At 41.6% G+C, this 144,179-nt stretch overlaps 5 protein-coding genes and 1 long non-coding RNA gene across 7 annotated transcripts in view; all 6 read right to left on the reverse strand.

Moving 5' to 3' along the window:
* Positions 1–1,910, reverse strand: part of LOC308080728 — a 2,175-nt gene extending 265 nt beyond the window's left edge. Inside the window, exons 1-2 of the long non-coding RNA XR_013932729.1 lie at positions 1,811–1,910; positions 1,158–1,217 (exon numbers count right to left, since the gene is read on the reverse strand). This is a non-coding gene — a long non-coding RNA (uncharacterized lncRNA). The remainder of the gene's footprint in view (positions 1–1,157; positions 1,218–1,810) is intronic.
* A 3,435-nt stretch (positions 1,911–5,345) lies between these two features.
* Positions 5,346–22,107, reverse strand: LOC308080683 (uncharacterized protein). 2 transcript variants are annotated; one of them, XM_080422611.1, is made up of 15 exons: positions 21,998–22,107; positions 19,341–19,390; positions 17,682–17,849; positions 16,771–17,064; positions 15,611–15,913; positions 12,936–14,661; positions 12,341–12,380; positions 12,202–12,251; positions 11,382–11,602; positions 10,598–10,851; positions 9,832–9,948; positions 8,723–8,870; positions 7,643–7,687; positions 6,702–6,746; positions 5,346–6,524 (listed from the first exon to the last, which is right to left on the reverse strand). In XM_080422611.1, exons 2-15 carry the CDS (start codon positions 19,381–19,383, stop codon positions 6,268–6,270), a joined length of 3,711 nt encoding a protein of 1,236 aa, XP_080278737.1. In that variant the 5' UTR covers positions 19,384–19,390; positions 21,998–22,107; the 3' UTR covers positions 5,346–6,267. The 2 variants fall into 2 exon arrangements, with proteins under 2 accessions (XP_080278737.1, XP_080278738.1); XM_080422612.1 differs by lacking the exon at positions 15,611–15,913 and having other exon boundaries at positions 5,347–6,524.
* A 4,395-nt stretch (positions 22,108–26,502) lies between these two features.
* LOC308080720 (phospholipase A and acyltransferase 2-like) lies at positions 26,503–31,634 on the reverse strand. Its single transcript, XM_080422673.1, has 5 exons — positions 31,604–31,634; positions 30,836–30,965; positions 29,603–29,691; positions 27,322–27,486; positions 26,503–26,973 (listed from the first exon to the last, which is right to left on the reverse strand). Exons 1-5 carry the CDS (start codon positions 31,610–31,612, stop codon positions 26,908–26,910), a joined length of 459 nt encoding a protein of 152 aa, XP_080278799.1. The 5' UTR covers positions 31,613–31,634; the 3' UTR covers positions 26,503–26,907.
* Positions 31,635–36,897: 5,263 nt separating this feature from the next.
* LOC308080719 (phospholipase A and acyltransferase 2-like) lies at positions 36,898–41,371 on the reverse strand. Its single transcript, XM_080422672.1, has 5 exons — positions 41,341–41,371; positions 40,583–40,712; positions 39,296–39,384; positions 37,644–37,808; positions 36,898–37,102 (listed from the first exon to the last, which is right to left on the reverse strand). The coding sequence occupies exons 1-5, from the start codon at positions 41,347–41,349 to the stop codon at positions 37,037–37,039; spliced, it is 459 nt and encodes a 152-aa protein (XP_080278798.1). The 5' UTR covers positions 41,350–41,371; the 3' UTR covers positions 36,898–37,036.
* A 21-nt stretch (positions 41,372–41,392) lies between these two features.
* On the reverse strand, positions 41,393–72,778 carry LOC308080473 (zinc finger protein 513-like; the record flags this gene model as incomplete). Its single annotated transcript, XM_080422370.1, has 8 exons — positions 72,568–72,778; positions 66,149–66,271; positions 64,119–64,253; positions 62,326–62,946; positions 59,001–59,245; positions 55,891–56,631; positions 43,013–43,117; positions 41,393–41,398 (listed from the first exon to the last, which is right to left on the reverse strand). The coding sequence occupies exons 1-8, from the start codon at positions 72,605–72,607 to the stop codon at positions 41,393–41,395; spliced, it is 2,016 nt and encodes a 671-aa protein (XP_080278496.1). The 5' UTR covers positions 72,608–72,778.
* A 25,927-nt stretch (positions 72,779–98,705) lies between these two features.
* Positions 98,706–112,768, reverse strand: LOC308080721 (uncharacterized protein). The gene is made up of 5 exons (XM_080422674.1): positions 112,665–112,768; positions 110,960–111,236; positions 101,246–101,368; positions 98,959–99,092; positions 98,706–98,774 (listed from the first exon to the last, which is right to left on the reverse strand). Exons 2-5 carry the CDS (start codon positions 110,997–110,999, stop codon positions 98,721–98,723), a joined length of 351 nt encoding a protein of 116 aa, XP_080278800.1. The 5' UTR covers positions 111,000–111,236; positions 112,665–112,768; the 3' UTR covers positions 98,706–98,720.
* Between the last annotated feature and the right edge of the window lie 31,411 nt (positions 112,769–144,179).

The raw sequence follows: 144,179 nt of genomic DNA on the forward strand, positions 1-144,179 counted from the left end.
CAGCAACTAATCGGTCAATTTGGATGATTTTGCTATCAAAGTATATATGTATAGTATATGTTTTCTGGGTTGCTGAGTTGATGTATGAGCCTGAGGTGACTGAAGCAATCCAAGTTCAGTGTTATATGTTCAAAACATGTTCAGAATAGTTTGGTGACCACTGGAGAGACGGTTGACAGACGGAATTTAGACTGCATCCGGGAGCAGTATGGGTTAGCGCCCCAGCCCGTGCCTTCCGTGAGGAAGAAGCCCAACGAATCCACGGTGAGGCCTTTAGGGAGGGGGCCATTCAAGCAAGCCTAGTCCCTCCACGTGCCAGAGCCTCCCCAGCCCCGGCAGAGTAGTTCCGGAGAAGCGAATTGAGTGGCCCTGTCTTGCCCCTAAGAGGACTGACTGTGGGTAGCTACTGGGACGTAAGTCGGGGGCTTGATCAACCCCGGCTGGGTCACCTGTGCTAGGGTGTATGTAAATATTTTTTTTAAATCTGAAAACTTAAGTCAGGATTTAGAAGGCGTTTTTAGAATCGGCCTCAGGTCTAAATGGGTTCAAAGGTCAATATCAAGGTAATTTTGGATCCAAAATGATAACAAAAATTGACATATCTTGGCCTTGACTTTTATGTTGACCTAGCCCTCAATATGTTTTGTAGCAAATAAACAATAGATAAGCTCAATTTTTATTTTTGTTATTATCAAAATAGTCACTTATTATATCAGTCTTAATATTCCAAGAATATGACATTTAAGATGGTATGAACTACTCAATCTCTTCCTCATCAGAACTGTCCTGTTCAACTGTAGGCAGTGAACTCAGGCACTTGGTTTGTACAGTTTTGGGAGTTTGCAGAGGTCTGTACATCTCAACCCATTACTCAGACTATTGCGGTCAGGAAGCTTGCTTAATAGACGTGCACATTTACAAGCCAACAACTCAAGGGCTACATCTGGTGCAGGGGCTGTTGCGCGTCCAGTGAATTGCTGACTGTCCACCATCAACAGCTGTCCATCCACTCTGTATGGGCATCTCCATATTCTAGTCTGGTAATTGGCACAGAGGGCATGGAGAAATAGACATTCTCTACATTAAATAGACATTATCTACATTCAAATGGGCTTAAGATCATAAGTCAATCAAGTAAAGCCCTTCTTTAAGTATACCTGGTGTTGAGGTGTGGAGAGGGGCCGTCAACAGCATATTCGGCTTGGCCAGCATGTCTCCTACAAATGTACAGTGGAATAGACAGTCTTCATAATTAGCTACAAAGAGGACATTTTTAATTCCAGACTTTTAATGGTAACAGAGTATTTCTAGTAAAAAACATACGAGTACTTTTTCCACCACTGCTCACTGTATCCCGTCATAAGACAAATAAAGCGTCCATTACATTGATTACAAATCAGTGGCTCATAAGTGTCTCACCGTGTCCCGTCAGCTGGACGTGTCAGACACAAAGCGGGGTGGGGGTGGGGGGGGGGGTTTGATTTTCACTGACCACGCAAGAGGGTCACAATTCAAACGAAGTGCGGTGAGGTGCTTATTTGTGCAGCCTGGTGAAACAGGGTACCATTACGTGTAGGCCTGTCAGAATATTACATAATCATCTAATCTGCAATTCTTTGAAATAATCACAATTCTTTTCCATAATCGTCATAATCGATTACCGTGTTGAAAAATGTCCGTACATTTTCAAATCTACAAGCTCACAACGCGTCGCGATGCGAGCTTGTACATCTGCTATTTTCAGATAGCTGAAGTGTGTGTAGGGCTGAATGTTTTACAGTACAGCACTTGAGTACATGTACTTAGTTACTTTTACATCACGGCCCGCGTGGTCCCTCTCCTTGAGTTCCGTCTCTTTCTCCTTCACGAACGACTGCCTCATCTCCTCCTCTCGGTGCTGCAGCCAGTGTTTCCAGATTCTGTGAGAGAAACAAGCAACCAGGTCTAGGAAAACCAGCCCAAAAGCGAGAATGGGCCACATGAGCACTTTAACATATACATCAGCTAACTGAAAATAGCAGATCTACAAGCTCACAACTCGTCGCGATGCGACGCATTGTGAGCTTGTAGATCGTCTATTTTCAAATAAAATCTTGCGGGGAAATTATAATAAGCAATAATCTGGCGACCCTGGCTGCAGCTCGCCCTGGAACTCCAGGCGCTTGGACTCGTAGGTCTCCTGCAGGCTGGTGGACGGATGGATGATCATGGGTTAAAGCAAAAAAATATAAAATCTCACGACTGCAACGTTGTGTTAGGCCAAGTCCTATATCTGCCATTTGTGAAACAGCGTGAAAGGATCCCATCGGTCAGTTGAAGAAATTGCACATTTAGGGCCATATTTTCGCCGGTGCCTTACCCATTATCCCTAAACTTCTTTGCCACGTCGACACGTTGTGAGCTTGTAGATTGGCCATTTGAACCGTTTGAAAATGTTTTTAAAAATAGTAAAAAATTGCAAAGAAGTTTAAGGATAATGGGTAAGGCACCGGCAAAAAAATATGGCTTTTAACCTTTGCTTTTATGAAATATCAGAGATCATTAGGGTTTGGAAGGGGAAAAAAAAATTCAGGTGCTGAACCACAATACATACATTAGAGAAAAGGAAGAGGAAGTCCGCACACTGGTGGCTCCCAGTAGACGTTTCGACCGCAAAGGGTCTTCATCAGGCCTGATACATTACGAAATCATTAGGGTTTGTGTTAGAATGATATGCCTGGTATAGAGTTCAACCAGACGGTGTGTTTATTCACCAAACCACAACACAGATAACTTTCAATCGTTGTTACAGCACTGGCATAGTTTTGTCCAGCTTTCCACCCCTCTCCTCTGTCTGATACTGGCAGCCTTTTATACCAGCTGCATCTAATGAGCCTGGACTGCTCCATTCCAAGGGGTGTAGTACCTCCAACCTCACTGTGAGCTTGTGAACAAAACCTCCTCCCCCCCCCGCCCCCCATTTCCCGAAAAATGTACATTTTGGAGTTAGCTGGTTCCTGCCGGACAGCAGAGACACCGACATAATATATTACAACTCTCTATGAACTACAAACATAAATGATTCTTTATCCACACTATACTACAACATAAATATTAGCAATTGCAAACACACATCTTAACCCCTCTGCTATCCTGATATGGTCCAGCCCAATCATGCTGAAGACACACAACAGGTACTGTTGAGCATTCAAGCAACCTCAACAATAAACCCTCACTACACACATATTGCACTCTCTCCATATTGCACTAAGGCAGGGGTCTTCAACGTTCAGACCAAGGACCCCCTAGCTGAGAGAGAGATGAAGCAGTGACCCACTCTGTATTGTATAAAATTGTGTTTCAGATACACTTTTGCTGCTCTTTTTTCCCTCTACACCTATAACTCTTTGCCAAAAATAGCCGATCTACAAGCTCACAACGCCTCGCGCTGCGAGGCGTTGTGAGCTTGTAGATCGGCTATTTTTGGCTAAAGTTCTCCTCAGAAAAGGGATGCTAGGGTTGAAGTGGTTAATATAAAAGGAAAAAATCCTATCACACAAAGATTTGGCGGATCCCCTGTAGTAACTCTGAGGACCCCCTAGGGGTCCCGGACCCCCTGTTGAAGACCCCTGCATCATTCAATAAATAAGGGTTATTCTAATACTCTTTTCATCTTAAAATAACTAATAACCGAAAATAATAGGCAATCTACAAGCTTACTGTACAACGTGTCACAGACGCGTTGTAGATCGCCTATTTCCATTCAGTGACACACTTCCATATAGGTTATGCTGACTATATCGAATCGAATCCAAAAGACTGAAATCTTTAAATCTTTAATCCATGTGGACGGATGGATGGATCATCAATCAAAAAAATATAGGCTGTGCCATCGATAACGCAGCTGCCCTGAACGTTCCAAACTTTGTGAACATCCCTATAGCGCTAAGAAACAACATATGAACGCGTGTCCTTCTCTATGAAGGGCAGAACAGACCAGTTCCATCTCTTCACTATGTTAATGGCTTGTAATGAGAGACTACTGGCTGGCCCCCCCATACTGTATGTATAGCAGTTATAGGTATACTGTGTATGTCCTTGCTTGTTCACAGGTGGTTCTATTTTTTTCAGGAAATGGAGAGAGAGAGAGCGATGAGGAGTGACACGCAGCAAAGGGAGGCCGTCGGAGCCGGGACTGGAACCTGCGACCGCTACGCCAGCAGTCCAGGCCTGGTGGTTCTATTTTTATGGATAGCATAGCCTCCCTGCTAAATGTGTGCGTTTGTTTGTTCTTTAAGTAACTGAATTACTCTGTTACCTGGAACTTGAGAAGTTGGGTTAAGCACAGCGCGTTGCATCGCCAAACAGAGAACCAAGGGGCTATGCCAGCAACATCATCACTAACTGGTAACGTAATTGGTAAAGTTATATCTTTGTTGACAATTGACAGTCCTTGAGCCTGTGTGCAAGCGGGTGATATGAGAGGTCTTAACATAAACCAGGTCGCATCGGCAATTCATAATCAAGAAGGCCCATAGCCATAACGAGAGCCCATGTAGTAAATCGTGGGATTACACCTGGTAGATTCAAATGGCCGCAGCTGTGCAATGGATCGCCGCGAGTGGATTTTTCCCTCTACTTCCCTCCATGTTCCCTCTACTACGACAACCCTGTGAGTGTAATGAGGCGAAGGTACAGTAAATTTGCCGTTTTTGCTGGCAGCATGGTGCTACTATTACACTATTACTCTGGCAGTTAAAGAGATAAAGCCGATCTACATGTGTGTACACACACACACACACACACACACACACACACACGACGGTATATGCAGGGCCGGTTACCTGACTGGTTTGCTCTCGGGGTCCGTGTCTCTGAAGCCCATCTCCTCCAGCTTACAGCGTTGGTACAGCTCGTAGTGCTGTGTGTGCGCGCGTCCGCTCACGCAGGTCCTCTATGTTCACGCAGATCAAGCACCTCTCTCAGCGGAACTCTATGCCCACGGATCTAAAACTAATGTGTTTAACAGAGTACTCAAAATCATGGTTAAAATCAAATCAACAGTGTTCACATGAATAGATTCTGACTGGTTATATTGGAATGATTATGTTGCTTTAGTTTCACAGTTAATGTATTGGGTCTGATCAGAGTTTTTCATTACAATGTTTAATTCCTTGTATTGGATTGGTTTTCAGATTAATGTTCCATTTAGAAAGGCCTCCTGTGGACAGGTGTTGAAATGTCATTTGTGATGTCCATGTCAAATAAAATAAACACAACAATGCTTGTGTCATTGCCAAAAGAGCGCAGCCAGATCCCAATACTTAATTTCTGCCTTCGTTCTCCGTCTTCCAACGTGGCTGTGCAGTGTCACAGTAAAATTGGTGACCTGACGAAATATGTGACAATTTTGTGGACTTCACATAATGCACACAGCAGTGATCTATGCGCAGACACTGACGTTATGTTAACCCATTCAATACGGGAACGCATCTGTCATTTTGCCAAGTTGAAAAACTACAACATTGAGGAGGAGTAAAACTTGAACATGGAATCTCTGTGCTGAGAGTCTAATCACCATCACTCAGTCACTCTCAGCAAATGCAAATGGCACTCTCTTTACCTGTACCTAATCTTTCACAAGAGAACAGATAAGCATGAACATAAGCATATTGGTCAGTATGGGTACAAATAACATTTTGGTATTTACCTGTACACTCTTTACTATTTAATTCTTAAACAAACTACATTTAAAACTGTAAAGTCAAAATACTGTAGTCAAAGGAAGGAAGTTTGTTTTGTGTCTTTGAATTTATTTTGAGCATAGTGTTCCTTTTTGCAATCTAAATAATCCTGCCAGTGTGGATTGGTTAAAAGTTACATTTATTGGACCATATGATTCATTACAAAATCTAAATGTCACAACTTCTCTTTATTTCTTTACATGAATGTCCCATATAAAACCACAGCCTGGATAGTGAAACGCACCACAAACAATGCAATCAGTAAAAATGAAACTTTTTTTGTACACGAAAAAGATATAAACTAGACAGTAGCAAACCTTTCATACATATGTACTGTAGGTCTTAGATAAACAAAATCATTGAGGAACGTTCCACTTCACATCGGGCCTGTATGAACCCTATTGGGGTTTATGTTCCAATAATGTCCAGCTCATTGAACATTATCCCAATTATTCTAACTACTTACGATCATTTTCTTACACTAAATCTTGATTTTAAAATGATCTGCATTACAGTGGCCTGTTGAGAATACTGTGGTCAGTTATCAGGACCAACCCAGTAACTCCATCATGAGTGGTTCCTCGTGCTCAAGAAGTGCCAGGAACAGGGCCTCTGCTAACACGTCGGTGGTCACACTGTCAAGAATCCTCCTCACGCGTGCTTCACAATGTGTCGCAGCATCGACTTTGGCGGCCATTTCTTTATGGAACCCCATACTTCGCAGGTCATCAACGACGGACTCCACATTCTTGACTCTTCCGACTAAAGCCCCCCGATTCTTCACAAAGAAATGCTGTTTGTCTGTATGCAAATGAAACGACAACACACTGTAATAAATACCTTAACATGAAAAGGAAGGTTGAAAGCAACACACACACACACACACACACACACACACACACACACACACACACACACTCTTGTAAAGGTGATATCTAAAGGGATTGTGAAGTAACTGTGTCAAGAATGGGTCTGTACCTTTAACAGTCGTTGTACTGTTCGTTCTATTTGGTTCAGATGGTCCTGTGGACGACAGAAGTGAAAGACTTTATTGCAGTGTGTACACAAATACTATTACATATAATAGTTGTTGTTTTTTGGGGGGTTTTATGCCTTTATTTTACAGAGGGATAGGGAAAGTAGGCTGAGAGGAAATGGGGAGAGAGATGGGGGGGTGACACGCAACACAGGTCGTCGGGAACGGGAGTACTGTATGCGTACCCGTTGGGGTACATAAAGGTATGCGAGATTAAGTGTAAAATGGAAAGAATTGTTTTACTGTTTGTTGTGAATGTGCTGATCTGTAAATTGTTAAACCAAATTGAATTGACTAGCACAACTGTTATTGAACAGAAAGCAAGCAATGCGTATTTGCTGTTATTCTGTTATATTATTGACATCTGAAATGTTATGTTTAAAATACATTTGATCAGGAAGCACTAATCAATTGCATCTCTTTCCATCACATGTTTTTGTTATGGGTTTCTCTTTCCTAAATGTTAATGTTGTAAGCAGGTACTAGGATTCAGACATTAGGGTGTGTGTATGAGAGTATGTATGTATGTATATATATATATATATATATATATATATATATATATATATATATATATATATATATATATATATATATATATATATATATATATATATATATATATATATATATATATATATATATATATATATATGTGTGTGTGTGTGTGTGTGTGTGTGCAATTACAATACAGAAAATAAAAAACTAAAATAAAAAAAGTTGCAACACTCTGTCACCTATGAAACATAATAATGCATTATTTACATACTCTCCATGTTAAAGAACTGTTGGTTCTATACAAAGGTGCAGATCAACGATCACATGAGTCTAAATGGATATCTAAACAGATTGTGAAGGAACTGTAAGGAGAATGAGACTGTACCTGGATCAGAAAGGCTGTTGTTCGTTCTCTTTGGTTCAGATGGTGCTGTGTGTGGATGAGAGAAGTGAAAGCCTTTATTGCAGTGTTGACACGTGATTAATACATCGTTAAATATTAAAATAAATTATATGAAACAATTTCAGTCATCAAAGTAGAAGCTCGCTGCACGATCATGGATACAATTTGATTTGTGTATTTGTGTATAAAAGAGAAAATTAGGTGTGAAATCAAACATGTATTCTCCGCCTCAGCATTTTCTATCCTTTGTACCTCAGGGTATTTTCCTTGTATGAACCAGTGCAGTGTCATGATTACGGGTGATTCATTTCCCCACCCAACCAAAGTGGGGACCCCCAGGGGTCCTTGATGAGGTTCCAAGGGGTCCCCAGATAAATGATTGATAGTTGGGAACCAAATGGTCCCTTATACTGTAGGTCTGTAACTCTGAGAGTGTACAAATGGAAGCATTTGTACAGTTTTACTAGTTTATCCAATGTATTAGGTCCAGAGCTGCAGGTGCGACATTAATGTTAACTCTATCCACTTTGACATGACTGGAACTATGAAATTAGTGCAATAAAAATAGACAGATTACGGACCAATGCTCGGGTGATATTATTATTATTGTTTTTTTGGTTATACAAATCTCTGAATTTTGTAGGTAGAAAGTTACAAAGTTATATACTCTTAGTTGCTTGTTTTAGAAGAGAATATACTTAAGACTTCTGGTGATTAGTAGTTTCGTTCCCTACCTATGTTGAATGCACTTATTGTAAGTCGCTCGGATAAAAGAGTCTGCTAAATGACTGTAATGTAATGTAATGTAATGTAAAGTTAAATGGTCCAGTCACAATCTCTTCCTCCCTTTTACAACCAGCCTCACTCCTGCACACAAAAGGGGAACTCCAGGTATTCTCTAATAACAAATTCTTGAATAGGACTCTGGTCACGGCATCGGGAGGAGACACTGAGCACGATACTGAGTATAAGTACTGTTCAATAGCTTCCCACTGCTCCTAATACTTAAATGCACTGGACAAACCTGTACAAATTCCATGTATGCAAATGTGCACACTGTACCTTTAACTAACAGCTTGTCTCGTCGCCACACAACCATGTTCTCAGGTCCCTGTAGCTCCAATGAGACCACTTTTGTACTGAGATCCATGAACACATCAAAAGAGGGATGGAAATTTGGTCCAAAATCCAGATGATAAGGCTGTGCAAACTGAAGAAACATAACTGTTTTATTTTGCGTAGTAGTAGTAGTAGTAGTAGTAGTAGTAGAAGTAGTAGTAGTAGTAGTAGTAGCAGTAGCCTAGTTGTTGTACAGTAGTAGTAGGCCTAGCAGTGGTGGTGGTAGTAGACTAGTAGGACTTGCAGTTCCAGTGGAAATTATGGAACACCATAAAGTCTTGTAATTTTACCATAACATAAAGTCAGGTTATAATTTTACCATAATTATGATAAACTCAGGTTGAAGTGGGATACTTTTGGGCAGAGGTTGGTAGAGTAGCCACAAACTGTACACAGTCATTCAACTAATAATTAGTTAAGTAATTAAGTATTACTTAAGAGTAAGAAAGTATTAACTATAATGAGAGTGTTCTGTCATTATGAACGTCAGATCTCGACCCAAAAAGAAAAAACTATTAAAATACGCAATCTAGAGCAGGGGTCTTCAACGTTTTCAGCCCAAGGACCCCCTAGCTGAGAGAAAGATGAAGCAGGGACCCCCTCTTTGTTTACAATTGTGTTTCAGATTCAACTTTTTTTGTTTACATGGTCTTTTTTCCCTCTACACCTCTTTGCCAAAAATAGCCGATCTACAAGCTCACAACGCCTCGCAGCGCGAGGCGTTGTGAGCTTGTAGATCTGCTATTTTTGGCTAAAGTTCTCGTCAGAAAAGGGATGCTAGGGTTTAAGTGGTTAAGGTAAAACAAATAATCATATCAGAAAAAGATTTGGAGGACCCCCTGTAGTAACTCTAAGGACCCCTTGTTGAAGACCCCTGATCTAGAGCATGGACCGTCCACTCGGGTTTTTAGCTGCGGTGGACTCGGTATGAAGTTATGAAAATGTTCTACTGTACCCTAGGATATAATAATATCATATAAAAGGTAAGAAAAAGGCTAGTCCGAAAAGCCCCCTTTAATGGGTTAAGTAAATGTAAGACGTTTCCAACCCACCTCGGCCTTGGGGTCTACTTCATGTTGAGGACAGTGCAGACTGTAGACCTGATCTGGGGTCAGTTTGCAGTGTGAGGTAGTGGCGATGTATGTATCCGTTTCATGTTGTACTTCCACCTACAAGGACATGATGGACCTTTAAACGTTATGTAATGTACAGGTCTTAACATTTGACTGTACTACATTAAATGTACTGTTAACGATTGTGTTAACCCATTAAGACCTGAGGCGATTCTTAAACATTTTCTAAATCCTAAATCCTAACAGTTTTTTGAAGAAAATTATAAAAATAAAATGTTTCAAGATTTAAAAAAAATAGCAGATCTACAAGCTCATAGCGCGCCACTCGGTGCCGTGCTATGAGCTTGTATATCTGCTATTTTTGAATAGCCAAAGAAATCTAAAGTGACACAGATGCGTTCCAGGTCTTTTAATAAAGTATTCAATCCATCATCCAGCACAATTTAACCAGATTGCTGAATCATAATGCCTGGCACGAGGGCACATCTTTATGTCTATGTACATACAGGCAGTTTCCCCCGTCTTTGTTACCATCAATACCAGGATATTTTGACATTGCTCTTTTGTCTTCATACTGTAGCTTACAATACATTTTGGTCTTAAATTGGTTGTCAATTTTGACCACACCTACACACTAGCCTCTGGTTGTTTCTTCAAAATCAAAATCCATTTCATATCAAGTCTAAAGAGATTCAAACTCTCTGCGACGCTAGCTAGTAGCTACTTAATAGACGACATACTTTACCTCTTTAATAGGCACATTCTTTGGCAGAAGGAATACTGTCATCACAACTTCTTCTTCTCTTGGTGGTTGACGGAAGAGTAGAACTTGACCATCGGTCGGTTTAGGGGTAGGGTTAAACAACCAGTTCACAAGCCACGTCAGCCCAAAGTTGGACAGGTGAGTCACATTTACAACCACGTGAGTCTTGGTCACTTTCACCGTTTCTAAGAAGTTCATCCCCTCATCTGTGATGTGGGCCACAGAAAGGGCATCACCTGTGAAAAGATGTTTAACATTTTGCAGATATTTAACATGCTCATACTGTTGAGGAGGAAGTGAAAATCAGACAAACACTTCCCAATGCACTCTGTGAACTGAACGCTTGCCTATCGAGTTTTATGTTTTACATCACTAACTTACTTAAGTACAAGCAACAAAATGTTGTTGGGACTTGTTCCGCTAAATGTTTGTATTATTCTAATGTAATATGTATTAAGGCAAGAAATACATAATATAATGAAAATATACAATGAAAAATATACAATTATGATAAAGGCAATGGAAAGTGTTGTGTCTGATTTGTCCCCCTCAATATAGGATAATAGGGCAATATACCCCTTTAAACAGCATGGATTCCATTTTACAATAAACAAAACGTCAAAAGAAACTTTTGTTTAACAACACGCCTAAACCATCAAACACAGCATCCCATATATTGGATGTCAACATAGTTTGTCTGTTATACTGTGTCACTGTGAACAAGAACATTTAAAAGGATTGGATAATGACAAGAACAGTGTCTTACCGGGTGTGATGTCACAGTGTGGCAGGTGTAGTTGGCAGATCACACTTGGCTCCTGAGCACACTCAATGCTGAACAGGGGCCCTGCAGGAGTCCTCCCTGCCGACTGGAGACATCTTTCACCCCACTGAACAGTCCTGTAGACGACTTCTCCTTCCTCCGTCGTTCCAAACTTCAACCCAGTCTGACTGCACTGGAACAGCCCCGCCCCGGGGAACTGGAAGCTGTTACACACCACAACCATTTTTTTCTGTTTATTTTAATCTATTGACTTCTCCTCTTGCCACATGTTGCATCAAGTTAATTTACCAATACAGTGGTTGGTTCAATAATAACCCATTAAGACCTGAGGCCGATTCTACAAATGTCTTCTAAAAAAACAGTTTTCTGAAAATCTTAATGTTGCTTTATCAGTGGTGCTTGACATTGTCCTTGACATTGTCATGTCAAGGACCCCCAAAATGATATATATTTGGCCGCGGACCACCATCTCAAAATATTTAGTTCCAGGAACCCCCAGAAGTAAAGATTTGAGTTAAAACTGTCCACTTTAAAATAATATATATTCAAAGATTTGCACACATTAAAAAAAATTCTACAACCTCGTAGCGCAGCACCCACTCGGTGCCGCACTATGAGCTTGTATATCTGCTATTTTTGAATAGCTAAAGTGTAAAATAATGTTTTTTTTAGCTCAAATCAAAAAGTGACACGCGTTCCAGGTCTTAATGGGTTAACAGTGGAAGACACAGCTGCTGGCCTCAAATATACAGGTTCTACATCTATAGGAAGGTACCAATAAAGCTGGTTAGGATTGAGTTACCTGTATTGGTTGGATCTGTGCTCCGTGTACACTCTCGGTGAAAAAGGTGTCTGAAAGACAGAAGGCAGTCAGGAAACAATCAGTAACTTTCCTGATGTTCAGTTTGTGATTATTCTGCAGAGAAGCTACTTTTACTCACACTGTCACGGCTTGAAAGATCAACTTCATCAGAAGAGAGTCTAGAAAGACACACACACACACACACACACACACACACACACACACACACACACACACACACACACACACACACACACACACACACACACACACACACACACACACACACACACACACACACACACACACACACACACACACACACACACACACACACACACAGAATGAGAAGATGTTTAAGAGATCAATTATAGACAGACAAGACAAGATAAGATAGAGGGAGAGAGAGAGAGGGTGTGCACATACTGTAGAAATATTCAATTGTTAAAACTGGTTACAGATATTTTTCATCCAAGCATGGAAGATTCACACAATTACTATTTTAAATAGACATGAAAATATGTCTAAACATGTATTATATCCACAATAATACTACTGTTATTAATAACTTATTACATTACTTTTCTTGTATGGGTACATAAGAGCAGAATTATTTTGTACACAGGCAATCAAAAGAGTAATCGTATATTACTGTCCGGCAGATGGCTACGGTCTGATATACACAGTAATGTTATGTTTAATGTTAATGTTAAGTGCAGTTTATAGATTCTTACCGTAGATACGCTATACTGGGGTCTTCCTCTTCTGAAGCAGAGTACTTCTTCGGGTCAAAGCGGTCTAGCTCCCTTCCTGATGACTGCAAAAGGAAGATGAAAGCTGACCACTGCGCAGGAGAGAGTAGTGTAGTGTGTATTTGTGAGCTCAGGTATTGTTGGATCTCCTCCATTAGAGAATATTCATTTAGCTCGATCAGACAGTAGAACAGATTGATGGTTCTCTCTGGAGAGGGATTCTTCCTGATCTTCTTCTTGATGTACTTGACCGTTTCCTGATTGGTCTGTGACCTATTTTCTATCTTCACATGAAGCCGTCTTAAGAGAGCCTGATTGGATTCCAATGAGAGGCCCAGCAGGAAGCGGAGGAACATGTCCTGGTGTTCCTTTGGACACTGTAATGCCTTGTCTACAGCACTCTGGTAGAGGTGTTTTAACTCTATGTTAGGTTTACCTCTAAATAGCGTGGACCACTTGGAGGGTTGTGATTGTGACAGTAGGTTGGCACCAGTGTTGATGAATGAAATAAAAACATAAAGAGCTGCCAGAAACGCCTGAACGCTCAGATGCACAAAGAGGAACACCCTGTGCCGATACTCCTGCATATAGAGCTCTGTTAACACTCCTGAGTACACTGCTGTATCAATGCCACACTTTGTCAGATCTTCTTCATAGAAGATCAGGTTGCCTTTCTTCAGCTGTTCAAACGCCAGTTTCCCCAGAGACATAATGACCTGAAAACTCTCTGGATCCCTGTCAGGATGAGCTATTTCATGATATTTCACTCTATCGTGCATCAACTGAACTTCAAAGTAGTGGAGGTAAAACTCAGTCAGGGCCAATGGCAGCAATCCTTCCCCCCCTCTCCTCAACATGTTCTCCTGAACTGCAGCAGTGGTCCAACAGAAAACTGGGATTTGACACATGGTGTGTAGGCTTGGTGATGTCTTGATGTTTGAGTAGATTTGTCTGGCCTTGTCCTTATCACTGAAACTCTTCATGAAGTACTCCTCCTTCTGGGTGTCAGTGAACCCTTTCAACTCTGTCTCCCTGTCAACATACCAAGAAGGGATGTGTACGGCTGCTCCAGGTCGTGTGGTTATCCAGATGTGAGCAGAGGGAAGCAGATATCCTCTGATAAGGTTTGTAAGCAGCACATCCACTGTGGTTGGCTTTGTGACATCAGTCAAAATCTCACTTTTCCGGAAGTCTAGGTAAAGCAAAAATTCATCCAGGCCATCAAAGATGAACACAACTTTGGACCCTTTGAAGCTGCAGATTTCTTCTTCTTTGATTTCACCAAAATAATAGTGAAGAAGCCCCATCAAGCTGACATTTTCCCCCTTCAATTTATTGAATTCATTAAAAGTGAATGGAAACACGAAGCAGATATCCTGGTTTGCTTTTTCTTCTGCCCAGTCTAGAGCGTACCTCTGAGTATTGACTGTTTTACCAATGCCAGGCACTCCTACCGTCATCACTGTTCTGATTAGATCTTCTCCAGGTAGAGGTTTAAATATGTCTTCTATTTTGATTGGTGTTTCTGGGCCCATTTCCCCCTGGTATCCAATGATCAACTCGACACTACGCTTTCTATCTGTGATGTAGACCTCTGTGAAGATCTCGTCCAGATATATTCCTTTCCCTTTTTTGGGGATCATGACATGCTTTAACTTCACCCTCAGATTAGACTTGAGTGTTTGTTGACCCACAGCAGCAAGAGTTTCTAAATGACAAAAGAACAGAGGACATTAGTAAGTGTTATGGTAAATGTGGTCCTCAAATGAGAGGTTTGGTGGTCATTCTAAAGTAAAAGTGGGATCATGCTGCTGTAGCCACTGAACTATGGAACTTTGATGTCAAATTAATTAATGACCATGTTTACACAACAGTTTAAGTCTATGTTTTTTTTTTTTTTTTTAACCTCTACCAGCACCATCGAGAGCATCCTGACGAGTGGCACCAACGGCCAGTTTGGAAACTGTACCACCGTGTAACACAACGCACTACAGAGAGGGGTGGGAACAGCACAGTGCATCGTGGGAGGTGAGCTTCCCCCTCTCCAGGATATACACAAGAGACGATGTGTGGCGACTACACGCTCACACCGCGTGAGCTTGTAGATCGGAAAGCTAGTACTTCTCCATACATGTATAAAATAAACAAAGTGCTGACCCTGTAGCCTGAGGGACATTTTCTCCTAGTTTTCCATAGAGAGATGTGTTCATTTGTCTCTGAAGATGCTTTACTTCAAGAGTTATTGTATTTTCTGTTATCTCCATTTTATGGTTTGTGTTAAGGATAGGTGGGACATTAGGGCAACAAGAACAAATCTTAACTTAAGACTGTTTATCAGCCTTTTTCTCATCAGTATACTGTATATTTCTTAACCATTTAAACCCAAACTTCTTTGCCTGGAGTCCTCCCGAGGTCTATACTACGTCCCCTTCCCTTTTCTCTCTTCGCCGGAGATAGCCTATCTATTCTACAAGCTCAGCTTAGTGATCTTGTAGATCTGCTAATTTCACTGAATGTTTTCTCCCAGAATAGGGACGCAAGGGTTCATGTGGTTAAACAGTTTGCATTATTTGACTGAAATAGAGGTAAAAGATCTCAACCATAATGAAACCCAATTCAACCAATAAAAGCCAGCCAACATCCCACACATCTCTCACCCTCTGTGCAGTCTTCAACCACCACCGCATTATCGCCCTCCGTAAGAGCTTGTGTCTCATCGTGCTGGCTCTCGGCTCTGGCGACCTCGGCCTCGCCCTCCACCTCAGCATCCACAGCGGTGGCGACGGCAGCCTCGGTTATCATCACGGCAGGCTCCGTGGCCACTGGCTCAATCTCGAGCTTGGCCTTGGGCGTGACAACAGCTTCATCAACTTTCATGGCATCAGCGACTCCAGGGGCCACCTCAACCTCAGTGGCATCTGTAGCCAGCCCTGCAAGCTCCTCAGGGAGCTCTGTGGCACCTGTGGAGGAGGCAAGGAGTACAGTGGATACTGGAGGTCATTTGACAGGTAGAGGATTGTGGGTGGGTGGATGGATGGATGATAAACCACCATGGGTGAATTAGGGGAGGGAGAGAGAGAGAGAGAGAGTCCATAAATTGAAGGTTTCAAGGTTTTCCCCAAAAAAAGTGAAAATAGCCTATCTACAAAACCAAAAATCAGCTGAGCCACGTTATGAAGGATTAATCTGAAGTGCCCATTTTTGTGCAGTACCCTTTGATTGTTTGTTATTCTGAAGAAAATATGTTCAAACGCAACATATTATTGAGAATTGCGCAAATGGTAATGTATGTAATTAATGTATTTGTGCAAAATGAACCTGCTATATAAAATGTGTATATTACTTTTATGTTCAAATTTATAAATCCAAAATATAATGATGTAAGTTTGCGTGTGGGGAACCCCCCAAAACCCCCCCTAAACTACGTTTATGAAAATACGCGGGTAGGTGTGGAAGAGGCCTAAGTAGCTCTGGGATGTGCGTGTCTTTTAGCTGTTTATCAGCCCTTTTCTCATCAGTATATATTTCTTAACCACTTAAACCCAGACTTCTTTGCCTGCCCTGGAGTCTACCCGAAGTCTATACTACGTCCCCTTTCCTTTTCTCTCCGGACATAGATGATCTATTCTTCAAGCTCAGCTTTGTGATCTTGTAGATCTGCTAATTTCACTGAATGTTTTCCCCCAGAATAGGGACGCAAGGGTTTATGTGGTTAAACAGTTTGCATTATTTGACTGAAATAGAAGTAAAATATCTCAACCATAATGAAACCCAATTCAACCAATAAAAGCCAGCCAACATCCCACACATCTCTCACCCTCTGTGCCGTCTTCAACCACCACCGCATTATCGCCCTCCGTCATAAGAGCTTGTGTCTCATCATGCCGGCTCTCGGCTCTGGCGATGACCTCGGCCTCGCCCTCCACCTCAGCATCCACAGCCTCGGTTATCATCACGGCAGGCTCCGTGGCCAATGGCTCAATCTCGAGCTTGGCCTTGGGCGTGACAACAGCTTCCTCTGCTTTCATGGCATCAGCGGCTCCAGGGGCCACCTCAACCTCAGTGGCATCTGTAGCCAGCCCTGCAAGCTCCTCAGGGAGCTCTGTGGCGCCTGTAGAGGAGGCAAGGAGTACAGTGGATACTGGAGGTCATTTGACAGGTAGAGGATTGTGGGTGGGTGGATGGATGGATGATAAAGCACCATGGGTGAATTAGGGGGGAGAGAGAGACAGAGAGATAGAGAGAGAGAGAGAGAGAGATAACTTGAAGGTTTGAAAGTTTTCAAAATGTTAAAAAAAATAGTGAAAATAGCCAATCTACAAAACCAAAGATCAGCTGAGCCACTTTATGAAGGATTGATCTGAAGTGCCCATTTTTGTGCAATACCCTTTGATTGTTTGTTATTATGAACGCAACAGATTATTAGGAAACCATTATGCACTTCACTGCGCAAATGGTAATGTATGTAATTAATGTATTTGTGCAAAATGAACCTGCTATATAAAATGTGTATTACTTTTAATGTGTATATTACGTTTATGTTCAAATTGATAAATCCAGAATATAATGATGTAAGTGTTAGGCTGCATTTACGCACCTGCTTGTCATTAATGCATACAAAATATCTATTACCGTTATTTTTATCAGAAATTTTAACCATTCTGGACATTTGGACAGGCAGTTACACATCGTAGCGCAACCTCTGCCTTAGGGGTGTAAGCGTCTTACCAATACTCTTCAACAGTTGTTTGATGAAATTGTAAACTGTTGATCTGATGTGTGTTCCCTTTGGATCCAACATCATTATGTTCAGGTTCTTCATTTGGGCATTGCTTTTCTTCTTGGCATGAATCTCGGCCTCATGGACCATACTATGGACCGTAGTTTGTAGTCTTTCTGTTGGCATACATGTGGAAATGTTCTGAATCAACAGTGCCCTTTGCAGAAAAATGCATCACTGAAAATTGTCATTATATTTATTTAAAAAGATATCTCTCTGCTTTATAACCCCTCATGAATAGTAGTGTAACTGGTACATTTATAATTTTGGAAAGTACTGTATGTACAACATGGCAATTGACAATAGGCATCACCAGATAACAACCTATTCAATAGTAACCTTCAAGCAATGAACTGCACCAATTTACAATCTAGGCATTTAGCAGATGCTCTTATGCTCAGTTCACATTACAGCACCGACGCTAGTTCACAACGCTAAAAGCAATAATAGGGTGTATCCGAGGTTAAGAGTTGAGACAGCCGTCACTTTGTGTCAACAGAATTTGTCAGCTGTCAAGGTGAACAAACGCAAAAGTATGAAATCAACTTTTGAAATCAAAGATTTCATAATGCGCAGCTATAGATAGGAAAGGAATCATTATTTTATTTAACCCTTTCAGACCGAGAACGCATCTGTGTCATTTTAATATTTCTTTGGCTATTAAAAAATAGCATATATACAAGCTCATAGCGCAGCACCGAGTGCCGTGCTACGAGCTTGTAGATCTGCTATTGTTTTTTAAATCGTGAAACTGTGTGCAAATCTTTGAATATATATTTTTCCATAGCGAACATTTTTAACTCTGTTACAACTTCTGAGGGGGGGGGGGGTCCCTGGAACAAAATATTTTGAGATGGGGTTCCTTGACATGAAAAAGTTTGAAAACGACTGATTATAGCAACAAGGTTTTTTTTTTCAAAAAACTCTTAGGATTTAGAAGACATTTGTAGAATCTCCCAGAAGCAAAGATTTGAGTTACAAATGTTTGCTTTGAAAAAATATATATATTCAAAGATTTGCTCAAATGTGCTCGAAAATAGCAGATCTACAAGCTCATGCCGCGCTATGAGCTTGTAGATCTGCTATTTTTGAATAGCCCAAAGAAACTTAAAAAATGACACAGATTCTTTCCCGGTCTGAAAGGGTTAAACATTTTTATTTAAATTCATAACATTTTCTCCAAAACACTTCTCCATTCATGTAAAAAAAATAATAGGCTATTGAACACAAGTCACACTCAGAACATGCAAGCAACATCATGATGCTGCCGGCAAGGTGTTCTTTAATCTACCAGTAGAGAATTATTTTAAGAGGAGGTGCATGTGAATGGATGGAGGCTAATAATCACTTTCATGACTCATCTCTGCCCTTCAGGTGGTATAGAATTATGCATTATTTTATAATCTAATCCTATAATAAAGCCAGCAGAGAAGCAGTTTATTAACCTATACAACTAGTGTATTTTAACAGCAACAGTTGACAAACGGGTGCGAAAGATGACCATGTCAGCCAGCCCAGAATGTATATCTGGAATGTTGGATTCCAGTGGCTCTCTGGGGGGCGGGGTTTGCAAGTCAAATCACGCATCCAGGACAGAAAAAGCTTACTTTTTTTCTGCAGTCGTTCCTGAAGCCAATGCCAATCCATCATCAGCAACCTGTTAACACAGTCATGACTCATGTTATTTCAATCATATCTTGCCTCAGTACTATTGCAATCATATCTTGTACAGTATAGACCAAGTATTTGTTTACTAACATTGGGACTGGACACGCTGGTTTCAGCACACCCCCCCAACCCCCTCTTGTGTGTTGGCTAGTGAGGCGTGCCCTAGCGAGACCTGACAGAATGGGTTTCATTTGGAGCCAGTGTGACGTTTGGAGCCAGTGTCGTCTGTTAAGGGGTCTATTGGCTACAATAGTGGTGTTCTGACCATTGTAATTGTGTTTGATTAGTTATTAAGTCCACGCATGAAATTCATTGAGAATGTAAGGTCTCCTTATGCAGAACAAAATCAGTCTACAGAACCAGGGATGTGTGTTTTCAATTAGTTTGAAGTTGAACAATGAATCCACTAGATGGTGCGCACATTCATTTTTATTTATTTATTTATTCAATTTTCACCATTAAAACATTTAATTGCCCCATACCATACACCAGTAAAGCCCGTACTTCTCTGTACATGTACCAAAAAAAGGTGCTTGCCCCAAATGTTAACTAGCGCAGCGCAGTCTTTGTGCAATGTATTAGTCCATATTTTTAAATAAAGAAGCGTTTTAACCCCGTCTGTGGCCGATTCTGTCAGAAGTTCCCAATGGGCGGTAGTGACGGGACGCATCCGGTGAAAGCCGGAATTACACTCAATGTAAAAAGGAAGTAAACGAGTCGGGAAAATGGCAATCGGCCACAGACGGGGTTACAACACTTATTTTTTAAAACATATTGACTAATACATTGTACAAATACTGCGCTGGGCTAGTTAACATTTGGGGTAACCAGGTTAGCACCTTATATACTTTATTTGTACGTGTATGGAGAATTACGGGTTTTACTGGTGGATGGTGAAAGGGGGGGGGGGGGGGGGGTCGCGAAGACTCGTAGACAAATAAATGTCAAAATCGATACAAATACATCTACGATAGTCTTGATCTAAGGCTACATAGCATCTGGACCTGGTGTGAGCCAAGTATAAAAGTGTAGCCTATATGTTTACTTGTTTGTCTTTTCATAAATAGTTCTTCTGTCAATACATTCCGTGCAGGGGATTATTTTGTAAGTGTTGGAGAAAGATAATCACCTGCACGGAATTTATTGACAGAAAGTAGCTCATAACATGTCTATGGTGGACTTTTATGGAACAAAACCTTTATAGATACATAGAGGATAATCCAAGCTTTCCGTACAGCTGCAATGTTGGTGAGTTTAACGTCATTTTAATACAATCAGATGAGACTGACTGTCTTTCTGTTTGGATGTAGGGGCTGTCAATTAGCTGTAGAATACAACTCTGTAGACGTATTTATGATTCTGACGTTTTCAATCTACGAGAGTTGTAGGGTTCACGCCCCATGGAGACAGGGACTTTCTGCACTATGCCCCGTAGACACTCCAAACATGTACAAATTGAAAATAAAGGTGCTTACCCCCACGCCCCAAATGTTAACTGTCTCTACGCGGTAGTAGTTTAATGTAATAATCCATATCTTTCAATAAAGACGTGTTTTAATGCCGTCTGTGGCCGAACGCCATTTTTTCACCCTCGTTTACTTCCTGTTTACATTTAGTGTAATTCCGGGATTCACCGGATGCGCCCCGTCACTACCCGTCACTACCACCCATTGGGAACTTCCAACAGAATCGGCCACAGACGGCATTAAAACACTTCTTTATTGAAAGATATGGATTATTACATTAAACTACTACCCCGTAGAAACAGTTAACATTTGGGGCGTGGGGGTAAGCACCTTTATTTTCAATTTGTACATGTTACGTAAATTTGTACATGTTACGGGGCATAGTGCAGAAAGTCCATGTCTCCATGGGACGTGAACCCTACAACGCTCGTAGATTGAAAACGTCAGAATCATAAATACGTCTACGAGAGTTGTATTCTACCGCTAGGCTGTCAATGGTTGTTATTGCAACTGCTAGATAGCATTATAGCATCTATGCTATTTAGTACCTAGAAGTTATGCGGTCATTTGAAGTAGTTTTATAGATGGGTTTCCGCGCGACGTCATCACAGAGCAGAGTGCGTCATCTGCGCATGCGGGAGGTAGAACGAACCGGAAGCGCCATTGACTCTGTTGTTATTTTCGGGATTTAGATAGGCATAATGCTGCTATTTTAGGCATAATAGGCATAATGCTGCTATTATATACAAACAGATCCAACTTCCAACAAATCATTTTTATTGAGTAAAGAAGATATTACAAACTGCATCATTTAATCTACTTTCATTAAACCCAGTGAAGACTATTACTTTTATGAATGTACAATGGGCAGAGCTGCTGCGGGTAATAGCGCCCTCTACAGGCTCTTCCCTCCACTGCGCGCGCATCATCCTCTCATGTTTACTAACAGGAAACCCATCTATAGAGCTTCACGGCAAACAATAACCTATACTACCTACAGATGTTTCAATTAAACGTCATGCAAGACTGTAACTAAAGTAAGGAGTAGATTTGACCAACTTTCATAGAATTGTGTTCATCGATCAAGTATGAAATGTGGATAAGAATATAACAGTTATGAGACATTTTACCTTCATACGCAGAGCAAAGAAAGAAATGCTGGTTCCGAAGGTTCTTTCTTGATTCTTTTGCAGGCGTTGGCTTCAGAGTTAATATAATGGTTGACTTCCTCAAACCAAACTCGGGGAGAGAGAGAGAGAGAGAGAGAGAGAGAGAGAGAGAGAGAGAGATAGGGGCAGGTAGAGAGAGAGCGAGATAGAAAGAGAGAGCGAGATAGAAAGAGAGAGAGAGAGAGAGGGGCAGAAAGAGTGAGAGAGAGGGGCAGAGAGAGAGAGAGAGAGAGGCAGAGAGAGAGAGGTAGAGAGAGAGCGAGCGAGAGAGAGCGAGAGAGAGGGGCAGAGAGAGAGGTAGAGAGAGCGAGAGAGCGAGAGAGAGAGAGCGAGAGAGAGGGGCAGAGAGAGAGGTAGAGAGAGAGAGAGAGATTGTATAGACCAATTATTTGTTTACTAACATTGAGACTGGATGCACAGGTGATTGTTTCACGCAATCAATTCCCAACCTGTTGTTTCAGCACACCCCAACCCCCCTCTTGTGTGTTGGCTAGTGAGGCGCGTCCTAGCGAGACCATGGGTGTCACTGCGCGCATACTGGTTGCGCGCATACTGGTTCTTATCAGTGTGACGTGTCTGTTAAGGGGTCTATAGATCCTGAAATTGAATACTTGATTGTTCATACTTTATTAGCAGTTTGGAAAAAAAAGGGGGGGGAAAGCACAGGAAAGTACAGTTCAATAGAAAGTCGACTTACAACTAAGACGATTTTAAACCCAAGAAAGCCGGCTTGATGTTGAATTAAGATGCCCGCCCCTTATACATAAGTAAGCTTATAAAATAAATACTGCTGCTGTAATAAAGCAGGGATAATACTTTGGGGGTTAATAGATAGACTGATGAATGTGTAGCCTACAGAGAGAGAGAGAGAGCGCACACACACACACACACACACACACACACACACACACACACACACACACACACACACACACACACACACACACAACAGCAGTAGCCTATGAAGAACGCCTTGAACAAAGGCCATAAACACTGCCAGTGCAGTCAGAATAAAACAGCCAGTTACAAAGTGCCTAGACAGCAGAACATTTAATTGTTACATACATGTATCAATAACGTGAAACTGTGACACTGTGAAACTGACCACACCCCCAAGTTAAATGTTTTAACTGATAGGCCTGATGTAATTTGGTGACTTGCATATCAATAAGCCAAGGAACTACGCAAATGAACATTTATGGTCGTGGCTGCATTACATACGAGTGCTTCCAAACACGTTGGAGTTTGGAAGCACTCGTTTTCAATAACAGCAACGTCCTGCCTCCTGCAGTCATTATGTGCAATTTAGAAAATTGGTGCGAGTTAAAATAACAGAAACTTCTATATTAACTAATTTAGCTGGGGACCCCCTGGAACCCCCTCAAGGACCCCCACTTTGTTGAACCACTGTCATACTTGACATGGTTAGGCTTAGCTATAGGCCTATAGTCATTCCCCGGCCTTTGATGACCCCGGAGCAGCCGGGTGACCGTGCCGAGCAACGCGCTCTGCAGAAGAAGAGGAGCAAGCGCGGCGGGCGTTGGAAGGGAAGTCGACCTCCTGCTGCTGACACCATCTCTGCTCCCTGACTCCCTGGCCACCACAACTTCCTCTTACGCAATGACTTGCTAAGCAAACTCTACTTTTTGCTCACATGACCAAATTGCCATGGCAACAGCTGAAATGTTTTAACTCAGGGGTCTGCAACGTTTTCAGGCCAAGGACCCCCTAGCTGAGAGAGAGATGAAGCAGGGACCCCCTACTATACATTGTTTCAGATTAAACTTTTTTTGTTTACTTTGTCTGCTCTTTTTCTCCCCTCTACACCTATACCTCTTTGCCAAAAATAGCCGATCTACAAGCTCTCTCGCGAGGCGTTGAGAGCTTGTAGATCTGCTATTTTCGGCTAATGTTCCCCTCAGAAAAGGAATTCTAGGGTTCAAGTGGTTAATGTAAAAAAAAAACTAAATCCTATCACACAAAGATTTGGCAGACCCCCTGTAGTAGCTCTAAGGACCCCCTAGGGGTCCCGGACCCCCTGTTGAAGACCCCTGTTTTAACTGTTAGGAAGAAAACCCCATAATAGGTTTGTCTACTGAAAGGTTTTAACCATTAGGGAAGCAATCCCATATTAGGTGTGTCTGTTGTAACCAACATTGTATAAAATATAACAGAAATGTATTTGATGACTGATATAATGTAAGACCCATCTTTAAAATAACCATTCATTACTTAAAAGTGAATATCTCTGTATGATTCCATGCACTGACCACAACCCCCAAAGCAGGGGGGTCTGGGTGGGTCGTCCCCCCAGAAACGTTTTAACATGTAATTTACTGTGTTCTGGTGAATTTTGGGAGTTTGATACCAAATCAAGGAGAAATGACAATCAAGGAGTCCTCAAGGAGATGTGGTTGAAATCAAGGAGACTCGTGCAGAATCCAGGAGGGTTGGCGGCCCTGACTTCTGTAGAGGCTCCAATGTCAATCATCAATTAAGACTTGGGACATACATGGTTTCAGCTATAGAGTACAGAAGTCCTGACGTCACTCGTTCATCCCCTGGTTCGTAAAGTAATTTCTCTATGGAGAATAACATTGGGTCATCTTAGAATCGTCTCATATAAGAATTGTGGTCCAAAAATAAACAAACTGTCTCGGCGATATTGTCAGGGAGGTGGCTCTGTATCGTTTATGATAGTCAGGCGAAAGGGCCTCTCTGTGTGGAGTTTGCATGTTCTCCCCGTGTTCCCTAGGGTAAAACATGCAGTAATCCTGGTCACTATACTGCCTCCCCCTGGCCAGCCGGGGCGCCTGATGGAGGGGAAAGGAACTGGTTGGAATAATATTAACGTGTTCCTTCCACGCGCTACGTCCAACCAGGGAAATTCTCCCCTGTCAGGTGACAAGAAGGTCAGTTGGCTCTCATGCATTGAAGGAGGCATGAGCTCGGCCCTGGCCTCCCTAGGTTGGCAGAGGGAAGGTAGTGCCCAGGATTACATAGACAATTGGCACTGGGTGTAAAAAATCTGGTTACAAAATCGTGGGATAAACATTTAGTTAAAAAAAAATGATAGTCAGTCACTTATATTTGATACAGTCTGTTTCTGTCGAAAATGTAACTAATTCGGCGGAAGTAACATTATCGTTTTCTCACCGTCAGTTGATGCTTCATATCCATAAGAGTCGAACCGCCGGGGTCATTTGTTTATTTTTGGAACACAGTTCTTATTTGACGCGATATTAAAGACGTCTATGGGGATTAAATTACAGACTTCGGTGCTCCATTGTTTTTGACCATGATGTATTGTATACAGTGAGGAGCATGATTACCTGGAAACTAGATGGAGAGATTAAGTTTAAAACCTACCATCTCACTTTCAAAGTAAAGACAACAATGTGCTCATCTAGCAAACATTGTGAACACAGAGTGAGAGACATGCATGGTCTGCTGCAGGAGACTGAAAATAAAAATGTCATTCACACACACACACACACACACACACACACACACACACACTCACTCACTCACTCACAGCGGTGGAAGAAGTACTCGGATATTTTACTGAAGTAAAAGTAGCAATATCACAATATAAAAATACTCTGTTACAAGCTCTGTTACAAGTGAAAGGCCTGTGTTCAAAATGTTACTTGAGTAAAAGTACAAAAGTATTGGCATCAAAATATACTTAAAGTACCAAAAGTAAAAATACAAAAATGTTTGAAAATGGCAGATGTACAAGCTCAAAACGCGTTGCGACGCGACGCGTTGTGAGCTTGTAGATCGGCTATTTTCAAATAGCCGAGGTATAAAATGGGGCTAAAGTGGTTAGAGTTTATTTTGTAATGTAATAATTTATATCTGCAAAGTAACTAGTAACTAAAGTTTTTAAATAATTGTAGTGGAGTAAAAGTACAATATTTGCCTCTGAGATGTAGTGGAGTAGAAGTACAAGTACAGACAATTGGAAATAGTCCAGTAAAGTAAAAGTACCTCAAAATTTTACTTCAGCACAGTACTTGAGTAAATGTACTTGGTTACTTTACATCACTGCACATGTCTACGTTCTTTTGTTCACACAAAAAGCCCCACAAAGTGAGAAAGGCTGCAGCAAACTTCAACATGGAACAATGCTGCCCTCTAGTGGTTTGATGGATTGATATTGAATACTTTATTAGTAAGATATACAGTAAAGAGTGAAGACATTAAAGCTAAAATGATAACACAAAAAAAAGTCCTGGGACTTGTTTCTATCGTGGTCTTATGTATTCAATTAACATAGCACATAGGATAATATCAATATGGTTAACCCATTCAATCCAGGAACGCATACTGTGCCATCTTTAGAGTTTCTTTTTTGCTATAATCATTATTTTATACTTTTGGCTATTCAAAAATAGCAGATCTACAAGCTCATAGCGCGGCACCGAGTGTCGCACTATGAGCTTGCATATCTGCTATTTTTTTTTTTTTAATCTTTGAATGTATATGTTTTTTAAAGCGAACATTTTTAACTCAAATCTTTGCTACTGGGGGATTCTACAAATGCATTTTACATCTTAACAGTTTAAAAAAGAAAAAAAACGTATGTTGCTATATCAGTGGTTCTCAAACTTTTTTCATTTCAAGGACCCCCCAAGATGACATGTATTTGGCCGTGGACCCTTGTAGCTTGTAGATCTGCTATTTTTGAAAAGCCAAAGAAATCAAAAAATGACACACAGTTCCCGGTGTTCATGGATTAACATATAGCATATACTATAGGATGTGGTTAACATATTTACAAAGTGGCTATAAGTGGGAGGATCCTGGCGATAAGTGGGAGGATCCTGGCTATAAGTGGGAGGATCCTGGGAGAATGTGAGGCATCTTCACAACTGCTTCTTCTCCATGAGTTTCTTCCAGGCTGGCATGATGTGCTCATAGATTGTCTCTATCTGCAACACACAGTACAGTACAGTGTGTGTATAGTTTAAGTAAAAGACCTGCATCCAAAATTTAAATACTAAATAATGTAGAAAAACTACATGTATTGGCATCATGTCCTACGACCTACGGTGAAGTATAATTAAAACAAAAAACCTTTTCTTTATTTACATTTTTATCCCACGATTTTGTAACCCAATTTTTCACCCAGTGCCAATTGCCTAAGCTTGTAATCTTGGGGGAGGCAGTATAGAGACCAGGATTACTGCATGTTTTTTGCGAGGGTACCTACCCTAGGGAACACGGGGAGAACATGCAAACTCCACACCGAGAGGCCCTTTCGCAGTCTTTTTACTGACCTGCTGGGACTTCTTCACTCCGTATCGGAAGAGTGTGGCCTGGTGTTCGCTGTTGTGGAACAGGACGTCGAAGGTGACCTCTCTGCCCAGCAGGTCATCTATGGTCCCCTTCACCACGCCATGGAAGTCCCTGGCAGAGAAGGAGTCGTCCAGCATGTTGTTCACCTGCAGCAAAGTCACGAAGTAGAGTTTTGTGGGAAAATGGACATTATTACTGTCAGGGGTGAGCAACTTTGACGATGGAGAGGGCCACTATATTTCCACACTCACTCCAGAGGGCCACATTGCATATACAGTCGGGTCATGTCACACAAAAGTAGCAAAAATAGCAGATCTACTTAAAGGGCAAGACCACTTTGTTAGAGGTTTGGGTTGTGTAGTTACCTTGCCATTATGTAACTCCAAAGGTGGACAAGAAATCAAAAATAATTGCTCCATTGATTAGAAATTGAAAATTCAAAATATGCTCCTAATTGACTTACATTGTACGCTGAAACAGCTCTCAAAGTTACTCTTTTAGCACATAAACGGACGCAAACAAAGTTGATTCAGAGAATATAGAACATCACCAAACCTAGTACTGTTTGTTTTTTTAATAAAAATGTTATCTTCCTGTTGATTTTGCTATTTTTATGTAGAAGAAAACCCGGACTGGATCCGTGGATCCGGATCCGGATCTTCAAATAGTAAAATCAACAGGAAGTTGACATTTTTATTAAAAAAACAAACAGTACTGGGTTTGGTGATGTCCTATATTCTCTGAATCAGCTCTGTTTGCGTCCGTTTACGTGCTAAAAGAGTGACTTTGAGAGCTGTTTCACCGTACAATGTAAGTCAATGAGGAGCATATTTAGAATTATCAATTTCTAATCAATGGAGCAATTATTTTTGTATCTTGTCCACCTTTGGAGTTACACCATGGCAAGGTAACTACACAACCCAGACCTCTACCAAAGTGGTCTTGCCCTTTAAGCTCAAAACGCGTCGCAGAGCGACACGTTTTAAGCTTGTAGATCTGCTATTTTTTGCTATTAATGAATTGCAATTGAGATTTTTTTTGTTCTCTTTTTTAATTGGAATCCTGAAAAGTAACATTTTAATTTCATTTCAAATGCATTTAGTTGTACTTATGTCAACTTTATGAACTTAAATACAAATACATTGGACATAAAAAAGGCAATAGAATTGTAATACTAGTCATTAAGCTACTACTAATATATACTGAAGTAATTCAAGCGGGTCATGTTTGCATGTTTGGAATTGGAACAGCTGAAATCAATAATATATCAGTTTTCCGATATTAACCTGCGGGCCGCATTAAGTGAAGGTGGGGGCCGCATGTGGCCCCCGGGCCGCCAGTTGCCCATGTATGCTGTAGACGGTAACAGGAAGAGTGGGCACTAAGAAAAGTGGGCACCTCCATGTAAAATTGACAATGTTTTCCCAACATGTTGAAAAATGTAATATTTGGAAAATGGTCTTCAGTAATGTAAACTATACATGATTAGAACATGCTTGAACATTCGCCAATTAAGGCCTAATATTTCTACAATTGCGACAAACTGCTACACTTTGTTGTTAATTCAAATATTAAGGGCATAAACAAGAAGTAGAAGGATACATTTAGGTCTGATAATGATGTACCGTGCATATTCACATCATGCATACTTTACATTACTTCAGACCATTTTTCAAATATTTTATATTTGAACATTTTGTACATTTTAGATCAAGGTGCCCACTCTTCCTTATAGTGCCCACTCTTCTTATATCCCTGTAGACCAGCAATTCTCAAACGTTTTAATTTCAGGACCCCCCCCATGACTCTGAGAGTGTACAAATGGAACCAAATGGACCCGTAAAGGGTCCATTTGGTTCACTACCACTACATCTCAGAGGCAAATATTGTACTTTTACTCCACTACAATTATTTGAAAACTTTAGTTACTAGTTACTTTGCAGATATAAATTATTACATAAAATAAAATATACATTAACCACTTTAGCCCTATATTATACATAGGCTATTTGAAAATAGCTGAACTACAAGCTTGCGGTGCGTTGTGAGCTTGTAGATCTGCTATTTTCAAATATTTTAGTACTTTTACTTTTGGTACTTTAAGTACATTTTGATACCAATACTTTTGTACTTTTACTCAAACAAATTTTTAATTCCGGACTTTTACTTGTAACTTCTACATTGCAGTATTGATACTTTTACTTAAGTAAAACATTTGAGTACACAGTACCACTGTGTGTGTGTGTGTGCAGCATCTCTTACCTTGTATTTCGTTCCCACCACCTCCACAGGGTCCAGCTTGACCTCCGACCGCAAAGCTCTGCCAAAGAGTAGGAGTTTGGACTCCGAGTCTGACGCACGCACACACACACACACACACACACACACACACACACACACACACACACACACACACACACACACACACACACACACACACACACACACACACACACACACACACACACACACACACACACACACACACACACACACACACACACACACACACGTTGTTAGGGTGATTAACAGTTTTTTGGAAAAGAAAAAAAAACAAGATTTTTCAAAAATAGCAGATCTACAAGCTCAGAGCCTGTATATCTGCTATTTTTGAATATCCAAAGAAATCTAAAGTGACACAGATGCGTTCCAGGTCTCAATGGGTTAAATGACTTAACACTCTCCCCTCCATCAAACACTACTGTAAAAAACTCTAAATCCTCATTTATACTTAGTTGGTCTTAGTTATGACCGCATTGCTCACTGAAATGAACTGACTCATAACTTAAACCCAGTATACGCTGACCCAGGACCAGTGGTGTAAAGTAACTAAGTACATGTACTCAAGTACTGTACTTAAGTACAATTTTTAGGTACTTTTACTTTAATGGAGTATTTCCAAATGTTCAATACTTTTACTTCTACTCCACTACATCTCAGAGGCAAATATTGTACTTTTACTCCACTACAATGATTTGAAAACTTTAGTTACTAGTTACACTTTGCAGAAATAAATTATTACATTATAAAAAAAAACATACATTTACCACTTTAGCCCTATTTTATACCTAGGCTATTTGAAAATAGCAGATCTACAAGCTCAAGATCTGGCTCAAAATGGGTGAAGTGGCCCTTTAAAAATCTGTTGTTTACAGCGAGCGACACGGTCACATCAAAGTATGAGCTAGTGGAGCTGTACACAGTTTTTGTCGCATTCCTAAGCCAATAATTATCATCATCCAATTATTGGCTTAGGAATGCGACAAAAACTAAAAAACGTCCATGAATTCAAGACTTCATGGGTGGTGCGTAATTGATAGAAAATAAGTCATGTTTTGGGTGAACTACTCTTTGAACTCTCAGAGTTAAATGAACACTCGACGATTTTACAGTGTATACTTTATAACATTGGTTCTCAAAGTGGGGTCCTTGACATGAAAAAGTTTGAGAACCACTGCTTTAATAAGTCATATAAGCAGGCCTTCGCCCCCATACCTCTGCAGGTCAGGTGTGCCACGTAATGGACCCCGTCCCTCTCTCCGTAGTACACTCCAAAATGGGAGAAGTACTTGTTTCGGGGATACTCCAAGATGTCCCCCGGGAACATCTTAGGACGGGAACTTTTCTATGCGGAGAGAACACACAACAACATAAATACTAGTCTCCTTATATGCACCCATCCTTGTGCTGCTTATAAAGCACTTCGAAATGAATTCCATGTATTAAACATACCTAACAAGTGCAATTTATAATTATATTGCTATATTCTATGTATTACATTCCATGAATGTTTCCATGAAAAATTATAACAATAGCAATAGTACAAATAATATTCTGCACTTGACAATATTATTTATGATGAATGACAGTACACAAGTGTTCATTTATCCATTCCAAAGTGTACAAATGGAATGCATTTGTAGGCTGCACTCTCGGAGTTAAATTGACTGTGTAAGTAGTTAAGACCTGAGGCGATTCTTAAAAATGTTTTCTAAATCCTAACAGTTTTTTGAAAAAGAAACAAAAACAAATGTTTTCACGATTTTTCAAAAATAACAGATCTACAAGCTAGCGCTACAAGCTATGAGCGCTACAAGCGCTATGAGCTTGTATATCTGCTATTTTTTCATAGCCAAAGAAATCTAGAGTGACACAGATGCGTTCCAGGTCTTAATGGGTTTTGCAGCAGCTGAAGTAGTATATGAGATATTGATCACAATTAAGTACATAATAAATGCAGATTGACTTTTAAAACAAACTCACCTGACCCATGGATAGTAACGTTCAGTTATGATTTAATCTGACTCTGTAGACTTCAAGGCTGCATGCACATGCACACCACACACATGGGACTTTATCCAATTTACATATGGGTGTGTAGAGATGATAATAATAATACGGTTGCACACACAGTCGTCATGGCAGACCGACTTTGGGTTCTGCCTTTTACACTCAATTCAAGTTTGCTTTGAATCTCCTTTAATTAAAAAAAAATCTATCTTTGAGAGTTTACTAGAGTTTATAAAATGACTGATAGAAAAGATGCCCACCACTCGACGCAGAGCGTCAGTGTCTTAAGAGACAGATTGATAGTTGAGATATGTAAATCCTCTAAAATTACCTCTATTCAATTAAAAACCGGGTCTCTATTAATGACCGGGGGCGTTGTTGAAACAAGCGATTAAAAGCCTCTGTTCTAATACAAGCCTCTTTTTGTACAATACAATAATAATATAATATGCCTTTTTTCGAAAAATAGAAATATAGGCCTCTCTCTATGCCTCCTTTCAATAAAAACCTGGTACCCGCTACAGTTGAAACAAATAAAAGCCATTATATACTGTATACACATTATTATTGTACTATATTATATTATCATATACTATCTTACACTATTATATCTGCTACTATTGTTATTGTTACTACTTGTATCTCTCTCTGTCTCTCCTCTGTCTCTCCCTCTTCTTTCCCCCCGACACGGTCGAGGCAGAAGGCCCCCACCCTAGAGCCTAGGGTCTGCCTGACGTTTCTTCCAGTTAAGGGGGAGTTTGTCATTGACACTGTCGCAATATTGCTTGCTCAGGGTGGGACTGTCGGGTCTCTGCTCTACATGTAAAGTGCCTTGAGACCACTTGTTGTGATTTAACACTTTAATAAAATTGAATTGAAAAAAAGACTCCTTATAAGCGCTACAGTTGTCTTGAAAAGTTTTCAACACAAGCAATCTTACTTGCTAGAGTAATATTTAAGTCAAGTAACAGTACTTCTACTAGAGCAGGATATTCTAAAACAGTGTATTCTTAAACCTTTTCATGTCAAGGACCCCCCCCCCCCCCCATCTAAAAATATTTCGTGCCAGGGACCCCCATACGCGATTTGTGTTGTTAAAATGTTCCAAAAGTATTCCCAAACGTTCTGATTTTTTCAAGATGGTTCTGAAATATATATAGTGTTAAAATGTTTAAGTGATTTTAATGCCATGCTATGCGCGCATGGCATTAAAGACGATAAAACTAAAAGACAAGCTTGTGAGCTTGTAGATCTGCTATTTTCAGACACCCGAGCGCAACCAAACATAAAATGACTTGTCTTTTAGTTCTACTGAATCTCTTCTCCACTAGTCCCTCACTAACATTTTAGTCTAGTTTTTATTTGTTGGCAAATTTGTCAGTACATTTAGCCTTAGTTTTAGTCATCATAGCTTAAGTTTTTATTTCGTTTTTATTTTGTTTTCATCAGTGAATAAAGGTAGTCGGCGAACATTTTTCGTCATGGTTTTAGTCGACGAAATCAACACTGGGGAGACGTCACTGAACGTATGAGCTATAGATCTAAAATTGGTGCGGGAGTTTCTTTGAGTGTGAGGGGTTCTTTCTTCTCGCTGCCACCCACCTGGGTGGGTAATAAAATGATGGGGTTTCCTAAAAACAGAAAGAGGAAGTTGATATGGGGTTGTGTGGAGGCCGGGGTGCGGTCTGGTGGCCCTTTGATGCCCTTCTGGTGAAACATGTGCACGAATGCGCATCTCAGAGAAACATGGGGGGAAAATATAATAAGTGCGCAAATGGTAATGTATGTAATTAATGTATTTGTGCAAAATGAACCTGCTATACTTGACATGGTTAGGCTTAGCCTATAGTCATTCCCCGGCCTTTGATGACCCCGGAGCAGCCGGGTGACCGTGCCGAGCAACGCGCTCTGCAGAAGAAGAGGAGCAAGCGCGGCGGGCGTTGGAAGGGAAGTCGACCTCCTGCTGCTGACACCATCTCTGCTCCCTGACTCCCTGGCCACCACAACTTCCTCTTACGCAATGACTTGCTAAGCAAACTCTACTTTTTACTCACATGACCAAATTGCCATGGCAACAGCTGAAATGTTTTTAACTCAGGGGTCTTCAACGTTTTCAGGCCAAGGACCCCCTAGCTGAGAGAGAGATGAAGCAGGGACCCCCTACTATACATTGTTTCAGATTAAACTTTTTTTGTTTACTTTGTCTGCTCTTTTTCTCCCCTCTACACCTATACCTCTTTGCCAAAAATAGCCGATCTACAAGCTCTCTCGCGAGGCGTTGTGAGCTTGTAGATCTGCTATTTTCGGCTAATGTTCCCCTCAGAAAAGGAATTCTAGGGTTCAAGTGGTTAATGTAAAAAAAAAACTAAATCCTATCACACAAAGATTTGGCAGACCCCCTGTAGTAGCTCTAAGGACCCCCTAGGGGTCCCGGACCCCCTGTTGAAGACCCCTGTTTTAACTGTTAGGAAGAAAACCCCATAATAGGTTTGTCTACTGAAAGGTTTTAACCATTAGGGAAGCAATCCCATATTAGGTGTGTCTGTTGTAACCAACATTGTATAAAATATAACAGAAATGTATTTGATGACTGATATAATGTAAGACCCATCTTTAAAATAACCATTCATTACTTAAAAGTGAATATCTCTGTATGATTCCATGCACTGACCACAACCCCCAAAGCAGGGGGGTCTGGGTGGGTCGTCCCCCCAGAAACGTTTTAACATGTAATTTCCTGTGTTCTGGTGAATTTTGGGAGTTTGATACCAAATCAAGGAGAAATGACAATCAAGGAGTCCTCAAGGAGATGTGGTTGAAATCAAGGAGACTCGTGCAGAATCCAGGAGGGTTGGCGGCCCTGACTTCCGTAGAGGCTCCAATGGCAATCATCAATTAAGACTTGGGACATATATGGTTTCAGCTATAGAGTACAGAAGTCCTGACGTCACTCGTCCATCCCCTGGTTCCTAAAGTAACTTCTCTATGGAGAATAACATTGGGTCATCTTAGAATCGTCTCATATAAGAATTGTGGTCCAAAAATAAACAAACTGTCTCGGCGATATTGTCAGGGAGGTGGCTCTGTATCGTTTATGATAGTCAGGCGAAAGGGCCTCTCTGTGTGGAGTTTGCATGTTCTCCCCGTGTTCCCTAGGGTAGGTACCCTCACAAAAACATGCAGTAATCCTGGTCACTATACTGCCTCCCCCTGGCCAGCCGGGGCGCCTGATGGAGGGGAAAGGAACTGGTTGGAATAATATTAACGTGTTCCTTCCACGCGCTACGTCCAACCAGGGAAACTCTCCCCTGTCAGGCTCTCATGCATTGAAGGAGGCATGAGCTCGGCCCTGGCCTCCCTAGGTTGGCAGAGGGAAGGTAGTGCCCAGGATTACATAGACAATTGGCACTGGGTGTAAAAAATCGGGTTACAAAATCGTGGGATAAAAATTTAGTTAACAAAAGAATGATAGTCAGTCACTTATATTTGATACAGTCTGTTTCTGGCGAAAATTTAACTAATTCGGCGGAAGTAACATTATCGTTTTCTCACCGTCAGTTGATGCTTCATATCCATAAGAGTGGAACCGCCGGGGTCATTTGTTTATTTTTGGAACACAGTTCTTATTTGACGCGATATTAAAGACGTCTATGGGGATTCAGAACGGGGGGTGGAAAACTGCAAACCAGGTAGTATGTGTAAATTACAGACTTTGGTGCTCTATTGTTTTTGAACATGATGTATTGTATACAGTGAGGAGCATGATTACCTGGAAACTAGATGGAGAGATTAAGTTTAAAACCTACCATCTCACTTTCAAAGTAAAGACAACAATGTGCTCATCTAGCAAACATTGTGAACACAGAGTGAGAGACATGCATGGTCTGCTGCAGGAGACTGAAAATAAAAATGTCATTCATTCACACACACACACACACACACACACACACACACACACACACACACACACTCACTCACTCACTCACTCACTCACAGCGGTGGAAGAAGTACTCGGATATTTTACTGAAGTAAAAGTAGCAATATCACAATATAAAAATACTCTGTTACAAGCTCTGTTACAAGTGAAAGGCCTGTGTTCAAAATGTTACTTGAGTAAAAGTACAAAAGTATTGGCATCAAAATATACTTAAAGTACCAAAAGTAAAAATACAAAAATGTTTGAAAATGGCAGATGTACAAGCTCAAAACGCGTTGCGACGCGACGCGTTGTGAGCTTGTAGATCGGCTATTTTCAAATAGCCGAGGTATAAAATGGGGCTAAAGTGGTTTATTTTGTAATGTAATAATTTATATCTGCAAAGTAACTAGTAACTTAAGTTTTTAAATAATTGTAGTGGAGTAAAAGTACAATATTTGCCTCTGAGGTGTAGTGGAGTAGAAGTAAAAGTACAGACAATTGGAAATAGTCCAGTAAAGTAAAAGTACCTCAAAATTGTACTTCAGCACAGTACTTGAGTAAATGTACTTGGTTACTTTACATCACTGCACATGTCTACATTCTTTTGTTCTCACAAAAAGCCCCACAAAGTGAGAAAGGCTGCAGCAAACTTCAACATGGAACAATGCTGCCCTCTAGTGGTTTGATGGATTGATATTGAATACTTTATTAGTAAGAAATGTAAACAGCACGTGGTACAGTAAAGAGTAAAGACATTAAAGCTAAAATGATAACACCATATACTATTGTAGTCTTATGTATTCAATTAACATAGCAGGATAATATGGTTAACCCATTCAATCCGGGAACGCATACTGTGCCATCTTTAGAGTTTATTTTTTGCTATAATCATTATTTTATACTTTGGGCTATTCAAAAATAGCAGATCTACAAGCTCGTAGATCTGCAATTTTTTTGAAAATCTTTGAATGTATATGTTTTTTAAAGCTAACATTTTTAACTCAAATCTTTGCTACTGGAGGATTCTACAAATGTCTTCTACATCTTAACAGTTAAAAAAGAAAAAAAAAAACGTATGTTGCTATATCAGTGGTTCTCAAACTTTTTTCATGTCAAGGACCCCCAAAATGACATGTATTTGGCCGTGGACCCCGATCTCAAAATATGTTGTTCCAGGGACCCCCCCAGAAGCAAAGATTTGAATTAAAAATGTATATATATATATAAAAATATATATATATATTCAAAGATTTGCACACATTTTCACGATTTTTCAAAAATAGCAGATCTACAAGCTCCTAGCGCTATGAGCTTGTAGATCTGCTATTTTTTTGAAAAGCCAAAGAAATCTAAAAATGACACACAGTTCCCGGTCTTCATGGATTAACATAGAGCATGTAGGATGTGGTTAACATATTTACAAAGTGGCTATAAGTGGGAGGATCCTGGCTATAAGTGGGAGGATCCTGGGAGAATGTGAGGCATCTTCACAACTGCTTCTTCTCCATGAGTTTCTTCCAGGCTGGCATGATGTGCTCATAGATTGTCTCTATCTGCAACACACAGTACAGTACAGTGTGTGTATAGTTTAAGTAAAAGACCTGCATCCAAAATTTTAATACTAAATAATGTAGAAAAACTACATGTATTGGCATCATGTCCTACGACCTACGGTGAAGTATATATATATTTTTTAAACTTTTTTCTTTATTTACATTTTAATCCCATGATTTTGTAACCCAATTTTTGAGTGCCAATTGCCTAAGCTTGTAATCTTGGGCACTACTCTCCCTCTGCCAGCCTGGGGAGAGCCCCGAACTGAGCTCATGCCTCCTTCAACACATGAGGAGTGAGCAGGCCGTTGCTTATCACCTGACAGGGGGGGGTTTCCCCCGGTAGGACGTAGAGCGTGGAAGGAACACGTTATTCCAACCAGTTCCTTTCCCCTCCATCAGGCGCCCCGGCTGACCAGGGGGAGGCAGTATAGAGACCAGGATTACTGCATGTTTTTTTGTGAGGGTACCTACCCTAGGGAACATGGGGAGAACATGCTAACTCCACACAGAGAGGCCCTTTCGCAGTCTTTTTACTGACCTGCTGGGACTTCTTGACTCCGTATCGGAAGAGTGTGGCCTGGTGTTCGCTGTTGTGGAACAGGACGTCGAAGGTGACCTCTCTGCCCAGCAGGTCATCTATGGTCCCCTTCACCACGCCATGGAAGTCCCTGGCAGAGAAGGAGTCGTCCAGCATGTTGTTCACCTGCAGCAAGTCACGAAATACAGTTTTGTGGGAAAATGGACATTATTACTGTCAGGGGTGAGCAACTTTGATGATGGAGAGGGCCACTATATTTCCACACTCACTCCAGAGGGCCACATTGCATATACAGTCGGGCCATGTCACACAAAAGTAGCAAAAATAGCAGATCTACTTAAGCTCAAAACGCGTCGCAGAGCGACACGTTTTAAGCTTGTAGATCTGCTATTTTTTGCTATTTTGGAATTGCAATTGAGATTTTTTTTGTGCTATTTTTGAATTGGAATCCTGAAAAGAAACATTTTAATTTAATTTCAAATGCATTTAGTTGTACTTATGTCAACTTTATGAACTTATGAATACATTGGACATAAAAAAGGCAATAGAATTGTAATACTAGTCATTAAGCTACTACTAATATAGACTGAAGTAATTAAAGCGGGTCATGTTTGCATGTTTGGAATTGGAACAGCTGAAATCAATAATATATCAGTTTTCCGATATTAACCTGCGGGCCGCATTAAGTGAAGGTGGGGGCCGCATGTGGCCCCCGGGCCGCCAGTTGCCCATGTATGCTGTAGACAGTAACAGGAAGAGTGGGCACTAAGAAAAGTGGGCACCTCCATGTAAAATTGACAATGTTTTCCCAACATGTTGAAAAATGTAATATTTGGAAAATGGTCTTCAGTAATGTAAACTATACATGATTAGAACATGCTTGAACATTCGCCAATTAAGGCCTAATATTTCTACAATTGCGACAAACTGCTACACTTTGTTGTTAATTAAAAAAATGTGGGCATAAACAAGAAGTTGAAGGATACATTTAGGTCTGATAATGATGTACCGTGCATATTCACATCATGCATACTTTACATTACTTCAGACCATTTTTCAAATATTTTATATTTGAACATTTTGGACAAAATTTTAGATCAAGGTGCCCACTCTTCCTTATAGTGCCCACTCTTCTTGTATCCCTGTAGATTCTCTACAATTCTCAAACGTTTTCATTTCAGGACCCCCCCCCATGACTCTGAGAGTGTACAAATGGAACCAAATGGACCCGTAAAGGGTCCATTTGGTTCACTACCACTACATCTCAGAGGCAAATATTTTACTTTTACTCCACTACAATTATTAGAAAACTTTATTTACTGGTTACTTTGCAGATATAAATTATTACATAATATAAAATGTACATTAACCACTTTAGCCCTATATTATACATAGGCTATTTTAAAATAGCTGAACTACAAGCTTGCAACGCGTTGTGAGGTTGTAGATCTGCTATTTTCAAACATTTTAGTACTTTTACTTTTGGTACTTTAAGTACATTTTGATACCAATAATTTTGTACTTTTAACTCAAACAAAATTTTAATTCCGGACTTTTACTTGTAACTTCTACATTGCAGTATTGATACTTTTACTTAAGTAAAACATTTGAGTACACAGTACCACTGTGTGTGTGTGTGCAGCATCTCTTACCTTGTATTTCGTTCCCACCACCTCCACAGGGTCCAGCTTGACCTCCGACCGCAAAGCTCTGCCAAAGAGTAGGAGTTTGGACTCCGAGTCTGACACGCACGCACGCACGCACGCACGCACGCACACACGCACACACGCACACACACACACACACACACACACACACACACACACACACACACACACACACACACACACACACACACACACACACACACACACACACACACACACACACACACACACACACACACACACACACACACACACACACACACACACAGTTAGGGTGATAAACAGTTTTTTGAAAAGAAAAAAAAATCAAGATTTTCCAAAAATAGCAGATCTACAAGCTCAGAGCCTGTATATCTGCTATTTTTGAATAGCCAAAGAAATCTAAAGTGACACAGATGCGTTCCAGGTCTCAATGGGTTAAATGACTTAACACTCTCCCCTCCATCAAACACTACTGTAAAAAAACTCTAAATCCTCATTTATACTTAGTTGGTCTTAGTTATGACCGCATTGCTCACTGAAATGAACTGACTCATAACTTAAACCCAGTATACGCTGACCCAGGACCAGTGGTGTAAAGTAACTAAGTACATGTACTCAAGTACTGTACTTAAGTACAATATTTAGGTACTTTTACTTTAATGGAGTATTTCCAAATGTTCAATACTTTTACTTCTACTCCACTACATCTCAGAGGCAAATATTGTACTTTTACTCCACTAAAATGATTTGAAAACTTTAGTTACTAGTTACACTTTGCAGAAATAAATTATTACATTATAAAAAAAACATACATTTACCACTTTAGCCCTATTTTATACCTAGGCTATTTGAAAATAGCAGATCTACAAGCTCAAGATCTGGCTCAAAATGGGTGAAGTGGCCCTTTAAAAATCTGTTGTTTACAGCGAGCGACACGGTCACATCAAAGTATGAGCTAGTGGAGCTGTACACAGTTTTTGTCGCATTCCTAAGCCAATAATTATTATCATCCAATTATTGGCTTAGGAATGCGACAAAAACTAAAACATGTCCATGAATTCAAGACTTCATGGGTGGTGCGTAACTGATAGAAAATAAGTCATGTTTTGGGTGAACTACTCTTTGAACTCTCAGAGTTACAGATCCATTTGGCTCCAGTTGTACCCTCTCAGAGTTAAATTTTACAGTGCATACTTTATAACATTGGTTCTCAAAGTGGGGTCCTTGACATGAAAAAGTTTGAGAACCACTGCTTTAATAAGTCATATAAGCAGGCCTTCGCCCCCATACCTCTGCAGGTCAGGTGTGCCACGTAATGGACCCCGTCCCTCTCTCCGTAGTACACTCCAAAATGGGAGAAGTACTTGTTTCGGGGATACTCCAAGATGTCCCCCGGGAACATCTTAGGACGGGAACTTTTCTATGCGGAGAGAACACACAACAACAACAACATAAATACTAGTCTCCTTACATAATGCACCCGTCCTTGTGCTGCTTATAAAGCACTTCGAAATGAATTCCATGTATTAAACATACCTAACAAGTGCAATTTATAATTATATCGCTATATTCTATGTATTACATTCCATGAATGTTTCCATGAAAAATTATAACAATAGCAATAGTACAAATAATATTCTGCACTTGACAATATTATTTATGATGAATGACAGTACACAAGTGTTCATTTATCCATTCTAAAGTGTACAAATGGAATGCATTTGTAGGCTGCACTCTCTGAGTTAAATTGACTGTAAGTAGTTAAGACCTGAGGCGATTCTTAAAAATGTTTTCTAAATCCTAACAGTTTTTTTGAAAAAGAAACAAAAAAAAAATGTTTTCACGATTTTTCAAAAATAACAGATCTACACGCTCATGCCGCGCTATGAGCTTGTATATCTGCTATTTTTGAATAGCCAAAGAAATCTAGAGTGACACAGATGCGTTCCAGGTCTTAATGGGTTTTGCAGCAGCTGAAGTAGTATATGAGATATTGATCACAATTAAGTACATAATAAATGCAGATTGACTTTTAAAACCAAACTCACCTGACCCATGGATAGTAACGTTCAGTTATGATTTACTCTGACTCTGTAGACTTCAAGGCTGCATGCACATGCACACCACACACATGGGACTTTATCAAATTTACATATGGGTGTGTAGAGATGATAATAATAATACGGTTGCACACACAGTCGTCACGGCAGACCGACTTTGGGTTCTGCCTTTTACACTCAATTCAAGTTTGCTTTGAATCTCCTTTAATTAAAAAAAATCCATCTTTGAGAGTTTACTAGAGTTTATAAAATGACTGATAGAAAAGATGCCCACCACTCGACGCAGAGCGTCAGTGTCTTAGAGACGGATTGATAGTTGAGATATGTAAATCCTCTAAAATGACCTCTATTCAATTCAAAACCGGGTCTCTATTAATGACCGGGGGCGTTGTTGAAACAAGCGATTAAAAGCCTCTGTTCTAATACAAGCCTCTTTTTGTACAATACAATAATAATATAATACATGCCTTTTTTCGAAAAATAGAAATATAGGCCTCTCTCTTATATACCTCCTTTCAATAAAAACCTGGTACCCGTTACAGTTGAAACAAATAAAAGCCACTATACTGTATACACATTATTGTATGTATGTATATTATTATTATTAATATATTATACTATCATATACTATCTTACACTATTATATCTGCTACTATTGTTATTGTTACTACTTGTATCTCTCTCTGTCTCTCCTCTCCCTCTTCTTTCCCCCCGACACGGTCGAGGCAGAAGGCCCCCACCCTAGAGCCTAGGGTCTGCCTGACGTTTCTTCCAGTTAAGGGGGAGTTTGTCATTGACACTGTCGCAAAATTGCTTGCTCAGGGTGGGACTGTCGGGTCTCTGCTCTACATGTAAAGTGCCTTGAGACCACTTGTTGTGATTTAACACTTTAATAAAATTGAATTGAAAAAAATACTCCTTATAAGCGCTACAGTTGTCTTGAAAAGTTTTCAACACAAGCAATCTTACTTGCTAGAGTAATATTTAAGTCAAGTAACAGTACTTCTACTAGAGCAGGATATTCTAAAACAGTGTATTCTTAAACCTTTTCATGTCAAGGACCCCCCCCCCCCCATCTAAAAATATTTTGTGCCAGGGACCCCCATACGCGATTTGTGTTGTTAAAATGTTCCAAAAGTATTCCCAAACGTTCTGATTTTTTCAAGATGGTTCTGAAATATATATAGTGTTAAAATGTTTAAGTGATTTTAATGCCATGCTATGCGCGCATGGCATTAAAGACGATAGAACTAAAAGACAAGCTCACAACGCGTCGCAGCGCGACGCGTTGTGAGCTTGTAGATCTGCTATTTTCAGAGCGCAACACCCGAGCGCAACCAAACATAAAATGACTTGTCTTTTAGTTCTACTGAATCTCTTCTCCACTAGTCCCTCACTAACATTTTAGTCTAGTTTTTATTTGTTGACAAATTTGTCAGTACATTTAGCCTTAGTTTTAGTCATCATAGCTTAAGTTTTTATTTCGTTTTTATTTTGTTTTCATCAGTGAATAAAGGTAGTCGGCGAACATTTTTCGTCATGGTTTTAGTCGACGAAATCAACACTGGGGAGACGTCACTGAACGTATGAGCTATAGATCTAAAATTGGTGCGGGAGTTTCTTTGAGTGTGAGGGGTTCTTTCTTCTCGCTGCCACCCACCTGGGTGGGTAATAAAATGATGGGGTTTCCTAAAAACAGAAAGAGGAAGTTGATATGGGGTTGTGTGGAGGCCGGGGTGCGGTCTGGTGGCCCTTTGATGCCCTTCTGGTGAAACATGTGCACGAATGCGCATCTCAGAGAAACATGGGGGGAAAATATAATAAGTGCGCAAGTTTCGATCGCCTTCTAAAATGTGACCTCTGATGAAATCAGCCAGATGACCTCTATACAGTGGTGTAAAGTACATTTACTCAAGTACTGTACTTAAGTACAATTTTGAGGTATTTGTACTTTACTTGAGTATTTCCAATTTCCAATACTTTTACTTCTACTCCATTACATCTCAGAGGCAAACGTTGTATTTTTACTCCACTACAATTATTTGAAAGCTTTAGTTACTAGTTACTTTTCAGGTATAAATTATGACATTATAAAAGATACATTAACCACTTCAGCCCTATTTTATACATGGGCTATTTGAAAATAGCAGATCTACAAGCTCACAACGTGTCGCATCGCGACGCGTTGTGAGCTTGTAGATCGTCTATTTTCAAACATTTAGTACTTTTACTTTTGGTACTTTAAGTACATTTTGATGCCAATACTTTTGCACTTTTACTCAAGTACATTTTGAATTCTGGACTTTTACTTGTAACAGAGTAATTCTATATTGCAGTATTGGTACTTTTACTTAAGTAAAGAATTTGAGTACTTTTTCCACCACTGCGCTCTATATAGAACCAATTTTGCGATACGAGTAATAGAAGAGGTAGATTTGTATCAATTTCTAATGATGGCAATGTGTTTTGTATTTGAGCTGTTCAGTCATATTATAAAAAATCACACCCTGTGTGAAGTGGGCGGTGTCTTGCTAGCTAATCACAATACTGAATGGAGTCAACCAATCATGTACAAGAAATAAATACATTTATTGAAACACTCTTTATGATGGAAGAAACCATAACTTAAAAAAAATGTTATGTTTTTTTTTAAGTTATGGTTTCTTATATAGGGCTATGCACATGTGTCATGTGACACTGGCCAATCACATTCCTGAATAGACTGTGATTGGCCAATCACGGTGCAGGGTTAGGCGGGGTCCATTTTTGGCCAATCACAGCGCAGGATTTGTTGTACAAATATCCAAACCTCACTTATAGGGGCGGTTTCACCGCCCAAAAAAACAAGAGATGTACTGACACAATTTTTCCCCTTCCCATGACCGATTCCGAAACCGATAACTTGCACATTGGTCGATACTGACTGATCAGATACCAGTGTGTAAAAAAAAATAAGGACAGTGGGGTCCAGGGACACTCAGGGTTCCTTGAGGGGGTTTCAAATGGACCCTATACAGGTTTGTAACTCTGAGAGTGTGCAAATGGAACCAAATGTATTTAAGGCACCTCAGCTGCCGAACCGTCTCCCAGTTTCAGTCCATGAAACTGGGAGCTTGTACATCGGCTATTTTCAAATGGCCGAAATGTATATAGGCCTGAAGAGGTTAACGTAGGTTTTGTCACTGATGATACGTCCCAGGAGCATCCATGTGATGTTTTCCTTATAGTTAGTGATTCTATTTATTAGTGGCTCATAGGAATGAGACCACGTGACAACCAGGAATAGTTTGGTGACCACCGGAGAGACGGGCGACAGCCGGAATGTAGACGGCATCCCGGGAGCAGTATGGGTTAGCGCCCCAGCCTGTGTCTTCCGTGAGAAAGAAGCCCAACAAACCCACGGTGAGGCCTTTAGGAGGGCCATTCAAGCAAGCCGCAAGTGGAGCCTGCAGTACCACCACGGCCCACAGAACCATCACGCCAGAAGGAAATGTTTGGATCGGGGTGGTGCAGCGGATCTGGTGCAGCGCTCAGGTCCTGGACCTGGTGAGACGAAGGAGGAGCCCGGCCAGGAGACAACCCACAGAGCCTAGTGAGTCCCTCCACGTGCCAGAGCCCCCCCCCCCACCCCGAGTCCCGGCAGAGTAGTTCCGGAGAAGCGGACTGAGTGGCCCTGTCTTTCCCTATAGGGCTGACCGTGGGTAGCTACTGGGACATAAGTCGGAGCCTGATCAACCCCGGCTGGGTCACCTGGGCGAGGGTGTATGTTGTTGCGTGACCCGAAACACCCGTTGACCCTAGGCTACAACACTGATGATACGTCCCAGGTGCATCCATGTGATGTTTTCCTTATTGTAATAATAATCAAAATGTACAAAGTAAAGTTTTCAAAGAAATGTAGTGGAGTAAAAGTACAATATTTGGATCCGAGATGTAGTGGAGTATTGGAAATTGTAAATACTCAAGTAAAGTACAAAAAGTACAGTACTTAAGTAAATGTACTTAGTTACTTTCCACCACTGTAACTGAGTATTGTTTTTTTTTGTGTTTTGGAATTAACTCAAACACAAGAGGGGCCTCGATTCAAAAGTCATTTTTATTACAGCTATTAATCAAGGCACATGTGAACATGTAGGTTACAGACACAAAGGCTGACACCACATGTGATGTAATCTCTCATTCGTAGTCAGTGGAAACTATCCTTTTGTACGTTTCTGAGAGTCCATCAACAATAGGCTGTGTGTACATCCATCAGTTTCATAATTATGTATCACCAAGCTCCTTCTGTAAATACTGTACGTGTACTGCATTCGATAAAACAGATGGAACTGACTCGCTTGCAGTGGTGGAAAGTAACTTAGTACAATACTGTACTTAAGTACAATTTTGAGTATTTACAATTTCCAATACTTTTCTTCTACTCCACTACATCTCGGAGGCAAATATTGAACTTTTACTCCACTACAATATTTGAAAACGTAGTTACTGGTTACTTTTCAGGTATAAAGTATATTATGGAACATACATTAACCACTTTAGCCCTATTTTATACAAAGGCTATTTGAAAATAGCTGAATCTACAAGCTCACAACGCGTCGCATCGCGACACGTTGTGAGCTTGTAGATCGTCTATTTTCAAATGTTTTAGTGCTTTTACTTTTGGTACTTAAAGTAAATTTTTATACCACTGCTTTTGTACTTTTACTCAAGTAAATTTTGAATTCTGGACTTTTACTTGTAACAGAGTATCTATATTGCAGTATTGGTGCTTTTACTTAAGTAAATCATTTGAGTACTTTTTCAAATTGTGATCATGGTTGGGACAAATACCCACTACAGGGGCAGACACTGAGGGTCTCAGAGGCACTTGCCCGTCGGGCAAGTACAGGTCATGTTCTACTTGCCCCAAAGGTCATGCCCACTTGCCCCGAAAAGTGAATTGTCCATTATAAAATGATACGTAAAATTTGGAATTAAATCCCAATTTAACTCATTCAAACAGGTAACGCATCATGTGTCATTTTAGATTTCTTTGGGCTATTCAAAGAATAGCAGATATACAAGCTCATAGCGTGTATAAAGCGTTTTTTTTTTACTCAAATCTTTGCTTCTGGGGGGTCCCTGGAACAACACATTTTGAGATGGGGGTCCGCACTCGAATACATATCATTTTGGGGGCCCTTGACATATTTTTTTTTGTTGAGAATAACTGATTAATAGCAACATACGTTTTTTTCCCCCACAAGCTTTAAAAAAATATATATATATTCAAAGTTTTGCACACATTTTCATGATAACAAATAAATAAATAGAAGATCTACCATTTAAAACTTAAAATGACACAGATGTGTTCCTGGTCTTAATGGGCTAAGCCCTATTATGCTCCGTCGCACATCAAATGGCGGAAATGGCCGATCTGAGCTTGTAGATCTGCTATTTACGCTAAAACTTCTAAAACTGTGAACATGCCCAAAATAGGGACGCCATGGTTGAAAGTGGTGAAACCAGAGAAGGGGAAGTACTGTAACAAGTGAAATCAACCACTGACATGTTTGACTCATAGAGTGAGAAACCCGCAAAGCAAATGAAAGCAAATTCTGATTTAGACTTAGTCTTTTGAATAACACACACCACATAGTTTTAGTCCCATTTTAGTCTTCTGAAATTGTTAAAGACCTGAGGCGATTCATTTCCTGCCAGAATTATTTCAGATTTTTTGCTGTAGACTGCCAGAGATTTTTCAATTAAAAAACAAAAGTACTCAGGAGCCGAGATACAGAATTTTTAAGTTTTAAGTTAACAAGGAAGTGGATGGGAGTCTAAATCTTCGATAAATCATATCTCCTTGATCTTTGGGTCAAAAAACAAGAAAAAAAAGGCAGATCTGCGTCTTTGGCAGCCAATGTGTTAACAAAAATCGTAATCCTAACAGTTTTTGGAAAAAAATCTAACTTTTCTTTTCATGATTTTTCAAAAATAGCAGATCTACAAGCTCATAGCGCGGCACTCTATGAGCTTGTATATCTGCTATTTTTTAATAGCCAAAGAAATCTAAAGTGACACAGATGCGTTCCAGGTCTTAATGGGTTAATCTGAGTCTAGTCTTAGTCGACTAAATATCAAAACCTTAGTCTTTTAGTCTTATAGACAAAACAATTAACACCGTCTGGAACGCATTGAAACCATGTCAAACATTCTCAAGAACCAGACTCGTACAATTGTTTTGTTTTACTTAAGTAAAAGTATCAATTCTGCAATGCAGAAATACTCTGTTACAAGTAAAAGTCCGGAATTCAAAATGTACTTGAGTATAAGTACATAAGTACTGGTATCAAAATGTACATAAAGTACCAAAAGTAGAAAGTACTCATTATGCTCAAAAGTATTAATTATGCAGCATGTCCAATTACAAGTTTTCAAATATATAAAAATATTTTGAAAATAGCCGATCTACAAGCTCACAATGCATCACATCGCGACGCGTTGTGAGCTTGTAGATCGGCTATTTTCAAATGGCCGAAATGTATATAGGGCTGAAGTGGTTAATGTATGTTTTGTAACGATAATCAAAATCTACAAAGTAACTAAAGTTTTCAAATAAATGTAGTGGAGTAAAAGTACAATAATTGGATCCGAGATGTAGTGGAGTAGAAGTAAAAGTATTGGAAATATACTCCAGAAAAGCACAAATACCTCCATCCCATGTCTGGGGGGGCCCCTGTTTAGTGGTTCTGTTTAGTGGTTCTCAACCTGTGGGGGGGGCAGCATTCATCTGTGGAACCGAGAAAATATAATGCCTCAACTCTTACAAATCCAAGTGATTGTCAGGGTGAGGGGTCTCCACTAGTTCAAGTATGATTATTGTGGGGGGGTCGCGGCCTGAAAAAGGTCAAGAATGACAGGTTTAGAATACATTCTTCATTCTAGCCATCTAAGCAGGGCCTCATTTAGAGCCCAGGACACCAGGTGAACATTCATTCACTATTGGCAGTAGGACAAAAAAGTTAAAAAAAAAAACACAAGGAGTCAGGAACCACTATGTTTAACCCATTAAGACCTGAGACGCATCTGTGTCATTTGAGCTAAAAAAAAAAGCATTATTTTACACTTTGGGCTATTCAAAAATAGCAGATCTACAAGCTCATAGCGCGGCACCGAGTGCCGCGCTATGAGCTTGTAGATCTGCTATTTTTGAAAAATCGTTAAAATGTGTGCAAATCTTTGAATATATATATATTTTAAAGTGAACATTTGTAACTGTCAAATGTCTCAACAAATGTCTTAATTCTTCTGGAAAACTATCGTTTCTATATCAGTGGTATATCAGTGGTATATATATCAAATAATATATATATTTGAAGATGTGCACACAATTTCACAATTTTTCAAAAATAGCAGATCTACAAGCTCGTGGCGCGGCACTACAAGCTTGTAGATCTGCTTTCTCTCCCACAAGTTCTGGAGAACTTGCAACAAACAGTGGGATTACCTTTGCAGCGTGTAGACTTGATTGGTTTCTTTATGCAGACGTTAAAATTTGTCGTGCAACCGAGCACATGCTCCATGTCCGTTACCGTCGTCGAAACTTGACCAACAAATCGCACCGCTGTGTTGGATATTAGCGATCTAATGAAGTCGCATGACCTTGTGTTGTGATTTGACAATACAATGTATGTACTCACTGCAGAGTGACATACTGTACGAAAACACACACACACACACACACACACACTAGACCTCAGTCTAAAACCCGGTTATAACTGAAAGTGATTTTTTTTTCTAAGATTAGCTGTTTTTTAAGTGTCTAAATATAGACGTCTATATTATAGATGTTATTTCAACAGCTACAATATAGACGGTCTATATATAGACGTTTAAAAAAAAACAGCTAATCAACGTCTAGGCTAAGAATAGACGTTGAAAAAACATTCACTTTTAGACCAGTTATAACCCGGTTTTAGCCTAGCAGTTAAGACATATTTCAGACGTCTAATAGCCCGAAAAATGCTCAGTGGGCACAGTACAGGCTCACTGTTATAACAGCTTCACAATTTGCGGCTCGATGTAAACACTGTATCCAGTTCTTACGGATAAACCGGTACGCAGATCAACCTTTTTTTTTACAAATACAGACAGTAGATCAGCTATTATACAGTTAACTCCTCAGTGTTGTCCATTTGTGGGAGAGTACACATGTATCATCAGCAACTACACAGTAAAATCCTCTGGGTTCATCTATTTCCAACTCTGAACGTGCACAAATGTCATTTGTCATTTTGTGCACTTTCATAGTTAACCCATTAAGACCTGAAGATGATTCTACAAAAGTATTCTAAATCCCAACAGTATTCTGAAAAACGTATGTTTCTATATCAGTGGTGCTCAAACTTTTTCATATCAAGGACCCCCAGAATGATATGTATTTGGCCACGGACCCCCATCTCAAAATATTTTGTTCCAGGGATCCCCCAGAAGCTCATTGTTCCAGGGACCCCCACAAGCTCATAGCGCGGCACCGAATGGCGCGCTATGAGCTTGTATATCTGCCATTTTTGAATAGCCGATTTTTTTTAAAACAGCATCATGAAGGTGCCCTCCCCCTTAAGGGTGCAGTCACACCAAACTTAAAAAAAAAAAAAATCTCCGAAGATCCACGAATGGCAACAAACCGCTCCGTTGCAATTGAGAAGCATCGGCAGAATCCGCCACATAATCAAAGGCATAATCAAAGTTCGGCGTGACTGCATCCTAACTGTACAATTGACAGCAAAAATAACAAGCTCGCGCAAGTGCGTAGGATTGGCCATTTTCACAGCGGCTTTAACCCCAAAACAATCTCACAGGTTATTTCATGTAAGAATAAAACCATGACATATTTGACGGTTCTTTTTTTTATCCAGTTGTCCCATGACGTGCCCTCTACCACCCGTTGAGCAGTACCGCATACCAGACACGTTTGAAAATGACACCTTTCTTTTTGCCCCATTAAGGACCGGGAACGCATCCGTGTGTCATTTTCAGATTTCTTTGGCTATTCAAAAATAGCAGATCTACAGGCTCGTAGCGCGGCCGCGCTATGCGCTTGTAGATCTGCTGTTTTAGATTTGTTTATAAAGCAAACATTTTTTAACTCAAATCTTTGCTTCTGGGGATTCTACAAATGTCTTCTAAAAAGCCTTTTTTTTTTTTTTTTTTTTCATGTCAAGGACCCCCAAAATTATATGTATTTGGCCGCGGACCCCCATCTCAAAATATGTTGTTCCTGGGACCCCCAGAAGCAAATATCAGAGTTAAAAATGTTCGCTTTAAAAATATATATATTCAAAGATTTGCACACATTTTCACGATTTTTCAAAAATAGCAGATCTACAAGCTCATAGTGCGGGAGTGCCGCACTATGAGCTTGTAGATCTGCTATTTTTGAATAGCCAAAGTATAAAATAATGATTAAAGTGGTTACAAATGATTTCACGGTCTTAATGTATTAACTCTTTGACTGCCAGAGTATTTTCATAAAGTACTCCCCCAGTGCCAGCAATTTTCGTGTTTTTTTATTTTTATATTTTGAATTTTTCTCATGAAAATAATTTAAGGACACATAATGTAAAGACCCAGCACAAATCCGCCACTAGAGCGCAGCACATGACAGCTTTGATCATGTCGTTGGGTCTCTCTCACCCTTCTTCATAGATTAGACAAGGAAAAACATGAAAACGGATGTGACGTCCCCCCCATTGTTTTGATCGGCGAAAATTACGTTGTGATATACGACGGCGATGACTGATCGTCACCCAGACCATAGATTATAGAAGAGAAACTGTCCGTTTGTCCGTCATACCGTGTGAAAGACCGTTTATTTACCTATTTTGGACGAAAATGACTGGGGAAAAGAATCAAAAACCGGAAACGGAATCCAGGTCATGAAACCGGATGCAGATGTCCGTGAAGTAAGTGGAACTCGAGAATAACATTGAATATTAAGCAGCATAGCGCAATCAGAGATTAAACAATGAACGCGCGTCCAGCGCGTCGAGCGCGTCGACGGCCAACTGGACAAAGTAGCACTTGACGCGTTATCGCGTCGTCCGCAGTCAAAGAGTTAGAGAGCGAGAGAGATCAATTTGTTGGGATTCAATAATTACCAATCATGATTAACTGAGGTCAAATGCTAGCTTCTTTGTCCCTTGACACCACACTTTTGAGATTTCAGAAGAAAGAAAAACAATTACCAGCACTTTAAAAATACAGTTTAAGCTTGTTAAGCAATTTCTGCAAAAGTTGTCTGAAAATAACTCTTTGCCGTAAAGTTGTGTACAGTATTAACGCACCTTGGCTAATAGAAATACATTTCTGAAGATGTGGTTACATTCTGGTATTCTAGGCAACAACAACAACAACAACATACCCCCAAAACACATAGAAGTCTTCCACCCAAACACACTCACAAAATATAAATCTGTTGAAAAAATAAACGTCTGAATTCATCCTCAGATCTGCTTCATGACAGTTAGCTTACAAAAAGAACAGTGGTTTGACTCAAGACGCTAACCTGATTTGGCTCGTTGAAATATCGATGTTGAGCACTGCATTATTTTTTTTATTTTTTCATAGAGCACCGAAGTCAAACGTCATTTACGCATCAGACCTGGGTCACGTTTCTTCGTCTCCCCAATTCTGAATTCAAACCCATTAACTCTCTCAGTGCCACGCCCCGAGATATCCCGAGTTTTTCCCGAGTACCCTCCGTGCCAGCACGAGAAATCCCGAGTTTTTACTTTTGACTGTGGTCGCGCTATTCTGTTTATTTTTCATGATCACTTTCGCTTCCTGACTCCTTGGGTTCCGGTTTCATGGCGCAGATTCCGTTTCTGGTTCTCATTTTTTTCCCGCGGTCATTTTTGGCCAGAATAGGGAAAGTCACGGTTTTTCACATGGTATAAAAAAAGAACGGAGAGGTCCACGTCTACTCTCTTTGGTCTGGGTGACGATCAGTCATCGTAGTCGTGTATCGCATCGTAATTTAGCCCGATCAACGATTGTCGAAAATGTCAACATCCGGTTATGACCGGATGTGACGTGAGCCTGTTTGGGAGGGGGCGAGTGAGCCAGTGAGGTCATCAATGTGTCGATTTGTTGCGCTCTACTGGTCGAACTGTATTATGGGTTTAAAAACCCAATCAGATTATTTATTTGAATGAAAAATTACAAAATTAAAACATTTAAAAAAACGCAAATTTCTGGCACTGGGGGAGTACTTTATGAAAATACTCTTGGCACTGAGAGAGTTAAGACCGGGAAAGAATCTGTAATTTATTTTATTTTTTTAGATTACTTTGGGCTATTCAAAAATAGCAGATCTTCAAGCTCATAGCGTGGCACCGAGTGGGGGGGGGGGGGGGGTCTCGTCCATCCACTGGAACACAAACCTTTTTACCGCAATAGACCATATTCACACGGCGGCCATTTGGCATTTCATAACTTAATGGCATTTCATAACTTGGGTGGCATTTCATTAACTTGATAGCAATATGGCCGCCGTGTGAATATGGTCTATAGGCTTCTATGCACAGCAGCCATAGTGTGAAGACACTCACAGGTGTTGCCAATGATACTAATGAAGGCTCTGTTCCATTCTTGGTCAAACAGAGTCAGGGTGCTGATGTATTGTGCGTGTTGGCTCACTGGAAACACTTCTGCTACACCAGTGGGTCTCAAAGTGGGGTCCCGGGACCCTAATGGTTCCTTAAGGCGGTTCCAAATGGTCCCTTACGGGTGTGTAACTCTGAGAGTGTACAAATGGAACCAAATGGACCTGTGAGGGTCCATTTGGTTCAATTTTGTACACTCTCAGAGTTATGGGGGTCGTGGAAATTAAAACGTCTTGAGCACTACTGTGCTGGAACAGAGCCTTCATTAGTATCATTGGTAACACCTGTGAAGGAAGTGATAATAGGGCTTTTGTGCATAGAGCCTATGGTCCATTCTGTCGCAGTCGGCAGTTGAATATGGCTCGTTTTCACCGAAAATAAGAAGAAATCCGAGCCAGATGTGTTTTTCCTACATCTCATAATAACATGGGAGTGGATGGGACTTGACTGTTTTTTTGGGGGGATGACGTCATCTTTGCTTCTATGATTCTCTCAGAGTCAAAGGGATCATTCATAGGATTAGGGAAGAGCACCCTCTAGCGTCATTAAAACAAATGATTCTAAGATGACCCCAATGGTATTCTCCATAGAGAAATGACCTCCGTGACCCAGGGGGACGAACGAGTGACGACGGTCAGGACTTCGGTTACTCTATAGGTCAGAGAATGAGACCGAGGCCATTCTCAACATCCACACCATATCTTTTACAGTCTCTTTCTGGTGTTTTTCTTTTTAATGCCCACAGTTTACAGCAGTGGTGGAAAGTAACTAAGTACATTTGCTTAAGTACTGTACTTAAGTACAATTTTGAGGTATTTGTACTTTACTTGAGTATTTCCAATCTCCAATACTTTTGCTTCTACTCCACTACATCTCAGAGGCAAATATTGTACTTTTACTCCACTACAATTATTTGAAAACTTTAGTTACTAGTTACTTTTCAGATATAAATTATGATATTATAAAAACATACATTAACCACTATTAGCCCTATTTTACACCTAGGCTATTTTCAAACATTTTAGTACTTTTACTTTTGGTACTTTAAGTACATTTTGATGCCAATACTTTTGTACTTTCACTCAAGTTCATTTCGAATTCTGGACTTTTACTTGTAACGGAGTATTTCTACATTGCAGTATTGATACTTTTACTTAAGTAAAGAATTTGAGTACTTTTTCCACCACTGGTTTACAGTGCAGTGCAGCGTTATGGTCGGTCGGTCGGTCAGTCAGTCAGTCAGCTCAGTCAGTCAGTCCCTGGCCCGTCGAAAGGCACCTGAGTTAAGCTTCCGACCCTCAGCAGAGGGTCACCAGTGCAGTGGTTCTCAAACTTTTTCCATGTCAAGGACCACCCAAAACGATACGTATTTGGCCGCGGACCCCCCATCAAAAAAAAAAGAAATATTATTCCAGGTGGGAAGCACCTTTCCCCCCAGAAGCAAAGATTTGAGTTACAAATATTCGCTTGAAAAGAATGTATAATATTCAAAAGGTTTGCACAAATTTTCCAAAAAAATTGCAGATCTACTTGTAAATCTGCTATTTTTGAATAGCCAAAGTATAAAAAGGTTAAAATTATTGTGATGCTATATTAGCCCTGGGGGTCCCCGGACCCCACTTTGAGAACCAATGCACCAGTGTAAATTCACACACATTCACCACAGCAGAGGGTCAACCAGTGTATATTATTCACACACAAACACACACACACACACACTCAACCACAGCAGGACAACACGTGTACATCAGGGTCCCTAAAATACGCGGCCGATGACTTCCAGGGTCAACGTTTTTTTTTCTTCTTCCCTTCCCCGGATCATTTTGGGACAAAATCTGTACGATAAGAGCAGCTATTTACCAACCTGTGGGGCCGTGAGGTTTATTGCAAGTGGGCCCCCAAATAATTGCCAAGAAGGCACTAAAGATTTTTAACCCATTAAGACCTGAGGCGATTCTTAAAAATGTTTTCTAAATCCTAACAGTTTTTTGGAAAAAAATGAAAAATAAAAAAAATCTAGATTTTTCAAAAATAGCAGATCTACAAGCTCGTAGCGCGGCACTCGGTGCCGCGGCACTCGGTGCCGCGCTACGAGCTTGTAGATCTGCTATTTTTGAATAGCCAAAGAAATCTAAAGTGACACAGATGCATTACAGGTCTTAATGGGTTAAAGGCCAACTAGGTAGCTTTTCAGATCTGTTTGTGTGTGTGTACACACACACACACAAACACTACCCCCCCCCGCTCCCTCAGCACCTCCCCTCTCTGACAGGTATCAAAGTGATTGCTGTCTCTGATGCACTAATTGATTAGAGAGAGAGAGCACTAACGAGCGCAGAACGAGTTTGACACTTTTGTGGCCCAATCAAATCAACTCAGTGCACAACCCAAGGGATCAATTAAGAGCTCGATGGTCGAGGCCCCCGACAGACAGAAATACATAAGCAGATATTTGCAACTCAAATCTTTGCTTCTGGGGTATTCTACAAATGTCTTCTAAATACTTTTTTTTTTTTTTTTTAATGTTGCTATAACAATAATATAATCAGTGGTTCTCAGACTTTTTTCATGTCAAGGACCCCCAAAATTATATGTATTTGGCCACGGACCCCCATCTCAAAATATTTTGTTCCAGGGACACCCCTCCAGAAGCAAAGATTAGAGTACAAATTGTTCATTTTTTTTTTTATAATAATAAAGAAATAGCAGATCTAAAAGCTCATAGCATGTCGCGCGTCATGAGCTTGTAGATCTGCTATTTTTGAATAGCCCAAAGAAATCTTAAAATGACACAGACGCGTTCCCCCGGTCTTAATGGGTAAAAAAAAAAACGCGACCACAGCAGGAACCCTGATATACGTACGTTCCACTCACTCACTCACTCACTCACATGCATAATCATTACACCGCCCCTTCCACCTGCTTCTGTCCCTCCTCCTCCTCCTCCTCCTCCTCCTCCGCCGGCGGCTCCTCGGCCTCCGGCCCGCCGCGCGGCGCCCGCCCCCCCCCCGCCCCCCCAGCCCTGCTTGTCCCAGCCGTCCGTGTTGTGCCCGTGCTTGCGCTGGTGCCTCTTGTAGTTGTCCCAGTGTCCCGTGGTGTACGGGCACTCGCCGCACAGGTACGGCTTCTCGCCCGTGTGCCGCAGCATGTGGCGCTTCAGGTTCATGCTCTGGTTGCACGAGTAGCCGCACGCGCCGCACTGGAAGGGCTTGGCGCCCGAGTGGATGCGCTCGTGCCGCCGCAGGTTGGCCAGGTTGCCGCAGGCGTAGGCGCACGACGGGCACCGGTAGGGCTTCTCGCCCGTGTGCACGCGCAGGTGGCGCTTGAGGTTGTCCAGGTGCGCCGACGTGTACTCGCAGTGCGGGCAGCGGTGGGGCTTCTCGCCCGAGTGGGTGTGCGCGTGGCGCGCCAGGTGGTTGGGGTAGTGCGATAGGAAGGGGCAGTGCGGGCAGCGGTAGATCTTGTCGGTGGGGGGCGCGCCCTCCTCCTCCTCCTCCTCCTCCGCCCGGCGGCGGCGGCGGCGGCCGCCACCGCGCCGCCTGGTCTGCTGCGGAGAAGGCGGCTCCGGGCTGCAGGGGGCGCCGTCTGCCGAGTCTTTGTTGAGGAGGTCGGCGGAGCAACCGCGGCACACCTGCAAAGATGCACGAGTAGATTTGTTAAAGCGTATTGTCACTTTAATTAAGACCTGAGGCCGATTCTACAAAAGCTCTTCTAAATCCCAACGGTTTTCTGAAAAACTTAACCCTTTAAGACCGGGGGACGCATCTGTGTAACCACTTTATCCATATTTTATACATTTGGCTATTAAAAAATAGCAGATATACAAGCTCATAGCGCGGCACCGAGTGCCGCGCTATGAGCTTGTAGATCTGCTATTTTTTTTTTTAATCGTGTTTTTTTTTTGCAAATCTTTGAATATATATCTATAAAGCAATTGTTTTTTACTCAAATCTTTGCTTCTGGGGGTCCCTGGAAAAAAATTATTTTGAGATGGGGGTCCGCAGTCAAATACATATCGTTGTGGGGCTCCTTGACACTGACATTAATATTATAGCAACATAAGTGTTTCAGAAAACTGTTTTAAACTGATTTAGAAGACATTTGTAGAATCCCCAGAAGCAATAACATTTTAGCTAGAAATGCTCGCTTTAAATATATATTCAAAGATTTGCACAACATTTTTCACGATTTAAAAAAAATAGCAGATCTACAAGCTCATAGCGCGGCACTTGGTGCCGCGCTATGAGCTTGTATATCTGCTATTTTTGAATAGCCCAACGAAATCAAAAAATGACACACAGATGCGTTCTCAGGTCTTAAAGAGTTAAGTTACTATATCAGCGGTGCTCAAACCTTTTCATGCCAAGGACCCCCAAAATGATTTGGCCGCGGACCCCCATCTCCGCGGACCCCCATCTCAAAATATGTTGTTCCAGGGCAGCTCTACAAGCTCATAACGCGGCACTCGGTGCCGCGCTATGAGCTTGTAGATCTGCTATTCTTGAATAGCCCAAAGAAATCTGAAAATGACACACAGATGCGTTCCCCCGGTCTTAACTCATTCACTGCCACTGACGTAAAAAAAGTAATTTAGGAAACATTCTCACACAGAACCCAAGATATCGTGACCTGAACATTTTGCTGCTCCATTCCCTTCTTGGTTAACTTATTACTTAAAAATCCTGTATCTCGGCTCCTGTGTACTTTTTTTTTTTTACTATGTATTTTTGGCCGAGACATGCTATTTTCAAAGGTGTATAAAAGTGATACAAACGGGAGGTCGCGATGATTTTTCTTTTCTTTTCGCGGAAGCACAGTGAACCCCTCCCATCAGGGGATCGATCATACTGGAGATAAATATTCTGTGACTACTTCAAAAAGGTATGAAAATCGAAAAAAATCACTGGCACTCAATAATGTATTTTGGCGGTGCCTTGATGGCGTCGTAATGGCTGATTTTACACTTGGTTGCACGCGGAAAATAGCCGATCTACAAGCTCACAACGCGTCGCGAGCGCCATAGCCCGCGGGAAGACCTTTTAGGTTAGGGGTGCGGTATGCGCATCTCATGCACGCGCGTGCATGAGGACCCCCCGCGCGCCCAGTTTTTGGTTTCTTTATTTCGGTTTTAGGGTTAGGATTAGGGTTAGGTTAGAGTTATGTTATTTAATTCTTATTTTTGCCTGATTTTACCGATTTATTATGAAAAAAAAAAAAAAATGGGGGGGGCGGTAGGGGGTGCGTTACCTGGGGGGAGGGGGGACGGCCGCACCCCCAGCACCCCTACTTCCCGCGGTACTGGCGAGCGCGACGCGTTGTGAGCTTGTAGATCAGCTATTTTCAACACCCGAGCACAACCAAACATAAAATGACTTGTCTTTTAGTTCAACTGGATCTCTTCTCCACTAGTCCCTCACTAACATTTTAGTCTAGTTTCTATTTGTTGAAGGAAATTGTCAATATGTTTAGTCTTAGTTTTAGTCATCCTAGCTTAGTTTTTTATTTCGTTTTTATTTCGTTTTCGTCAGTGAAAAAATAGCCTCGATCTCCAGGCTTTTATTGTTTAGTTTTGCTAAAAAATAAAAGCCTGGACCAGCGCGTCGGTGTACCCGGTATAGGAAGCGTTTAATTTCCCCAACCAACCAGAGTGCAGTGGGCGTCGCTCGTAATGTTGTGTTGACGGGGCGGGGGCTGACGGACAGATCGGTGAACCAATGGGATCAGGCGCATTCTCTCCGCGCTGATTTTAAACCCGCCCCTCTATCAGGCATGCAAACAGCCCCGAGGTGAAAAAGGTGACAACATGTGTTTTTCTTTCGGGTCAGGTGTCACACAATTGCCCTATTTGGGTTCAAAAAGGTGACTGTAGCTGAAAAGTGACACTTTTGCATGTCTGCTCTATACACAAAAGCAGGAAGGCTAGTGCAGCCTAATGAAAAAAAGGCAGTCGATGAACATTTCTCGTCATAGTTTTAGTCGACGAAATCAACACTGACACACCTGTCCGCCGTCCGCCTCCTCGCCCTTCTCCTCCAGGAGGACCGCCTCCTCCTCCAGGGTGAGGCCACAGAGGCGGCAGCACAGGGGGAACAGGAGGTCCGGCAGCGGGGCCGAGGGGGAGCCCAGACCCCCCAGCGTGTGGAGGTAGGCGGAGGAGTCCTGGGACACTCGCAGCGTCAGGTCCGACACCACCGCGTCGTCGTCCATGCTTAGGATTCGACTCCGCCCCTTTCCCTGGCTGGTCCCTGAAAAAGAAAAACACGCGCACACGCACACACACATGCACACACACACAATGAGTGGTGGAAAAAGTACTCAAATGTTTTACTTGAGTAAAAGTATCAATACTGCAATGTAGATGTACTCCGTTACAAGTAAAAGTCTGGAATTAAGTGCAGTAATAGAACAAAAGTAGTGGTATCAAAATGTACTTAAAGTACCAAAAGTAAAAGTACTAAAATGTTTGAAAATAGTATATCTACAAGCTCACAACGCGTCGCGATTCAAATAGCCTCGGTATAAAATAGGGCTAAAGTGGTTAATGTGTGTTTTATAATGTAATGATATCTGCAAAGTAACTAATAACTACAGTTTTCAAATAATTGTAGTGGAGTAAAAGTACAATATTTGCCTCTGAGATGTAGTGGAATAGAAGTAAATGTATTGGAAATACTCAAGTAAAGTACAAATCCCTCAAAGTTTGGTGCAAATCTTTGAATATATATATATTTTTGAGGAGTGGTGGAAAAAGTACTACGATCTACCAGCTCATAGCGAGCTCATAGCGCGGCACTCGGTGCCGCGCTATGAGCTTGTATATCTGCTATTTTTGAATAGCCAAAGAAATCTCGAAAATGAGTAATGGGTTAGAACTGGAGGATTTCACTGTACGCGTAGAAGCAGTGAACCGTGGCCTGCCTGGGTTTGATAAGCAGCCGACCGCAGAGACAGCATTTCTCTTCCTCTTTTCACAGCCGTTCAGTTTCGTGACGCTCCCCTCTTCGCTTCCCCTTTTTTTTAACCTTCCGCTCCTCGGTTCAGAGATGAAAGCTGGACTGTACTCTCACCATGCGGTGGTGGAGGAAGAAGAAGTACTCAGATATTTGTACTTGAGTAAAAGTAGCGGTACCGAAAATAAGGGAAGATCTCTTTCGAAAAAAGATGGTAAAAATGGTTAATGTATATATTTTGTTTTAAAAGGAGAGATGTGAAGCTATAGAAGAGAAAAGGTTAAATGTGCACCCCCATAAAAAAAAGGTTATAAATATGTATTTTATTTTTTTGAATTTTTTGTTTTGTTTGTCTCTCAATTCTGTCTGTGTTTATAAATGTGCGTCTTTTTATGTTGATTTTTGTATTATGTCAAGTGCAATCATCTGAATCTGAAACTTCAATAAAGACAAAGTTATAAAATAAAATAAAGTAGCAATACCACAATATAAAAACACTCTGTTACAAGTAAAAAGGCCTGTGTTCAAAATGTTACTTGAGTAAAAGTACAAAAGTATTGGCATCAAAATATACTAAAACTAAAAGTACTAAAATGTTTGAAGATCTGCAAGCTCACAACGCGTCGCATGTTGTGAGCTTGTAGATCGGCTATATATGGGCTATTTGAGCCTATGTATAAAATAGGGCTAAAGTGGTTAATGTATGTTTTATAATGTAATAATTTATATCTGCAAAGTAACTAAAGTTTTCAAATAATTGTAGTGGAGTAAAAGTACAATATTTGCCTCTGTGATGTAGTGGAGTAGAAGTAAATGCTCTATAGTTACTTTACACCACTGCTTCTTAGTGGTCTGTGCTTATATTTAAAACAATTTTTACACTATTACTCGAGTTCTGCTCGAAGTCTGATTATGATCCTCTGTTTAAATGTAAACTCCATTGAACTCACTAGACTTTCAAACTAAGTCACGCGAGTCAACGAACTCCCTCAACTTATTTGCATATGCAAATGAGGCTCTTCGAAATGATGCCTGCCAAGGTGGGTGACGGTGAAGCAGCTGAACTTAAAAAGGGATAGTTCACCCAAAAACATTACTTTTTTCCTATCGATTAGTCACCCCATGGAGACATGAATTCATGGATTTTCTTTTTATTTTATTTTTCATATTCCTAAGGCAATAATTTGATGACCAGCGGTTCCGGTAGGAGACACAAAGGAGACTCTTTGTGTCTCCTACCGGAACCGCTGCCGGTCATCAAATTATTGGCTTGGGAATGTGACAAAAACAAAAAAATATCCAAGAATTCAAGTCTCCATGGGGTGACTAATCGATAGGAAAAAGAAAAGTCAATTGGGGGTGAAATATCCCTTTAAAGACGGACTGGGACGTTTGCCAGAATGTTTGACCGTATGACAAAATCACAAGGCTGGTGATTACCTGCTTTGGAAAGGCCCTCATTTCCATAAAACACACACTGGTGTCACAGCTATCATTTAGGGCGGTGGTTCTCAACCAGTGCTCCGGGGACTACAAGTGGTCCTTGGGGGGGTTGCCAGGGGGTCCCCAGCGAAATTAGTCAACATCGCGTCACAAATCATTTTAACCACTCAGCTTTGGCTATTCAAAAATTGCAGATCTACAAGCTCATAGCGCGGCACCGAGTGCCGCGTTATGAGCTTGTAGATCTGCTATTTTAGAAAAATCTTGAAAATGTGTGCATATCTTTGAATATATATATATATATATATGTTTTTTTTTTTTTAAGCAAACATTTTTAACTCAAATCCTTGCTTCTGGTGGTCCCTGGAACAAAACATTTTCAGATGGGGGGCCCGTGGCCAAATGTATATCAATTTAGGGGTCCTTGGCATGAAAAGGATGAAAACTACCGATTTAGGGGATACATTAGTGTGTGTCCGTGCACAGGGGGGGGGGGGGGGGGGTTATTAGTGCAATACTGCAATATACTGCAATGTAGAAATACTCTGTTACAAGTAAAAGTCCCAAATTAAAAATGTAAAAAGGTACAAAAGTATTGGCATCAATACTTAAAGAACCAAAAGTAAAAGTACTAAAATCTTTGAAAATGGCGTCGCTTGTAGATCTGCTATTTTCAAATAAAATAGGGCTAAAGTGGTTAATGTGTGTTTTATGATGTAATCATTTATATCTGCAAAGTAACTAGTAACAAAAGTTTTCAAATAATTGTAGTGGAGTGAAAGTACAATCTGAGATGTAGTGGAGTAGAAGTATAGACAATTGGAAATACTCCAGTAAAGTAAAAAAGTACCTCAAAATCGTACTTAAGTACAGTAGTTGAGTGAATGTACTTAGTTACTTTACACCACTGGCGGGTATGACTGTCCATTTACCTTCGTCTCCTTCGGGGCCGGTCGCCTTTTTCCTCCTCGTCGTCGTCCTCCTCTTCTTCTCTCGCGCGCTGCGGCGCTGCTGCTGCTGCTGCTGTGACGGCCTCCTCTCCTGCGCCGCCGCGGCGGTGTGCATGCGCTGGTGCCTCCGCAGGTTGCCCAGGGAGCTGCAGGCGTAGCTGCACTGCGGGCAGCGGTAGGGCTTCTCGCCCGTGTGCGTGCGCGCGTGCCGCTGCAGGTTGACGCGCTGCGCCGAGGCGTACGGGCACACGGCGCAGCGGTACGGCTTCTCGCCGTCGTGCGTGCGCATGTGCCGCTTCAGGTGGTTGGAGTAGCGCGAGGAGAAGGCGCACAGGGAGCACGTGTACAGCTTGGCGGCGGGGGGCGGCGAGGAGGCCGTTGGCGAGGAGCCGTTCACCAGGGCTGTCGCCTTGCCGCCTTGCCGCCGCCGCCGCTTTCCGCCCGGCCCCGCCCCGCAGCCGGGGAGAGCGGCGACGACGGCGGCGGAGTTTGGCCCGTAGTAGGACGACGGCGACAGGCCGCCACCGAGCGCGCGGTGATCCACGTGGATGCCCTCTCCGCACGTCAGACAGTAAAGGCCCGCGCCCAAGTCCAGGCCCGCCCCTTTTCAGGAAAAGAAGGTAAAAAGAGAGGTAGATAAATAAATTATGATAATAACAACAGCTGTGGTGGGGGAAAAAAGCACTCAAATGTTTTACTTGAGTAAAAGTATCGATACTGCAATGTAGAAGTACTCCGTTACAAGTAAAAGTCCGGAATTATAAATGTACTAAAAAGTACAAAAGTATCGGTATCAAAATGGACGTTGAGTACCAAAAGTAAAAGCACTGAAATGTTTGAAAATAGCAGATATGCAATGCGTCGCATCGGCTAAATAGCCTAGGTATAAAACAGGGCTAAAGTGGTTAATGTATGTTTTACAATGCAATACATTTGTATCCGCAAAGAGATGTAGTGGAGTAGAAGTATAAAGTATAGACAATTGGAAATACTCCGGTAAAGTAAAAGTACCTCAAAATTGTACTTAAGTACAGTACTTGAGTACATGTACTTAGTTACTTTACACCACTGAATAACAATAAATAAAGAGGTGAGGGAGCACCCGGGAGCGTGGCGAATAAACGATCCGAAAATGCGTCTGTGAACATTTGGCATGAAACTATTCATAGAGTCGATACCTCGTTCATACAAGTTTCTACAACTGGAGGTCACAATGACATTTTTATTTCCACTTAAGCACAGTGAAACCCTCGGTGATTAGCAACCACCAGGGGATCGACCATACTGGAGATAAATATTCTGTGGTTCTTGAAAGATTTGTCGCAATGCTTAAAAATGCTGGCAGAAGCTACCTGCCAATAGTAGAAAGCCCCTGGCAGTGAATGTGTTAACAGGCATGGGTTAAAGTTTTGGCAAATTAGGCACAATCTACACCTCGTTAATGTATGTTTTATAATATAACAATTTATATCTGCAAAGTAACTAGTAACTAAGGTTTTCAAATAATTGTAGTGGAGTAAAAGTACAATATTTGCCTCTGAGATGTAGTGGAGTAGAAGTAAAAGTATAGACAATTGGAAATAGTCCAGGACAGTAAAAGTACCTCAAAATTGTACAGTACTTGAGTAAATGTACTTAGTTACTTTACACCACCGGTGACGAGAGGTTTTTCTACCCGACAGCAACGACGTTTAACGTAGTGCAAACACAGGGAAAAAATAAACCTATAAAACAGAGCAACTCAACTACAATGACATGACGACGACAAAACGTACCGAGATCTAAGCCCGCCCCTAAAGGCGTGTCCCCCAGGAGCTGGCCACACCCCTTGCAAGACAGGAACGCCGGGAAGGTGGAGTCCGTGCTGACGGAGGGGTCCTCCTCCACGCTGAGAGAGAAGACCGTCATGCCTGGAAGAAAATACACACACAGCGTCAGAAAGCAAAATTGGCAACACTCCAATAAAGTAAAAAATACCTCAAAATTGTACTTATAAACACATTTAGTGGCAGAGTTTTTTTTTTAACCCATTAAGACCTGGGACGCATCTGTGTCACTTTTTGATTTGAGCTATAAAAAGCATTATTTTACACTTTTGGCTATTCAAAAATAGCAGATATATGAACTTGTAGATCTGCTATTTTTTGAAGAATCAAGAAAATATGTGCAAATTGATATATATATTATTTTAAAGCGAACATTTGTAACTCAAATCTTTGCTTCTGGGGGGTCCCTGGAACAAAATATTTTGAGATGGGGGTCCGCGGCAAAATACATATCATTTTTGGGGGTCCTTGACATGAAAGATGTTAAAACAGGGTACATCTAGTGCCAGCGCTTCTTACCGTTTACGCTGATGTGTTTAGAGCTGTAGCCCATCCCTTACGGAATTATTCAGACACAATTTAAAACAGTTTTTCCAGTGCCAACATGCTGACACCAAAATAATAAACAAAATAAATAAATACCACACTGTATACATAACTCTGATCAAAAGTACAGTTTTTCAAACTAGAGAGTGGAGGGCAAGAGAGAGAGAGAGAGAGAGAGAGAGAGAGAGAGAGAGAGAGAGAGAAGAAAAACGTTTAAGTGGGTGTGTGTTTGTGTCAGTGTTGATTTCATCGACTAAAACTATGAAGAAAAATGTTCGTCGACTACCTTTTTTCACTGACAAAAACTAAATAAAAACTAAATAAAAACTAAATAAAAACTAAGCTATGATGACTAAAACTAAGACTAAATATATTGGCAATTTCGTCAACAAATAAAAACTAGACTAAAATGTTAGTGAGGGACTAGTGGAGAAGATTTCCAGTAGAGAACTAAGACAAGTTATTTTATGTTTGGTTGCCCTCAGGTGTTGCGCTCTGAAAATAGCAGATCTACAAGCTCACGACGTGTTGTGAGCTTGTAGATCTGCTATTTTCAGCATGCAACCAAGTGTAAAATCAGCCATTACGACGCCATCAAGGCACCGCCACAATACATTTTAGTCGACTAAATCAACTGTAGGTTTAGTCGACTAAAATCTTATTGCGAACGCAGCGGAAGGAGGCGCGCCTCCGCGCAAGTGGAGCTTACTATGAAACCGTGCTCGGGTTGAGTCTCTGTGTCTCTGTGTGCACTGTGTCTCTGTCTGTGTCTCTGTGTGCACTGCCTGCGTGCAGCTCCTCTGAGATAAGTAAATGTCTAATTTAGACGTACCATACATCAAATGAAAGGTCTTTGAAAACTGAACACACCTGTCAAGGTTGCGTTTAAGCCCGCCCCTTCCCCCGGAAGCCACGCCCCGGAGAAGGCTCCTAAAAACTCCCCATTGAAACCCCATGTTAAATGAAAAGTGCCCGAACAAATACTTCGGGCTCGGATTTTGGCTCCGCCCCCCGGAAGTGGGTGAAACAGGCACTTCAAACACTTTGTTGAATTGTTCAAAAACATTAAAAGTTTTTTTTTTGTGAATTTCTATTTTTCTAAGATGCTCATTTTAACGCAGATTTTTTTTGTATTTCTTTATTGGTTACTTTTTTTTTAAATATTTTTTTTCATATTTATTTAAATTTGTTTGCGTTCGCTTCCCGCGTTCGCGCGTCTTACTTGTGATATTTAGTCGACTAAAACTAGACAAAAACTAAAACATTTCAGGTGACTAAAATATGACTAAAACTAAATGGAATTTTATTCAAAAGACTGACTAAAACTGAATCAAAATTTGCTGTCAAAATCAACACTAGTGTGTGTGTGTGTGTGTGTGTGTGTGTGTGTGTGTGTGTGTGTGTGTGTGTGTGTGTGTGTGTGTGTCACTGACCTGCATCTCGGTCCAGGCCCATGATCTCAGAGTCTCCAAACTCCAGCTCTCCACTCAGAAGGAAGTCACGCTCCAGAACCAGACAGCCTGGCTCGCACACCACTGCCCCATCCTCCGTCTCAACTACACACACACACACACACACACACACACACACACACACACACACACACACACACGCACGTACAAATGTACAAATATTAGCATAACTTAGTCACAGACAGTGGTGGAAAGTAAAAAATCTTGAGGTACTTTTACTTTACTGGAGTATTTCCAATTTTCAATACTTTTACTTCTACTCCACTACATCGCAGAGACAAATATTGTACTTTTACTCCACTACAATTTTTAGTTACTAGTTACTTTGCAGTTTTTGATTATAATTACAAAACCACTAATATACAGTATACATACTTTGGCAGTTTGAAAATAGCCGATCTACAAGCTCACAATGCGTAGCGATGCGACGCGTTGTGAGCTTGTAGATCTGGTATTTTCAAAGGATTTTTATACATTTTACACATTTGAAAACTTGTGGAATTCGACCTTCTGCATATAAGTACTTCAACTTTTGGTACTTTAAGTACATGTTGATACCAATACTTTTGTACTTTTACTCAAGTACATTTTGAATACCATACTTTTACTTGTAATAGAGTATTTTTACACTGCTGTATTGATACTTTTACTTAAGTAAAACATGTGAGTACTTTTGCCACCACTGGTTCACAGGGACCTTCTCCATTGACTAGTACAGTGGTTTTCAACCTTTTTCATATCAAGGTCCATTATTTATCCGGCATTTGAGCCATGGAGCCACCATTTGATGAGATTTAGCCTCTCAGACCCAAAACTTCCAAATATTTTGTTATCGGTGGATAAGCATTTTGTCCACAATTCCATGTTGTGTAAATGTTGGTAGTCCAGTGTTGATTTCGTCGACTAAAACTATGACGAAAAATGTTCGTCGACTACCTTTTTTTACTGAAGAAAACTAAATAAAAACTAAATAAAAACTAAGCTATGATGACTAAAACTAAGACTAATTATATTGACAATTTCGTCAACAAATAGAAACTAGACTAAAATGTTAGTGAGGGACTAGTGGAGAAGAGATCCAGTAGAACTAAAAGACAAGTCCTTTTGTGTTTGGTTACGCTCGGGTGTTGTGCTCTGAAAATAGCAGATCTACAAGCTCACAACGCATCGCGCTGCGACCCGTTGTGAGCTTGTAGATCGGCTATTTTCAGCATGCAACCAAGTGTAAAATCAGCCATTACGACGCCATCAAGGCACCGCCAAAATACATTTTAGTCGACTAAATCAACAGTAGATTTAGTCGACTATAATCTTATGATATTTAGTCGACTAAAACTAGACAAAAACTAAAACATTTCTGGTGACTAAAATATGACTAAAACTAGATGTAATTTTATTGAAAAGACTAAAACTAAATCAAAATTTGGTGTCAAAATCAAGTCTAGTTGGTACCATATGAGAGATAACGAATCAACGACGATAACGAGCCAACGAATCGACTCATCAACAGCTGAAATGTAGAAGTTCAGAAGCACCAGGGGGTCTGCGGGAAGTGTGAAGGGAAAATAGAGGAAGTGGAGAGAGGACAAGAGGAAACGAGAGAGGGAGAGCACCACGCCGTCAGACAAGCAAAGGAAGTTGGTTTGGACGAGATAAGTGTGGAGGAGGATGGGGAGTCGAGAGGAGGCCCTGAGCGAGCGAGAGAGCGAGAGAGCGAACGGAGAAGACAGCAGGAGATTAGGAGGTGGTGACCTGTGTTGTCATGTCTGCTTATTATATTATAAGCGACTTTGGGCTTGTGGGTTTTTTTTTTTGGGCTCGTTTCGAAAAGTGTAGTTGCTTATCTGGGCTCGTTTCCTAAATGTCGTTTAAACCAGTGGTTCTCAAACAGTTTCGTGTCAAGGGCCAGGCACGCGCACACATAGACATGAAAGGGGGCTTGAGCCCCTGCCCTTTTACCCGTCGGTAAAAAAAGTGACCTCTCCAGACTAGAAAAACATAAAAAATAAATCTACTACCCCAAAAGATTTATTTTAACTGCCCCTAGCGGCCTAACGGTAAGGCCGAGGGAAATGGCAGTGTATGTGCTGGATGCAGCTCAAAGTGAACTGTACTCAGGTATCTAGTTTGTCGCCGTCCAATCTTCCTAGCCCGTGTTATTAAAGAAAAACGGGCGACAATGGCCAAAACTCAATCAAAAATTGGCGATCAAAAATCGGCGAGAGTACCCGTTTTTTATGTTTTGGCCATTATCTCTGGAACAGAAGGTCCAATCTGCTCAGTTCAACGCTTGTTGGATGTGTGACTTTGAGGACATTAAGCACGTCACATTTTCAGGTTATTTTGGGGTTTTCAGGCCTAAAAGTATGGTAAATTGTTCGGTGCCCTTTTGAAATTCCAGCCCCTGCCACTCCAAATCCCTCTGTCAAGCACCCCCCCCAAATGAATGTGTATTTGTCCACAAACCCCCTTCTGAAACGATCATTTGTGCCAGGGACCCCCATACCAGATGTGTTTTTTTTAAATGTTCCAAAAATATTATAATTTTTTCTCCTCAAAATTATTTTGAAAATAGCCGATCTACTGTACAAGCTCACAACGCGTCGCAATGCGACGCGTTGTGAGCAGTGGTGGAAAGTAACTAAGAACATTTACTCAAGTACAGTACTGAAGTACAATTTTGAGGTACTTTTACTTTCCTGGACTATTTCCAATTGTCTATACTTTTACTTCTACTCCACTACATCTCAGAGGCAAATAATGTACTTTTACTCCACTACAATTATTTGAAAACTTTAGTTACTAGTTACTTTGCATATATAAATGTATTACATTATAAAACATACATTAACCACTTTAGCCCTATTTTATACCTTGGCTATTTGAAAATAGCCGATCTACTCACAACGCGTCGCGACGCGTTGTGAGCTTGTGATCTGCAATTTTCAAACATTTTAGTACTTTTACTTTTGGTACTTTAAGTCCATTTTGATACCAATACTTTTGTACTTTTACTCAAGTAAATTTTGAATTCTGGACTTTTACTTGTAAAAGAGTACAGAGTACTTCTACATTGCAGTATTGATACTTTTACTTAAGTAAAACATTTGAGTACTTTTTCCACCACTGGTTGTGAGCTTATAGATCGGCTCTTTTCAAATAGCCATCATGTGGCCTATTATAGTCACTTCTTTTGGGCTTGTTTCTCTCGCAACATCTGGCAACACTGGTGGTGACGGAATAGCAAACACAGAGAGTGGATGAAATTGCATTGCGGCGCGTTGTGAGCTTGTAACCTATAATTGACGTATAGGTTACTCGTGTGGCCTATTATAGTCGCTTCTTTTGGGCTCGTTCTCATAGACCTGGTTGCTTGTTTCTCTCGAAAATCTGGCAACGCTGGTGGTGACGGAGTGGCGAAACACAGGGAATGGATGAAATTAAAAACAGAACAGAGGGGGGGGGCAGTGGTGGAAAAAGTACTGAAATTCTTTACTTAAGTAAAAGTACCAATACTGCAATACTGTATAAAAAGTAAAAGTGTATCAGAATTTAAAATGGACTTGAGTAAAAGTGCAAAAGCATTGGCATCAAAATGTACTTAAAGTACCAAAAGTAAAAGTACTAAATATTTGAAAATAGCAGATCTACAAGCTCACAATGCGTCGCAAGCTTGTGGATCTGCTTTTTTCAAATAGTCTATGTATAAAATAGGGCTAAAGTGGTTAATGTATGTTTCATTTTATCATAGTTTATCTGAAAAGTAACTAAAGTTTTCAAGTAAATGTAGTGGAGTAAAAGTACAATATTTGCCTCTGAGATGTAGTGGAGTAGAAGTGAAAGTATTGGAAATACTCAAGTAAAGTACAAATACCTCAAAATTGTATTTAAGTAAATGTACTTAGTTACTTTCCACCACTGGGGAGGGGGAGATAATGAGGACAGGAATGGACTCAGACACAGGAAGGACAAGAGAGAGGAGGGGAGCAGGGAGGGAATGAGGGAAGGAAGGAGGAGACGAACAGCGGAGCGGGGCAGAAGGGAGGAGGGACCGGGGTCAGAGGTCGGGCAGGGGTGATCGGCACGGACTCCGTGTACAGGAAGCAGGGAGACAGGAAACAGGGAGAGATGAGGAAGAGAGAGGAAACGGTAGTCCGAGAGGGCCAGGACGTTGATGATGAGATAACTAGCGAGCGAGCGAACACACACACACACACACACCATTTTTTTAAGTAAAAGTATCAATAGCACAATGTAGAAGTACTCTGTTGCAAGTAAAAGGCCTGTGTTCAAAATGTTACTCGAGTAAAAGTACAAAAGTATTGGCATCAAAATATGCTCAAAATATGCTTAAAGTACCAAAAGTAAAAGTAATAAAATGGTTGAAAATAGCCGATCTACAAGCTCACAACCCGTCGCGAGCTTGTAGATCGGCTATTTTCTAATAGCCTATGTATGAAATGGGGCTAAAGTGGTTAATGTGTGTTTTATAATATAATAATTTATATCTGCAAAGTAACTAGTAACTTAAGTTTTCAAATAAGTGTAGTGGAGTAAAAGTACAATAATTGCCTCTGAGATGTAGTGGAGTGGAAGTAAAAGTATTGAAAATGGGAAATACTCCAGTAAAGTAAAAGAAAATCCTCAAAAGTGAACTCAAGTACAGTACTTGAGTAAATGCACTCCGTTACTTTACACCACCGCACACACACACACACACGTGGACAGAATGTCTGCAATATTGTCTCACTGCCCGTCTGACATACAGACATCAGCCTTTGATGGAGAGAACGTATAGATTCAACACAAACCCAACATAAGGCTTTTCAATATTTTTTAACCCATTAAGACCTGGAACGCATCTGTGTCACTTTTTCATTTGAGCTAAAAAGCATTATTTTACACTTTGGCCATTCAAAAATAGCAGATCTACGAGCTTGTAGATCTGCTATTTTTGAAAAATCGTGAAAATGTGTGCAAATCTTTGTATATGTATTGTTTAAAGCGAACATTTTTAACTCTATTCTTTGCTTCTGGGGGTCCCTGGAACAAAATATTTTGAGATGGGGGTCCGCGGCCAAATTCATATAATTTTGGGGGTCCTTCACATGAAAAGTTTGAAAACCACTGATATAGAAACATACGTTTTTCAGAAAACTGTTTTAGGGCACGCTCTCACCAAAACATGGTCGGCTAGCGTTAAACGCAGGTTGTGCGCGGCCACAGTTTTTTGCAGCCAGCGGATTCTAAAAAACGGGAGTGACGCGCCTGTCACTCACTTTCAGGACCCTCCCCGTAGCCCGCACCGCCTGCTGCCTTGAGCACCATGGTGCTTCCTGAGTCTTGAGACGGTCCGCCTTCCACTCACCCGATTGGAGAGAGGAGGAAAATCAGCTCCTGCCTCCAGCAGTTTTCTGCTTCAAATGGACAAGTCGTGCAGAGCAGATAAACGCAAGGTCTGCGCGACAGGCGGAAAGATCCGCTTATGCTCCGGAAGCATAAAACTGCTGGAGGCAGGAGCTCATTTTCTCCCTCTGTCCAATCGGGTGAGTGGAAGGCGGACCGTCCCAAGACTCAGGAAGCAACATGGTGCTCAAGGCAGCAGGCGGTGCGGGGTACGGGGAGAGTCCTGAAAGTGAGTGACAGGACACTCCCGTTTTTTTAGAATCCGCTGGCTGCAAAAAACTGTGGCCGTGCACAACCTGCGTTTAACAGCGGCCAGCCAACTTTTGGTGAGAGCGCGCCCTTAGAAGACATTTTGCAGAATCGGAACCTCACGCCTCAATGGGTTAATTGCCAAATTACTAAAATTGCCAAAATAACAGCCAAAGTGTAAAATAATGCTTCTTAGCTCAAATAAAAAAAATGACTCTGATGCGTTCCAGGTCTTAATGGGTTAAAGCCACACTTTCTAACGATCACGTCTTACCCCCAGTGGTGGAAAAAGTACTCAGATATTTTACTAAGTAAAAGTAGCAATACCACAATATAAAAATACTCTGTTAGGGCGCGCTCTCACCGCACTTTTATTTTACCTCTGGGGCAGAATCTGCCAATGCTTTGTCAATGCAAATGCGTGGATTCCTGGTCTTGCGGATTTTTTCCAAGAATCCACGCATTTGCATTGACAAAGCATTGGCAGATTCTGCCAATGCTTTGTAAAATAAAAGTGCGGTAGGGCGCGCTCTCACCGCACTTTAAGTATATTTTGATGCCAATACTTGTGTACATTTACTCAAGTGCATTTTCAATTCCAGACTTTTACTTGTAACGGACTCACAGAGTATTTCTATATTGCGGTATTGATGCTTTTACTTAAGTAAAAAATGTGAGTACTTTTTACACTGATCAGAGGTCTCATTTACAACAAACCAACTCACATTTCACCGGCTGTGGGTTCGACTGCTTCCTCCTCGGCATCTTCCTCTCTTCCTCTGCCTCACTTTCTCTCTCTCACACTCACACTCACACACACACACACACGGATCCTGTGGTCGTGACGGCAGTCAGTCAGTCAACCAGCCAACGGCCTAACTGAGCATGTCATCATCATCATCATCACCCTCCTCTTCCTCCAACGAGCAGCATCGGTGTCATCATCACCATTCTGGGGCCATGGCTACAGCCTGAAAAAAAGGAAACATTACACCAGTTTATAACATTGTTATTACACCATTCTGGGGCCATGGCTACACCCTGAAAAAAATGAATTATTACACCAGTTTATAACATTGTTATTAGACCATTCTGGGGCCATGGCTACACCCTGAAAAAGAGGAATTATTAAGACCAAGTTTGATCCACAGATCCTACAGCTTCTCCCACTGCTGTAGTTTAACACACCTCTTAGCCACCCCCCCCCCCCCCCCCAGTTTGCCCTGCAATGTCGCCAGCAAAGCCCGTATTTCTCCAAACAAGTACAAATACAAAATATAAGATGCTTACCCGCTTGCCCCAAATGTCAACCAGGTGTCCGGGGTATTTTTGCAATGTATTAGTCCATATCTTTCAATAAAGAAGTGTTTTAATCCCATCTGTGTCTGAACGCCATTCCCCCCCGTCGTTTACTTCCTGTTTACATTGAGTGTAATTCCAACTTTCAAGGGATGCGCCCCGTAACTACCGCCCGTTGGGAACTTCCGACAGAATCGGCCACAGACACTTCCTTACTGAGAAATATGGACTAATACATTGCACAAACACGCCGTACGCCTAGGTAACATTTGGGGCAAGCGGGTAAGCACCTTATATTTTGCATTTGTACATGTTCGGAGAAATACGGGCTTTACTGGCGACATTCCAGGGCAAACGGGGGGGGGGGTGGTCGCTAAGACTCTCGTAGATACGGACCGAAAGTAAAAGTCAAGACTCGATCAAACACATACGATAGTCTTGATCTAAAGGCCAAATCGAACATGAATGAATACAAACGACATTTCTGTCTCGTATTAACGTGGACCGGGTGACTCATTCTTTGTTATTGTTCCCACGGCGAATAATAGACGGAGCCATGTTGGTTATATAGGTATAGCTTCTTTTTTTGGAGGAGTTCTCCAAGGCAGTTTTTTTAGGATGTTAAAGTTGTAGTTTTTCCCAGCGCTGTGGTGTGGTGTGTGACACGCGTGTGAGCGGCCGATCCGCTGTCAGACTCACCCTGCCTGGTGTCGTTACAGGAGAATGTCCAGAACTTCCACAGATTGAGATCAAACTCCAACTGGAGAGCCTTTTGTTGCCAAAGAGCCAAACGCACACTAGCTGCTGCTGCTGCTGAGCTGTGTTCCGTGAGCAACCATAGCTTAACAAGTATAAGACTTCCGGTGGACGATCTCTTCACAATAAGAGTATCCTCTAGAGTAAAAAGAAGCCATTGAAAACCAGTGGTGGAAAGTAACTGAGTACATTTACTTAAGTACTGTACTTAAGTACAATTTTGAGGTATTTGTACTTTACTTGAGTATTTCCAATTTCCAATACTTTTACTTCTACTCCACTACATCTCAGAGGCAAATTTTGTACTTTCACTCAACTACAATTATTTAAAAACTTTAGTTACTAGTAGTTACTTTTCAGATATCAATTATTACATCATAAAACATTCATTAACACAATTACCCATATTTTAAACCTCGGCTATTTGAAAATAGCCGATCTACAAGCTCACAATGCGTCGCGATGCGACGCGTTGTGAACTAGTAGATCTGCTATTTTCAAACATTTCAGTACTTTTACTTTTGGTACTTTAAGTACATTTTTATACCAATACTTTTGTACTTTTACTCAAGTAAATTTAGATTTACGGACTTTTACTTGTAACAGAGTACTTCTACATTGCAGTATTGATACTTTTACTTAAGTAAAACATTTGAGTACTTTTTCCACCACTGTTGAAAACCATTGAAAAACGGTTCATTTTCACATAAAACTATATATTAAGCATTTAAACGAAGCTATACAACACAAATTGTGTTTCTGTGTAACATAAACGGTTTTAATAACATTCATAATTTATCTAAATGGATAAATGCTGTTGTAATGTATGTCTTTTAAAAAAACATAAAATACGATTATCTTATTCTGAAGGCAACCGGAAACCGTATATTTGCTAGCTCCAGAACCGGATGTCCTGTAGTTGTTTACGGAACGGAGCTCTGCTGCTGCTGGCTGGCTGCACACTTCCTGGAGTGACGTCACGTCGCTTCAAGGTGTGTGGTGGGTATTGTAGTCCTAAATAAAAACCGGTGTCCGAGCGTCAGTGGTGGGAAAAGTACTACATTTTTTACTTAAGTAAAAGTAAGAAATACTCTGTTACAGGTTAAAAGTCTGGAATTCAAAATGTACTTGAGTAAGAGTAAAAATTTACTTAAAGTACTAAAAGTAAAAGTACTCATTATGCAGAATGTCCCATTTCAAGTTTTCAAATGTATACAAAATATTTTTGAAAATGGCAGATCTACAAGCTCATTGTGACGCATTGTGAGCTTAGATCTGCTATTTTCAAATGGACACAATGTATATAGGGCTGAGTGGTTAATGCATGTTTTGTAATAATAATCAAAATCTACAAAGTAACTAGTAACTAAAGCGTTCAAATAATTGTAGTGGAGTAAAAGTACAATATTTGGATCCAAGATGTATAGTGGAGTAGAAGTAGAACTATTGGAAATTGGAAATACTCAAATGAAGTACAAATACCTCAAAATTGTACTTAAGTACAGTATAAGTAAATGTACTTAGTTACTTTCCACCACTGGGTACAACAATAATTCCACAAGTGACAATTAACAGGGTCAAAGCTCAGAAGATGACGAAGACGATAAAGATGAAGGACCACACTGGAAATAAGTTCTGGAACTTCATTGCGTACTATTCTTTTTTACAGATAATGAACAAACAACCATGTTTATGCACATGCTTTATTGTCAATAGTTCAATCAGCTTGAGGAACCAAATATAACAGGGCACTACTTCTCCTGTGACTTGTTCTTTTCTGTCGCCCTATTTCTTTGACTGGTTGGTGTGCAGTGCACGTTCTTGATATGCATTTCATAGCTTCTCATTGTGTGTTTAAGTGTTGCACCCCCTAGTGGTCGATTTCTTCAATTAAACTTTCAGGACATGTTTTAGGTAGGCTACTGTAATGGGTATTCAGTAAATGGTGTTTTTTACTTAAGTAAAAGTATCAATACTGCAATGTAGAAATACTCTGTTACAAGTAAAAGTCCGGAATTCAAAATTTACTTGAGTAAAAGTTACTTTGTAGATTTTGATTAATATAACAAAACACACATTAACCACTTCAGCCCTATTTACATTTTGGACAATTGAAAATAGCAGATCTACAAGCTCACAGTGCGTCGCGATGCTACGCACTGTGAGCTTGTAGATCTTCTGTTTTCAAAAGATTTTTATACGTTTGAAAACTTGAAATGGGACATTCTTCATAATGAGTGCTTTTACTTTTGGTAATTTAAGTACATGTTGATGGCAATACTTTTGTACTTTCACTCAAGTACATTTTGAATTCCGGACTTTTACTTGTAACAGAGTATTTCTATATTGCAGTATTGATACTTTTACTTAAAGGGATATTTCACTTTCAAAAAAACTTTGGGTCATTTTATCGTCTACTCAGGCTTTTGTGAGCCCCCCAGACCGTTTTTAAGTTGCTTGATTCATTATTTAGATATTTTGTTTTAATTTTATCAGACACGCCCCCTTCCTATACAAACCCATTATATCTTCAACTCAATTTTTAGCATGTTAGATTAATCAAAAACACCCGTCCTTGGTTCTGGTGACTCACCCTGCCCTCCTAATGCGCGAGGGGGCCGTGTTTTTTTTATAACTTTTTTCATTTATTTTGAATATTTTTTGGGGGAAATAAAAATAAATAAATACAATTAAAATTTCTATAAAATAAATGAAAAAAGTAATCGAAAAAACGCGTATTAGGAGGGCAGGGTGAGTCACCAGAACCAAGGACGGGTATTTTTGATGAATCTAACATGTTAAAAATTGAGTTTGAAGTTATAATGGGTTTGTATAGGAAGGGGGCGTGTCTGATAAAATGAATATCAAATGTATAAATACTGAATCAAGAAATTTAAAAATGGTCTGGGGGGCTCACAAAAGCCTGAGTAGACGATAAAATGACCAATAGTTTTTTTTAAAGTGAAATATCCCTTTAAGTAAAAAAAAATTGTACATTTTCCACCTCTGATAATAGTTCTAACGTGTCATGAGTGATAGATAACGGTCACTTCCAGCAAAATGTCCACCCCTTAGTTTATAGTGTACTGTAGACTACTTTTAAAACTCAATTCATATTCATCTGAGCACACTCCTCACAAACCTGCTGTTGACTTTTCATCCTCAATCTTAAAGGAGTAGTTCACCCAAAAAACGACTTATTTTCTATCAATTACACACCCCATGAAGCACTGAACTCATGGAGATTTTTTAGTTTTTGTCACATTTTCTAAGCCAATCATTTGATGACTGGCGGAAAGATGCTAATAATGTATCCAGGTGGGAGACACAAAGGAGACTCCGTGTCTCCTACCAGAGAGACCGCCGGTGATAAAGGTTTTGGCTCAGGAATAAGACAAAAACAAAATCTCCATGCTTCATGGGGTGTGTAATTGATAGAAAATAAGTATTTTTTGGGGTGAACTACTCCTTTACACAAAAAAAAGTGTCTGTCACCGGCCATGTGCAATTAACTTTTTAATAGTAATAATTAAATTGTAATAGATGAATTCATTCCTTTTTCACAAAAGAGGGGTGAAAATATACAGCAGAAAATATATTTTGTTCATATTATTATTTAAATTAATTAGTCTTATTTTAAGTATTAAGTATACAGTATACAGTATGTAAAATCAGTAAAATATTATGGGCATCTTCAGAACTTCATTAAATGCTGTATTAGTTTTCTAAATATCCTCTATGTGAATAATGAAGGCTTTATAACTGCCTGTATGAAAATGTAAGGGCATGGGAGATTAAAGTGAATTTAGTTAGCAGATTACAGTCAGTGCATCAGTAGCCTATTGGAATACCTTATCACACAACTATGGTCTACTCTACACAACACCATTATGGTGATTTCCACATATTTTTTTCCCAAAACATTTCCATAACTTTTCCAAAGTATTTTACTACATTTCCAGGACTATAGAAATCATACAGTGCAATAATGAGACTCTTAAACCAGTGTGCATCAATGCCCCGAGACAGACTCGAGCGAAGGTGTTTCACAGACAATAACAACAGATCTACAAGCTAACAACGTATCAAGTAGCACTGCATTTTACCACATTTTACCCATCTTTCACGTAATGTTAGACAAAGACAATGTGTTTGGTTGCTGTCGGGCAGAAACATATTTTTCTTCTCAAATTTTTATCCCACGATTTTGTAACCCCTATTTTTCACCCAGTGCCAATGCCTAAGCGTGTAATCCTGGGCGTTACTCTGCCTCTGCTAGCCTGGGGAGAGCCCCGAACTCAGCTCATGCTTCCTTCAACGCATGAGGAGTGAGCAGGCCGCTTCTTATCACCTGACAGGGGGGGGGGGGGGGGGGGGAGTTTCCCCGGTAGGACGTAGCGCGTGGAAGGAACACGTTATTCCAACCAGTTCCTTTCCCCTCCATCAGGCGCCCCGGCTGACCAGGGGGAGGCAGTATAGAGACCAGGATTACTGCATGTTTTTTTGTGAGGGTACCTACCCTAGGGGACATGGGGAAAACATGCAAACTCCGGCAGAAACCTCTTATCTCCGTATTTTAACTTATTGTGTTTTTTTGTAAATCATCCAGGGTCACGCAAAAGCATCAAAAGTAGCACATCTACAAGCTCTAAACGCGTCGCTTCGCGCCACGTTTCGAGCTTGTAGATCTGCCACTTTTGCCATTTTAGAATTTGAATCCTGAAAAGTAACAGTTTTCGAGAAATGAGGTTTCCACCCGACGTAGACGATAGATCTGTTTTTCTAATTTCAAAATATTTCCAGGAATATCATGACCGTGGAAACCCTGTTTGTAAGGCACACATATTATATAGACAAACTGCACACAAACTCTCTTGCCGAGTAATGCAGGTATTGGTCCCGATGGGAGTCTGGTTCTAAATTGAGTTATACATCGATTCGCTAAATAAAAAAAAAAAAAAAAAAAACAAACACACGCACACACAGAAGGGACACCTGCTGCTGTTACTAAATGATACATAGCACAACAATGAAACAAACAAGATAACGTTTCAAGTTTGTCAAATGTTTGGGCCATCGTCTGACCGTGTGTTCTGCAGTGTCAACAGCAGTGGTGGAAAGTACCTAAGTACAATTTTGATGTACTTTTACTTTTCGGTTCTTTTATTGTCTCCGCCAGGCCGAAGGCATGGCGAGAGAGTATGTTTTACCCCCTGTCCGTCCGTCCGTGTGTCCGTGTGTCCGTGTGTCCGTCTGTCACCAGCTAATCTCCGGCACCGTTGGCCCGGTCGCTCCGAAACTGTGCACACACACTCCCTGGATGCCAATTCAGAACTTCTGCCCCAAATCTTTCACATGGGCCTGTTATAGCGCCACCAGGAGGCCGATTTGTGCAAAACCCATTTTTTTATATTACTCCTACAAATTTTATCCAAACGTCATGCAAATCAGTACACAGTATCACTATAGTCAGGTGATCAACACGGATCTATCCGATTTCCCATATTCCATCCTCATTGCCTAAGGTTGGCTTCCAAAGTTTGCAGGATTGGTCCGTTTTGAACAAAAAGCCTCAAAGTATACACACAGCTTGCGATTTCCGTGAAATTTCACACGCACATTCCCACTAGGCCGAGGAAGAAATACCAACCTTCTCACATTGGCCTGTTATAGCGCCACCAGCAGGTCTAATTTAGCAAAACACATTTTTGGAACAAAATGCCTCAAATCATGAATGCAGTGTCAATGCAAGAATAAATGGCACGGTTGGCACCCTTTTCACATTGGCCTATTATAGCGCCACCAGGAGGCCAGAATAACGTACCTGACCTGGCGGAGACCTGTGCTCCGAGGAGCACTTTTTCTAGTTTCTACTCCACTACATCTCAGAGGCAAATATTGTATTTTTTCTCCACCAACAATTATTTGAAAACTTCAGTTACTTTGTAGATTTTGATTATTGTTACAAAACATACATTAACCATTAACCAGCCCTATATGCATTTCGGCCATTTGAAAATAGCCGATCTACAATCGGACAATTGTAGATCGTCTATTTACAAGATTTTAATACATTTTATAGATTTGAAAACTTGTACTGCATAATGTGTACTTTCTACTTTTGGTACTTTAAGTACATTTTGATACCAATACTTTTGTACTTTTACTCAAGTAAGTGTTGAATTCCGGACTTTTACTTGTAACAGAGTATCTCTACATTACAGTATTGATACTCAGAGGTGGACAGTAACGGAGTACATTTACTTGAGTACTGTACTTAAGTACATATTCTGAGGATCTGCACTTTACTTGAGTATTAGATTTCTTTGATACTTATTACTCTTACTCAAGTACATTTCCAAGACAAATATTTTACTTTTACTCAAGTACATTTCAAGGAAGGCTGAAAAGTACTTGTTACTTTTAGGTAACGGGCGCACACGGCCAAACGATGGAGAGAAAAAAACGCTGAAATCTGTCGCGCACAGAAAAAAACATCCACGTGTGCTCCACTCAGTCTGTGTCAATGCAGGCAGATTGAAGGTTGCCTGCAGAGAGAGAGAGAGAGAGTGTGTGTGTGTGTGTGTGTGTGTGTGTGTGTGTGTGTGTGTGTGTGTGTGTGTGTGTGTGTGTGTGTGTGTGTGTGTGTGTGTGTGTGTGTGTGTGTGTGCGCGTGCGCGTGCGTGTGCGTGCGTGACACACACACACACATTCACTCCACATTTCAATCGCTCATCTTGTAGACACATATTGCCTCGTTAAAAAAAAAGAATCCAGCAAACAGCCCAAACAAAGTAGTCCATAGGGACAACACTTGTTGTCGAGGTAAGCACAACGTTTAGATCCCTTTAGAGAGTTTAAAACTATCAATTTCACCGGAGTTTCGGCTAGCACTAGTATTTAGCACAGCGGTTCTCAAACTATGGGTCGCAACCCAAAGTGGGATCGTGGGAGGGTGCTGTTGGGGTTGCCGGTCACGCATTGGCAACCAAAAAAGTTTCGACCAACATGAAAGGGGACTGTGATGTTCATTGAGTACATCCTTTCAGTAGACTAGTCAGGCAGGGTTATTATATAATCCTGACCAGCTGTACTTATTTTGTTGATTAACACAGTAAATGGTCAAAGAGAACTGTGTGAATTCATGACAGGGACGGCCACTTAAACACAGACAACTCCGCCTCCAACACTGGCTGAGTGGGGCACACAAACTGATTTTTAGCAGTTCATAAACGATTTACTCTGAACTTATGTTCAATATGAGCGGGTGGTATGAAAACATGGATCACGGGTCCATTTGGTTCCATCTGTATCAAGTAGTCACAGAATGTTTATCTCCAGTATGATCGATCCCCTGATGGTTGTTAATCACTGAGGGTTTCACTGTGCTTCCGCAAAATCATCGCGACCTCCCGTTTGCTTGCTATACGGCGTAAAAAATTGCATGTTTCGGCAAAAAAAACATTAAAAAGAAAAAAAAGAAAAACACAGGAGCCGAGATACAGGATTTTTAAGTAATAAGTTAACCAGGAAGTGAATGGAGCAGTAAATCTTTGGATCACGTTATCTCCTGGTTCTGTGTGGAAAAAAATATATATAATAATTTAAAAAACTTGTCCAAACTCGTCGTTGGCAGTGTGGGCAATGGCAGAATTCGACGAGTTCACTCGTCCATGGCAGTCAATGAGTTAAGGACGTTGAGTTCATAAAAACAAGTGCTCCTCTTACCCAACACCCCGCTGAACGTGGAGTGATGTTGTTGTGAATGGGTATGGTGCAGCAGCTTAGTATATTAGTTCCGCATTAAAAAAAAGAAATGGGTTCATTCGGTACGGACCATTCGGTTTGGTATGGGACCGGTACACCGGTGTGGTTTGGTACTTTACACCCCTACTAGGAAGAGTTGTTTTCTCTACTGTGGATACGCTGCTGGTGTGTCTTTAGAGTGTCGAACCGACTGAAGCTGCTGTCACACTGTTTACAGTCGAAAGGTTTTTCTCCAGTGTGGACACGCTGGTGACTTCTAAGGTGACATAACTGTCTGAAACTCTTGTCACACTGTTTACAATGGAAAGGTCTTTCTCCAGTGTGGACACGCTGGTGACTTCTAAGGTGACATAACTGTCTGAAACTCTTGTCACACTGTTTACAATGGAAAGGTCTTTCTCCCGTGTGGATACGCTGGTGTGTCTTCAGGCTGCCTAACTGACTGAAACTCTTGTCACACTGTTTACAATAGAAAGGTTTTTCCCCCGTGTGGATACGCTGGTGTCCCTTCAATATAGGTAACAGTCTGAAGCTCTTGTCACACTGTTTACAGTGGAAAGGTTTTTCTCCAGTGTGGATACGCTGGTGTTTGTTCAAACATCCTAACTCAGCAAAACTCTTATTGCACTGTTTACAATAGAAAGGTTTTTCTCCAGTGTGGACACGCTGGTGACTTTTCAGGTTACTTAACTCACTGAAACTCTTATCGCATTGTTTACAATAGAAAGGTTTTTCTCCAGTGTGGACACGCTGGTGACGTTTCAGGTGACCTAACTCACTAAAACTCTTATCGCATTGTTTACAATAGAAAGGTTTTTCTCCAGTGTGGACACGCTGGTGACTTTTCAGGTGACTTAACTCACTGAAACTCTTATCGCATTGTTTACAATAGAAAGGTTTTTCTCCAGTGTGGACACGCTGGTGACGTTTCAGGTGACTTAACTCACTAAAACTCTTATCGCATTGTTTACAATAGAAAGGTTTTTCTCCAGTGTGGATACGCTGGTGTTTGTTCAAACTGCTTAACTCAGTGAAACTCTTGCCACAGTGTTTACAATGGAAATTCTTTTCTCCTGTGTGGATACGCTGGTGTTTGTTCAGGCTGCCTAACTGACTGAAACTCTTGCCACACTGTTTACAATAGAAAGGTTTTTCTCCCGTGTGGATACGCTGGTGTGTCTTCAGGTGACCTAAGCGACTGAAGCTCTTGTCACATTGTTTACAGGTGTGAGTTTTCTTTCCTGTGTCAGTCAGATGTCTCTTTCCTTTCGATTGAGTTAAAGTCACTGTAGACTGTTGACTACTGTAAGGTCTTTCTTCTTCTGAGTTTCCTTGCTGCTGGCTCGTTGTCGGTAACAGTGGGTTCATCGTCAAAGCTTCAGCTATGCATGGGCTCTAATGGTCCAACTGTAACTGTAACTAATGATGTGGTGACCTTATGATCCAGGATTGGATACAGGGCAATTACCAGATGAATATCAAGTGTATGGATCCCTGCTAATAGCTTCTCTTGCAGGGGTTGAAATCTTCCTCGATGTCTCTCTCCATGTGTGTCATTCACACTGTGCAGTCTGATATTAAGCTGAGCTGATTCAAAGCTCACGTCATCATTATGTTGTCACTACGATGTCAGCAATGCCCAAATATGGAGTTCCATGTCATTTACTGAGATAAAGTTCCAGCCCAGTCAAACTTCAATTGTCTTCCAGTATGAAATTTCGTTCTAAAAAGTGATGGAAAAGTGTGCTCCTCGGAGCGCTGCCAGGCCGGGTTGCCTACCAAGGGCGTGAAAACTTTGGAAGGCAGAGTCATAGCCAATTAGAATGGAATCTGAAAGATCTGAGTTATACATCTTGATCAAATGACCCAAGATAGGCGCTCGGGTGGCACAGTGGTAAAGTCCCTGCAGACCACCGCAGAGGTTGTGGGTTCAAATCCACCGTGGCGCATCCGACTTTGTCGAGCGTCCATTTATGAACGCAATTGACCTGTGTTGGGGGAGGGAAGCCGGGTAAGGAGGGTTATATTTGTCAATGCACGTACTCCTATGGGCTGGGGCGGCACCTGTAAGCAGAGAGTGTTAGGCGGGGAGGAGTAGGACGGACGTAGTAGTAGTATAGTAGGTAGTACGTCCTCCCGGTGGGGGCTCCTCACTGGCAGGTGAGTCAGTAGGATACAACAGGAGAGAAAACACAGACATGTGTGTGGTGAGGAATCATTTGGCATAATGACTAAATTGGGGGGGAATTGGTCAAAATCTAAATAAATGACAGCAGATATTATGTGTAACGATTTGTGTGAGTTTTGGACATGGTCTGTAGTAGTAGCAAAAAGTGTGTTTTGAAGAAAACACAAAATTCCGTAAAATCAGCCAGTTAGGATGCTCTCAGTGGTTCCTCTTAGGATTGGGTATCGCCTACAACCTCATAATACAATACGTACAGTATCAGGATATAGAGGTCACAATATGATATATATCGCGATGCACATTGATTTTCATTAATAACCATGTCCCACATAATTGTCTACTACAGCACTTCTTTATTACTAGAGGTTCGGGCCGCCACGCGGCCTTCACACCTATACGTTGCACTGCCGATCCGACCAATATGTCTGAGTCATAGTGTTGGGGGCTTTGTCAGAGTACCCGTTGTACTCGTCTGGCTGACTCTGTGTCCCTTTTGTGCCCATATATGGAGCAGAGGTCGCGTTAGTCCGATAATTGCCGGTTTTGACCTGGCACGTTCACTAATTTTCACCGCAAATCAGGCACATTTCAAATCCTCTGCTTTGCAAGCGCTCTCTCTCTCTCTCTTTCTCTCTCTCTCGCTCGCTCTCTCGCTCTCTCTCTCGCTCTCGCTTAACAGCGTGTGTGTGTTTCTGGGAGAGAGAGAGAGAGATAGAACGAAAGAGTGTGTCACACGCTGTTAACTTACACCTATTTCCTGTTAACAATAACCAGTGTAAAATGTGCTCTATTGGGAGGTAAATGGGAGACACTTTATTGTGAATTTACAACCGGAAAAAAGAGAGTTGTTGTTGCTGCTGCGTAGTTGTCGCAATATATTTTAACTCTGGTCTGACGGCAGTCAGACAGAGACCACGGTCCGGTTATATTAGATAAAGTTGTGTATAACAGTCAGTCACGCACAAGTTGTATCATTACGAGTTAGAACATGTCACAGACACTAGGCTACTACAAGGGCACTTATGAGTAAAGTTGGCAAGTTGCTCTACTACAGTTTAACATGATGAAACATCCAACACAGATGCGTAAATACTCTTCACAACAGCTATAGGCTACTGCAACTGTGGCATCCAGGTGAAACACGACGTTAATCATAAAGGTGGACCTATTTTTAACTCTATGAGGGGGACACGTTAAAACGTTACCACTTTGAACTGAATAGCTCTATGAGGAGACGACAAGATTCTCACAACTCATCAACTTTCCGACGGCTGTCCCAGCCAGACGCACGATGGCATCCACTGCCTAACTATACAGTATAACCTTCTGTGAGTGAGTAGTGGTCTATCATTTATTGCCCTAACAGGTCAACTGTCAGCTGATTAGAAAATGCGTTCAAAGTCCGCAATTGATTATTTAGAAACCATTACGTACGCAGTGACGCAGCATGCGCAAATGGTAATTAATGTATTTGTGCCAGATGACCCTGCTGCTATATAAAACGTGTATATTAGTATTACTCGTTCATCATGGTTCATGTTCAAATAGCTCAATCCAAAATATAATGCTGTAGGCCTAAGTGTTAGGCTGTATTTACGCATCTGCTTGTAATGAATGCATAAACATAATTATGACCGGTATTTTTATCAGATGTCCGATAAATTTGAATCATTCCGGACATTAGGACCGGCAGATTAAAATCCTAGCGCGACCCCTGATATGGAGATGTCTGCCGCTGTCTGTCTACCTGTGTCCCTTTTTTGCCCATAAATGGAAATATCTGTTAGCCCTTGTCCCTTTTGTATGCCCATATATATGGACGTTGTCACATCTTTGTGATAACTGGATAACCGAACTGCACGACGGCGAGCACCGCACTCCCTCGAGTTCTTGCCGCTGCACGCTGTGTTTTGAGTCGGTATGCACATGACTATATATGGGCATAGCGGCCGGATCTCTGTATCTGTCAGTCCTTGTCCCTTTATACCCATATATGGAGATTGCTAATGTCATCAGTACATGCACATACTGTATATGGGTATGCCCACTTTTGCGCCCATATATGGAGCTGAATGATTTGTTTGCGCCCTGATGCCATGACGACACATTGAGGTTAGACAACACACTCCATATTTGGGCGTAGCTGCGTATGGTTATGGCTGTGTCAGAGTGACGTCAGAGGTCCGCCCATCTGCTAGTCGGCCCTCCCATTAGACAATTTTAATAAAGGATTCTGTTAAACAGCAAATGCAAAGCCTTAAGTATTGAACAAATTAAAACACTTCAATTGCAGGCGCAAATGCATTTTTTTTCTTCTTCCATTTCTTGCACTTATAGTCTTAAGTTGCAAAAGATAATGTTGCAAAATGCTCATGTTTGAGGTTCAGACATGAACTCTTTGTGATATGTGGCACCATAGGATATATTTATTTCAGCATTTGTTGCTGTATCAATACAGTAACCTCGGTATTGATTAGCGTACCATTACCACTACTGCAGTTCCTCTGTAGAAGGCGTTGTTGTGCCTTCCTCACCACTTGTTCGGTGTGAACATCCCTGTGATGTGGACACCAAGCAGTGGTGGAGGAAGTACTCATAATCACAAAATGTGATCCTGATCATGTGAAGGTCCTGACACCCACTAACTACATTGAAAACCTAACATCACTGCTACTGCTAGATGAGGAGTTATTTTGTTGCATTGGAATTGCTGAGGTTTTAGACATATTTTAGTTTGTTCAAGACAGTATATTAAACAGTATATTTAAATTTAATATGTTGTGGTTATTTGGTTATTTTGTGCTGCGCCACTAGGCTATAAAGATATTAATTTAGTTTACTCGTTTTGAACCAATGCTGCTCTAATTGGACTTAAAAACCCATATAAAAAAATACAGCAATTCATTGATGCAAAAAATAAGAAATGTACTTTTACTTTTACTTATACTTAAGTATCTTTAAAAGTATGTACTCTTGAATACTTAAGTACATTTAAAAGCAAGTACTTTTTTACTCTTACTTGAGTAACATTTTGACTGAGCTACTTTTACTTGTAGTGGAGTAAATTTAACCAGGAGTACTCTGTACTCTTACTCAAGTACTGGGGTCAATTACTCTGTCCACCTCTGTTGATACTTCTACTTAAGTAAAACATTTGAGTACTTTTTCCACCACTGGTCGACAGTTACCATATTTTCTACATAGCCTACTGTAATAGCATGGAAGCATGCTATTACAGCATTACAGTTAAAGATCAAAGTATATGCTATTTCATCTAAGGCCAAAAGGAGTACGCCTACTTCTCATTCCAGAGACTATAGGGTCCTTAATCTGTATCTCATGGGAACAGGTATTTACACAAAGTATTTAGCTAATACTCTTATCCAGACTGATTTACAAGTCAGTAGATAAGGGTTCAGTCAGGGTTTTGCTCAACAGCAGTTTGACAGGGCGCATGGCTGTCGCAAGGGGACAAAACCAGCGACAACAGCAGATCTACAAGCTCACAACGCGCAACGTTATGAGGCATTATGAGCCTGTGAGATCAGCTATTTTCTGTGAAGACATTTGGTGTAGAGGGAAACAAAGGAGGGTGCCTGCGTAGACCCATGGGGGACTCCGGTCAATGTAGCACAGTCTAGGGTTTAAGTCAGGGGTCTTCAACAGGGGGTCCTCAGAGTTACTACAGGGGAGACACCAAATCTTTGTGTGATAGGTTAATAGGTTTTACCTTAACCACTTGAACCCTATAGCATCTCGTTTCTGAGTGGAACATTAGCCAAAATAGCAGATCTACAAGCAAAGAGGTTTGGTGTAGAGGGAAAAAAGTATTGACGGTTCAAGTGGTTAAATGTCTGAAAATACACATGAATCCAACATCCACTGATGACAGTGCTGTCAAACAAGTCTATGAAGCTGTCTAAGAAATCTATGAAAAAGTTTAATCTGCAACACAATTGTATAAAATGTGTAGTGGCGGGTCCCTGCTTCATCTCTCTTTCTCAGCTAATTGATTTACATGGTTAAACATTACCGACCAGCGATCATCAACACTCAGGAGGGCATAAACGACTCAAACTCATCGATCCTCTGTTTGGTGTTGCCTTTCCGAATCCTTCGGTATGACACCGTTTTGTACTTTGACGTTGGCTGGCTTCCGTCTTTCGTGTCATCATCATCATCCGCCGCAGCGGTCTCACCGTTCTCAAGCTCATGAGAGCCCGAGGCCTGTTCCTCCTCCTCCTTCTTCTCTTCCGCCGCGGCGCTTCCGTTCGGTTCTGGTGGGTTCTGGCCGGTTGAATTCTGTGCTGGCCTCGCCTGTTTGTCCCCTTGCCCCGTCCCCGTGCCGTGGGCGGCATGCGGTCTGTGAGCCCCTGCTCTCGCTGTGCGGTGAACTCCAGTGTACCCGTTACACACAGGCCAGGAGCTACGGGACACACTGGGGGGCCGCGGACCCTGAGTTTGAATAGCTTATTTTGGGAGGGAAAGCGAGAGAAGAAGAAGAAAGAAAACACTTCTGATAGTCAAAATTTAGGCTTGTCACAGTTATTACATAATTGCCTAAACGCAATTATTAGCTTGTAGATCGGAATTTCCATTAAAGTAATATTAATAATACATACAACTTATATAGCGCTTTTCTAGACACTCAAAGTCGCTTTACAGAAGCAAGATAAAAACAACTTTATAGGGAAGAACAAGGTTAAAATATAGGTTAAAAAGAAAGGTAAACAAAAGGGGGGGGGGGGGGTTGGGATATTATGTAGGGAATGAGTGTCTGAAAAGGTGGGTTTTGAGTGTGGTTTTAAAAACATGGTGATATTATTATTACATATTAAGGTACTTATTAAATATGTCAGTCATTTCTTTGTATATTTAGGTTATTTGTCACATCTGCCCTGTGTGACTTAAAAGCCTAAAAGGCCAAACAGAAATGTCATTTGTATTCACATGCTCCAGTGTTCAACGACAAAAAAAAGTCATAATCGTGACAGCCCTATAGCCAGAATCCCCTTTTTCCACACATCTGTCAAGTCACTGACAAGAATGTGCATTTGCAGTGAATTCTCCTCTCTTAGCAACATGGTAACACAAACAATGTAGTGACACAACTGACTGAATAAGAACAGAGGAGACGGTCAAAGGAACGTAGCCTACACATGGTAACAGCCTAAGATAGGTGGGCACCAAGGAAGAGTGTTATTTGGAAAATGTTTTTAAGTAAAGTATACACTACATGCATGCTTAAACATTCGACAATTAAGGTCTAATATTTCTCATTTTGGGGCATCAACAAGAAGGTGCCCAGATTTCCCTAGTGCCCACCTATCCTGTATCCGTACACATAGCCAATAAGCAGACCATTTAGAATTCATTAAAACATAATCAGGTTTGATAATGTATTAATTTACCAGCTACTGTTCTGTATACAAAACAATATTGACTGTAATAAAAAAAGTAATAGCAAATAATGGTCAAAACTACAACAACAGCTCACGTTTATGCAGTTTGCCTCAATGTAGCAGCAGTTTAATAAATAATTATCTAAAATCTTGTACAAAAACCAATGCAAATAAACAGCCCCCCATTAAAGCGGGTCAAAGAACAACTGAAGTTGAGTACATTGCTTTGAAATCTTTGGCAACTGTGTTGGTGTTGTACAGGATCTAAGTGCATTTACTCAAGTACTGTACTTAAGTAAAATTTGAGGTGTTTTTTTTTACTTTACTGGAGTATTTCCAATTCTCAACACTTTTACTTCTACTGCACTACATCTCAGACGACTATTGTACTTTTACTCCACTACAATTATTTGAAAACTTTAGTTCTACTTTATAGATTTTGATTATTATCACAAAACATACATTAACAAATAACCATTTCAGCCCTATATACATTTGAAAATAGCCGATCCAAGCTTGTAGATCTGCTATTTTCAAAATAATTTTTTATACATTTTATACTGTAGTGTATAAAATGTGCCGCGCTATGAGCTTGTAGATCTGCTTTTTTTTTTTTTATCTTGGAGGGGGAAAAAAACTGTTAGGATTTCGATTTTTTTTAGGAATCGCCTCAGGTCTTAATTGGTTAAGTCGATTTTTACACCAATACTACACTAAATTGCAGTATTGATACTTTTACTAAATGTTTTAGTACTTTTTTTCCCCACCACTGCTGACGAGTGTATAGCTACTAGGTTCATTCACCTTTGATGCAGCAGGCCTCCCCAGTCTGATCGTTTTGGACGTTTTCCCCACATTGGTCACTGTGACATCGGTCCTGTAAACCTGGCCTACCTTCACCCCAGTAAACACAACGGGAGTGGGGTCAACTCTAACCCTGGTTCAGAGCGTTAGTGAGTTCCCTCTAACGCCCTGGAAGACCCTGGGTTCTGCGCTTGTACAAGGAATTCCACTGCCCTGCGAGGGCTCAAGAGTAGTGAAAATAAACAAAACCATTTCGCTACTCACCGAAACAAAGGCTGTTTTGTGTTGTTGAAAGTCTATTCTCGAAGGTGGGAAGCCTCTCAGCACCCCACCTACTCTGTAAAATACACTTTTTGGGCAGAAAATAAAATATGTCAGCGAGACGGAAATTATTTTTATTTACTCTACACTGCCCTCTACAGATCTGCAGGATTTGAACTTACCATTAACCAAAATCTGTAGAGGGCGCAGTGGAGTAAATAAAAATTATTTCCGTCTCGGGGACACATTTTATTTACAAGCGCAGATTCCAGGGTCTTCCAGGGCGTTAGAGGGAACTCACTAACGCTCTGAACCAGGGCTAGGTTAGCCCTAGAATGTCTGTGATCTTACATACATTTCAAGTATTCCAAATACACAGTCATAGATAGCTCTCGGCGCCCCACTGTGTAGTGCCGATCTGCGCGGCCATAAAACTGCTCTAAACTCCGTCTGTACTCACCCAATAATTAATTCCTAAGACTTGGAGTCATATTTTGTCCTCTAGTTTCATATCCATGTGAAAGTTCTGCCAGAAAACGTGTGTTTAGAAAGTCGTCTGTGTGCGGCTCTTGAAAAAGTGGAGATATTTGACTAAACACACGTTTTCTGGCAGAACTTTCACATGGATATGAAACTAGAGGACAAAATATGACTCCAAGTCTTAGGAATTAATTATTGGGTGAGTACAGACGGAGTTTAGAGCACTTTTATGGCCGCGCAGATCGGCACTACACAGTGGGGCGCCGAGAGCTATCTATGATTGACTGTGTATTTGGAATACTTGAAATGTATGTAAGATCACAGACATTCTAGGGCTAGGTCAACTCCAACACCTAGTGCTGCAGCTGCAGCCATAATAACTATTTAAGCTGTTATTCAGATCATATAAACTCATGAACAATTAGGCTTGTTATTCCGTAAGATGAGATGAGACAGGTTTCTCTGCTGCTTCGATTACAACTTCTCTAAACTCACATACCGATAGACAACTTACTCAGCTGCTGTTGCGATGTTGATTACAGTGGTGAGCCGCTAGGGTTGCTAGGCGACGAGCGACGCAGGCTTTAAGACCAGTGTTGCCATGTCCGCTTATCATAAGCGACTTTGGGCTTATCTTTCCGTGAAGTTGCTTGTAATTATTTGTAGTTGCGTTTTTTGGGGCTCATTTCTTAAGTGTAGCTTATTTTGGCTTGCTTCCTAATGTTGTTTAAACCAGTGGTTCTCAAATCATGGCAAAGACCCCCCATATTAAAAAGACCCTTTTTCCTAGCCAAGATTCCCCCCCATGTTTTCCTTTTTTTTAAAAAGAAATAGCAGAAATATCTTCAAGCTCAATGCAGATCGGCTATTTTTCAAAAGCCATAGCCTAGCCCTAGTCGCTTCTTTTGGGTTTGTTTTCATAGACCAGGTTGCTTGTTTCTCTCTCAAAACCTGGCAACACTGCCAGTTCAGACGAGCTGTTGTTGTTGATACGGGACTGACTGGCTGCTGCAGAACCGACACTTTCGTACACATTTAAGCGATAAAAGCTTCTATTTACAAATTGATTACAAACACACAACAAAACACGACAGTCTGTTGTTCCCCAAACTCCAGCCACGGCTACGAACACACACTTATTCCCAGCATGAACATAAATAGTACAAAAGCACAGCACTAGGACTATAGGATCAAAACAGGAACAGAGAAAAAGGTAGCGCCCAACGTGGGGCTCGAACCCACGACCCTCTCATGCTCTACCGACTGCGCCAACGAGGCCTGGTGCTGAACTGTAAAAGTATGCTTTATAAACCCTGACGGTACTGTACTCAACGGAACGGGTGTATTTTAAAACTAAAAGAATAATCTGTAAAGAAAACTGAAATCTTGTTTCCATGTTATCACATGTCTTTTTGAAAATAGCCGGTGTGTAAGCTCACAGCTCTCATCATAGCGATTTGAGTTTCCCCAAGACTTTTACTGTATTATTATGAATTTAAAAAAGGCCCCGCCCACGACGAAAAATAAACATTTCCCAATGTTGTCCACATGGGGGCACCAGAGCACCACCTTTGAGCACCACCCACCACTTGTCTCATTGAAGTTGGCAGTGGTGGAAGAAGTACTCACATTTTGTACTCAATGTAACCATGGCAGAAATATAACAGTTAATGTAACTTCGACTACGCCACTTTGGGAGTTTCACCCAAAGAATCAATTAAAGTGCTAAAGAACTACACTGAAGTGCAACACAGGTTCGTTTGTAAAAGACTGGAGCAGAGACGTGCTTCTCAAGATAATCAACAACATTTATTTGTAAATGCCACAGGAATATTATACTTTAGACAATTTAATCACCAATTAATATTAAACAAGTAGAAAACACTATAATAAAATATACCAGTGAAAGGCCACAGTCAGACTGTATGGGGGAGGAGAGACAGAGGAGTTAGTACAGTGAGAGTTCAAACACTTCAACACTAAAAACACACTTACACACACACACACACACAACACTAGGGGTGGGTTAGGTGCACACAAACCACACACACGGCATGCAGTGAATAGCAGAAGTTCTCCCCCACAGTGCGACTGCGTCGCCTCCAACTAGGGTACAAGAAATGGCAATTAGATATAAACAGTGGCAGTTGGATTATCAATGCAAAAGTAAAATACAATACATAAGAGAGCAAAGGCAGCAATGGAGCTAAGGAGCGCCTATAAAACAAAAGACAACAGTTAGCCCCCACCAGGCATTATAATTATACATCAAAATACTTTCCAATCCAAAATACAGAACATTAAGTACCTTAACAGTCAAGGTCTGTCTATAGGGCAGGGGCACGGCAGCATACACAGTGGCACCATAGCAAGGCTATAATGGCTGGAGCATACAGGGGCCTATAAGTACAGAATTATGTTATAACCACCATACTATATGAGGGCATAATCCATACAAAGGCAACTTTACACTACGTACCTCAGGTTAAGTGAGGTTTGGGCCCTACCACTTGGCCTAGAAACCACCTCTTGGCCTTTGCTCTTATCCTCAACAGTGAGGCAGAGAGGAGGGCGCCTGAGGAACATATACCATTATAATAAATACTAAACAACAGTAAACAGTTTAAAAGCAAAACACTCCATTGCCTACCTTGCTCAGACAAGTGCCTACAGAGTCAGAGAGCCAAGCTAGAATGAATGCATGAGCACCAGGCTTTATAGGGGAGGGGTTAATCAGTGATTACCTACACATGTGTAATTGGGGCGTGGACCCATAAGCCTGCATGGAGACAGGTCTCCCTGTTACATCAAGTAAAAGGCTACCAATACCACAGTGTAGAACTACTCTGTTACAAATAAGAGTCCGGTATTCAAAAAGTACTTGAGTAAAAGCACACTTAAAAGTATACTTAAGTACTGAAAGTAAAAGTACTCATTATGCAGAATGTCCCATTTCACAAGTTTCCAAATGTATAAAAAAAAATCTTTGAAAATAGCAGATCTACAGTGGTTAATGTATGTTTTGTAATAACAAGTTCTTCACAAGTGTATTTAAAGCAACTATATAGTTGAGATGTAGGCCCAATACAGGCGTTTTGCAGCAAGCTGAGAGTTTTACCACCACGTGGTGTTGCTGAAGCAGGAGAAGTTGCTTAATTAACTTTAACGTCATTCTTCAACGCTTTAAGTTTAATGAATGTATCTTCTCCATCTTATGTCGCTTGGCAAAAATAAATGGTCTACAAGCCAACAACAACGTGTCTCTTCGCAGGCGACACAGTCCACCGGCAAATTAATTACATTAAAATGCACTCAGGCCTGCCTGCATCCAATGACGGCTGCGCCACCAGTGCGCTAACTGCACTTATTAAGTTTAATTTACTTACCTCGTCATCGGTTAAAAAACGTCCATTGTTGAGCACAAGCAGCTATAGTCTAGGCCAGGTCAGGGTATAATATATTCACACACATAAAGGTGAACAAAAGAAAACATGGATGAAAATCAAAATGCATGAACCTGCAGCTGCAGCAGCATCACAGCCTACCACTGACTTGTTCAGCTTCACTTGACCTCTGGTCCTCAGCCAAGAGACTCACAGGCGCCTATACCAACGGTTCTCAACCTGTGGGTCGGGACTCCTCAAAAGATTTGGAAGGGCTCAACAAGATCACATGACAGCGAAAAGAAAAAGTCCATTACTGCGTCAAAGGTGATCAACAAAATATAGCCTACTATAAAAACGGGTCAAACACTGGCCAAATTGTAAATAATATAAGAGGCAAACATTGTGAAAATAGCAGATCTAGAAGCTGTGAGCTTGTAGATCTGCTATTTTCACAATATTTATCTGTGGAACCGAGTCAAACTAAATATAATGCCTCTCAACACCTTGTATTGTGAATTTGTACTTCCATGTACTGCCATTCTCATGTCTTACTAAATAAAGTACATCAATCAATCAATCACAACTCCAAGTGCTGGCCAGGGTGGGGGGTCTCCAGTTCAAATATCATCATTTTGGGGGGTCACTCATGGCCTGAATAGGTTGAGAACCACTGGCCTATACTGTCGGGCAGAAACCTCTTATCTCCATATTTAAACTTTGTATGTGTTTTATTTTTTCTTCTTTCTTTCTTGTTTTTATTCCTGTAAATCAATGCCCTACTTTGGCATAGCCTGCTATAGTGTCACACAAAAAAAAGTTGCAAAATTAGCCAATCTACAACAGTAGGCTAATATTGGAAGAGAGAATAAATGAGTGAATTTCGTCTGTGGGTTTTATAACCAATGAAAGGTATACTTTTCATTTCAAAAGTGTTCCAATGGATCCTGGGTTATTATTTAAAATAATATCCCCCCAGCTAGAGTTATCATTTAAAATAATATCCCCCCAGCTAGAGTTATCATTTAAAATAATATCCCCCCAGCTAGAGTTATCATTTAAAATAATAACTTTATTTTAAAGTATTTAAAATAATAACTACAGGATCCATAGGAACACTTAAAATATTATCAAATGTAACAGTTTTGGACATGCAAGGTTTCCACCCAACTGTGACACAAAGTTAACGATTTTGTTACAAAAATAAAAATCAATCAAATTAAATATAGCAAAATCATCCCTGTTTTCTCACATTTCTGCCATATAGCTAATTATTTCTTAACACTAATTGCATCAGGCAATGTGATGGACTGCCCCGCACTGAAAACAGATAATCCATGAAGTGTGCTGCTATGGAAAAAAATGATCAGCCGAATGTAATGAATCAGACTGGATCCCCGGCTAAATAAATGTATACATTTGGGAAAAGGTCAATGCCCATGTGCAAGTACAGATCCATTGGTCTTCCCACTTAAGAGAAAAAATGTATGAGGACAGACAGACAGACAGACAGACAGACAGACAGACAGACAGACAGACAGACAGACAGACAGTCAGATGGAAGTACAGAGGTTTCTTCATTTTATTATAGGATGATCACTAAAGAACAGGGAAAACTGTTGCGCCCTTCTTTGTCCTTTGGTAACGGTTGACTGCAGGTGTGGTGGTCTCAAAAATGCTGGCCAGGGTGGGGGGTCTCCAGTTCAAATATCATCATTTTGGGGGGTCACTCATGGCCTGAATAGGTTGAGAACCACTGGCCTATACTGTCGGGCAGAAACCTCTTATCTCCATATTTAAACTTTGTATGTGTTTTATTTTTTCTTCTTTCTTTCTTGTTTTTATTCCTGTAAATCAATGCCCTACTTTGGCATAGCCTGCTATAGTGTCACACAAAAAAAAGTTGCAAAATTAGCCAATCTACAACAGTAGGCTAATATTGGAAGAGAGAATAAATGAGTGAATTTCGTCTGTGGGTTTTATAACCAATGAAAGGTATACTTTTCATTTCAAAAGTGTTCCAATGGATCCTGGGTTATTATTTAAAATAATATCCCCCCAGCTAGAGTTATCATTTAAAATAATATCCCCCCAGCTAGAGTTATCATTTAAAATAATATCCCCCCAGCTAGAGTTATCATTTAAAATAATAACTTTATTTTAAAGTATTTAAAATAATAACTACAGGATCCATAGGAACACTTAAAATATTATCAAATGTAACAGTTTTGGACATGCAAGGTTTCCACCCAACTGTGACACAAAGTTAACGATTTTGTTACAAAAATAAAAATCAATCAAATTAAATATAGCAAAATCATCCCTGTTTTCTCACATTTCTGCCATATAGCTAATTATTTCTTAACACTAATTGCATCAGGCAATGTGATGGACTGCCCCGCACTGAAAACAGATAATCCATGAAGTGTGCTGCTATGGAAAAAAATGATCAGCCGAATGTAATGAATCAGACTGGATCCCCGGCTAAATAAATGTATACATTTGGGAAAAGGTCAATGCCCATGTGCAAGTACAGATCCATTGGTCTTCCCACTTAAGAGAAAAAATGTATGAGGACAGACAGACAGACAGACAGACAGACAGACAGACAGACAGACAGTCAGATGGAAGTACAGAGGTTTCTTCATTTTATTATAGGATGATCACTAAAGAACAGGGAAAACTGTTGCGCCCTTCTTTGTCCTTTGGTAACGGTTGACTGCAGGTGTGGTGGTCTCAAAAATATAAAGGAAAACTGGCAGAACAAGACTCGCTCACTGCAAAAAAAATATGGACAGACAGACAGACAGACATAATGTCAGATGGAAGGACAGAGGTTTTTTTATTTTATTATAGGATTATCAGTCATACTTTAATTCCCTATCAGCAGTGGTGGAAAAAGTACTCACATTTTTTATTTAAGTAAAAGTATCAATACTGCTAAATTGAAATACTCTGCTACATGTAAAAGTCCGGAAAAATCTACAGAGTAACTAGTAACTAAAGTTTTCAAATAAATGTAGTGGAGTAAAAGTACAATATTTGGATCCGAGTACAAGAGATGTAGTGGAATACTTTCATTGCCGTAAGCAAGGAAATACTTCGTTTTGTTGTTACTATTGTGTCAATTTATTTATTAAGTAGCTGTGTAATAAGCGGAAAATAGACAATATATTCATCAATCGCAATTTTTTGTATGACAATTAATCATCTCCAGAAATTCATAATCGTGACAGCCCTACATATTTGGAAACATTTCTGTAATGATAAAGCATACATAGAGGACATGTAGTGTTGAACCTTTATTAAACTAAACAAACGAAAACATTATCAAAATGTTCAAAAATAGCATGTACAAGTAATACGTAAAAACAATTTTGTTCAGAAAAACACCTCAAGACAAACAACTCTGTAGAATGTAACTAACTCAACTGTCTCTGGCATCTACCAAATATGTACTATGATCCTTTTAACAATCCAAACCACACACATGTCACCACACAGTGAACTGCTACACAAACCCAGCAGCTTGTCAGCACTTGCATATGCATTGATATGCATATCAATGAACATATTTATTGCAGGCATATTAATGAATATAATAATAAACATGACTCTTTTTAATCCTGACAAATGTGGACAGACACTGGTGCTCATATTGTTCTACCAATAACCTATGAGCCTTCAGGGAATAATACAAGATTTTTTTTTTGTTGACATTTTATCATGTTGAATAGAAAATAAGAACCATACAAAAGATAAAACAAAACTCTATACACAAGAAACTAGAAACAAATAGTTTATTTTATTCAGTCATGTTGATATTGTGAGATTATACAATTCCTCTGCTTTAGTATCCTTCTCATTGTCATCCTGGATTAGACTGAATGATCATATATGTGTCTCATAGTGTGTGTGACTAACTTCCACTAAAAGGCTTACCCCCTGTATGAGTCCTTATGTGTGTTTTTAGATTAGACATTATAGTAAAGCCTTTATCACAAACTAAGAGGGCTTTTCGCCTGTATGAGTCCTCATGTGTATTGTCAGGTTATCCATTCTAGCAAAGCCTCTACCACAAACTGTACAAGAAAAGGGCTTTTCGCCTGTATGAGTCCTCATGTGTTTTTTTAGATCACCTGTGCTAACAAAGCCTTTAACACAAACTGTACAAGAAAAGGGCTTTTCACCTGTATGTGTCATCATGTGTGTTTTCAGGTTATCCATTTTAGCAAATTCTCTACCACAAACTGTACAAGAAAGGGGCTTTTCACCTGTATGTGTTATCATGTGTGATTTTAGAATACTTTTCTGATTAAAGCCTTTACCACAAACAGAACAAGCAAAGGGCTTTTCCCCTGTGTGAATCATTGTGTGTCTCTTCAGATATGCCTTGTGATTAAACATTTGACCACACTCTGTACAACTAAAACGTTTCTCCCCTGTGTGACTCCTCATGGAGTGAGTTTGTGTTGATGATTTCAGGGACAGCCTGCCCTGTCCTCCCACATTTTGTTTCTTGTGTGATTTCAGTGTGTTTAAAGCTGACTGATCTCCCCTAGTCTCCTCCCACTCATCACTGTCTTCAGTGTCTGATTCAGTACAGTGTGAAGAGAGGAGCTGGTCATTATTAGTTGGTTGTGATGTTCCACAGTCCTCTACATCAGCTTGTGTTTTCATGTGTTCAGTTGAGGTGCTGGCTACAGGCTTTGTCTCTCCGTTTTCATCATCATCTTCACTTTTCACTGCTAATAATGTCAACGTTGACGCACCAACCTCTTCTGGTCTTTGAAGTAGCTCCTCCTGTTCCTCTTTAATCTGTGGAGGTTGTGGTTCCACCTGGACCAGACTGGGGCTCCACTCCTCTTCTGGTGAAACCTCCTCTTTGCACACAGGGACGTGCAGGAAGTCTAGGAAAAAGATACAGTGAGACACTATAAAAGGTTTGAATCTTGTACCTTCACTGGAGTGCCTCAGTGCAGAGTAGTGGCATGAAAAAGTATCAACAGATTACTCTTTGCCCAAATCTTCCAAAATTTAAATGTGATGGTGTGCTAACTGCACTCTGTGCAGTAAAGGGTGTGGCCTTTTTTTGTTTACATTGCAGCGGGACAAGACGACCTGAATGAGAGGCTATTATTTTGAAAGTAATTACTTGTAAATATTAAATCAGTATTAAGGCACCGTCAAAATACATTTTAGTCGTCTAAATCAACTGTAGATTTAGTCAACTAAAATCTTATGATATTTAGTCGACTAAAACTAGACTAAATCTAAAACATTTCTGATGACTAAAATATGACTAAAACTAAATGGAATTTTATTCAAAAGACTATGACTAAAACTGAATCAAAATTTGCTGTCAAAATCAACACTAGTGTGTGTGTGTGTGTGTGTGTGTGTGTGTGTGTGTGTGACGTTAGTGCTGCACGATTAATCGAAAAAAGATCGTGATCTCGATTCAGACACCTATGCGATCTCGATTTTAAATTATGACGATTTTTTTTTCAATGTGGAAAAACTTGAAGAACAAAGACACTGGATTAAGTAAGCTTGGCTGTTAGCCTGCTCCTGACCAGGCTAACTTCACAGCTAAATTGCCATGGTAACTAAGGTAGGCTTGCTTCAATTCTCTTTTGAGGAATCGGATAAGGCTAAACTTAGCCAGGGTGAACTGGCTAAACTAATCTTCAAGATAATTCACCTTTTGAGGAACCGACTCAGCTCTAATCCTGGCTAAATTAAGCCAGGATAGGTGGTAAAGCCTAGCCTGGTAAACCCTCCCTCCGGAAATCTCATTTCTATTTGATTCCTGGAGTGAGTCTGGCCTGATCCGCCTTTCTGCAATATTGGCTGTGTACGCCAAACGGACGAGCCTATCAGCGTCGTCGCTCATTGTTCTGTGATTGACAGCTTACGTTGGCCAATCAGGTGGCGAGTTCGAGTGAGCCCAAAACACGAACGGCAGCCATCTTTTTCTTGTCCGCTATATTCTCCGCTATTTTTTTACTTCAAAAAGCTCTCTAACTTCTATTTTGAGGCACGGAATTTACTTATAAGATATCGTTTGGATAGAATTTAGTTGTTTAACTTCATATATGTGGTCAATTAATCATGACAAAGCCTATTTAAAAATAAAAATGTAGAGAACCGGTAGGGGCGGGCAGTGACACCCATGTATCCGAATAAGGTAACCCATTTTGGGCATGGCTGTCTCAAAAGTCCCGTTGCGTCACATTAAGACTGGTGAACTGCTGATTGGCTGAAGGGGAAAAATTATCATTGGCTGAAGGGGTTGTCAGTCAACGGTATTACTCCCGCCCAACTCCAGCACAGCCAATATTGCAGAAAGGCGGATCAGGCCAGACTCACTCCTGAAATCAAATGGAAATGAGATTTCCGGAAGGAGGGTTTACCAGGCTAGGTAAAGCCAGGCTTTAGCTCTAATTCACCTTTTGAGGAACAGGCCCCAGGTGTAAAATCAGCCATTACGGCGCCATCAAGGCACCGTCAAAATACATTCGTCTAAATCAACTGTAGATTTAGTCAACTAAAATCTTATGATATTTAGTCGACTAAAACTAGACTAAATCTAAAACATTTCTGATGACTAAAATATGACTAAAACTAAATGGAATTTTATTCAAAAGACTATGACTAAAACTGAATCAAAATTTGCTGTCAAAATCAACACTAGTGTGTGTGTGTGTGTGTGTGTGTGTGACGTTAGTGCTGCACGATTAATCGAAAAAAGATCGTGATCTCGATTCAGACACCTATGCGATCTCGATTTTAAATTATGACGATTTCTTTTTCAATTAAAAAAATAAAAAAAAGGTTTTTTATTTTTTGCTTAATATTTTTAAATTTACAAGAGAATTGTGTGAGAATCGTGTGAGAATCGTGATCTCAATTCTTATGGAGGAAAATCGTGATTCACATTTGAGCAAGAATCGTACAGCCACTGTGTGTGTGTGTGTGTGTGTGTGTGTGTGTGTGTGTGTGTGTGTGTGTGTGTGTGTGTGTGTGTGTGTGTGTGTGTGTGTGTGTGTGTGTGACTGACCTGCATCTCGGTCCAGGCCCATGATCTCAGAGTCTCCAAACTCCAGCTCTCCACTCAGAAGGAAGTCACGCTCCAGAACCAGACAGCCTGGCTCGCACACCACTGCCCCATCCTCCGTCTCAACTACACACACACACACACACACACACACACATACAAACATGTACAAATATTAGCATAACTTAGTCACAGAGACCTTCTCCATAGACTAGTACAGGGGTTCCCAAAGTTGGGGTCGTGGGACACTGACGGTGGGGTCGCGAAGATATTTTCGGTCATAAAAAAATATTTTACAAAATAATTAAAAATAAATAAACATAATGAATGAAATACAATCTAAAAATGATTACAAATAGTACATTTTACCCATCTCATTAGGTACTGTAAATGTGATTGATTGGATTCTATATTAACAAGATTATTAACAGTACAAGTAGTAGGCCTACAGTCAAAAGTCATACTATAATACATTACAAATGCGCACCGAACTTTTAAGTTTATGTGCATAAATTACCTCCAGGGTTAGGTGGGGTCGCGAGTCAATGGCCGCATTATTTTGGGGTCACGGGCTGAAAAGGGAACCCATTGACCACTAGTACAGTGGTTTTGCTACATTGCTCTCTCGTTGTTCACATATGGGAAACAGCGCCCTCTGGCGATGATATAGAAGCTTCACATTCACTCCCTCAGGGCCAAACCCTTTTTGGCCCGATGGGTCTTCCGTCGCTTTCCGGTAATCCACTCCCGAAGGTATTATAGGAGACCGGAATGCGGAAGTCGTTCTCTTGGCTTCCTTCTGCCTACGGTGAAGGAGCTTCACGACAAATCTACAATAGAACGAGATCTGCGGGTCATCAAAACTCTAGAGCGACTGGTCGGATTCTCGGTCCACAGAGTTCCCCAGACCTCCTTCTCTCCCTCCTATCCCCGCTGTGCTTTTCCGGATGAGGAAAACACAGCATTCTACGGACGTTAAACTAACCACACTAGTTACCTTGGCTAGCTAGCCTTTAGCTTAGCCTGGCCTCTAGCTTGCTCAGTGGCTTGGCCTAGTTTAGCCTAGCCTAGCCACCTACGTCCTTTACGATGGCTCGACGAGAGCCCAACACTACCGCCGATCGCCACGACCGGGGAGCCAGCGTGGATCTCTCCTCCCCCCCGGCGACGACGCGACACCCGTTCCTGCTCCCAGCCCCTGGATGAGTGGGACACTCAGTCTACCATGACGCACGCGCCATCGTGGACCACCAGGCTCAGTTCTCGCCACCTTCCCTTAGGCTCTCCAGCCCTGGAAGAAGCCGCGACACACACTTCAGCGTACAGATCTGGCTGAATGTGCATGCCTATGTGTTTCCTTTGTTTGTGTGGCTCGAAATGTTTTTCCATGACAAAGTAAGTGTCTGTGTAATTTAAAAAGCAACTCGAGACCGGAGACGCCGCTATACCAGCGCTAGCTGAGATGCGACGCCTCACACAGGAGATTTTTCTCAACTAATACTCCACAGGATGGGCTGGTAGAGTACTCGGTTTGTGCGTCACCCACGGAAGGGTACGGTGGTTCACCACAGATCCGGCAGGTAGGTCCAGTTGCTTTTCCCAGTCTTCCTCCGCCCCACCCGCTGCCAACCAGAGGCGAGCAGCGCGACCGGAGGGACAGCGACCGCCTCCCCCGCCTTCCAAATCCCACCAAAGAGAGGCTTCAGACAGGGGTTTGCACCTGGATAAAGTGGCCGGATAAAGAGATGATCTTCACCAGAGCTGGCAGACGCGACGGAGGATCGCTCGCCAAGCACCGAAAGAAAGAAGATTGAAAAACACACACACACACACACACACACGTGCCAGAGCGGATTGTCTGACTGTGCATGCCTTGAAGGAAAAATGTTTTGCAAGATACACACACACATGCCAGAGCAGATCGTCTGACTGTGTATGCTATAAAGAAGATTTTGCAAAACACACACACACACACACAGGCCAGAGCAGATTTCCTGAGTGTGCATGCTATTGTGTCTCCTGCTGTTATTGTTGTCAATGTGTGAAGAGGACGAGATCCTCACCGGAGCTAACGGCGACAGAAAGTTGCACCCCGAGCCCCGAGTTACTAAACAACGTGAATGTGCATGCACTTGTGCGACACGCACACACATATCAGGGTACAAGTTTACATGACCGTGCATGCCTCTGTGCCCCCCTGCTGTTGTTTGCTCGATTGTTTGTCATGACCAAGGTTTGTGTATTAAAAACATGGAATCGCAACGAAATACAGCAAAGTCTTCACTGGAGCCAGCGGAAACGGCGAAGGATCGTTCCTCTAGCCCCTGGAAGAAGTCCCGACACACACACACTCCAGAAGTACAAGTTACTTGAACGTGCATGTATCTGTGTCCGATGTTATTGTTGCTCAGAATGTTTTTTTCTATGACAAGTGTTTGTGTATTAAGAAACAAATTGCAAATTGTGTATTAAGAAACAAATAGCGCCTCTCATGTACTTGGCCTTCTGAACAGGGGTACCGATCCTCTGTCCAGAGGCGAGACTTTTATTCAGATTGGTTTCCGCACCGGGGTCGCGGACCAGATCTGGACCTAGTTGCCTCGGAGGAGAACGCAGATTGCTCGCTGTTCCTCTCAATGAGAGAGCAGGCTCCTCTGGACCTGGACGCCCCGGCGCACGAATGGCCGGGGGGGCTGCCTTATGCGTGCCCTCCGCTGGAACTGATCCACTCCACTCCGGAACGGATCAGACTCCAAGGCTTGGTGGCGTTGCTGGTGGCTCCGGTATGGGGCTCCTGGAGATCGGGGAGATCTCCCCTCCTCTACGAGCAACCTTGGCCCCTCCCGCTACGCAGGGATCCGCGACAGCAGGCGAGGGGCGAAACCTTTCATCCCAGACCCGCTGAAATAGGAATTGTGGGTCTGGCCCGTGGAGGGAAAACTTGACTGCGACTGGTTTTCCACCTAGAATGGTGGCTACCAGTGGGGTATCGTTCAGGTTCGACTCGCTCAAAATAACTAGTTCCTTGCCGTGAATGTGAACGAGTTCGTTCTTTTTCTGGGACAGTTACGTTCACACTATAGTGCATGCCCCCATCCCCTTCCCCCGCTATAGGACGGGAGGTTGGGCTGTACGTGCGTCGTGCGACGTAGAAAACAAAAACGCTCCCACGAGGGCGTTTTTTACACTAGACGTGAACGAGTCAATTGAACTATTCATTGCCGTGAACGTGGACAAAGTCGTTCGTTCGCTGAAATGACTGTTTTTCCACCACTAGCGGATACTATTCAGGCCGCTAGGGCACACTCCACTAGGTCTCTCTACGGGACAAAGTAGGGCGTGTGCGAGGAATGGTATCTGGGACGGTCCCCGGCTGTGCGTGGTTCCGCTCCAGGTTTCGGTCGCAGACGTCCTGATCTTACTACAGGATAGGTAGGATCTGGGAAACGTTTTCTCCACGATCGAAGGGTACCTGGCGGCTCTCAGTGAGCCACGGTTGGCTTCGAGGGGAAAACCGCGTAAAACAGCCCCTTGTGGGCCAGTTCATGAAGTGCGCTGCGTGCACATCCTGTCTCAAGGTCCCTGTTCGCCGCGTTGGGACTTGGTCCTGGTGCTCGACTCACTCTCTCGTCCTCCTTTTGAGCCGTTGAAGACGGAGGAACCAAAGTTCCTCACGTTCAAAACGGCACTCCTGGTTGCGCTGTTGACAGCGGAACGGGTGAGCGATATTCGTGCCCTCTCGGTGACTCCAGAGTGCATGAGGTTCGCTGGGGGTGACGGTAGGGTTGTCTTCAAACCCAACCCGGCGTTTGTCCCCAAGACTACCTAGCAGTGGTTAAAGCCTACTTGAGGTGGTGGCTTTTCACCTGCCTCCGGTTGCCCGGAGGAGGATCGGAGGCTGCACTGTCTCTGGCCAGTGAAGGCCCTGGGGGTGTGTGTCCAGAACCGACCCAGCCGGTTGTTCGTTTCTTTGGGGCCCCGGTCACGGGGAAGGCGGTGGCTTAGTCAACGCCTTCCCGGTGGATTTTTGGATGCTGTTCGCCTGGCATACACTAGTAGCGGAGCCCCAGTGCCTGACGGCCTGAGAGCGCACTCTACTAGGGGTGGGTCGACGTCCTGGGCCCTCTGCAGAGGTGTGTTTTTCAGGACGCCTACACGGCAGCAAGTTAGTCGTCTACCTCGACTTTCGCTGCTCTCTTTGGCCTGGACGTGGCAGCGCCCTCCATGGCGCACGCAGTCCTGGGCGCGGTTTCCACCTGACGGTGGGGTAGATGCATGGAACAGACGTAAGGTCGGTTCATGCCCTTGTGCCTCCTAGGGGGTGTTGACGTCCTGGGCCCTCTGCAGAGGCGTGTCTTTCAGGACGTCTACATGACAGCGAGTTGGTAGTCTCCTTGACTTTCGCTGTTTTTCTAGCCTGGACGTGGCGGCGTCTTCCTCGGCGCTCGCAGTCCTGGGCGTGGCTTCCACCTGAAGGTGGGTAGGGGCATAGAACGGATGTAGGATCTGTTCATGCCCTTGTGCTTAGTATGTCATAGGCCGAAGTCCAGGCCTTAGGTCAGTAAGGCGGACTTCGGTCTGTTAGGGCCCTCCACTAAGATGGACAGGCTGTGCATGTTTTTTAGATCTTAGGGCTGACAATGGGTTGTCAGGGCCCTACTTTCCTGATCCTTGCCTCAGACCCGGTGGGTCTGATGGCGTCTGGGTGCTGAGGGCCACGCCCCTGGGGGGGCGGGGCCCTGGCGCCCGGTACTGGGGCAGGTATTGTGGTATCTCGATTTGTAGATACATTCCGGGGGTTTATATCTCCCATATGTGAACAACGAGAGAGCAATGTAGCAAAACTAAGGGTTACTTCCGTAACCCCGGTTTTGTAAATTGCGAACGAGTTGTTCACAGAAACACCCTTCTTTTTGCTTCACCGTAGGCAGAAGGAAGCTGGTGTATCAAGAGAACGACTTCCGGTCTCCTATAATACCTTCGGGAGTGGATTACCGGAAAGCGACGGAAGACCCATCGGGCCAAAAAGGGTTTGGCCCTGAGGGAGTGAATGTGAAGCTTCTATATCATCGCCAGAGGGCGCAGTTTCCCATATGTGAACAACTCGTTCGCAATTTACAAAACCGGGGTTACGGAAGTAACCCTTAGTTTTCAACCTTTTTCATATGGTCCACTATTTATCCGGCATTTGAGCCACGGAACCACCATTTGATGAGATTTAGCCTCTCAGACCCAAAACTTCAAAAATGTTGTTATCGTTGGATAAGCATTTTGTCCACAATTCCATGCTGTGTTGATGTTGGTACCATATGAGAGATAACGAATCAACGACGATAACGAGCCAACGAATCGACTCATCAACAGCTGAAATGTAGAAGTTCATCAGGGGGTCTGCGGGAAGTGTGAAGGGAAAATAGAGGAAGTGGAGAGAGGACAAGAGGAAACGAGAGAGGGAGAGCACCACGCCGTCAGACAAGCAAAGGAAGTTGGTTTGGACGAGATAAGTGTGGAGGACAGCAGGAGATTAGGAGGTGGTGACCTGTGTTGTCATGTCTGCTTATTATATTATAAGCGACTTTGGGCTTGTGGGGGTTTTTTTTTGGGCTCGTTTCGAAAAGTGTAGTTGCTTATTTGGCCTCGTTTCCTAAATGTCGTGGACACATAGACATGAAAGGTGGCTTGAGCCCCTGCCCTTTTACCCGTCGGTAAAAAAAGTGACCTCTCCAGACTAGGAAAAAAAAAAAATCTACTACCCCAAAAAATACATTTCAACTGTCCCTATCGGCCTAACGGTAAGGCAGACGGAAATGGCAGTGTATGTGCTGGATGCAGCTCAAAGTGAACTGTACTCAGGCATCTAGTTTGTCGCCGTCCAATCTTCCTAGCCCGTGATATTAAAGAAAAACGGGCGACAATGGCCAAAACTCAATCGAAAATCGGCGAGAGTACCCGTTTTTATGATTTGGCCATTATCTCTGGCCAATCTGTCCAATCTGCTCAGTTCGATGCTTGTTGGATGTGTGACTTTTCGGGTTATCTTGGGGGTTTCAGGCCTAAAAGTATGGTAAATTGTTCGGTGCCCCTTTGAAATTCCAGCCCCTGCCACTCCAAATCCCTCTGCACGTCCCTGTCAAGCACCCCCCCCCCCCAAATGAAAGTGTATTTGTTCACAAACCCCCTTCTGAAACGATCATTTGTGCCAGGGACCCCCCATACCAGATGTGTTTTTTAAAATGTTCCAAAAATACTATTTTTTTTTCTCCTCAAAATTATTTTGAAAATAGCCAATCTACAAGCTCACAACGCGTCGCAATGCGACGCGTTGTGAGCAGTGGTGGAAAGTAACTAAGTACATTTACTCAAGTACAGTACTGAAGTACAATCTTGAGGTACTTTTACTTTCCTGGACTATTTCTAATTGTCTATACTTTTACTTCTACTCCACTACATCTCAGAGGCAAATAATGTATTTTTACTCCACTACAATTATTTGAAAACTTTTGCTACTAGTTACTTTGCATATATAAATGTATTACATTATAAAACATACATTAACCACTTTAGCCCCATTTTATACCTAGGCTATTTGAAAATAGCCGATCTACAAGCTCACAACGCGTCGCGACGCGTTGCAAGCTTGTGATCTGAAATTTTCAAACATTTTAGTACTTTTACTTTTGGTACTTTATGTACATTTTGATACCAATACTTTTGTACTTTTACTCCACCACTGGTTGTGAGCTTATAGATCGGCTCTTTTCAAATAGCCATCATGTGGCCTATTATAGTCACTTCTTTTGGGCTTGTTACCATAGACCTGGTTGCTTGTTTCTCTCGCAACATCTGGTGGTGACGGAATAGCAAACACAGAGAGTGGATGAAATTGCATTGCGGCGCGTTGGGAGCTTGTAACCTATAATTGACATATAGGTTTTGAGGTTACTCGTGTGGCCTATTATAGTCGCTTCTTTTGGGCTCGTTCTCATAGGCCAGTTGCACCACCTCACACTAAGTTCAAACTTAGCCTAGTTTTAGCTTTAACACATTCAATCCGGGAAAGTATCTCTGTCATTTTAGATTTCTTTGGCTATTCAAAAATAGCAGGTCTACAAGCTCATAGTGCGGCACTCGGTGCCGCGCTATGAGCTTGTATATCTGCTATTTTTAAGCATGTTCCTATGCTTTTGGCTGTCTTGGAGTATTTGTGTTATATGTTATGCTTTCAGTGCCATTAAAATATGGAACAAAGACATTTCATTTGTAGTTGCTGTTTTTGTCATTTGAGAAAATTCTCAAATGAACAATTATTTCAGTCTTTCAAAGTTGATAGCTCTGTTCTGACCTGAATAGCTAAAATAAGGATGTTGGATAAAGGCAATTCTGCAATGTGGCCAGCATATTTCATGTAGTCTACCAGTGAATGGAGACTAAAATATGTTGACTATTACTGTTACTTGAAAGTATTTTGGTATGAAAATATGCAATTTAGATGTAACCAAATATAGGCCTACGCCTACTGGATCCATCCATAACTCTTAACCGCTTGAAATTAGGTTGAAAATTCAGGGAGTTGTGATGATTTTAATTGTGGAGAGACTGTCAGCTTCAATGGACATAAATGCATTAGAACAGTGGTTTTCAACCTTTTTCATATCAAGGTCCATTATTTTTTCGCCATTTGAGCCACGGAACACCGTTTGATGAGCTTTAGCCTCTCACACCCAAAACTTAGAATATGTTGTTATCGTTCGATAAGATGCTGTCAAAATAACAATTCGTTACGTTCTCTAATTGTGTACCTGTATAGTAAGTAATGCAGACTCTTGAGAGTGTGACATGTTATACTCAAGATTTAAAGATTTATAAGGGTCCATTTGGTTATCAACTCTCCATCATTTAGCTGGGGACCACCTGGAACCCCCTCAAGGACCACTGGTTGAGAACCATTGCACTGACAAGTCCCGGAAAAGACGCACTGTGATTGGCCGGTAGTCAACGCGCTGTGAGCGCTGTGATTGGCCAGTAGTCACTGTGAGTCTCAGTTTGCCTACTCTAAAATGACGGCCGCGATACCAGTTGCTCCAGCGAACTGCAGAGGCCAATGAGGTATCTAGGTTTCTATATCTATGGCTAGGACTCCGTGTACACAGGAAGTAGGGAGACAGGAAGCAGGGAGAGATGAGGAAGAGAGAGGAAACGGGAGTCCGAGTGGGCCAGGACGTTCATGATGAGATAACTAGCGTGCGAGCGAAATCTCACACACACACACACACACACACACACACACACACACACACCCTTTTTTTTTAAGTAAAAGTATCAATAGCACAATGTAGAAGTACTCTGTTACAAGTAAAGGGCCTGTGTTCAAAATGTTACTTGAGTAAAAGTACAAAAGTATTGGCATCACAATATGCTTAAAGTACCAAAAGTAAAAGTACTAAAATGGTTGAAAATAGCCTATGTATGAAATGGGGCTAAAGTGGTTAATGTGTGTTTTATAATATAATAATTTATATCTGCAAAGTAACTAGAAATTTAAGTTTTCAAATAATTGCAGTGGAGTAAAAGTACAATAATTGCCTCTGAGATGTAGTGGAGTGGTAGTAAAAGTATTGAAAATGGGAAATACTCCAGTAAAGTAAAAGAAAATCCTCAAAAGTGAACTTACAGTACTTGAGTAAATGTACGTAGTTACTTTACACCACCCCGCACACACACACACGTGGACAGAATGTCTGCAATATTGTCTCACTGCCCGTCTGACATACAGACATCAGCCTTTGATGGAGAGAACGTATAGATTTAACACAAACCCATAATAAGGCTTTTCAATATTTTTTAAAGCCACACTTTCTAACGATCACGTCTTACCCCCAGTGGTGGAAAAACTACTCAGATATTTTACTAAGTAAAAGTAGCAATACCACAATATAAAAATACTTAGTAGTCACAAGTAAAAGGCCTGAGTTCAAAATGTGAATTGAGTAAAAGTACAAGTATTGGCATCAAAATATACTGAAAGTACCAAAAGTAAAAGTACTGAATTGTTTGAAAATAGCAGATACAAGCTCACAATGCTATTTTCAAATAGTCTAGGTATAAAATAGGGCTAAAGTGGTTAATGTATGTTTTATAATGTAATATAATGTATATATGCAAAGTAACTAAAGCTGTCAAATAATTGTAGTGGAGTAAAAGTAAAATATTTGCCTCTGAGATGTAGTGGAGTAGAAGTTAAAGTAGAAGTAAAATTGGAAATGCTCCAGTAAAGTAAAAATGCCTCAAAATTGTACTTAAGTAACTAGAGTAAATGTACTTAGTTACTTTACACCACTGCTTACCCCCAGATTGGAAAACATACATTAACCACTTCAGCCCTATATACATTTCGACCATTTGAAAATAGCCGATCTACAAGCTCATCGCGACTCATTGTGAGCTTGTAGATCGGCTATTTTCAAATGATTTTTATACATTTGAAAATGGACAGTCTGCATAATGAGTACTTTACTTTTGGTAATTTAAGTACATTTTGATGCCAATACTTATGTACATTTACTCAAGTGCATTTGGAATTCCAGACTTTTGCTTGTAAACGGACTCACGGAGTATTTCTATATTGCGGTATTGATACTTTTACTTAAGTAAAAAATTTGAGTACTTTTTACACCACTTGATCAGAGGTCTCATTTACATAACAACGATCCAACTCACATTTCACCGGCTGTGGGTTCGACTGCTTCCTCCTCGGCATCTTCCTCTCTTCCTCTGCCTCAATTTTTCTCTCTCTCTCTCTCTCTCTCTCTCACACACACACACACACACACACACACGGATCCTGTGGTCGTGACGGCAGTCAGTCAGTCAACCAGCCAACGGCCTAACTGAGCATGTCATCATCATCATCACCCTCCTCTTCCTCTTCCTCCAACGAGCAGCATCGGTGTCATCATCACCATTCTGGGAGCATGGCTAATATTGGCTATACAGCCTGAAAAAAAGGAAACATTACACCAGTTTATAACATTGTTATTAGACCATTCTGGGGCCATGGCTACACCCTGAAAAAAAGGAATTATTAAACCAGTTTATAACATTGTTATTAGACCATTCTGGGGCCATGGCTACACCCTGAAAAAGAGGAATTATTAAGACCAAGTTTGATCCACAGATCCTACAGCTTCTCCCAATTCAATTCAATTCAAAGGGCTTTATTGGCATGAGAAAAAATACGTTTACATTGCCAAAGCAGAAAGCATAATACAACAATACAGCAATACAATCAAAACAAAAAATATGTACATTTGAAAGTCAGAATCTTCAATAGATCAATTTCTATGTACCAAGATCACTGGGTGCAGGTATAGTGCCGGAATATACACAATGATTAGTCTTTAGGGTGGTTGTGTTCCGTTTGATATCCTTTTCCTATCACAGCAACTCACGAATCTTGCTGCTGTGTTTGCACATTGTTGTACTTCGCCCAGCAGATATGGGAGTTTTTTTTTCTCCCACTGCTGTAGTTTAACACACCTCTTACCCCCCCCCCCCCAGTTTGCCCTGCAATGTCGCCAGCAAAGCCAGTATTTCTCCAAACAAGTACAAAATATAAGATGCTTACCCGCTTGCCCTAATCTGAGTTCCCAGAAGTTTTCGCCAGCTCTCGCATACAAACGGGAGGGGCGAGGAACACGCTTGCCCCAAATGTTAACCTGGTGTCCGGGGTATTTTTGCAATGTATTAGTCCATATCTTTCAATAAAGAAGTGTTTTAATCCCATCTGTGCCTGAACGCCATTCCCCCTCCTCGTTTACTTCCTGTTTACATTGAGTGTAATTCCGACTTTCAACGGATGCGCCCCGTAACTACCGCCCATTGGGAACTTCCGACAGAATCGGCCACAGACGGGATTAAAACACTTCTTTACTGAGAAATATGGACTAATACATTGCACAAACACGCCGTACGAATAGTTAACATTTGGGGCAAGCGGGTATCCTTATATTTTGCATTTGTACATGTTCGGAGAAATACGGGCTTTACTGGCGATATTCCAGGGCAAACTGGGGGGGTGGTCGCCAAGACTCTCGTAGATACGGACCGAAAGTAAAAGTCAAGACTCGATCAAATACATACGATAGTCTTGATCTAAAGGCCAACACACCTCTCACTCAAATCAAACATGAATGAATACAAACGACATTTCTGTCTCGTATTAACGTGGACCGGGTGACTCATTCTTTGTTATTGTTCCCACGGTGAATAATAGACGGAGCCATGTTGGTTATATAGGTATAGCTTTTTTTTTTTGAGGAGTTCTCCAAGGCAGTTTTTTAGGATGTTAAAGTTGTAGTCTTTCCCAGCGCTGTGGTGTGGTGTGTGACACGCGTGTGAGCGGCCGATCCGCTGTCAGACTCACCCTGCCTGGTGTCGTTACAGGAGAATGTCCAGAACTTCCACAGATTGAGATCAAACTCCAACTGGAGAGCCTTTTGTTGCCAAAGAGCCAAACGCACACTAGCTGCTGCTGCTGCTGAGCTGTGTTCCGTGAGCAACCATAGCTTAACAAGTATAAGACTTCCGGTGGACGATCTCTTCACAATAAGAGTATTCTCTAGAGTAAAAAGAAGCGATTGAAAACCAGTGGTGGAAAGTAACTGAGTACATTTACTTAAGTACTGTACTTAAATACAATTTTGAGGTATTTGTACTTTACTTGAGTATTTCCAATTTCCAATACTTTTACTTCTACTCCACTACATCTCAGAGGAAAATGTTGTACTTTCACTCAACTACAATTATTTAAAAACTTTAGTTACTAGTTACTTTTCAGATATCAATTATTACATTATAAAACATTCATTAACACATTTACCCATATTTTAAACCTCTGCTATTTGAAAATAGCCGATCTACAAGCTCACAATGCGTCGCGATGCGACGCGTTGTGAACTTGTAGATCTGCTATTTTCAAACATTTCAGTACTTTTACTTTTGGTACTTTAACAGTTGAAATGTGGAAATATACGGTTTTTGCCCATCCCTCTAACTCCATGTACGTGTAGCATGGTTATTTTTGGGGGTCATGGCCTGAAAAGATTGAGAACCCCTGCTTTAATGCAGTAAACATGAACGTAGCATTTACCGTGGTGAAGTGTTGGATAATATTCACCCACAGCTGGGTTTAACGAGACAGCGGTGCAAAATGAAAATGCGACGTTTCTTAAACGTGCTAGCACAGATGATAAGATCATCTCAAAATAAATTAAGCATATGCCAAGATAACTGAGACTAACATTTGACTACATTTGACCAATGAACTTTGAAATTTGACATGGCTAATGGCTTGTATATCTGCTATTTTTGAATAGCCAAAGTGTAAAATAAGGCTTTTTAGCTCAAATCTAAAAATGACACACAGATGCGTTCCGGGTCTTAATGGGTTAACTGACCATTTACACATGTCAGCCATGTTGCACTTACTTTACAGGGGTTGCCCAACTTCTCCTTGTTATGAACCCTCAAATTGCCATATACTGTATATAGAATGGTGGCGATTGTGTTTTGGGGCGAGTCTTCCGGTTACCTTATGGACTGTCATTTGTTTTCCGAGGCGAACTTCTCCGCCCAGCCCAATACTAATGGAATACTTTCATTGCCGTAAGCAAGGAAATACTTCGTTTTGTTGTTACTTTTGTGTCAATTTATTTATTAAGTAGCCGTGTAATAAGCGGAAAATAGACAATATATTCATCAATCACAATTTTTTGTATGACAATTAATCATCTCCAGAAATTCATAATCGTGACAGCCCTACATATTTGAAAACATGTCTGTAATGATAAAGCATACATAGAGGACATGTAGTGTTGAAACCTTTATTAAACTAAACAAACAAAAACATTATCAAAATGTACAAGTAATACGTAAAAAACAATTTTGTTCAGAAAAACATCTCAAAGACAAACAACTCTGTAGAATGTAACTAACTCAACTGTCTCTGGCATCTACCAAATATGTACTCTATGATCCTTTTAACAATCCAAACAACACACATGTCACCACACAGTGAACTGCTACACAAACACAGAAGCTTGTCAGCACTTGCATATGCATTGATATGCATATCAATGAACATATTTATTGCAGGCATATTAATGAATATAATAATAAACATGACTCTTTTTAATCCGGACAAATGTGGACAGACACTGGTGCTCATATTGTTCTACCAATAACCTATGAGCTGGAGGGAATAATACAAGATAATTTTTTTATTACATTTTATCATGTTGAATAGAAAATAAGAACCATACAAAAAAAAAAAAAAAAAAAACTATATACACAAGAAACTAGAAACAAATAGTTTATTTTATTCAGTCATGTTGATATTGTGAGATTATACAATTCCTCTGCTTTAGTATCCTTCTCATTGTCATCCTGGATTAGACTGAATGATATATGTGTCACATAGTGTGTGTGACTAACTTCCACTAAAAGGCTTGCCCCCCTGTATGAGTCCTTATGTGTGTTTTTTACATTAGACATTCTAGTAAAGCCTTTATCACAAACTAAGAGGGCTTTTTGCCTGTATGAGTCCTCATGTGTATTGTCAGGTTATCCATTCTAGCAAAGCCTCTACCACAAACTGTACAAGAAAAGGGCTTTTCGCCTGTATGAGTCCTCATGTGTTTTTTTAGATCACCTGCGCTAACAAAGCCTTTAACACAAACTGTACAAGAAAAGGGCCTTTCACCTGTATGTGCCATCATGTGTGTTTTCAGGGTATTCATTTTAGCAAATTCTCTACCACAAACTGTACAAGAAACGGGCTTTTCACCTGTATGTGTACTCATGTGTGATTTCAGAATACTTTTCTGATTAAAGCCTTTACCACAAACAGAACAAGCAAAGGGCTTTTCCCCTGTGTGAATCATTGTGTGTCTGTTCAGATATCCCTTCTGATTAAACATTTGGCCACACTCTGTACAACTAAAACGTTTCTCCCCTGTGTGACTCCTCATGGAGTGAGTTTGTGTTGATGATTTCAGGGACAGCCTGCCCTGTCCTCCCACATTTTGTTTCTTGTGTGATTTCAGTGTGTTTAAAGCTGACTGATCTCCCCTAGTCTCCTCCCACTCATCACTGTCTTCAGTGTCTGATTCAGTACAGTGTGAAGAGAGGAGCTGGTCATTATTAGTTGGTTGTGATGTTCCACAGTCCTCTACATCAGCTTGTGTTTTCATGTGTTCAGTTGAGGTGCTGGCTACAGGCTTTGTCTCTCCGTTTTCATCATCATCTTCACTTTTCACTGCTAATAATGTCAACGTTGACTCACCAACCTCTTCTGGTCTTTGAAGTAGCTCCTCCTGTTCCTCTTTAATCTGTGGAGGTTGTGGTTCCACCTGGACCAGACTGGGGCTCCACTCCTCTTCTGGTGAAACCTCCTCTTTGCACACAGGGACGTGCAGGAAGTCTAGGAAAAAGATACAGTGAGACACTATAAAAGGTTTGAATTTTGTACCTTCACTGGAGTGCCTCAGTGCAGAGTAGTGGCATGAAAAAGTATCAACAGATTACTCTTTGCCCAAATCTTACAAAATTAAAATGTGATGGTTTGCTGACTGCGCTCTGTGCAGTAAAGGGTGTGGCCTTTTTTTGTTTACATTGCAGCGGGACGAGACGACCTGAATGAGAGGCTATTATTTTGAAAGTAATTACTTGTAAATATTAAATCAGTGAGACTTCTGCAGCAGGTCAGTTAATATTGAAGTAGAATTGACAGTGACACTTCAGTGAACCCAATAATACTTTAACAACCGGACCATTGTCCGATTCATGGTGCATTTAGATAGATGCAGGGGTCCATGTGTGACAGGGTCAGAAATGAGTTGTGCAATATTTTTTGAATTATTTTATTAATGCTTAAAACATGTATGTAATTCACTTAAAACCATCATCTTAAATGTATTACCTGTCAAAGTTTCCCACTGTACGCTTTTAACGCACAATGTATTTTCCCTGGTCCCTGAGCCACTTGACTGTGAACCCTGCAACAGGCTAAATGACTTTGACCATGTCACTCGGGCGTGACCTCCGACAGCCAATGTCCCCAGATATGACGTGATAAGGAGCGAATGAGAGCAGAGAAGGGTGTGGTCCTCTGGATACAAAAGTGAGCGTGGGCCATTTGAATGAAGAACAGGAAAAGACAGGCACACAGGGCAGTGTGAGTGTGACAGCCGAGGAGCAGGTTGTGTAGCAGAGAGGAAGGAGCCACGGAGCAGAGGTGGAGAATAAGTAGTATAGCGAACACGCCAGCCACAAGCAGCGGACGGTGAGCTGAGACGTGCCCGCTTCCCAGTGACAAGAGGCCGCAGCGACAGACGAGTGACGGGGAGGAAAAGTGAGACGAGAGCCAGACGGACGGAACCAAGGAGCAGAGGAGACGGGCCAGTGGCGATAAACGTTGGGCGCTCAACACACTCACAGCCAGACGAGTAAGTAACTTTCCATGCAACGTTATCTTTATAAACCCACGGTCCTAAACCTTATATGCGTAATGTATGCGACTGCACAGAAATAAACTAAAATAAGTCGCGAGAGGCGATGAGATGGGCCAGGTCTATTGTGTGACGCGCTACAAACAAAAGGAGATTCACTGGATCCAAACGATGCGTTTTAAGGGGTTTATTAAAGCAACAAAAAAGGAACGTAAATTAAAGGTGCTTAAACTCATAGCAAGATGATCACAGTAATCAAAACAATAAAGTATAAAGCGGTCAACAAAAAGTAGGCTCCCAAACACCCCCTCTCTCTCTCTGTTCTCAGCAGGTGGTCAGGTGGTGCTTTTGAGGTAACCAGGTATCCTCCCCTATGCCCGTCACTCAATCATACACTCACACACACACACCAGTGACAGGGCATTGACCAAATATATAACTAACAATAACCAAACATAATCATAATACCAATAAACCAATTCATGGCTCCTACACGCCAGCCCCTAATTATTAGGTTATGACTTAATAATTACATCAAAAATGCATAATAGGAGAACATGAAATAAATAACAGTAATCAGAGTCCCAAACTTTTTTCTTTTTCACATAAGGCAAAATCTTCTTTCAGCAGATCGCGAAACGAGTCATTGTTCGTAAGGCCAGATGTTCCCGCGCAAATAGTCATTTTCAGAGTAAACACTCTCGTCGCAAAGTCAAAGGGTCAAAAGTCAAAAAATTGTCAAAAGGTCAATCCAAGCAATAATTGTAATCCAAGAAATAATTGTAATCCATCTTCAACCGGAATCCTACAGGTCATGACATTGTCAAAGCATTAGTCCTCTTCGACCTCCTGGATCAAGCAGCTCTTGGTTATTGGGCGATCCAGGCAGCTGTTCTTTGTTATTTTCCATTTCCATCAGTAGGCAAAGTAGGTGGATGTGACTATCCTCCTTCACATTTTTGCCTTTGTGTGGCCTGGAGAAGTCCTCTGGAATCCTCTTCAGTTGTCTTAACTTCCTGATTTCCAGTTCTGCCTTCTCAAGCTCCTCCACTGACAGGCAACTTGAAACGGTTTTCCTCTTCAAGGTTTCCATGTCCTTTTCCATTGAACAGCTCTTTTTGTCCACATCCAAGTCAGACTGGTTGATTTTCACTTGCCTCCTCCTCTCACAAAGAGACAAGATCCAGGTCTTAAACCTCGAGATCCAAGATACAGACTTTATCAGACGGGTCCAAGAGTCCAAGTAATGGATCATGTGAATCACTGCAGCAACCTCCTCTCCGGCCTGTACAGCATTGACTGCAACAGATTTCTTGACCTCCGGGTCATTTGATGGTAGTTGATGAGCATCATCAGAATTGACAGGCCACTCACTCTCAGGTGATTTTATGACCAGTTTCATGTCTTCTCTTGACATGCCAGTTTGTTCATCAGCACTGCATTCGGGGAAATCTGTCTTAAACTGCTGTTCATCCAAGTTCACAACAGACACCCTATTCACTAATAACTCTGGCTGCTGACATTCTATTGCATCATCGCTGCCTCCATTTAGCGGTCCGTTCACAGTCCAGCCCAGCATCGTCCTGATGGCATAAGGACCATTATTTAGACTGCTAATGACTTGCAGTGGTTCTAAAGCCTCAGGAACATTTGTCCCTATCAACAGCTCAATGTCAGCATCAATCTCAGGCAGATGAATATGAGTGAAATGAGGCCATCTCTGAAGATCCTTCTGTCTGGGAATGTTCCCTTTATGGACAGGCATGCACACCTGTGTGTAAGCCTTGGGCAGTTTACAGAAGCGCTTCTCATTCAAGCCAGCGACTTCCAGCCCTGGTACAATGTGACTAGAAACTACTTTCTCTTGGCCCATTGTCCTCAAGAGAATATGTGCCTTCCTCCCTGTAAGGTCCAGTTTGTGCATTAGAGCTTCAGTACAGAATACTGCAGAGCTTCCTGGGTCCAAGAAAGCATAGGTGGTAACAATCTTGCTCCCCTTATTGGACTTAACCTGTACTGGAACAATAGGCAGTTTACAGTTATTGTCACCAGCCCCAGTAAGGCCACTCGATACTACTGTGCCATCCACTGATATCCCTGACTTCCTCTCAGCTTGGTCAGACTCTTTGTCCCATTCTTTTGAAGTGATGTGAAGTACAGTTGGATGTTTGAGACCACATTTTTCACAGGTAATCCGTTTTCTGCAAACTTTGCTTATGTGTCCAATACACAAACAGCCAAAACAGACACGGTTCTCTCTCAAGAAGCCTATCTTCTCTTTATGAGGTCTTTTCCCCAGCTGGGGGCACATATCCAACATGTGTCCTTCTCCACAGTAAAGACATGTTTCCATTGTTCCTTGAACATGTTCCTTCTCTTCCACTCCAAGCTGATTCATAGGTTTTACAGGGGTCACAGTAGTGGCGTAGCTAGTTCCTTTCATTCCGGAACAAGGTTGTGGAGTGTACTTGCTCACACTTTTAGTTGTGGTTAGTGATGGAACATCCTGTATGTTTCCAAATACTGGGTCAGATAATATTTTCACTTGTTTCCCAATGAAATCAGTGATGTCCATGAATGTAGCTCTTTGTCTGCGCCTTTCCTGTAGTTCACAGGCTATATTTCTCCACTTGTCTCTGTATTTGTATGGCAACTTCCTAATAATGGTCAGCATATTCGCAGGCATGTCCAGCTCATGTAAATATTGCACCTCTTCCATGGCATTACAGCAGCCTCTAAGAAAGAGGCTGTACTCTTGAAGAGCTTTCACATCTTCAGTTTTAATGGGTGGCCATGAAAGAGCTTTGTCCATGTATGCAGATGCTATTTTCTGCTCGTTTCCAAACTCCTCTCTCAATAGAGCCTTAGCTTTAGCATACCCTCTTGCAGGGTCCAGGTGCTGGCAGCCCCTAACAAGTTCCCTGGGGAGACCCTTTGTCTGCTGCTCCAGGTAATATAGACGGTCACTGTAATTTTGAGTATTATTTTCCACTCCATTCTCAAAAGCCCTCATAAAAGCATGATATTTTAATGGATCCCCATCATAGATTGGTACCTCTCTCTTTGGCAAAGATGAGATGCATTGCTGCTGTATTAACAGTGTGGTTATTTCATTTTGTTTCCTCATAATACCTAGCATGTCATTTTGACCATTATTTGCATTTTCATTTCCAGAATTAACATTGTCAGAATTAACATTTGCATTTCCATGATGAGTAGTGATGTATAATCTGTGTGGCAACACCGTGGATTTAAACCGTGGAGCAACGCCAGCCTTTAGTGAGAATGTTAGAACAAAGGAGACATCGAATCCGAGGTGATAAGGTTAATTCTCTCCTTTCTTTATTTGTCGACAAGGAGAATCCAGAATGGTGACTGCAAGGGTCCAGAAACGCAGCACACTGCTACTCTCTAAACAACATGTTTATATACAGTAGATTCGAAAGAGACGCTGTTTAACAAGAGCTCCTCCTCTGTCTCTTTTCAGCCAATCGGGAGCTGAACCGTCGTGGCCGGGCGGACAGCTACTACGCATAATATTCTAGATCACACAGTACAAGGGAGTCAATTTAGCAATATCTAATTTCAGTACAGAACCATGTTTCACAATGAAGTTTTGTTATTAGATTAATACTTTGCACAATATACACTTTAGAATGACACCAGGAATTACATTCTTATTCATCTGTAAACAATAGTTAACTTTAAAGCTTTAATGACACAGCATCCATTCATGTGAATACGTTTTACTTCTCCTGGCTTTTACCTATATTAAACCTACACAGGCCATAGTTAAATACTTTTGTTCATTTTGACTTCAGTATATATTTTCACCAAGAGATAATAGCATCTTAGTAACATTGTATTTTAACCCAGGTTTAAACTCCACCAGTAGCTCTGTTCTTAAAACGGGGATGGGGGAGTCAGCAGCTCTCACAGACATGCTAAATAGATCCACATGGTGCCGGGCTTCAAACGAAGTGAATACAATGAGACAAAAGCTTTCTAGTCCAGGTGAAAACACATGCTTCTTTTGTTATCCAAAGTGAGGTGTTGTCTCTGTCACAGAGGCTGTCTTTACACTGTAAATGGCCAGGTATCCCCCACTCTTCACCTGTCCTGCCTTTTGGGGAACATTGGGCAGACTTCTATATTTTTAACTAATTCTGTGTACTAATTAAATAAGTGGAGTTCTGGCTCATTTTAGGTATGATTATGGCTGGACGATATACTTCAGTAGTAGTTACATTTGAGACGTGTTGCATTGATGTGTTTTCATGATTGCTTGGAAGTGGGCGTGGCTTAGGTCCAGAGTGCATAACTGACAGAGGCTGTGATTGTGAATGAAATGAATGAATGAACTGAGAGGTATTTTTGTCCTTAGGCTTTGTTCCTGTGTCCACATGATTTTGTGACATTCTTGGTGTAAATGGATTGGCATTAGCACTGAGGGTTTGTGCTTTTCCTTGCGTGTTTTCCACATAAGAATTCATTCCATCTGCATGTCTTGTTTTAGAGGATCTCCCACTTATGACACTTTGAGATTTTAACACATTTAATTTGGCCATTTGTGCTGCCACGTCCGCATCCAACTGCATCTGCTCCTTTCTTTTGCGCAGTATTTCCTTCTCAGCTTCAAGTTCATGATTCAATTGCTCCTTTCTTTTACGCAACATTTCCTCCTCAGCCTCAAGTTCATGTCTGTCCTTTAACAGGGTCTGTTTGATCTGTAAGGCTGCCAAGTCAGCTTGAGCCCTCAGACATGCAGAAGACAGTTTTGAAGCAGTAGAATTTTGCGTTCTTGATTTTCTTCCCACATTTGAAATACTGTCGTTTGGCTGTACATCATCTTGAAGTTCATGTGCCATGGTTATTGATTCAACTTGCATTATTGCGTCAGGTTTATCCGCTGTGAGAATGGCCACCTGTTCATTCAGTAGGCCTACAACATTTTCAACTTCCAACTGTGAACTCATTTCAACAGGAACAAATTGAGTTTGCGCACCACTGTCAGACACATGTCCTGTTTCCTTTGATTCATTCAACCAATTTTCCACTTCACCTTTGAATAAATTGCTGTATTTTGTAATGCTGGAAAACCATTCGTTTTGTCTTTCCTTTTCCTCTTCCTCTTCGGGTAATATAGACAATAACCCATTATGAGACATTATGGCATTTGCATTATGCTCATTCAAAGTCACCAGTAGAGATTCCACTCGCAAAACATTTCCCCTTTTTTCCATGAAGGACTTTATTTGCGGTATGAGTGCTTTCATCTTATTGACAGACACTGAACGTTCCCGTTCAAGCTTTTCAATTTTATTCAGCACGGCCTTTGCCGTGAGCGTGATTTCTCTTTTCCCACGTTCCATTTCAGATTGAGAACTGGTAACCTCCTCAGTATTTAAATCACTCATTTTTCCTTTTAATTTTCCTTCTCAATTAATTGTGCCATTTAACACATCCACATTCCACAGATTGAAAGGAAACTTATCCAGAAAACATTTACGGTATGTATTCAATTCATACATCAGCAGCGCAACAGCATTTTCAAATAGACGGAGCAGCGGATTTAAAGGGCCAGCGGAGATTCCTTTATTGACAGCGCAGCACGGAGGCTCCTTATTATCATTCAGTTAGCTTTGTCAACTCAACCTGTGATCAGGCATTCCATCGTCCCCAATGGACTAAAGAATATGCAAACTGCATTCCTTCCTTTAGTATACAGCCCGCAATCGTACCTGACTTTGAGGTTGACTTTGACCGTGACTCACGAAATGTTTGTTGTCCTCCGTCTGTGTCTCCGACCGTCTTTAATTCATGTCCACTTCATCCGATCTTGATCCTGTGCGTCTTCTGCTGTTTGATGCTATCAACATTACCGTTTTTTGTTGACAATGTATGCGACTGCACAGAAATAAACTAAAATAAGTCGCGAGAGGCGATGAGATGGGCCAGGTCTATTGTGTGACGCGCTACAAACAAAAGGAGATTCACTGGATCCAAACGATGCGTTTTAAGGGGTTTATTAAAGCAACAAAAAAGGAACGTAAATTAAAGGTGCTTAAACTCATAGCAAGATGATCACAGTAATCAAAACAATAAAGTATAAAGCGGTCAACAAAAAGTAGGCTCCCAAACACCCCCTCTCTCTCTCTGTTCTCAGCAGGTGGTCAGGTGGTGCTTTTGAGGTAACCAGGTATCCTCCCCTATGCCCGTCACTCAATCATACACTCACACACACACACCAGTGACAGGGCATTGACCAAATATATAACTAACAATAACCAAACATAATCATAATACCAATAAACCAATTCATGGCTCCTACACGTAATCTACACTGATCAGATGAACTGGTTCTAGTTTCTATGATTTCAGACGGCGCAGACAAAGAAAAGAAGAGACAGATTCCTGGCCTAACCCCTTTCCTTACACCCATATATGGACATTCCCACCTCTTGCATTTGAACCGTGATGAGTATATAGCACTTTAAATTAGCACCTGTCACTTTACTGGTTCAGTAGTAGTAGACACTTTATCGCTAAATTTATATTTGCTAAGTTTGCACAAGCCCTGTGATTTATGCCTTTATTGTTGGAAGTGACCTGTGTTTTTGTATTTTAGTTAGTTAGTGGGCGCCATAGGAGGTTGAGGGTTTTATTAGTATAGTGTTCTTTTTATGTTTGTTTTTGTTGATTGGTTTTATGGCACAGATGCCGCTGTATTAGGAATAATAAAGTTAACTTACCTTTTTATACAAACCTGTTTCTGTCCAGTCTTCAAGGGATATTTTGTAAAGTGTTGTTCTCATTTAATAGTGTTTTACACTTACCTGGGTAAACTCGAACCTGTGAATAGCCTGAAAAGAAAAAGGTGTTATAGAGGACCTTACCTCTTTACAAAAAGGTGGCGTAGTCGTTTGCAGTACTGATTCAATTTATTCTCACAATAATTACGCACCCCGCACTTTATTGTGCAATTGATATTTTTATTGTTGTGAGTTTAATGCAAACTATTTATTGAGAGAGAGTAAAAGGTGCCATTGTTTTATAAAGAACTGGCAAGTTAAATGTGACAACCTGGCAACCGTCACATATTTGGCGTAGCGCGGCAGGACTGGGTAGAGAACACAAAAAATCCCTAAAGAGAAACTGTACTGAACTTTGCTGTTTTGCTGCTTTTTGTTTTTTGTTTAACAGAGTAAAAATTATGATGATGCCAGTGTATCCAGGGGCCCCATGGTTGCCGAAATTCGCAGGTACAGAGGGTGAGGAGAAATACAGGGAATGGAAAGAACAGATTAAAGGATTATTGAGCACTCAGGAACTAAGAGAAGTGAAAAAGGTTGCTATTGTAGTAAAAGCACTCACTGATGAGGCCAAACGACAAATTAGTGTAGTTGATGAGGAAGACCGAAATACAGTTGCCAAAATCTTTAAATATTTAGACACCTTGTATAAAGCGACTATTTCTGTTTCCCAGGCTCGTGCCTCGTTCTATGGCTGTGCGCAGCGCACAGGCGAAAGTGTGCAGGCTTATATTTTGAGGCTTAAGAGTGGTTCTGCGGGCTGCGGCGGCTCGACCCAGACACCGCTCCCTCCGATGCCGTTTTGCGAGAGCAGTTACAAATGGGGTTGTCTGAAGGTCTAAGTGTAGGCTACAGTATATCATTAACATAACCGGTTTGGCGATGAAGAGACTGGACTAACCTTGCTAAGCTTGTAGATCTGCTATTTTCACAATATTTATCTGTGGAACCGAGTCAAACTAAATGGGGGTCCCCAATATGGTTATTTTTGGGGGTCATGGCCTGAAAAGATTGAGAACCCCTGCTTTAATGCAGTAAACATGAACGTAGCGTTTACCGTGGTGAAGTGTTGGATAATATTCACCCGCAGCTGGGTTTAACGAGACAGCGGTGCAAAATGAAAATGCGACGTTTCTTAAATGTGCTATCACAGATGATAAGATCATCTCAAAATAAATTAAGCATATGCCAAGATAACTGAGACGAACATTTGACTACATTTGACCAATGAAATGAATTCCTAATTTATGCACGTGAAAACAGAACTACAAGCTCACAACACGTGTGGATGCAATGAGTTGTGAGTTTATGAAGATCAGATATTTTCAGCCCCACCTACCAGGTTTATTGACCAATCATACGTCCCAATGCTTAATTTATGGACGTAACATAATAGATCTAGAAGCTAACAACGCGTCTCTCCCATGAGCATTGCAGCTTGAAGATCTACAAGCTCGTAGCGTGGCACTCGGTACCGCGCTACGAGCTTGTATATCTGCTATTTTTGAATAGCCAAAGTGTAAAATAAGGCTTTTTAGCTCAAATCTAAAAATGACACACAGATGCGTTCCGGGTCTTAATGGGTTAACTGACCATTTACACATGTCAGCCATGTTGCACTTACTTTACAGGGGTTGCCCAACTTTTCCTTGTTATGAACCCTCAAATTGCCATATACTGTATATAAAATGGTGGCGATTGTGTTTTGTTCTCAGAGGCGAAATTCTCCACCCAGCCCAATACTAATGGAATACTTTCATTGCCGTAAGCAAGGAAATACTTCGTTTTGTTGTTACTTTTGTGTCAATTTATTTATTAAGTAGCTGTGTAATAAGCGGAAAATAGACAATATATTCATCAATCGCAATTTATGACAATTAATCATCTCCAGAAATTCATAATCGTGACAGCCCTACATATTTGGAAACATTTCTGTAATGATAAAGCATACATAGAGGACATGTAGTGTTGAAACCTTTATTAAACTAAACAAACAAAAACATTATCAAAATGTTCAAAAATAGCATGTACAAGTAATACGTAAAAACAATTTTGTTCAGGAAAAACACCTCAATAAAGACAAACAACTCTGTAGAATGTAACTAACTCAACTGTCTCTGGCATCTACCAAATATGTACTATGATCCTTTTAACAATCCAAACAACACATGTCACCACACAATGAACTGCTACACAAACCCAGCAGCTTGTCAGCACTTGCATATGCATTGATATGCATATCAATGAACATATTTATTGCAGGCATATTAATGAATATAATAATAAACATGACTCTTTTTAATCCTGACAAATGTGGACAGACACTGGTGCTCATATTGTTCTACCAATAACCTATGAGCTGGAGGGAATAATACAAGATTTATCATGTTGAATAGAAAATAAGAACCATACAAAAGATAAAACAAAACTCTATACACAAGAAACAAATAGTTTATTTTATTCAGTCATGTTGATATTGTGAGATTATACAATTCCTCTGCTTTAGTATCCTTCTCATTGTCATCCTGGATTAGACTGAATTATCATATATGTGTCACATAGTGTGTGTGACTAACTTCCACTAAAAGGCTAGCCCCCCTGTATGAGTCCTTATGTGTGTTTTTACATTAGACATTATAGTAAAGCCTTTATCACAAACTAAGAGGGCTTTTTGCCTGTATGAGTCCTCATGTGTATTGTCAGGTTATCCATTCTAGCAAAGCCTCTACCACAAACTGTACAAGAAAAGGGCTTTTCGCCTGTATGAGTCCTCATGTGTTTTTTTAGATCACCTGCGCTAACAAAGCCTTTAACACAAACTGTACAAGAAAAGGGCCTTTCACCTGTATGTGTCATCATGTGTGTTTTCAGGGTTTTCATTTGAGCAAATTCTCTACCACAAACTGTACAAGAAAGGGGCTTTTCACCTGTATGTGTTATCATGTGTGATTTTAAAATACTTTTCTGATTAAAGCCTTTACCACAAACAGAACAAGCAAAGGGCTTTTCCCCTGTGTGAATCATTGTGTGTCTGTTCAGATATCCCTTCTGCTCAAACATTTGGCCACACTCTGTACAACTAAAACGTTTCTCCCCTTTGTGACTCCTCATGGAGTGAGTTTGTGTTGATGATTTCAGGGACAGCCTGCCCTGTCCTCCCACATTTTGTTTCTTGTGTGATTTCAGTGTGTTTAAAGCTGACTGATCTCCCCTAGTCTCCTCCCACTCATCACTGTCTTCAGTGTCTGATTCAGTACAGTGTGAAGAGAGGAGCTGGTCATTATTAGTTGGTTGTGATGTTCCACAGTCCTCTACATCAGCTTGTGTTTTCATGTGTTCAGTTGAGGTGCTGGCTACAGGCTTTGTCTCTCCGTTTTCATCATCATCTTCACTTTTCACTGCTAATAATGTCAACGTTGACGCACCAACCTCTTCTGGTCTTAGAAGTAGCTCCTCCTGTTCCTCTTTAATCTGTGGAGGTTGTGGTTCCACCTGGACCAGACTGGGGCTCCACTCCTCTTCTGGTGAAACCTCCTCTTTGCACACAGGGACGTGCAGGAAGTCTAGGAAAAAGATACAGTGAGACACTATAAAAGGTTTGAATCTTGTACCTTCACTGGAGTGCCTCAGTGCAGAGTAGTGGCATGAAAAAGTATCAACAGATTACTCTTTGCCCAAATCTTACAAAATTAAAATGTGATGGTTTGCTGACTGCGCTCTGTGCAGTAAAGGGTGTGGCCTTTTTTTGTTTACATTGCAGCGGGACGAGACGACCTGAATGAGAGGCTATTATTTTGAAAGTAATTACTTGTAAATATTAAATCAGTGAGACTTCTGCAGCAGGTCAGTTAATATTGAAGTAGAATTGACAGTGACACTTCAGTGAACCCAATAATACTTTAACAACCGGACCATTGTCCGATTCATGGTGCATTTAGATAGATGCAGGGGTCCATGTGTGACAGGGTCAGAAATGAGTTGTGCAATATTTTTTGAATTATTTTATTAATGCTTAAAACATGTATGTAATTCACTTAAAACCATCATCTTAAATGTATTACCTGTCAAAGTTTCCCACTGTACGCTTTTAACGCACAATGTATTTTCCCTGGTCCCTGAGCCACTTGACTGTGAACCCTGCAACAGGCTAAATGACTTTGACCATGTCACTCGGGCGTGACCTCCGACAGCCAATGTCCCCAGATATGACGTGATAAGGAGCGAATGAGAGCAGAGAAGGGTGTGGTCCTCTGGATACAAAAGTGAGCGTGGGCCATTTGAATGAAGAACAGGAAAAGACAGGCACACAGGGCAGTGCGAGTGTGACAGCCGAGGAGCAGGTTGTGTAGCAGAGAGGAAGGAGCCACGGAGCAGAGGTGGAGAATAAGTAGTATAGCGAACACGCCAGCCACAAGCAGCGGACGGTGAGCTGAGACGTGCCCGCTTCCCAGTGACAAGAGGCCGCAGCGACAGACGAGTGACGGGGAGGAAAAGTGAGACGAGAGCCAGACGGACGGAACCAAGGAGCAGAGGAGACGGGCCAGTGGCGATAAACGTTGGGCGCTCAACACACTCACAGCCAGACATTGTCTGGCTCGCGAGTAAGTAACTTTCCATGCAACGTTATCTTTATAAACCCACGGTCCTAAACCTTATATGCGTAATCTACACTGATCAGATGAACTGGTTCTAGTTTCTATGATTTCAGACGGCGCAGACAAAGAAAAGAAGAGACAGATTCCTGGCCTAACCCCTTTCCTTACACCCATATATGGACATTCCCACCTCTTGCATTTGAACCGTGATGAGTATATAGCACTTTAAATTAGCACCTGTCACTTTACTGGTTCAGTAGTAGTAGACACTTTATCGCTAAATTTATATTTGCTAAGTTTGCACAAGCCCTGTGATTTATGCCTTTATTGTTGGAAGTGACCTGTGTTTTTGTATTTTAGTTAGTTAGTGGGCGCCATAGGAGGTTGAGGGTTTTATTAGTATAGTGTTCTTTTTATGTTTGTTTTTGTTGATTGGTTTTATGGCACAGATGCCGCTGTATTAGGAATAATAAAGTTAACTTACCTTTTTATACAAACCTGTTTCTGTCCAGTCTTCAAGGGATATTTTGTAAAGTGTTGTTCTCATTTAATAGTGTTTTACACTTACCTGGGTAAACTCGAACCTGTGAATAGCCTGAAAAGAAAAAGGTGTTATAGAGGACCTTACCTCTTTACAAAAAGGTGGCGTAGTCGTTTGCAGTACTGATTCAATTTATTCTCACAATAATTACGCACCCCGCACTTTATTGTGCAATTGATATTTTTATTGTTGTGAGTTTAATGCGAACTATTTATTGAGAGAGAGTAAAAGGTGCCATTGTTTTATAAAGAACTGGCAAGTTAAATGTGACAACCTGGCCACTGTCACATATTTGGCGTAGCGCGGCAGGACTGGGTAGAGAACACAAAAAATCCCTAAAGAGAAACTGTACTGAACTTTGCTGTTTTGCTGCTTTTTGTTTAACAGAGTAAAAATTATGATGATGCCAGTGTATCCAGGGGCCCCATGGTTGCCGAAATTCGCAGGTACAGAGGGTGAGGAGAAATACAGGGAATGGAAAGAACAGATTAAAGGATTATTGAGCACTCAGGAACTAAGAGAAGTGAAAAAGGTTGCTATTGTAGTAAAAGCACTCACTGATGAGGCCAAACGACAAATTAGTGTAGTTGATGAGGAAGACCGAAATACAGTTGCCAAAATCTTTAAATATTTAGACACCTTGTATAAAGCGACTATTTCTGTTTCCCAGGCTCGTGCCTCGTTCTATGGCTGTGCGCAGCGCACAGGCGAAAGTGTGCAGGCTTATATTTTGAGGCTTAAGAGTGGTTCTGCGGGCTGCGGCGGCTCGACCCAGACACCGCTCCCTCCGATGCCGTTTTGCGAGAGCAGTTACAAATGGGGTTGTCTGAAGGTCCTCTGGGCCAAGCCTTAATAATATATGCCCGTCGAAACCCGACAGAAGATTTCGCCGCCTTACGAGACGAGGCCTTCTTGTTAGACACTGAACTGGAGAGATGGAGCTGCTGAAATCTTGTGCCATGCTGTTAACCCTGTTTCTACCCCCAAAACCCCACAGGAGCCTGCATGGAGGGAAAAACTGAAACAAGAAATTATGGAGGATGCCAAATAAAAAATGCAGGGGTTTACGCAGGAGCTAATGAAAGAGATCAGACCGCTCCTTCGACCCAACACCACCGATATACGACCTTGCGCTTCACCCCCACCTGAGCGACGCCAGGCGCCTTACCAACGCAACGAGTGGGATGAGGGAGGTAGACCGATATGTAGACAACCCGGGCATATCGCCCAATTTTGTAAATCCGATCCAAACCATTTAAACTAGTACGCCCTGTCGCCGAGGTCCGGGAGACAGGGGTGCAGCGCTCACTCGCCAGATCAAGGGCTAATGAAGTGTTCATTGGGGACTGTCCGACGATTGGGATCACCATGGGAGGGGTCCAATTGAGGGGGTTACTGGGTCTCAGGTCACGTTAATGCAGCAAAGCTTATTTGATGAAAAATTCTCCCATCTGACATTGGGAAGTGGGCCCCTTGTTTTTAAATTACGCGCAGCTAATGGTCTTGACTTACCATATACTGGCTATGCCATACTTGACCTAGAACTGGAGGGAATGGAGATACCAGGGAGGGGGGTCGTAATAGTTAAGGATGAACATTGTACTCAACCACTGATTATCGGGATGAATGTCGAAAACACTGTATGGCATGCACTCTTTAAATGGCCTGGGAGGCCTGTGTTTCCACGTCAGCAGGGGAGGACGTTATGGAAGGACGCATTCGCCACCTGCAGAAGAGTGGAGGCAGTGACGAACGAAGATGGATCCGTGGGCTATGTGTGGCCTGTCGGCCGACGGAGGATTCGAATCCCCGTGCAGAGTGAAGTGATGATCTGGGGCCGCGCTTGGAGAGGACCAAACGGAGCGGACTACGAGGCCCTGATGGAGGCCTTGCCGGACGGGAAGGATCTGGGAGTGGCCCGCATAGACATATAAAGGTAGACGCCTCCTCTGGCTCTGAAGCGTCGGCATCTCGGACGCACTTCCGCTTCCTCTATGCTTCCGGGGGGAAGCTGGAAACTTCCGTGTGCGTCACAGAAGGGGGCGTTCGGTAGGCCAATCAGAGGCAGGTGGGGTGGGTCTTTTCTTAAGAGGCAGCCGCGCAGCAACTAGTCAGTTAGACGCGCTGTGATTGGCCAGTAGTTAACATGATGTGATTGGTCAGTAGTCAAACAGCCCCCGGAAGAGCCTTGTATTGAGAGACCAGTCGTTACAATGAACTGCAGAGGCCAATGAGGTATCTAGGTTTCTATATCTATGGTGGCCCGTGCCCTCGTCACGGTGCGCCACGGACGAGTCCCCACACGAGTCTGTAACCCGCACGCGTATAGCCTGGTCCTGGAACGCCACCAGAAACTGGGGAAGCTGTACCCGGTGAAAGAGGCCGATGTCCGAGGCAGCAGGGACCTGAGCCTGTCCCTAGGGACTGATGGAGCTGTGGAGGTGGCCCTAATCAGCGTGGAAGATAATGGACCATTGAAGACCCTGCCAGAAGAGATGGAGATATTAACGGAGCGTGATGACCTACCTGAGGCGCAGAAGCGGGAACTGCACGAGATGTTATGCAGGTGGAAGAAGGTGTTCGCCATCCATGACGAGGATTTCGGACAGACGGACGTCGTGCAGCACCAGATACCGCTGGACGTTCTGTGTCGATTACAGGAAGCTCAACGCCGTGACCCACAAAGACGCTTTCCCCCTCCCCCGAATAGAAGAGACGCTCACCAGCCTGACTAAGGCGCAGTGGTTCTCCACGCTGGACCTGGCCAGTGGGTACTGGCAAGTGGGAATGGATCCCCGGGACCGGGAGAAGACTGCCTTTACGACCCCCCTGGGGCTATTCCAGTTTCAACGAATGCCGTTCGGGCTTTGCAATGCCCCCGCGACCTTCCAGAGGCTGATGCAGCAGTGTCTAAGTGGTCAGGTGACAGAATCCTTGTTGGTGTCTTGATGACATTATAGTATACTCACCTGACTTCTCTTCTCATCTGCAGCACCTCGAACTTGTTTTCCAACGGCTGTGGAGACATGGACTGAAGCTGCGGTTAAACAAATGTAAACTCTTGCGGAGGGAAGTGAAATTTTTGGGCCATGTGGTAGACAAGGAGGGAGTGCGGCCTGACCCGGAGAAAGTGGTGGCGGTGCGGGACTGGACACCACCCTCAACGGTCCGAGAGGTCCGTGCATTTCTAGGATTGGCAGGCTACTATAGGTGTTTCGTGTCCTCATTCGCCGCCATTGCACGGCCATTAAACAATTTATTGATCGGAATCCCAAATGATGTAAAATCGCACCAGTGTAAAGTCGAAGAGTGCGTTCGATGCGTTAAAGGCTGCCCTCACGCAAGCCCCAGTGTTAGCCTATGCCGATTACACACAACCTTTTGTGGTTTATACTGATGCAAGTGGCTGTGGGCTGGGAGCGGTCCTAGCACAGGTCCAAGACGGTCACGAACGCGTAATAGCGTATGCGAGCCGCAGTCTGCACCCGACTGAGCAAAATAATGCGAATTATAGCTCATTCAAATTGGAGCTTTTGGCCCTTAAATGGGCCGTGACCGAGAAGTTCAAAGATTATCGGCCAGTTCACGATATTTACGGATAATAACCCCGTTGCGCATCTCCAAAAGGCTAGATTGGGAGCTGTGGAGCAACGATGGGCCGCTCAACTCGCGTCATTCACGTTTGACATAAAATATCGACCTGGCAAAAACAACGCTAACGCTGATGCCCTATCGCGGTTCCCAGTGCAGCCTGTAGCCGTGGCGGCTGTACAATTGACGCCGGCAGCGCGAGAGGATGGGTGAGCAGGGGACGAGTGGAGAGAGACGCAGGATCGGGATCCAGATGTGCAGGTGGTGAAAGGGTGTGTGGAGCGGGGGAAAGCCCCTAATATGATGGAAAGGAGGAATTGGACTCGGGAAGCGCGGCAGCTATTGCGCCAGTGGAACAAATTGAAAGTACAGAATCACGTGTTATATAGGAAAGTGACCGATCCCTATACCAAAGAACAATACTTACAGCTCATTTGTCCAGGTTCACGGAGAGAGGAAGTGTGGAAGGGAATCCACACGGCCGCGGCGCATGCTGGGTTGGAACGGACCTTGGCCCAGCTGCGGCGTCGGTTCTATTGGCCAGGCATGGAGGGAGCGGTGCGTCAGCTACAACAGGGTTGTGTCGCCTGCAGCCTGCAGAGGAACAGGTCAGAGCCTCGGGCCCCCTTACAACCCTTTGAAGTCTCATATCCGTTAGAAATAATAGCCATTGATTTCCTAACACTAGGTAGGCCTAATGATGCTTGGCAAAATATCCTGGTAGCCACAGACTTATTCACCCGTTATAGTTGGGCTATTGCCACCCGTGACCAGGCTGCGCACACAACTGTCCGTGCGTTATGGACGCACATTATCCAGCCGTTTGGCTGCCCGGCCCGGTTCCATTCGGACGAGGTCCCAATTTCGAGTCCGAGTTAATGCACCAATTGTGTCAAACTTATGGTATCGCAAAAAGTCGCACCACCCCGTACCACCCGGCTGGAAATGGTGGGGTGGAGAGGTTCAATCAGACGTTACTGAATATGTTACGATCATTAGACACTGATAACCAGGAAAGATGGAATGAGCACTTACCCGAGTTGGTCCATGCCTACAATAATACGATCCATAGTGCTACGGGTTATGCCCCCGCCTATTTAATGTTTGGCCGACACTGACAAAAACTAAATAAAAACTACATAAAAACTAAGCAATGATGACTAAAACTAAGACTAAATATGTTGACAATTTCGTCAACAAATAAAAACGACCGTAGACTAAAATGTTAGTGAGGGACTAGTGGAGAAGAGATCCAGTAGAACTAAGACAAGTTATTTTATGTTTGGTAGCGCTCAGCATGCAACTAGGTGTAAAATCAGCCATTACGCCGCCATCAAGGCACCGTCAAAATACATTTTAGTCGTCTAAATCAACTATAGATTTTGTCAACTAAAATCTTATGATATTTAGTCGACTAAAACTAGACTAAAACTAAAACATTTCAGATGACTAAAATATGACAAACTAAATGGAATTTTATTCAAAAGACTATGACTAGAACTGAATCAAAATTTGCTGTCAAAATCAACACGTGTGTGTGTGTGTGTGTGTGTGTGTGTGTGTGTGTGTGTGTGTGTGTGTGTGTGTGTGTGTGTGTGTGTGTGTGTGTGTGTGTGTGTGTGACTGACCTGCATCTCGGTCCAGGCCCATGATCTCAGAGTCTCCAAACTCCAGCTCTCCACTCAGAAGGAAGTCACGCTCCAGAACCAGACAGCCTGGCTCGCACACCACTGCCCCATCCTCCGTCTCAACTACACACACACACACACACACACACACACACATACAAACATGTACAAATATTAGCATAACTTAGTCACAGAGACCTTCTCCATCGACTAGTACAGGGGTTCCCAAAGTTGGGGTCGTGGGACACTGACGGTGGGGTCGCGAAGATATTTTCGGTCATAAAAAAATATTTTACAAAAGAATTAAAAATAAATAAACATAATGAATGAAATACAATCTAAAAATGATTACAAATAGTACATTTACCCATCTCATTAGGTACTGTAAATGTGATGATTGGATTCTATATTAACAAGATTATTAACAGTACAAGTAGTAGGCCTACAGTCAAAAGTCAGATAGCATGGCCTGTTCATGGTTCCAGGACTACCTGTCCAACAGGACCCAGGCTATCAGGATTGGAGATATTAAGTCCAACTTCCTAGAAGTCAAAAAAGGAGTCCCCCAAGGATCTATTCTTGGACCTATTTTATTTACCATCTACATCAATGACATCTCTAAGAATATAAAACATTGCAAAACACATTTCTATGCTGATGACACAGTACTTTACACCTCAGCACCAACCAGCAGCCAAACTATAACAAGGTTACAATCTGCTTTTAATGTTATTCAGCAAGCTCTAGCTGGTCTTAAACTGTCTCTAAATGTAGATAAGACAAAGTTAATGGTGTTTTCAAACAAAAGAAAGGTAGAAACAAGTGACCCTATATTGTCTCTGAGGGGGGCACAGATTGAGCAAGTCTCATCATATAAGTATTTAGGGGTTTGGCTAGATGAGGACTTTTCTTTTAAAAGTCATGTAACAAATCTAGCTAAGAAAATTAAGCCTAAAATTGGCTTCCTCTACCGGAATAGATCTTGCTTTTCTAAAGATAACAGAAAGAGGGTCATTCAAGCTACAATCATGCCAATATTTGACTATGGAGATATTTTATATATGCATGCCACAGACAGCAATTTAAAACCCTTGGATGCAATTTATCACAGTGCACTCCGTTTTATTACAGGTGCAGGTTTCAGGACTCATCACTGCACATTGTACACCTCAGTAGGATGGTCTTCCCTGGCTCTTAGAAGGAAGCAACATGTCACCCTGTTCACATACAAGGCACTACTTAACAAACTGCCCCTGTATTTGACAAAACTGCTAGAGCCCAATACCTCAAGTCATGGCACCAGATCGCAAGATAATAACATTTTGCTGAAGGTGCCTACAACCAGTACTAAACTGGGAGATACAGCCTTCAGTGTATATGCTCCATATATATGGAACAAATGTCAAGAAAAACTGAAGTTAGATGCTCTTGTCTCTTTTGCTATTTTTAAAAGATTTTTAGCTGACCTTATTTTGGAAGAAGATTTATGCACCTGCTTGATGTAATATATGGTTTTAATATATAACTTTTGCAACATTTTTATTTTTATATGTACCTTGTTGTCCTTGTCACATGAAAAACCATTGTTGTAAATGTCTTTTTGTACACAGGGCAAAATTGAAAAAGAGACCCTGGTCTCAATGGATTTCCCTGAAATAAAGGTTTCAATCAATCATATTTCATGTAGTCTGCAAGTGAATGGAGACTAAAATATTTTGTGACTATTACTGTTACTTGAAAGTATTTTGGTATGAAAATATGCAATTTAGATGTTAGCAAATATAGGCCTACACCTAATCTGAGTTCCCAGAAGTTTTCGCCAGCTCTCGCATACAAACGGGAGGGGCGAGGAACTTCTGGGCCAAAACCCCTGTATTTGTGGGCGGGATGTAACTTACGCTCAGAATCTGAGCGGACACGCCTCTTACCGGTCTGAGAGCTGTGCAACTCGTCTAAACAGTCCGACGAGAGGCAAACAGCAGTACACAACAATGGCGGCCGCAATTTCTCAAGGAGAAATTGCTTCCCGTCGCTCCTATTTACATGCAACACCCACTGCATGTGGATCCCGCCCCCTTTTCTTCATTGGCTATTGATTTGAATCAGGCTGTCCAGGCTCTGAGCCGAAGTCTCCCAGACTAGCCTACACCTACTGGATCCATCCATAACTGTTAACCGCTTGAAAATAGGTTGAAAATTCAGGGAGTTGTCATGATTTTAATTGTGGAGAGACCGTCAGCTTCAATGGACATAAATGCATTAGAACAGTGGTTTTCAACCTTTTTCATTATTCATAATTTTTTCGCCATTTGAGCCACGGAACACCGTTTGATGAGCTTTAGCCTCTCACACCCAAAACGTAGAATATGTTGTTATCGTTCGATAAGATGCTGTCAAAATAACAATTTGTTACGTTCTCTAATTGTGTACCTGTATAGTAAGTAATGCAGACTCTTGAGAGTGTGAAATGTTATACTCAAGATTTAAAGATTTATAAGGGTCCATTTGGTTATCAACTCTCCATCATTTAGCTGGGGACCACCTGGAACCCCCTCAAGGACCACTGGTTGAGAACCATTCATAGAGTTAAAAATAATAGAGAGGGCACCAGAAATCTCCTCCTATCCACTTGCATTGAGTTGCTCACCCAGCGCATGGGCCTAAATCACCCCTTCTTCCGGGTTGGAAATTTGGTGGGCGCGGCCTATTATGGGCCCAATTCGTCACAGAGGTGACGCGTTTTGCGTCACAGAAGCGCGCAGCCCTGTGCGCAAGCACGTGCGCACGCTCGTGAGTCGAGCCCATTGGTCGAAACCGTTTTCGCTCGTTCATGTTGAGGCCCCAGGCCTGCAATACCATGAATGGCCAGCATGTCCATTTGGCTTCAATGAAACCACTGGGTTCTGGGGGCTTGGAACCATTGCACTGTCAAGTCCCGGAAAAGACGCACTGTGATTGGCCAGTAGTCAACGCGCTGTGAGCGCTGTGATTGGCCAGTAGTCACTTTGAGTCTCAGTTTGCCTACGCTAAAATGACGGCCGCGATACCAGTTGCTCCAGCGAACTGCAGAGGCCAATGAGGTATCTAGGTTTCTATATCTATGGCTAGGACTCCGTGTACACAGGAAGTAGGGAGACAGGAAGCAGGGAGAGATGAGGAAGAGAGAGGAAACGGGAGTCCGAGTCATAGATATTAGAAACCTAGATACCTCATTGGCCTCTGCAGTTCATTGGGGCGACTGGTATCGCAATACACGGCTCTTCCGCAGGGCACCTGCCACTCAAAGTGACTACTGGCCAATCACAGCGCTCACAGCGCGTTGACTACTGGCCAATCACAGTGCGTCTTTTCCGGGACTTGTCAGTGCAATGGTTCTCAACCAGTGGTCCGGGAACCACCAGTGGTCCTTCAGGGGGTTCCAGGTGGTCCCCAGCTAAATGATGGAGAGTTGATAACCAAATGGACCCTTATAGATCTTTAAAGTATCTTGAGTATAACATTTCACACTGTCAAGAGTCAAATTGTTAAACATCTGCATTACTTACTAAACAAGTACACAATTAGAGAACGTAAATAATTGTTATTTTGACAACATCTTATCGAACGATAACAACATATTCTAAGTTTTGGGTGTGAGGCTAAAGCTCAACTCCCTGAAATTTCAACCTATTTTCAAGCGGTTAAGTTTGTCACAAATGCGAGACATGGAGTTATGGATCCAGTAGGCGTAGGCCTATATTTGGTTACATCTAAATTGCATATTTTCATACCAAAATACTTTCAAGTAACAGTAATAGTCACAAAATATTTTTGTCTCCATTCACTGACAGACTACATGAAATATGCTGGCCACATTGCAGAATTGCCTGCCCTTTATCCAACATCCTTAATGTTAGCTATTCAGGTCAGAACAGAGCTATCAACTTTGAAAGACTGAAATAATTGTTCATTTGAGAATTTTCTCTTACAAAAACAGCAACTATAAATGAAATGTCTGTGTTCCATATTTTAATGGCACTGAAAGCATAACATATAACACAAATACTCCAAGACAGCCAAAAAAATTGCCTCTGTTCGTACAGACCCAAGCTGCACACGAAGCGACCATGTCTCTTATTTGAATTTCACAAATAGTGTGTGGAGTTTGCCAAGTTCCAACTAACTAGATGCTGCGCACAGCTGCTGCCTCTTAAAGGGTTAAAAGCTGGGTTACAAAAACACCCGCACCCACCTGCCTCTGATTGGCCTACCGAACTTCCGCCCTGCGGAAGCAGGAAGCGCGCCCGAGATACGAACGCTTCAGAGCCGAACACACACACACACTTTTTTTTAAAGTATCAATAGCACAATGTAGAAGTACTCTGTTACAAGTAAAAGGCGTGTATTAAATGGGGCTAAAGTGGTTAATGTGTGTGTTATAATATAATAATTTATATCTGCAAATGAACTAGAAATTTAAGTTTTCAAATAATTGTAGTGGAGTACAATAATTGCCTCTGAGATGTAGTGGAGTGGAAGTAAAAGTATTGAAAATGGGAAATACTCCAGTAAAGTAAAAGAAAATCCTCAAAAGTGAACTCAAGTACAGTACTTGAGTAATTGTACTTAGTTACTTTACACCACCGCACACACACACACACACACACACACACACACACACACACACACACACACACACACACACACACACACACACACACACACACACACACACACACACACACACACACACACACACACACACACACACACACACACACACACACACACACACACACAAATATTGTCTCACTGCCCGTCTGACATCAGCCTTTGATGGAGAGAACGTATAGATTCGACACAAACCCAACATAAGGCTTTTCAATATTTTTAAAAGCCACACTTTCTAACGATCACGTCTTACCCCCAGTGGTGGAAAAACTACTCAGATATTTTACTAAGTAAAAGTAGCAATACCACAATATAAAAATACTCTGTCACAAGTAAAAGGCCTGAGTTCAAAATGTTAATTGAGTAAAAGTACCAAAGTATTGGCATCAAAATATACTGAAAGTACCAAAGGTTAAAGTACTGAATTGTTTGAAAATAGCAGATACAAGCTCACAATGCTATTTTCAAATAGTCTAGGTATAAAATAGGGCTAAAGTGGTTAATGTATGTTTTATGTAATGTATGCTCCCACCAAGAGTTGGCTGGCCGCTGTTAAACGCAGGTTGTGCGCGGCCAGTTTTTTGCAGCCAGCGGATTCTAAAAAACGGGAGTGTCGCGCCTGTCACTCACTTTCAGGAGCCTCCCCGTAGCCCGCACCGCCTGCTGCCTTGAGCACCATGTTGCTTCCTGAGTCTTGAGACGGTCCGCCTTCGACTCACCCGATTGGACAGAGGGAGAAAATCAGCGCCTGCCTCCAGCAGTTTTATGCTTAGTCGCGGAGAGCAGATAAATGCAAGGTCTGCGCGACTAGCGGAAAAATCTGCTCTTGCGTGAATCAACGCATTTGCATTGACAATGCATTGGCAGATTCTGCAAACAGCGGCCAGCCAACTCTTGGTGGGAGCGCACGCGGTATTGATACTTTTACTTAAGTAAAAAATGTGAGTACTTTTTACACCAGTTGATCAGAGGTCTCATTTACATAACAACGAACCAACTCACATTTCACCGGCTGTGGGTTCGACTGCTTCCTCCTCGGCATCTTCCTCTCTTCCTCTGCCTCAATTTCTCTCTCTCTCTCTCTCTCTCTCTCTCTCTCTCTCTCACACACACACACACACGGATCCTGTGGTCGTGACGGCAGTCAGTCAGTCAACCAGCCAACGGCCTAACTGAGCATGTCAGCATCATCATCACCCTCCTCTTCCTCTTCCTCCAACGAGCATCATATAGGCTATACAGCCTGAAAAAAAGGAAACATTAAACCAGTTTATAACATTGTTATTAGACCATTCTGGGGCCATGGCTACACCCTGAAAAAAATGAATTATTACACCAGTTTATAACATTGTTATTAGACCATTCTGGGGCCATGGCTACAATCTGAAAAAGAGTTTGATCCACAGATCCTACAGCTTCTCCCACTGCTGTAGTTTAACACAACTCTTACCCCACCCCCAGTTTGCCCTGCAATATCGCCAGAAAAGCCAGTATTTCTCCAAACAAGTACAAAATATAAGATGCTTACCCGCTTGCCCTAATCTGAGTTCCCAGAAGTTTTCGCCAGCTCTCGCATACAAACGGAACGCTTGCCCCAAATGTTAACCTGGTGTCTGGGGTATTTTTGCAATGTATTAGTCCATATCTTTCAATAAAGAAGTGTTTTAATCCCATCTGTGCCTGAACGCCATTCCCCCTCCTCGTTTACTTCCTGTTTACATTGAGTGTAATTCCGACTTTCAACGGATGCGCCCCGTAACTACCGCCCATTGGGAACTTCCGACAGAATCAGCCACAGACGGGATTAAAACACTTCTTTACTGAGAAATATGGACTAATACATTGCACAAACACGCCGTACGACTAGTTAACATTTGGGGCAAGCGGGTTTACTGGCGACATTCCAGGGCTAATCTGAGTTCCCAGAAGTTTTCGCCAGCTCTCGCATACAAACGGGAGGGAAGAGGAACTTCTGGGCCAAAACATAGATATATATAAAGGCTAGATGACTCACCCGCGCTGCTGGCCAATTGAGTACGACGTTGCCACATGGCGGCCATCTTGGGACGGTCATTCATAACATTATGTCTATGGTGCATATACTTTGAAATAACCATAGCGTGCTCAATTTTCATCCGATTTTCAAACGGTTTGGTGTGTTGTAAACACCAAAGATGTATTTAAGATACTGCATGCTTAATGTTATTTTATTTTTTTTAACATGATTATAATTATAAGTATGTATCATAACTACATCTTTGGTGTTTACAAAACACCAAACCGTTTGAAAATCGGATGAAAATTGAGCACGCTATGGTTATTTCAAAGTACATGCACCATAGACATAGCCTAATGTTATGAATGACTGTTGCAAGATGGCCGCGGTTGAGCTACGCTTGCGATGCCCCCTTGAGCCGTCTAGCCTTTATATATATCTATGGGCCAAAACCCCTGTATTTGTGGGCGGGATGTAACTTACGCTCAGAATCTGAGCGGACACGCCTCTTACCGGTCTGAGAGCTGTGCAACTCGTCTAAACAGTCCGACGAGAGGCAAACAGCAGTACACAACAATGGCGGCTTCCCGTTGCTCCTATTTACATGCAACACCCACTGCATGTGGATCCCGCCCCTTTTTCTTCATTGGCTATAGAGCGTCGCAGTTCCCGCCCACTTCCTGTTTTTTTTGGTGCCGGAAGAAAAAACTCAATGCATTTTTCCATTGACATTTCCAAAAATATTTATATCTATTAATTTAAGCCTCGAATCAAGCCATCACGAGATGACATGAATCATGACCATAAAACGTTTTTTTCTGTGATTTTTTTTTATTTTATATTTAATTATATGATATACTATATTTAATAAATACCCTTTGTTTTGCCGTTTTCAACCAAAAAAAAATGACTGAATCAAACGTTTATGGTCATGATTCATGTCATGTCATGATGGCTTGATTCGAGGCTTAAATTAATAGATATAAATATTTTTGGAAATGTCAATGGAAAAATGCATTGAGTTTTTTCTTCCGGCACCAAAAAAAACAGGAAGTGGGCGGGAACTGCGACGCTCTATTGATTTGAATCAGAACGCAGTGGCCGCGCCCCTGCTGTCCAGGCTCTGAGCCGAAGTCTCCCAGACTATTCCAGCCCCAGGGCAAACTGGGGGGATGGTCGCCATGACTCTCGAGTCGTAGATATGGACCGAAAGCAAAAGTCAAGACTCGATCAAATACATACGATAGTCTTGATCTAAAGGCCAACACACCTCTCACTCAAATCGAACATGAATGAATACAAACGACATTTCTGTCTCGTATTAACGTGGACCGGGTGACTCATTCTTTGTTATTGTTCCCACGGTGAATAATAGACGGAGCCATGTTGGTTATATAGGTATAGCTTCTTTTTTTTTTTGAGGAGTTCTCCAAGGCAGTTTTTTAGGATGTTAAAGTTGTAGTTTTTCCCAGCGCTGTGGTGTGGTGTGTGACACGCGTGTGAGCGGCCGAACCGCTGTCAGACTCACCCTGCCTGGTGTCGTTACAGGAGAATGTCCAGAACTTCCACAGATTGAGATCAAACTCCAACTGGAGAGCCTTTTGTTGCCAAAGAGCCAAACGCACACTAGCTGCTGCTGCTGCTGAGCTGTGTTCCGTGAGCAACCATATAGCTTAACAAATATAAGACTTCCGGTGGACGATCTCTTCACAATAAGAGTACCCTCTAGAGCAGTGGTGGAAAGTAACTAAGTACATTAACTTAAGTACTGTACTTAAGTACAAATGTGAGTTTTTTGTACTTTACTTGAGTATTTCCAATTTCCAATACTTTTACTTCTACTCCACTACATTTCAGAGGCAAATATTGTACTTTTACTCCACTACATTTATTTGAATACTTTAGTTACTAGTTACTTTTCAGATATAAATTATGATATTATGAAACATACATTAACCACTTTAGCCTTATTTTATACCTAGGCTATTTGAATATTTGCGATGCGACGCGTTGTGACCTTGTAGATCTGCTATTTTCAAATATTTAGTACTTTTACTTTTGGTACTTTAAGTACATTTTGATGCCAATACTTTTGTACTTTTACTCAAGTAAATTTTGAATTCTGGACTATAACTTGTAAGGGCCCGCTCCCACCAAGAGTTGGCTGGCCGCTGTTAAACGCAGGTTGTGCGCGGCCACAGTTTTTTGCAGCCAGCGGATTAAAAAAAACGCTGTGACGCACCTGTCACTCACATTCAAGACCGTCCCCGTAGCCCGCACCGCCTGCTGCCTTGAGCACCATGGTGCTTCCTGAATCTTGGGACGGTCCGCCTTCAACTCACCCGATTGGACAGAGGGAGAAAATCGGCTCCTGCCTCCAGCAGTTTTATGCTTAGTCGCGGAGAGCAGATAAACGCAAGGTCTGCGCGACAAGCGGAAAAATCTGCTCTTGCGTGAATCCACGCATTTACATTGACAATGCATTGGCAGATTCTGCCCCAGAGGTAAAATAAAAGTGCGGTGGGAGCGCGCCCTAAGGGCGCGCCCGGCGCGCTCCCACCAAGAGTTGGCTGGCCGCTGTTAAACGCAGGTTGTGCGCGGCCACAGTTTTTTGCAGCCAGCGGATTCTAAAAAACGGGAGTGTCGCGCCTGTCACTCACTTTCAGGACCCTCCCCGCAGCCCGCACTGCCTGCTGCCTTGAGCTCCATGTTGCTTCCTGAGTCTTGAGACAGTCCGCCTTCGACTCACCCGATTGGACAGAGGGAGAAAACCAGCGCCTGCCTCCAGCAGTTTTATGCTTAGTCGCGGAGAGCAGATAAACGCAAGGTCTGCGCGACTAGCGGAAAAATCTGCTCTTGCATGAATCAACGCATTTGCATTGACAATGCATTGGCAGATTCTGCAAACAGCGGCCAGCCAACTCTTGGTGGGAGCGCGCCCTAACAGAGTATTGTTATATTGCAGTATTGGTACTTTTACTTAACCAAAGAATTTAAGTACTTTTTCCACCACTGTTGAAAACCATTGAAAAACGGTTCATTTCCACATAAGACTATAAATTAAGCATTTAAACGAAGCTATACAACACAAATTGTGTTTCTGTGTAACATAAACGGTTTTAATAACATTCATAATTTATCTAAATAGATAAATGCTGTTCAATGGAATGTATGTCTTTTAAAAAACATAAAATACGATTATCTTATTTTGAAGGCAACCGGAAACCGTATATTTGCTAGCTCCAGAACCGGATGTCCTATAGTTGTTTACGGAACGGAACGGAGCTCTGCTGCTGCTGGCTGGCTGCACACTTCCTGGAGTGACGTCACGTTGCTTCGAGGTGTGTGGTGGGTATTGTAGTCCTAAATAAAAACCGGTGTCTGAGCGTCAGTGGTGGGAAAAGTAGGCTACTACATTTTTTTACGTAAGAAATGCTCTGTTACAAGTTAAAAGTCCGGAATTCAAAATGTACTTGAGTAAGAGTAAAAATTGACTTAAAGTACTAAAAGTAAAAGTACTCATTATGCAGAATGTTCCATTTCAAGTTTTCAAATGTATACAAAATATTTTGAAAATAGCAGATCTACAAGCTCACAATGCGTGCATTGTGACGCATT

This window comes from Gymnoscopelus braueri (assembly GCF_963280865.1).
Source record: "Gymnoscopelus braueri genome assembly, chromosome: 24".
Classification (NCBI taxonomy): domain Eukaryota; kingdom Metazoa; phylum Chordata; class Actinopteri; order Myctophiformes; family Myctophidae; genus Gymnoscopelus; species Gymnoscopelus braueri.

Bases quoted from the DNA above. Each gene is read 5' to 3' on its own strand.
- LOC308080683 (XM_080422611.1), bottom strand. From the start codon at position 19,383: ATGATGGATTGGCATTGGCTTCAGGAACGACTGCAGAAAAAAA. The intron at 17,850-19,340 runs GTAAGCTTTTTC...GTATGCCAACAG, and splicing joins GGAACGACTGCAGAAAAAAA to AAAGACTACAAACTACGGTC. The intron at 11,603-12,201 runs GTAACTCAATCC...GGTGTGTAACAG, and splicing joins CACAGATCCAACCAATACAG to CTTCCAGTTCCCCGGGGCGG.
- LOC308080720 (XM_080422673.1), bottom strand. The intron at 29,692-30,835 runs GTATGGGGGCGA...TGCGTGCGTCAG, and splicing joins GGCACACCTGACCTGCAGAG to ACTCGGAGTCCAAACTCCTA. The intron at 26,974-27,321 runs GTCAGTAAAAAG...TGTGTGTTGCAG, and splicing joins GAGTGAAGAAGTCCCAGCAG to ATAGAGACAATCTATGAGCA.
- LOC308080719 (XM_080422672.1), bottom strand. The intron at 39,385-40,582 runs GTATGGGGGCGA...CGTGCGTGTCAG, and splicing joins GGCACACCTGACCTGCAGAG to ACTCGGAGTCCAAACTCCTA. The intron at 37,103-37,643 runs GTCAGTAAAAAG...TGTGTGTTGCAG, and splicing joins GAGTCAAGAAGTCCCAGCAG to ATAGAGACAATCTATGAGCA.
- LOC308080721 (XM_080422674.1), bottom strand. From the start codon at position 110,999: ATGCCGAGGAGGAAGCAGTCGAACCCACAGCCGGTGAAAT. The intron at 101,369-110,959 runs GTGAGTTGGATC...GTGTGTGTGTAG, and splicing joins GAACCCACAGCCGGTGAAAT to TTGAGACGGAGGATGGGGCA. The intron at 99,093-101,245 runs GTCAGTCACACA...TCTTTTTCCTAG, and splicing joins GGGCCTGGACCGAGATGCAG to ACTTCCTGCACGTCCCTGTG.